The following is a 134,086-nucleotide window of genomic DNA, read 5'->3' on the forward strand; positions in this document are numbered from 1 at the left end:
CATGTGAGGTTGAGGGGGCTGGGATGACTAAAACACCTGGGGGCTGCTGAGATGGCTCAGGGGGTAAAGCTGCTTGCTGCCAAGTCTGAAGACCTGCGTTCTAAGCCCAGGATTCACATGATGGAAGCAGAGAGGAAGGGAGAGGAAAGAATTGATGTCTAGAACTTGTCCTCTAACTTCTATATGTGTGTTATGGTACACACACACACACACACACACACACACACACACACACACACACACAAATATAACAAAATATAACAAAACATTTCAGAGAACCTGGAATTCTGGAAGCTTCGGTGCTGGTGGTCATCTAATTCCACATATTCCTCTGGAAGGGAGGGAGTCTCTCCTGGGGTGCCCTTGTCCATGAACAAAAGAGAGCATGCACCTTCTGGCAGCTGGATATGGAACATATACTAACAAACTTCCTTTCACAATACCCCTGCCAGGTTGGCATTATTTAGAAAAAGAAACTGAGAGAGGCCAAACGATTTGACAAGGGCACACAGAATATGAAGAGCCTGGACTTAAACCAGCTCCAAACCCAGAGTCAAGTAACAGAGCCCAGAACATCCTTACTGAGATCACCCCTGATCTCACATATTATCTCCAACAGTACAAAATTCAGCCCTCAATGAGGGTCCAGAAAGGAGTTCTGCTAGGTTCTTTGATCCTGAACTATGGATTACATTGTCAACTCTAGGGCTCACCTCCCTGCCTCCATGACACAGGCATTCTGGAATGGATGTTCTCAGATGATTTGGCATTCCTAGGTCAGCTCCTGAAAGCAGAGAGGGAAACAGTATGTGTGTGTGTGTGTGTGTGTGTGTGTGTGTGTGTGTGTGTGTGTGTGTATGTGTGTGTGTATGTGTGTGTATGTGTGTGTGTGTGTGTGTGTGTGTGTGTGTGTGTGTGTGTTTGTACACTCACTTGTGCATGCAGAGTCTCACACAGACTTGGGCGTGGAACATAGTTAGGAATAGGGATGGGTTGTGGCTCACATCTTTGGAGCTTCTGCCACACCACAAAGGAGAAGTAGAGTCACCATCCATCACCTTTTCTGGATGGAGTTAACCAAAGCACAAAGCCACATTATCTAGGCGGGCGGGGGTGGTAGTGGTGGTGGTGGAGTGGTGGTGGGGTGGTGGTGGGGTGGTGGTGGTGGTGGGGGGCATATCCTCTGAGTGTGCCAGTCTCTTTCCTTGTGAGTGCATTTGTAGCTGAGTATGTCAGAGCTTCCCAGCTACATCTTCAGTACATGTTTACCTGTTTGTTTTTGTCTCTTTACAGATTTTCCTTTGTATGCCAGTCCTCTAAATGTCATTGTCCCTCAGAGCTTGGCTTGCTACTTCTCTTCTCTCTATCAAGACCCTTCACTGGTTGGTCACATCCATATAGCAGTCAGTATGGCTATTACTTATGCACTTGATATAGTCAAAAGCCCAAGAAACAGTGGGCTGTGACTTTGAGTTTATACAGTCTTTACTTCTGGTCGGAGCTCTAGATCTGCATCTACTGCCTTCCAAACACTCCCCTTTGGCCGATACACATTCATCTCTTTAAAAAACTGATCACTTGGGCCAGGCATGATGATAACCTTGAATCCCAGCACTAGGTGTTGCATGAATCTTAAATGGTCTTATTAATAAAATCAAACCTGAGGCCAGTTATTGGGGCGCATGCTGGAAGATCAGAGAAGCAGAACAAGCCACAGCTACCTCACCTCGCCAGTTCCTCAGCTGATCCTGTTTCCTCAGGCTGGAAGCCTCTGAGTCCTCATCCAGATGAATCTCAGCTGAACTGTGCTGCTCAAAGCCTAAAAGCTTAACCAGCCAGAAGCTTCTAGTTTCTGGTCTTCACACCTTATATCTTATATCTTTCTGCTTTCTGTCATCACTTCCTGGGATTAAAGGCGTGAATCACCATGCCTGGCTGTATCCAGTGTGGCTTTAAACTCAGAGATCCAGAGGGATTTTTGCCTCTGGAATGCTAGGATTAAAGGTGTGAGTCCCAGCATTTTCTAGCCTCTGTATCTAGTGGCTGTCTGTTCTCTGACCCCAGATCAGTTTATTAGGGTACACAATATTTTGGGGAACACAATACCACCACAACTAGGAAAGTAGAGACAGGTGGATATTTGGAAGCCAGCCTAGTCATATAGTGAGTTCCTGGCCAGTCTAAGCTACACTGTAAGGCCTTGTCTCAAAAACAAACAAAGAACCCCCAACAGCCTTATTAACCTACTCTCACATTCGTTCATCACAATTTTATGTAGCACCCTTGTGACATTTCTAATGTTTCTTCTCCAGACCTGCAGGTTAAATGGAAGTTCTATATATATATATATATATATATATTGGTTCTTTTTTTTTTTTTTTTTTTTTAGTTTCTCTGTAGCCTGTCTAGGTTGTTTTGGAACTCGCTCTATAGACCAGGCCTGGAACTCATAGAGAGAGATCCACCTGTCTCTGCCTCCCGAGTGCTAGAATTAAAGGTGAGCGCCACTGTCACCAGGCTGGAGTGAAGATTCTTAAAGCTGGTTAGGTGTGCTCTGGGGAGTCTGGGCCAGACCTAGAGAGCCAGAACTAACCAGAGAAATTAAGAACAGAAAACAACTGGCATCTACTGGGCCAAGTCCAAGCTTCTTATTAGAACCTTCAAGATCCATCCTGACTTGGCTTTTCTTATTTATTCTCCAGTTTCTCTGGATCACAGGCATCAGCCTCCCTCTTCCAGCTCCAGGGCTACAGGTTTGTCTGTGATTCAGTATGTCTCTTGTGCTGTTCCGTACACATCTAACTCCTTCTTCCGAGAGAGTTGTACCCATTGGTGTTTGTTTGCTCAGTGAAGGCTAGCTTATTCTTCTAGATTAAACCCTACCTTCCTCTACTGTGGCAGGTGCAATGAATCATTCTGATGTCTTCTGTATGTCACTTGTGACATACATTCATTTTTTTCTTGAGGCTATGTTGACTGCACTGGTCTTGACTTCGTGAGCTCAAGGCACACTTCCACATCAGCCTCCTGAGCATCTGGGACTAAGGTATGTGACACCACACCCAGCTTTATATCTCAATTACTTTAGTTGCTACACTACCTGTTTGTTTACTTACCTGCTTGCAGTCAACTGTGAACTCCATGAGCTTAGAGGCTGTTTTTGACTCAACATTTATAACTCTGGCATCTAACATGATAGCCAGCACATATGCAGGTACACTTTATATATTTGTTGGGGTAATCAATGAATGGAATGAATAAAATTAGAATAAGTTGTTTCTTTGAGAGAAAGCAAAATTTTTAGTGTCCCTGTCCATGAAGACTCAACATCTATAGTATTGAATGGAAGAGAATCAATTATTACCTGTAGAAACTTGGGCAGATTAGCCAAACTGTTGCTAATACCTGGTTCCTTTGTCCCTCTTGGAGTTATAGAATCCACAATGAAATTGAATGGTCACTGAACAGTGAAGGAAAATTTTAATTTTGGTGATGAGTAGGAATGGACGATAAATTTGCAAAGTGGCTGCTCCAATGGTTCGGGTCAGGAGCCATCGAGTAAAAGAAACAAGGGAAAGATAAGCTAATGAAGGACAGGAGGAACCCTGTCTTCCTGGGGGGGTGGACAGAGATTTTCCAGGAATCCAGATGCCCTTATTTTCATTCCTTCTATGGTTCTTTCTGGATGGTGCTGAGAGGTGTCATTCAGCACGTAGTCAGGATCTTAAGGAAGTTAGAAGTCATGGGGCGGTCACTCTAGAATACATCTTAGATCAGACTGGTTTTAGTTAGCCACCTGAAGAGGGACTTCTGGCCACCAGGCATCCTGTCTTCAAAGATAAGATTAGGTAGGGCAGGGCAGAAATTTTGTTAGTTCAAGTGGGCAGAGTGAGACAAGGATTAGGTAACTAAAGTAGTCATTGGTCCAGAGGCACACTGCCAAAGGCCTGAGGTTTAAGGAAGAGAGTCTGAGTTAGGCAGGGAGGAAGAAATGCTGGACTCTCAACCCGGTCGAGTGGACCTCATCCACGCTTTCCTCCCACTCTGACAGGCCTCTGACTCTCAGCTGAACTCAGCTGGAAGTGGTATTCCTGGTGAGCACTGTACTTAAGTCTAAGGCTTGGAATCCCAGGGCAGAGAGAAGGACCAAGAATGGATCTGGGTAGCAGGTCTCTGTGAGTTCAAGTCCAGGCTGGTCTACATAGAGTTCCAGGTCAGCCAGAGCTATACAGTGAAACCTCTGCCTCAAAACAAAACAAAACAAACAAAACAAACCAAACATCTCTGACTGGTAGGAGGGCGGACTGAGAAGCTGCGCGGAGAGATGCCATGGTTCTGTGAGCCAACTATTTATGACATTACTTTGCTCACTGTGAATGACATTTCTAGACCTTATTTTTTTTTTGTATATTTAGGTATTTGTATATGAAGCTTATGAAACTTGGTGAATTAGTAGGGCTAAGGTAGGAAAATGATATGTTTTTAAAAGACTTCCAAGTAATTCTGGTTGGCCCCAGGTTTTGAGACCCACTCATAAAGTTTACATCCTTGGGGCCTGGAGAGACGGCTCAGTAGGTAGAAGCGTATACTGCTCTTGCAGAATTCTGGCCCCAACATCCATTTCAGACAACTCACAGACGCTGTAGTACCACCTCCAGGGAGTTCCAACAACTCTGACCTCAACTATACTCCCCCTCCCCCCACCACCAACCCGAAGAATCCTTTTAAAAGGGGTCCAGAGAAACAAAAATGCCAACTTGACAACTCCCTTAGGTGACAGGGGAGGGTTTGGCTTGAAACCGGAATGTATTTTGTAACTTGTTGACGGGGAATTGAGGCTCCAAAGACGGAGTGGCAGATGACCAATTACAATAACAGTGAGTCCCAGGAAAGGAGGGACCATGGCCATGCTGCTTTCAGTTTGGTGTTCTTTCCCAGGAATACATTTGGTAATGGTGTTCATGACAAAACCTTGGGAACAGCTGTTCTCATTTCTCACTCTGATAAGGTAGGTGGTCTCCTTGAAGCTCCTGACTGAAAAAAAACCCCACAAAAAACCAGACCCTGAATTTGCCTAGAGAGGAGGTGATCGACGCCCCTTCCCCAAACCTTGCCTCTCACCCTTCTTGGACCCTATTTGGGATTTCAGGTTGTCAATACTGTTCTTCTCTGAGGGGTGTCAGGGCAGTAGTTGGGGTTTAGGGGTAGCTGGGGAGGGGCTGGAGGACAAATGAAGAGGGTCACCGTGGGAAGGGCTCACTGGAGAGTTCAGCTTGGTCTTTCCCTGGCCAGCACCAGGCTGGGGCCAGCTCAGGGCCTGGTATCCCCATCTCAGGTGGTGGTCAGCCTTCCTCCTCACCCCAACAGCTGCCACCACAGCTAAAGCTCTGTGTGTATCACAGACCACATACCTATCCTGTGTCATCTGGAAACCCCCATTTCCATGAAGTCGGCTAGACAGACTTGCATTTCCTGAAGCCAGAGACCTTTCCCCTTCCTCATCCTATGCAACAGGTCTGGATTGGGTAGAACCTTAGAGGTCACCCATTCATTTTACAGATGAGGAAATCTAGGCTAGAGAGGGCAAAGGCCACGGGAGCTCTAGCACAGCAGTCCATTCGACTCCCTGCCAGTCCATCCAGTTTTGAATACATACTTCTAAACACGCTCCAGCCCACCACTATTGTAACCATTCACATCGGACTTCTGGCAGTCAGTTAACATTCCTTTGGTTCCTTAATCATGCTTGGGTTTGCCTACCATTCCTGCTTTGCTCTAGTCTGTGTGTCACTGTTGTGCCAGATGTGAGGGGTGTGTGCCTAAGGCAATCTAGTACCTGTAATCTGTTTACCTGTGGCGGTCATGGGGTACACACACAGGTTGCTGCTTGCTTTCATCCGGTGAAGGATGGTGGTCAAGCCCCAGATCCCCTCCATAGCTATATTTGTTCAGTGCACAAGTGTCCACGCGAGCTTAATGCAACTATGATTCTGTATAGTTTATGTACACTGTGTGGATACATATCTCTTCTCATGCTGAAGGTTGAGTGTCTGCTGACCCTCCCATGTCGACTGGGACGTGTGACAACACTGTCAAAAGCGCGTGAGTTCGCCTAGACTGCATGTTTAAAGGCTGACGAGAATCTGTCTTTGCTTTTTTTGTTCTAGAATTAAGGAAAGATGCATCTCGCGATGCTCCCGGGGGCTTGTCTCCTAGCCAAGCTGGCTCCTCAGCGGTGGGGGTCCCAGTCACGTTCTGCGATGCCCTGGCACGCCTCCCGAAAGGGCGTGGCCTTGAGGCCCCGCCCGCGCCCGGGGTGGGAGGACCTTCTTTTCAGCGCAGAAACAGTGGGAGCCTGGCGGGCGCCGCCAGCCGGACTCCGCCCATCCGAGGCTCTCGCTCGCTCATGGGTTGGCTCCGTGGTGACGTCGTGAGGTTCACAGACAGTTCTCCGAGCGCCAGGCGCGCGGGAGGTATTGTACTTCTCCCCGGCTTTGTTCCATCGTCTGCTCACCTGGCGCTAGGTGCGTCCTGGCCGTGCAACCCGGAGCGGGTGCCAGCAGCCACTGCCGCCGCCGCCGCCGCCATGGTGTCCCCGGTCACTGTGGTGAGTGCGCGAGCCGCGGCCGGAGCCCCCCCGGGCCTGGGGCGAGTCAGCGGCAAGCCGGGCCGCCGTGGGAGCCGAGGAAACTGGTACCCCTCCGGGGGAAGCGGCGGCTGTCACGGTTCCCTGCTCCTCACTCACGCAGCACCACTCCTCCGCGCGCCCCCATTCTGCCCGCAGGAGGGAGGAAAACATTGTGCACGTGACTCGGAAGCGTGACTTTGTTGATCGATGTGTGTCTGGAGCGGGTCTGCGGGTCTTGGCCTGGGAGTGGACGCAGCAGGCCTCAGGGTTCTGCGTGGTGGGACCTCAGAGAAGCGTTCGAGTGTATGTGTGTGTGTGTGGGGGGGCGGGGGGTGTCGGGGCAGACCTCTTGGGAATCCTGCCCCAAGTTGGTTTCCTCGTCTTCTTGTCGGTGGCGCAGGAGGCGATGTCTCAGTCTAAGCAGCGCTGCTGTTAAGGCACTAGGTGACAGTGGACCGCTCTCTATTGGCTTGACCTCCTTTTCAGACTTTCAACTCTAACCTTTGGCTTGTGTCCCCACCCTTATCAGGCTGACTTCTCTGTCATGATTTCACCACCTACTGCCAGTTTCTTGTAGAAATATGGGCCTGAGGGATGAGGGGAGAGAGCAAAGTTGATGTTTCGGAGGGTCTGGCAGGTGGAGCTGGTCATCGCCTCACTCTGGCTATCCCTGATAAGGGAGTCTCCATGGGAAGGGAGTGTCAACTTTGCTCTCATCTCTCACCTCTGGCAGAATAAGAGCAGGCTTATTTCTCTACCCTTCCCCAGTGGCATCAGGTACCTGGTAGCCTGGGAATCTGAGTGTGTCCTCAGAGTCCTGTGTGGAACAGCTTGCTCACCCAGCCAGAGCACTTTAGGTGGAGTTTGGGGTCTGTAGGGAACCCTAACTGCTCCAATTCACCCTCAGAAACTGTGAACTAGCAACCCAAGAGAAGGAGCTTCAGGAGAGGGTAGAACATCTGCGAACTCTCCTCCCCCATCTCGGACTGTGCCTGCAGTGGCCTTGAGTAAAACCTTTCTTTAGCTGCCCTCCCCCTAATCCAGCTGAGACCCAGTCAGCTGCGCCAACTTCCCCCTCTCAGTTCCCCATCTCCTCCCAGCCTGTCTGCTGGCTCCAGATCAGAAGCTGGGACAAGAAACCCTCCCCACCCCCCTTCCTGTCTCTGGTGCCTCAAGTTGCTCTTGTTCTCTGGGAAAAGAAATGGCCAACACCCCCTTTCCCCAGCCCTGGAAATCTTTGGTGTTTCAAGCACTGTTTATTGCTCCCAACACAAATCTGTTTCTCTTCCCAGCATCCCTAGCACCTCTCTTTGTCCTTGATGTTACCTTTAGTCTAACACAGGTAGAGTGGGAGCTGAGGGTCAGGCTGGGCAGGACTGAAAGCCTGTGAGGTGGAGGTACCACCACTTTCTACATTCCTGGCACTCACCTCGTGTTGCTGGGGCTCTAAAGCTGGGATCATGAGTTGGTCAGTCAGTGTGTTTCTGTGGTTTTCCTCTGACTTTACTCCAGTTCCAGACAGCTGGGAGCTGACCCTGACAGGGAGAGGTGCTAAGGGATCCATCCCTCTAGGAGGGGGAAGGGAGGAAGCCAGAAGGGACCAGCACTAAGTTGCAGAAGGGAATATCCTAATATTTACTGTTGGTGCAGTGAATGACTCTTCTGGCCTAGTCCCAGGACCAAGAGTGGACGAGAGAGACAGGACAGTGGGACCCTTGCCTGTCCCGGTAAACTGAGCCTCAGGGTGATAATGGCTTTGTTCACATCCTGCTGGCAGGTTGGAGCTGGACAGGCTAGGTTTCTCTGTCAGTCCTCCTTGTTATGAGTGGTAGAGGGCTAGTGTATTCACTGTAGCCTTGGGGGAAGGTACTGGGGTTTACAAACCACCATGGGCTTCTGTGCCCCAGCCTCTGAGTGCTGCCCTATCCTGTCTCTTCCAGGTGAAGAGTGAGGGGCCCAAACTGGTGCCCTTCTTTAAGGCCACCTGCGTGTATTTTGTGCTCTGGCTGCCCTCATCCAGCCCATCATGGGTCAGTGCCCTTATCAAGTGCCTGCCCATCTTCTGCCTCTGGCTTTTCCTTCTGGCCCATGGCTTCAGGTTCCTGCTGGCCCACCCCAGTGCCTCCCTCATCTTTGTGGGGCTCGTCTTCTCTGCTGTGGGTGATGCCTTCCTCATCTGGCAAGACCACGGCTACTTTGAGTATGGTCAGTGTTACAGGAGTTGCCTGGGAGGGTGCCTGGGGCTGGAGGAAAGAGGGTCCTGGGGTTGGGATAGGGGAAGGCATTGGAAGAAGGGACAGGGAGTTGGAGGGTTTCTGAGGCTGGGGACTTTGGTCTTCTGTTGGAGGAGGACCAGTTCTCTAAGGGAGAGTGTGAGAGGGTGAGTTTAAAACTACAGGTCTCCCCACCCCTCTTAGTCCTAGAGCCAAAGCTGCTGGGTCCTCCTCAGTCCTGTTCTCTTGCACACAAGTACTCATCCGTCACCACGCCTGCCTTTAGCGTTCTTTGTCCCCTCTCACTTCCAGGTCTCCTGATGTTTGCTGGGACACACATACTGTATGCCTCGGCCTTTGGCATGCGGCCACTGGCTCTCCGGACAGGTTTGGTGATTGGAGTGCTGTCAGGCCTGTGCTATGCTCTACTCTACCCAGGGTTGTCAGGTGCCTTCACCTACTTGGTAGGGGTCTATGTGGCCCTTATCAGCTTCATGGGCTGGAGAGCTATGGCAGGGTTGCGGCTGGTTGGGGCAGCCTGGCGATGGACGGAGCTGGCGGCTGGCAGTGGGGCACTGCTCTTCATCATCTCAGACCTGACCATCGCCGTCAACAAGTTCCGCTTTCCTGTGCCCTACTCTCGGGCGCTCATCATGTCCACATACTATGCTGCTCAGATGCTCATCGCCCTGTCGGCTGTCGAGAGCCGAGAGCCGGTGGAAGCCTATAGACTGAGCAAGGCCGACTGAACGGACTGGGGTCTGCTCACCTTTTTCCTGGGGCCGGGGCCCAGACTTAGGGAGTGTGCAGGAGCTGGATCACCAGGCACCTCCTGAGAAAGTGGCAGGCTTGAAGGGGTAAGCGGGAGGAGCTCCCAGGAAAGCTGAGAGCTTGAAGAGGCAGCCTTACATCCCTCGCCTAAGGCAGAGTAGACCTGTCCGCGTCCCATCAGGACTGTCAAAGCCCTCCTGGAAGACGATGGTGCTTTTTGACTTTTTTTTTTTTTTTTTTTTTTTGCTAGATGGAAGAGTATGACTATCTCTTATGCCCAGGACCAATGGCAATGCCAGGCTCATCTTTTTCCACCTTTTCTCTCCCAAGATGACCCAGGACCAGGGCTTGAACCTCCTTCCCCAGGCTCCCCGTTGGGAAGATTGGTTGAAGGTAGTCTTGTTTTCCTTTGTCTAGCTTTGCTACTTCCACAATCTCAATCTTCAAGTGGTGAATGTCCATCTGTCTATGAGAAGTAATAGAGGGAACTTCCTTGGTTTGGAAGCTTGAGGGGGCCAAGGTTTCAGATTGATCCTGTTTCACAGGCCAGCCCAGAGCTCAGGCCTCATACCGTCACCTTCAGAATATCCCCAGGGCTAGGGTGAACCATGCCAAAGGAAGGGGCTGGTCTCCAGCTATATGTCTCTGTCTTGCTGTCTGTAAAAGACTTAAAGGGGTGGGCCTCAGAGAGCTCCTGAGGGGTGCTTAACCTGGTCAGAGCTGGGGGCCCTCCCCTGGCACACTAACAATGCTTTCTTCCTGCCCCAGGAGTGAGTTCTGAATGACACTTTGGGGTCTTAAGATCTGAGGCACAGTCAATGCAAGGGGAGTAAGGATGGGGTAACTCCACCCTCTACTGCCCACGTGAAAAATAAAACAGAATAAAAACCCAAGGGTCATTGGCTTCCTAACTTATCTGCCTGTGTGGCACGTGCCTGTCCTGGACCCGGAGTGGAGGCATGGTGCCAGGAGCCCTGGTTGTCCTCACAGCCTGGGTCACAGTTGTCTTGGCTCAGGCCTCTTGGCACCTAGCTGGCTCCCTGGCTGTGCTGACACTTCAGTGGGTCTCACTTCCCTGGTCAGTGTGTGTGTGTGTGTGTGTGTGTGTGTGTGTGTGTGTGTGTGTGGTTATAGTTCAAGAGGGTGGGGGTGGGTGGGTAGTGACTTGCCACTGTCTGTGTTTGTCCTTGGCATAGTCTCCTGTGTACAGGTGCTTAGCAGTCTTGGTAACCCTTTATGCAGTTGCTGCATTACCCTCCCCTGCCCCCAGCCCAGCCCTGCTGCTTCTCTAAATGATGCAGACTTCTAGTCTAGCCTGTCCTCCTTGGACTCTGGGTTCAGTTGAGCAGCCGGGAGGAACCTCTGGATGCTCTTAACCTCTGAGCCATCTCTCCAGCCCCAAAGCAAATATTTATTAGTGCTCATGAAAGATCTGAAATTGCTGGATTTAGAGTCACTACATAGGAACTGAGAACTGGTCCCTATGTCTCCCAAGCTGGAATTAGCTGTGTGTGGGATCAAAAGCTGCCATCTAGTCAGACCTGGTATTTTCCAGGAATTGTGTTAGCTGCTTCCTCATCACCCAGTAGGTGAGAAAACAAGAGAGGTGGCTAGACAGTGGTGGCATCAGGGCTCCAATCCATGTTCCTAAAACCAATGAGAGTCACTGTCAGGGATCTCTGGTTGTGGAGTGGAAGCTGGATCCCCCACCTCCATCCCTGCACCCTCCTGGCTTAGTGCTGACACAGTTCAGCAGCTGTTCTGGAAGCATTATCTTCTTAGTGCTTAGTTGAGCACCTGGGAGACGGAGCAGCGGGGCACCAACTATCCCCTAAGGAAAGACATCTCTAACTGGCTGAATAAAGATCTGTAGCTATGGAGACCACAACCATGGAGGGGCATCACCACAGAGAATTTGAGGGAGTGATAGAGTGTGAAGTGTGGGAGATAGGGAATGGGGTGCCTGGCCTGCTAGGATATCAACATGAGGATTGGGAGAAGCTTGGGAGGAACTTGAACAACAAAGCATGGCAGGTTGGCTTCCCATTGGAGGGGCCACACTGCTAGCCATTAGCCATGAAGACGGTAGATTGGGTGGCAAGGAGTAAAGTATTGCCATAAACATGTTCATCACAAGCAAAAGCAAGCAGGCTTGTGAGAGGAGTGGTCTGCTTTACACTTCCCCGTGTTTGGGCCTCTCTTCTGCCCTTACCCTAGACCGGTGATTTTCAACAGCATTGCATATCAAAGCCACTCAAGAAAATTTGGAAACATACAGATTTCTTCCAGAACCCTGCTGGATAAATTGTGGTGGGCCAGTCTGGTTTAAACCTGATGACCAGTAGGTTTTTAAAAGGTGGGTCTCAGTCCATCAGTATATGCTGTCAGAGTTTAGCAAGGGATTATGAGCTTTTCATATCTGTAGAGGCCAGGAACATTATATAAGACATTGATAAGATGGGAGAATATTTGTACCACTTGATAGCAGATCAAATGAAAAACACCCTCAGCCAATTGAAGAGAGTGATTAATGGATTGGACCCCTGCCCTTTGACAAGATGGGTGTGTCCTCCCTGCAGGCCATGCCTGGTGGTGTTCTCACCATAGACAGTGAGCACGCAGCTGCTGTGGTCCTTGCCTAGCCCATTCTTCAGTGCAGTATTCACGACTGTCCTTCAGCGTGCAGGTGGGGATGACCAGGGTACACACAGTGCTGCTGAAGTTGTGCCAGAACTTGGAATTGACAGTGATGTTGACATCACCCTTGTAGATAGTCACCATGAGCCATGGGTTCCCAAGGAAGTGCCAGTGATGGTGTAGTCCTGGCCACTGATCACAGTGGATCAGAAAGTGGGGTGCATAGTGCCAGTCCTGCTGATACAATTTCAGCATGGTGTTCAGGTCCTCCTCCTCCCTCCCTCCCTCCCTCCCTCCCTCCCTCCCTCCCTCCTTCCCTCCCTCCCTCCCTCCCTTCATTCCTTGAGAGAGTCTCACTATACAGCCTGACCTGGAGCTTTTGTAGACCAGGCTGTCCTCAAACTCACAGAAATCCACCTGCCTCTGTCTCCTAAGTGCTGGGACTAAAGGTGTGTGCTATCGAATATACACAGTTCTTAAGGACTTTTGTGCACTCTCAATGCCCCTCCCCACTCCAGGGTTTGACTAGCTGAAGCAGTCTCACAGGTTTTAATGCTTTCCTAGACTGGGGGAATCTAGATGCCTTTTTCATACCTGCTTCTTGGATCCTGGTATTCTCAGCTCTTTCCCTGGCATGGAACTCTTCCTCCAGACTTCCCCTATGTCAAGTCAGCATTTAGGTTGTCCTTTTTGCCCCATTAAACCCTCATTTCCAGCTTCCTGATGTTATCTCTGTCTCTTCAGACTTTACCACTGTTTTCCAGAGTTCCAGCCCTTAATCTTCCCTCTCTCTATAGCAGGCTTCCAATTGGCTCTGTAATCTTCCTCTCCCTCACTGTTATCTGGGCCCCTAAGGGCACCTTCCCATCTCCATATCAGTCACATCACTGAAAGCACCCACCAGATTACATCTCTGCTGAGTTAGTTTCTCAAAGGGCCCTAAGTGACCATGCACTTGTTGCTGAAGACACGCTTGGCTGCAGTGAACCAGCATGTGACATAGTGGGCCTCACCATCGTCTTGGACATCAGGATGTGGTTCCAGGTCAGAGTCACTCACGTGTGGGCAAACAGCCACAGGTTTGCAGGAGGTCTGGAGAAATCCGGAAGAATCGGAAGTTGGTTAGCTACCCTGGGGAGAGAAGTTGTGCCTTCACCCTAGCCTCCCCACCCACCTGCCCAGACTGTTGGAAGATGGAACCATACCACACTTTCCTTCTGTGAGGGGTAGGCAGCAGATGTCCTGGAGTCAGAAAAACCTGTTTGTGAAGTGTCATCTTGCCGTTTAATAGCTTGTGACCTTTGGCAAGTTACATGTCTTTTATGAATACCTGTTGCCTCATTATTAGAGACTAACAAATGGATGCTTGTTTTTACAGGATTAAGGGATAAGGTAGCCACCATATAGTTAATAGTCAATAAAGGTTCATCTTTTTCTGTTTCTGGGCTGTTCAGACCTCAGTGGTCACTCCAGTCTTTAGTAGATTCCTCTGCATTGGTAGCTCCTGCCCTTCACCCATCCACTTCTTTCCTTGCAGATTGTACTCTGCTTATGTTTCATATCTCATCAGATATGACCAGCCACAGAATCTGAAACAAGGGCTGTGTTCTAGGTCAATGTCTCCTGGGCTCCAGGACTCTGAGATAAAAGGGTAAAACCAAACCAAACCAAAACCAAAAAAAAAATCCTCTCTACCAGTCAAGGGCTGATAAAGCCTTGGTTTGTGGTGTCAAAGTAGGCCTCCCTGTCCACTCGCTGGCAAAGGTTGTGTCCTAGATTGGTAAGTGACAGTGGGGAATTACCTTTGGTGGAGTGTGCAAGGATAGCTGCAGAAGGTCTCTGCCACCACCTGTACCTGCCCCAAGCACACAGGAAGTATGTGATACCTCCCAGAGGCTGCTGCCCACTGTCTGCATGTACTACAAGCATGTGATGATATGTAAGGACAGCAGCCCCCTCCGGGCCTCTTACTGTACCTACCACAAGCATGTAGACACCATAGCGTGCGCCTCTAAACTCATTCTGGAGCAAGATCCAACACACTTCTTAGTTGGAACACTTGGTGCTGCTACCGAGGAATGGGATAGTTTTTGACCTTGGTGGTGGTTTTCCAGCCCTTGATTGTAATGCTGTCTTTCTGCCAGGTCACAGCAGGTAGTGCTGAGCCTTGGGTGGTAATAAGAGACAGCATAGTCAGTCACCAGGGAAGTATTTGGAAGAAGGCTCTTCTCATTATCAAATAGTCTCCTAGGCTCCAGGGACCTAGTGAGTGGCAGAACTACTCAGGGACAATAGTGCCTACAACACCCAGCTTGTTGCAGGGGGCAGTGTGGGGAGCAGAATCAGGGACAACCCAGAGAAGGCTGCATAGATGCAGAGGGCTGTCCCAGCACCCACCACTGTCTGGCTCTAGCTAGGTACTGAGGTCAAACTTGGGGACAGATTGGGTGGAAGGGCATGGATTGCTCTTCAGCTTTGAGCCTCCCCTCCAGAGCCTTTCCCAACCCCTTTAGTGGCTGTGGTGCATACAGGCCATACAAAGACGTCTGGCTGTCCTGGAACACTGGGAAACATTTACATTTTCATTTGTGTCTCCCAGCAAGTAAGATCTTGGAAGGCAGGTCCTGCATCTTACTTGCTTCTATATGCTTTACACCTCCAATGACACATAGAGATATTAATTCAGCACAGTGTTTGTTTCATATTTTTTCAAGCAAGGGGATCCCAGAGATTACCCTTGTCTTTGACCAGGCATAAGAAGTATGGATGAGTTTTTCTTGATCAGAACATCACCACATCTTTCTCTGTGGGATGAAACCTCAGGGGAAAGGTTTGGAGCTGGGGTGTTGGCCCTGAACCTATATATAGTTCTGTGTCCTCACCTGGTGGTGGTGTCTTGTGGGCCCTCATCTAGCTCCACAGGGTCTCCAACCCCAGCCTCACTGACATCTCGGATATGGAAGAAGCATTTCTGCTTCTTGGTGAGGGTCCCTGCTGTGTAGTGGGTATCAGAGTTGGGATCTTTCATGTACTTGCTCTACTGTTTGCTGCCTTCAGCTCTCATCTCAAGGATGTAGCTGGATGGTGGGTCCCTTCTACAGGCTCACACCAGCCAAGGGAGATGCTTGAGTTGCAGGAATCAGACATTCTTGGGCCCTGTACCTGGCCTGGAGTTTTCTAGGATAGCACAGATATCTAGTTGATCTCCGAATTCATCCATCCCAACCCCATGCCTAGTTCCCACATTCAGTATGCCTGAATCCTAGTTTTCACCACTTCTACAGCAGCTCCCACAGCAAACACTCTTTTTTTAAAAAAAGATTTATTTATTTATTTATTTATTTATTTGTTTGTTTGTTTTATTATGTATACAGTATATATGCCTGCAGGCCAGAGGAGGGCACCAGATCTCATTACAGATGGTTGTGAGCCACCATGTGGTTGCTGGGAATTGAACTCAGGACCTCTGGAAGAGCAGTCAGTACTCTTAACCTCTGAGCCATCTCTCCAGCCTCCCCGGACACTCTTAATATATAATTTATTTAAAAATTTTTTTTCAAGACAGGGTTTCTCTGTGTAGTTTTGGTGCCTGTCTTTGATCTCACTCTGTAGACCAGGCTGGCCTCGAACTCACAGAGATCCACCTGCCTCTGCCTTCTGAGTGCTGGGATTAAAGGCGTGCATCACCACTGTCCAGCGTGCCAATTTATTTTACCAGCTCAGTTTCAGTATCCTCAAAATTCAACACACCCCACACACTCAACTCTTCTACATTCAAAACCCAGATTTAATCTAGCCATTTCCACCACATCCACTTAAAAGCAGTATTCCCACCTCACGTCCTCAACTCAAGGCCTCCTAAGTATCCATCCAGTATCCTCACTCAATCCCAACACACCTACTCACCCCCGTAACAAGAGACAGCAAAACTTGATAAAAACCCTACCCACCCGCCTTCTCACTGTCCCAGATGCTCAGTTTATATTTGCTGGCTTTCGCTTGAGTGTGAATCCTGCTCCTCTATGAGGACATTCTCTCTTAAAGCGGCTCGTTCCACTAATGTGTTGGACTTGGCCTCATTCTAACAGGATCCTTGGCCACCACTGAACTGATTAGCATGCTGGGATGTCCTAGGGTGGCCTTATTATACACAGCTCTAACTGGGGATTACATTCTGTGTCCTCCATCTAGAATATACTCTGTATGTGAGGTGGGAAGATGAGGGGTCATGAGGCTAGGGGCATCTATGAGATAAGAGACCATGGAGCGGGACACTACAGAAGAGGAGATAACGAGATGTTGAAACTCCTCAAGGAGCTTGAGGAGGGAGTATGATTACTCGCAAGACTTTCTTTACCCCACCCCCTCCTGACTTAGAACCTCCGTTCCGAGCACCTCACCCTGGATGGGGTTCTTGTTGACTGGCACCCACAGATTATTGCCTTTCTTTCTCCACTCGACAAGGTAGCCAAGCACTGCCCTGCCCCATCCTGGGCAGGGATTTTCTATGTGATGGTCACCAATTCCCTGGTCACATTAGCCACTGGAGGCTGAGAGGCAAGGCCAGGGGGTTCTGTAGGTAACAGAGAGAGAGAGAGAGAAAGTAAAGAAGGGAGCATGTAGATAGTTCCCTATCTCCTCTTGACTTCTGTCCCTGTTTAAAACACCTTAAACCTATGATTGTTAACGCTGGTTAATCATTAAAGGGGCAATGTGTGGAAACCCACCACCACCAATTAGTGTCTGGGTCCTAATTCAAAATTTCCTAATTGGATTTTCTTGTGGGTAGAGGGAGGCATGAGCATTTACTAAAGCCCGAATGGTTTTGTGTGCAAGATGTGGGCAGTACACGTTCTCCACCTCCTGCAACGCTGGTGCCACAGTTCTCAGTCTCGACACACTGACACCTGGAAATCAGTTGGGAGGGGTGCAGCCAGTAATGAATCAAGAGTCATAATTAAAATGCTGGTGCTGCCAAGAGTTTTCTTTGGCAAAGCGAAAGTGGCTTCAAGCTTATCCCTAAGTTGGTGTCATGTACCATCAGCTTCCAAAACGATCTCTGGAGTGAAGAAAGAAGTGGAGTTGGTCCTTGTAATGACATTTGCGCTTCATCTGCAATCAGAATGCCCGACAGAACACTGTGGATGAGCCTGTGGTATTCCCTGCAGAGCAGCATACCTCAGTGGCCAACGGCCCCTATCATGACCACTAGGTGCACCCATTAACATGCAGCAATCTCTCAACTATTGGATTTGCTGTAAAGACTTTCTCAACTCACTTGGGTTACTACCACTCCCTGAACAGAATACAGAATGTGTAAGTTTCCTCCTCTTTTGCTTGGGTGGTGAAGTTGGCCACTTTGACATCTATCTCTTGTCTGCATCCAGTACTTCCACTGCGAACTGTTTTGCAGGCGGGCCTTCCATTTCCTGTGCACTCAGTTAACCAAGAGCTCCAGGAACTGCACTGGGCCTTGGCAAGGCTTTGGACGGTCTAGAGAAAGACAACAGCTTCACAAATGGGGTTTTGAACAAAGGGACAGAAGGGCATCTCACTGAGCAGAGGTCTGGCTAGCCTGGGGCATAACTCTGAATTTTCTGGATCCTCCCTTACCCTGTGTCCAGCACTCCTAAGATATGCCTAGGGAGTTTGATCCTTGCCTCTCTGAACCTCCTGCCTACCTAGAAATCGGTGCTCTGCAGCCCCTGGCAACCCCTGTTTAGCTGCCATTCACACCACAACCCTCTCTCAGACAAGTTCTCTCCCTTTCCTGAGGCTGCAGAGTACCTCTGCTTTCTAGTGTTACTGTTGTCTTGGGTTACAGTTAACTTATCTGTCTACTAGTTTTACTCGTTTGGGTATACTGCATCTGTGAGTCCCCAACATCAAGAACACAGGGGTGGTAAACTGAATGAGAATGCAAACCTTCCCATGCCCCAGTTTTGTGGCACGATAGTGTGTGTGTGTGATGGATATTGAAGGTCACAAGGCTGGCTTCTCATCATGTTCAAACCAATCTAAAATCCCCTTCCTACTCCAACTCCAGCTTTCTATTTTCATTTTACCCCAACCCTCTGCCCTCCCATCTCATTGTTTTACTCCCCACCCCAGTGTTCTTTGCAACCGGCCTAACCTCTGCTCCTCAGTCCCACCCCTCTTTCACCTCCTTACCTCCAACCTCATTATTGTTTAGTCCACAGCAACACTCAAGTGACTACTGGAAGATGTGCTATGTGCTGTGCACTCGGCTGTGCATTTGAGAAGCATTAGAAACAGATGCTAGGGTAAAGTGCTACCCTGCTCCTGGTGGGAAACTGAGGCTTAGAGAGGTCTACTTGACCAAGGCTGCTTAAGAAATTAGGCAGGCCAGGCGATGGTGGCGCACGCCTTTAATCCCAGCACTTAGGAGGCAGAGCCAGGTGGATCTCTGTGAGTTTGAGGCCAGCCTGGGCCACAGAGCAGAGTGAGTTCCAGGACAGGCACCAAAACTACACAGAGAAACCTCGAACAAACAAACAAACAACAACAACAACAAAAGAAATTAGGCAGTCAGCTTTTGGTCACAAAGCTAGTATTCAATCCCATTCCTGGTCAAAACTCAGTGTCTAGGGCCTCCTTGCTAGTCACACACTCTGACTACTGGCCAGCTGATGCTCTCAGACAACCTGGTGACTGTGCCCTTACCTAGCACATTGAGATGCACACAGTAGCAGTTGCTGTGTGACTGTCATTCTTGAGCTTGAGCAGGACTAAGTTGATGTCTTTATGTATACAATCAGAGATGGTGAGCAGATCCTGGTCTTCTCTGTGCTCCATGGACACATGCTCCTACTTGGTCACCTACGTAACATCTTGTATCAGGTCACTTTGGGCAATAGCCTTGCTTGTAAGCCATGTAGCCCACTTTCATGGTCATAGGGCAGCTAGTGTTTCCAGATGGATGAGTCAATAGAAGGAGATCTACAGGGCAAGGCATCAGGGGATGGGGAGGAACTGGTGGCAATGGGGTGTGGGCTATGAGCATATGAGCTGGCCCAGCATCTTTGAACCTTTCTATTTTCCAGAGGGCCTTACATGCAATGGATACTTGAGCTTACCTTGGGGTGAACAGATGTGGATACACATTTCCACAGAGAATGTCACAGAGCTAAAAACTAGCAATTTTTTTGTCCATGATTACACAGCTGATAATACCCAGTGTATGTTAACTTCAGGTTAGTAACTATTATTTCATTTTCACACTTGCCTCCCTCACTAGAAGATGGTTCTCTTTTCAGTACCCATCACAGAGCCTTGCCAAGAGGGGATGGATGGATGGATGGATGGATGGATGGATGGATGGATGGATGGACGGACGGACGGACAGACACATGGGGGCTGTTGTGACATGAATTCCACCCCTCCAGCTCTTTCTGAACCACTCATAGTGATATGAGTGATATGACATGTGATATGAGCCTCTGTACGAAGCTCCTGCTTGGGCAGAGAACTCGCCACTGTTGCCGAGTCTGGCATCTTTGATCTTAAGTGTCTAGGTCAGGCCACCCTCATGGCCTGAGATCTCCTACTTGTCCCCCCTCTTCAGCTCATTGCTGTTGAACTTCGGCATGAAATCAAGTCTCTTTCTTGGCATGGCAGGTCTCCAGCACCCTGTCTGTCACTGTCACATCTCTAGTTCCACTTGTTCCATGAACTTCTGTGGCTCATCTGAGCAGAGAGCAGGGAGGTGGACCGTGAAGGAGACTGCAGACACAGGGCTCACTGACCTCCTGTGGCCCACAGCTGGGGAAGCACCCTTCCTTTCATCCCACTTGCTAACCGCCGTCTGCTCTGGAGTCTCAGCTTGGGACAGTCACGTGGTCTCTCCTCCAGGAATATTAACAGCATTAAAAAACTTAGGTAGTATTAGAGATCTGATAGGCACTATTATAGCTAATTTTCACATGTTGATTATTCTAATTCTTATCTAGGTAGGTTCTATTATGATTTTTCCATTTCACAGAGAGAGAAACTAGGGCAAAGAAATAAGACAACTTGCTGTAAATCACACATCCATAAGTAGCAGAAGCTGGGACATGGACCCCAGCAGTCTAACTCCAGAGTCTGTCCTCTTAACTACTATGCTACACTGCCCCATGACACTATTTCATAATCTCTAAGGAATATCTATTCCTTATAGCACATGTTTCCTTTTTATACTAACACCCATCCCCATGTAGTCCTTTCATGCATAGACAACAGTCCTCTCTCTAATATGGCCATAGACTCTTCAAGGCCATATGAGCCTCTGTACGAGTCTCTGTATGAGCACCCTGACAGGCCTTTTGGGCCTAGATGCTTACTTTCATATGCCTACTTTCCAGCATGGTGAACTGTGCACTTACCTTAGTCACTTTTCTATGGCTTATAAAAGAAGGTACTTATTTGGGAATTACAGTTTCAGAGGGTTAGCTACCATAAGTATCATGGCAGGAAGCATGGCACTGGAGGCAGTAGCTGAAACCGTACATCTTGAGACATAACTACAAGGCAGAGAGAGCTTACTGGAGATGGCATGGGCTTCTGAAACCCCAGTCTGTCACCAATGACACACCTCCTCCAATAAGACCACACCTCCTAATCCTTCCCAAACAGTTCTGCTAACTCGGGACCAAGTATTCAAATATATCGGCCTATGGGGGAGGACATTCTCATTCTCAAGCTAGCACAGCACTCATCCAGTTGTCTCCCACAGTCAGGATGTAGACACTGGCATTGCTCATGTTTATGTTGGTAATAACCAGCATGTACTTGGTGCCCACCTTTCTCATATGCTCCTTTCCCAGGGAATATTGGATCCTGAAAAGCTCAGGGTTCTGCTTCATAGAACAGATGGGGAAGGCAATGATGGGGCTTAGGAAGAGACCTCTGAGCTCCTCATTGCCCAGTCAGCATGACTGACTCTGGAGAGTGCATGCTCATCTCTCTAAACATACCCAGACCCCGTAAATCTCTCTAGCTTCATCATCCAGCTTGGTGAGACCCAAAGTCTTCCCATAAGGCCCACATTCTTTTTAATAATTAATTAATTAATTAATTTTACATCCGACCACAGTTTCCCCTCCCTCCTCTCCTATTCCCTCTGCCCTCCTCTTCTGTTTCTGTCAAAAAGGGGCAGGCCTCCCATGGGGTATCAGCAAACCAAGTCACCATAAGCACCTCCCCTTTTATTTACGCTGGGCAAGGCAATCCAATATGAGGAATAGGTTCCCAAGAGCCAACCAAAGCATTGGGGACAGCCCCTGCTCCCATTGTTAGGAGTCCCACAAATAGACCAAGCTACACAACTATTACATATATGTAGAGGAAGGCCCACATTCTTAATGTGTACGAACCCATTAGATACTTAGATTTCAGTGACCTTCAGGGTTATTTACTTTAGGCTTTCTGTTTGAAGGTGGGTAGACTAACATGGAAAGAGGAAAGTGACTGTTTCACATCAAAATGGAAATGGTAGAATATCTAGGAACAAAGTCTAGGAACCGGCCTCTTTCAATGTTCTCAGAAGGTGTCCTCTTTATTGGCTAGAAGAGAGGACCTGGCTTATATCTAATGAGAGGGTCTGAGAAGGCAGAAGGTGCAGCAGCCATGGTGAGCCAGGGTAGTACCTGGCTACGTGCTCCCCACCTTGTTTCATATCATTTCAGTATTGGGGTCCTTCAGCTCTACAATGCAGTCAAAGAAATGGTGGTGTCAACTTTGGTCTCCATGTCTTCTGGTGCCTTTAGAATCCAAATGACCCGAGAGATTGTTTCAACACAATGCAAGGATCAGAGGCATTTGTCTAGGCTGTGCCCACCATCCTGGAGGCAACTCCTTAAGGGTCCACGCTCATTCGGTAACACCCCATGCCTCACCAAGTTCACTGATCAACTGGAAGATAGAAGAGTAGGATTGTAGGAGATGAGGAAGGAACTGCCAGTCACAGAATAGTCATTATGTGCCTGGGCTGAGGACAGACACTATAATTATATGGTCAGTGTTTAGCAAGAGTTTGCCAAATGAGCAAATAAATGACAACCAAAAAACAAATACAAGAGAGAAATATAATTTTTGCTGATGTAGAAACTGAAACTCGGAGAGATACCTAAGACAGTAGAAGTGAGATTTGAACCCAGGACTGCCCGAATCCAAATGCATGCAACTGGGAAGGTGAAGTGAGTAAAGGTAGGAGGGTGATAGGTTTTCTCTCTGCATTTGTGGTAGGCAGCAGGGGAGAAGTCCAGGTCTGAGGCCCAAGCCCCTGCTCTCTGCTGGGCACTGCCCTCCCTCACCCCCTCCCCACTTCTGCTTTCCTCTATGCCTTTGAGCTTTTTGAGCAGCTCTTCCAGGTCAGGGAAAACTTACTCCAGTCTGTCTTGGGTACCTCAAGCAAACTCCCAGAATCCTTCTCTTCTGTCACCCTCTGCTTCTTTTTTTTGGGGGGGGGGGGGTCAGGGAGCCCTAGATTGCTAGAGGGCGACTAAGATTGTTACTCACTGTCTCCTTCTGCACCAACCCCGAGATACCCCTCCACACTCGGTGGGTTCTTGAACTCGGGACTCTGGCAAAGCCTTTGAGAGGCTTCAGCTGGATGGGGAGAAGACTGCATCCTGGGCAGGGAACCCCTTCCCCTAACCTTCCATCTTCTTCCACAGCTTCTTGACCTAGTTTTCCTTGATCTGAGGACAGAAAGAGGGCACAGTCAGACATTCAGATACCTGGTTCCTAGGAGAAAAAGCCAGGAGGAGACAGGCTTGCCCACTGTTACCAGCAGGGATGGTGCAATGGCATCTATGTGCTCATTGCTTGCAACACACCTGTTCTTGTCTGAATCATCTGAGGTCAGCTGCTCCAGATGGATCAGAGTCAGACCATTGTGTGTGTGTGTGTGTGTGTGTGTGTGTGTGTGTGTGTGTGTGTGTGTGTGTAAGGGGGGGCAAGAGGTTTTCTATGAGATGGGAAAAGAGAGTTTTTAGAGGAGAGGAAAGGGAGCTGAGTGTTGAGGTTGTGTGTGAAAAACTGGGCAAGCAGCATGGATATAGGCATCGACTGCCCAATTCTATAGCAACATTGTCAGCTTCTCCATCAGACCCTCCCTTGGCTATGAGCTCCTAAAGGGCATGGACCTCCTGAGTTGGAATTTATATTCCATTTTCCTGCAGTGGGAAATTTAATGCAATTTCATTTAATGCAATTTATTTGTTCACCTCAGGCACTAGCCTGGACTCTTGAGGGAACAGGAGTGAATAAAACCATCCTGGTTCTTATTTGCATCGTGTTCACAGTGAGGCGGGCTTTCAGTGAGCTTGCTGAATGGCAGGCCATGTGTGAGGGGTACCCTGGAGGAGACTCTGGGACAGCTTGTGTGTGGGCAGAAGATCCAAAGACCAGGCTTTGGGAAAAGAAACCAGCTTCTTTTGAGGGAGGGAGGCAGAACTTTGCCTTTCACAGTGGGAAGTGGGGAAGGACCTTAGTCATTATAGGGTCTCCCAGTGACCCATCCCTGCTTTTCATCTGCCTCTGGAAGCCAGAAATTGCAGCCAGGCAGCACTTTTCTTGAAGTGATCCAGAGCGATACCTTAAGGATGATTGGTCCCTGATAAGGCTCTTCTGGAGGGTTCAGGACCTCCGGGCCTCACCCCTACCCTATGTCTCCCAGCATGATCTCACTCCATCCTTTATGGTCCCTCTTTGATGTCCTCACTATGCAGCTATCTGCTTCCTGAGTCCCCAGTTTGATCAGCTACTCCTTTGGCCTTCCTCTGCTGGCGTAACCCTGCCTTCTGGCTTGGCCCTAGTTGTCGCCTTGCCCTGCAGATAATTTTGGGCCCTTGCAGATAATTTTGGGCCCTTGCTTGCTCTAGCAACATCTCAGTCCCCAAGGCCTTTCCCATCCTGGTGTCCCTTCTCCCACCTCTGTTTTGGGATTGCATGGTGGCTGAGGCCTGTAGTCGGCCCTGGCAGGGGGTCAGGAGGGGTGCGTGAGGGATGGGAGGTGTCTAGGCCTCTACCTCCTTGGTGTCTAGCCTCATCTTCAGCGTGTGTTCCCTGTAGATTTTGTCATAGAAGATCTTAGCTATTTCCCCCTTCCCCTCTTCCAGACATGGTGAGTTTGAGGTTTCCCTGCACCAGGGCTCCCTGAACACTGCTTTACTCCCTATGGTGGAAATGTGCCATGTTTTACTTCACAGCCTGTAGGTTGGAAGCACTGTCCAGTCCTTGCCTCCTCCTGGAGAGCTAGGGTTCAGCCTGGAGCAGGGAGGAATACAATACTCTGCTTGTGTACTGGGGGACACCATGGAAGAGGCTGAAGAAAAAAGAGGACTAGGGGAGACACAGGGAGAGGCATACTCTCAGGAGAGATGATGGGATGCGGTTTCTCAGGGAGACTTCCCCAGGCAGGGTGTGGGAACTCCAGGTCCGGTGGAGAATGACACTGTGCTGGACGACTTCCTTGTCACTACTTCCTGTTGGCCAAGCGAGAGGAATGGAAAGGCTCTGGGTGGGAGTTCATCCAGGGACTGAGGGTCACATTTGCTTGAATGGGTGGAGCCTGGAAAGCAAGGGCGGTGAGAGACAGAACAGGAAATCATCTGTGGCTGGAGTTGATCGTTATCAAATTCTGCCAAATTTCAGCCACTAGGGGGAGCTAACACCTCTTCACCACTCAGTGGTCAAGGATCTTTGTAGGGCCACTTTGAATCTTACATGGATGTATAAAAGGAGACTTCCCTTTTAGAATGGATATCTGTCTGTCTGACTATCCATCTCTAATCTAGCTATCTAATCTATCTCTGTCTGTCTGACTATCCATCTTTAATTTAGCTATCTAATCTACCTGTCTGTCTGTCTATCTATCTATCTATCTATCTATCATCTATCCATCTCTAACTTATCTATCTATCTATCTATCTATCTATCTATCTATCTATCTATCTATCATCTATCTATCTATCTATCATCTATCTATCTATCTATCAATCATCTATCTATCAATCTATCAATCACCTATCTATCTATCATCTATCTATCTATCTATCTATCTTTCATCTATCCCTTCTCTTGAGCTTCTCTCCTGGGAGTTCTGGTCCCCTAGTATAAGGTACTTGTACCTGCTTCTCCGTGGGAGGGTTGTAGTTTAGCTGAACTCTGTCCTAGATTTTCTCAGCCAGTTTGTGGGTTCAGTATTAGTTTTCTTGGAAGTAGTGATTCCAAGAGGGTGAGGGATGGGATACATTGCCAGTCCAGAGGGGCTGTCTGTGGATTTCATTTGAACTGAAAGAGCACATCCCACTTCACCCCCTTCCTGCTTTGTTTTCTTGTGACGATGGGAAGTGAACCCAGGGCCTTGTATCTGCTAGGCCAGTGCTCTAGTCTATCACAGTGGTATAACTACAGAAGGTCTTCATGGCTGATGAGTTATCATGAATAATAATTGCTCTGCTTTACAAAGCCCTTCCCCTGTGCCCTGGCTGGAGGGAGGCACATATCAGAGGTGATGTGTTAATCCTCAGGGCAGCCAGTGAAGTAGGTGCTTTTGGTATCTGCACTCTGGCTGAGATGGAAACATTTTGTTAAGAAGCTCTCATGCCTTGATTTTAAATAGCAACTAGAGGTCTAAACAGGCGGTGTGGAGGCTGTACTTTGCCTGCAGATGTCTTTTTTTTGACCTCCACGCTGTGTAAACAAAGTAGCCGTCCATGAACAAGGAAAGATGTCACGTGTGAATTTTGATTGCTACTTAGTGGGAGGTGAGCCACAGCTGTCTCTTTAGAAGGGTGTCCTTCCAAGGGTCCCCCCCACTTTACCCCCACATTAGCGTTTCCCCATTCCCTGCCTGAACTCTGCTGGTCAGTCCTGTCAACCCTGGCTGCACACCAGAATCCCTGAGGAGCTTAAAAAACATTCCCGATTTAATGGTCTGGGAGAGACTCAGGCATGGCTAGCTTTTCCAGCCCCACCCCTATGTCGAGATGACTCTAATTCACAGCTAGGGCTGAGAATCATGACTGTAAACCATTTTGCAATTTTTTGGTCTAGACTTGAGTCCTGGCTGCTTTACTTCAAGGCTCTGTCTCACTGGCCAGAGTGGTGTGGTGTTTATCTCATGACCTTGTACACAGATGACTTAGAGAGACTCTGTCCTCCTGGGACCTTGAAGGTAGCTATAATTGCAGTGGGGGAAAGATAGTCGATGCCTTGGCCTCCTGGTGTCTTTTAACAGCTTCCACCAGAGACTCAGCTGAAACAGTCTGCCCTGTTCTGAGACCCCTTCTCAGTTTTCAGTCGCTGCTGCTGTCTCCTTCACTGATTGCTCAGGGCATTTGTTTATGTGCTTGTCTTACCTCTGCCAGTGGCCAGGTCTCCCATTTCTTAAGTGGACCAGGACTAGCATTGCTCAATGTAGATAAGGTGTCTACCTTCCTACAAGAGTGACATTCATGCAACCAGTTTGCCCCTGGCTCTCAATGTCTTAGTCAGTTCAAGAGTTTATCAACCTTTTACACACCTGCTACTGGGGCCCACTACTGCTACTTTTTTTTTTTTTTAACCTCCATAATGTGTAAACAAAGTAGCCATCCATGAACAAGGAAAGATGTCACGTGTGAATTTTGATTGCTACTTAGTGGGAGGTGAGCCACAGCTGTCCTTTCAAGGGTCCCCCTACTATACCCCCATATTTGTGTTTCCCCATTCCCTGCCTGAACTCTGCTGGTCAGAGTGCTGTTTACACATCGTGGAGGTTAAAAAAAAAAAAGTAGCAGTAGTGGGATTCGTATTTTTCCTAATCTCTTTTCCCAGATTTCCCCATCCAGCTCAAGCCTTGGATTAGAAGCACAGGTTGGGAGGAGGTTGCTGCTGGTATTGGGGTCTCCTGAAGGGCCAACTCATGGCAAAGACTGAGGCCACCCATGGATGGGTACAGAAGAAGAAAGGCTTTCCTGATATCCCTTCTTACTCCCTCACCCATTCACTGCCTCCCGCCATCTTGGTTGTCCGAGAGGTGGAGCTGGAGAACACCACAGACACATATTCCGGTGCCGTCTGCTGGTGGTAAGTGGTCATGGGCACTCATCTGTGTGGACCACGGAGAGGGTGAGGCCACTGAAGATAAGGGGTAGAAGGGATATTTGGAGGTGGTGTGAGTGCATGGGATGTGTCTATAGACACAAGAGGTGGGGATGCGCAACAGAGGAGAGCAGTCGGGCAATGGACCTTTACTCTCTGGCCTCTCTTTTCTTTACACTCCATTTTCTTTTCCCTGAATGGACTAGGGGGCCTGTTCCTTCACCCAGCAACACAAACAGTCCCAGGTTCCTGGAGAGGAAGGAACTGGGGCTTAAACTTACCCAGATAACTGAGTAGGGCTCACAGGGAGCTAGGATACCTGTTGAGAGGTACATGGGAGAGGAAGACAGTGCTGGGCGTTTCATCAGGAGGAAATGAAGTCAAGCCAAAGGAGGGATTTCTGACTATGCTGTTCTGAGGAGGTAGGCCTTTCAAGGAAGCTGATTAGCATTTTTTCTGGGCCCTAGGGACTTGAGGTCTTTGGAATGGTGAGATAGGTGACTGTGTTTCCACAGCTCTGTTTTCTTTTGTCACAGGACAAAGGCAGAGGCTTAGCTTTTATTTCTTATACTTTTTTTTAAACCAGTAGTTTACTATATTAACAACTTCAGATGCCATAAACATTTTCTTCCCACCTCCCAGCAATCTGGGGTTCCCACTGAAGCCCTTCCATTCAGACATGGATAGGGGTATGTGGCCTTCGCATTGTACATGTCAGGTGGCCTGCCAAACACAGTTCTGCCCCTGCTTTCTCTTTGTGCCTTGGAGATCTCTGTATACTAGTTTTACAAGGCATTTTCTTGTTCTTGATGATGGCACCAGTGTTTCAGGTGAATGGACACACCTGCCTCTTAGTTAACCTGCGTGGTGTTTTTTAAGAACCTGTTTTGCATATGAGGAAACACGTCTGATTCAAGTGACCTATCTATATTGTCACTGCTGAGAGCAGAATCTGAGCTTCTTGCTCCTCCAGCCCTGTCTAGTCCAGTGTTCTCCAGAGAATTCAAAGCCTTCTTCTGAGCAGGTGGTCTGAGACTAACTCCCGATTTCTACCTTGTACATCTTTGCTTCTGTCTCAGGGTTCTGAGAGCATTTCACATTCTGCCTTTCTCCATCTCCCCCTCTGGCTCAGAAAGTACCAGTTTATGTCTCTTCCCAGAGGAAATGGCAGGAAGCCTCCCCTTCTTTACTAACCTGGGTCTTCCAATCCTTGAATGTTGTGCCTGCGGCTTGGAGGCTCAGCTGCTGCCCTGGCCAAGCAGGGTGGTCCGTCTCCTTTTTTCCAACAGCGGGCATTGGCTGTCACTAGTCCTTAGATGCTGCACCCTTGATTGGGGGGACCCCTTTCTTTTTTGTTTTTTGTTTTTTTTTGGGGGGGCCTTTTTAGGCTCTTATTTCGACTTGGTGGCACACAGCTTAGCTGTGGGAGTTGGGGGAAGGAAGCAAGCTGGATGCAGGAATGGACGGAATGCTGGGGACTAGGCCTGAGGGAAGCTGAGGTGGCAGGCCAGGAGTCCATTTCCTGTGCCTTATGGTAGAGGTTCTGTTTCTTACTACTGCAGGGTAGGGCTTCTCTGAGCTGAGGGGGTCAGGGTTGCTGTCCATGCTCGGGTACATGAGCACATGCAGCCAGACAGGGTTGGGGATGAAGCCAAAGGCCTTTGTCTTCCCAGGACTGGAAGAGGCAAATTGGTGAGTCCTGTGGATGTGCCACCCTGCACAAATCTTGGGAATACGATTTTTGTTTTAAACATTGTATGGCCTTACAGGGTAGGGAAATGACATTAGCTCCTTCCTGTTCCTCAGTCCAGTCTCTGAAATCTGGATAGAAGGGCCCATCCTCTGGGAGGGAGATCTCTGTGAGCTGACAGCCCTGCCTTGGACCTGTTGGACCAGTCCACTTACCTCCTGTTAGCCCTGTGGGGCCCAGTAGCAGCTGCAATCCAGTAGTTTTCCTTGGAAAGCCTGGACTGAGAGTAGACCCCCCCCCCCCCCCCAAAGGGCCCCAGGGAACAAGATTCTAAGGCATCTGGGACACTTCTGCTCTGTTCTCCCCTGGCCCTAAGATGAAGCTGTCAGCCACTGATGGTAAATGGAGGTCACCCCAGGGCAGGCTACTGGCCAGCCATAGGGCCTTCAAAGATTCAACCATGGAGGGGATGGCACAGACAATAAGAAAACATAAAGGTGTCTGAAGCTCAGATGGAGGTCCCAGAGAACAGAAGTATACTATCCAATCAGAGAGGGGAATGTCCCCTTGCCCCACCCTTGGCCTCCCTGGAGCAGCTCTCTAGCTGGTGACCTGCTAGCCGCTTTGTCTTCCATCTGTGAGGTTCCCTGTGGTGCAGTGTAGTTCTGTGGGCTGGGGCTGAAGGCTGAATGAGAGTCCTCAGATAGTAATAGACTTTGGCTTTTCAAATCCAGCTTCACATATATTCCCAATCACCACAGGGTGCGCCAGTGAGCGAGAGGGCCAACTTTATGTGCGTGGGCAGAGGAGAGGCACAAAACCCTGGGTTGCAAGGAGGCTGGGGATGGAAGGAACTGGCAATGACAGAACCAGGAGACGTAGTTTTGCTCCAAATGCTCTCTTTATTGCTCTAATCAATGACCACGAGCGAGTTATAAAAAGACACCAAATGTCTCTGTTTGCCGTGGAATAAATATTTAAAGTCAGCAATAAAAACACGTGGCTCCAAGATAACACATGTTGCCAAAGAGTCATGCATGCCCTGCTCATGGGCTCTCAACACGTACATGGACACAGGGAACACACACAGAGCAACACGCAGCGAGACTTTTGGGCTTTCCCGTAGTGACACAGAAAGATGTCTTACAGGTCTGGAGTTGAGTCCCCATCCTACTCTTGGAGGCCCCCCTCAGGGCCCCGCTCTTTGGGGTTCCCCACCTGCATCTGTCCTCTTTCCCTCCAGCTTCACAGGCTGGCCATTGCCTCCTGAGAGTATCAAACACTCAGAAGGCATCTAGAATAATGCCCACCCTTGCCCAGGAACCTTCTTCCTTAGCTGGGATCTCTCTGTTAACCATCAAGTGCTCCCCTGCCTGGTCTCTGGATCCTGTTCCTGCTGTCCACATCCTGATGGCAAAATGCAATCTGCCTTTTCAGAGGAGCTGGTGGGGCTAGAGGCAGGTACCTCTGCCTTGGGGGCTGGGGGACTGAGGGACTAGAGCTCAGTTCAGTGTTCCTTTCCTGCCTGAGGGGACACAGTGTCTGGTACAGAGAGCAGAGATGGATGGACAGACAGAGCACGTAGTGGTAGGACACTTGGGGTGTGGCATGGAAACATTTTGGACCAAGTAGCAGTGGAACCATGATTAAAACTGAGGCCCCAGGTCTGTACGTGTGGGTCAGGCCCAGGGGCCCCAGGCCTGGCCTGGCAGTTCCTCCCCTGCCCTCCCCAACTCTGCAGTATGTACAGCAGAAGAGCTAGGCTGGAGGTAGGGACCAGGCCAGGACAACAGAGGGGGCGCAGACTGAAGAGAAGGAAGGGTGAGGGGAAGGGCCAGGGAGCAGGCCCAGGACCCAGGGCCAGATCTTGGATTGTTGGGGTGAAGGCCCAGACTCAGGCTGGGCAGAGCCCAGAGGAGCTCAGAGGAAGAGCGTGGTCACTCTGAGGACTGGTGGGGCAGCTGCTTCTCATAGAGGCTCATGACGTGGTGCACGAACTGGTACTGTTCGCATGTCTGGATCATGCCACCCCTGGCCAGTAGAGATGCAGTGAGCTGTGGGAGGGGTCCTCAAACGCTAGGGGCACCAGCTATTCTGTAGCTCAGAGACAGCAACTCTTCCTAGCCATTGCCCTCTGCCCCTTCATTGCAGGGACACACCCTTGTTCTCAGCCCCTGTCCTTTCCACCAGCTGTTTCTCTTCTGTCTTCCTCCAGAGAGCTGCCTGGATTCTGCTCTCTCCCATTTGCTTTATCTGCTCTTCATCTGCCTTATAGACTATGTCTGGTTTATCCACTGTCCCTCGATTCATGCACACATCACACTGCCACCCTCTCCTCCCCTGACCAGGGGCTGACCTGTCCTGACGGAGCTGGCATGTGGTCTTTAGGATGTCCACGATGCCCTCCCGTCGCAGCTGCTGGCAGCAGATGCTGGTGGCAATGAAGCAGCCAGTCCTCCCAATCCCTGCACTGAGGGCCGGTCCAGAGGATAGATGGGGTGAGGCGCACAGTAGCCCAGGGATGGGCGCAGCCCCACCCCAGGGAGTGGACAGGAAAACCCACCTGCAGTGAACGATGATTGGGGAACAGTGGGGTCCCTCTTGTTGGGCTGCCTCCTCCACCTCCCGTACCAGGTGCAGGAGTGGGGGTGCCCTGTCCGGGGTCTTCTGGTCAGGCCAGGATGTGAACCAGTAATGCTTCAAGCCTCGCTCTTCAGTCCCTCTCTGCCCCAAAGAGAGAGAGAGAGAGAGAGAGAGAGAGAGAGAGAGAGAGAGAGAGAGAATCCTCCTCCCATCCTCCAGATACATGTGAATGTTCCCAGACCTAAATCACCCAAAGATGGAGATAGAAAGGGAGGGAGGGGAGGGCACAGAGAGTGTAGGGATCCTTAGTCCCCTATCTACCATATTGCCTAATGGCACAAGACAGATCAGAGTTAGCTTGGTGTGCGTGCATGCGTGCGTGCATGCGTGTGTGCGTGAGAGTGAGTGAGAGAGACCTCTAAACTCTAAAATCATCCAAGAAAGGCAAAGAGCCTTTTCTCCAATTCATTACTATCTGGAAATTCCTTATTCGGACAGATGTTCCAGGTACCCCTCAGTCACACGACCCAGAGCACAGGCACTATGCTCTGCCTGCCCATCCTGCTGTCCTCAGTGTGCTGCCAGTGTCCTCTCTGCTCTACCGTCCCACTCTGGGATGATCCTACCCTACTCCTCCCCGATTACCACAGACCCATAGCATTAAAATGGTCTCTCCCCAGCACAAATCTGGATACCCTGAACTGTGTTGGAGACCTTCTGCTGGCTGAGTCTGATGGTGCAGGCCTGTAATCCCAGCTACCTGGAAGCCTGAAGCAGGAAGATCAAGGTCTGCATGATCTACAGAGCAAGTTCCAGGTCAGTCTGGGAATCTTAGTGAGGCTGTCTCAAAACAAGCAAAACAATAAAAAGGGCTGGGGATGTAGCTCAGTGAGAGAGTTCTGGCCTAGTGTGAGAACCTGGGTTAAATCTCTAGTACTGAAAACCTAACCCTACACCAAACCAAGAAACCCTTCACTACGGACTGAAAGTGTGGTTTCCTATCCCCCAACTTCATATGTTGAAAGCTCATTTCCATTTGGTGGGAATCTGAAGGTGCGGCCTGTGGGTCAGGAGTGCACACCTTCAAATGTGATCCATGCCCTTAGATTAGAGACCCTGGAGAGATTCCTCACTCCATCATCTTTTCTTCTGTGGGTGGACGTGATATAGGAAGTGGGCACACACATGTGCTTGTACACACAGCTGATCCTTCTGCACGCTAGGAAAGCCTTCCCATTTGTTTGCTCCTGCCCACCCCTTACCAATCCTCCAAGATCCCATATAGCCCTTCTGGTAAGCATGCCCAGAGCATTCCATATGGCAGGGTGCCCTTCTATATCCTTGCCTGTCACTAGTTGGTATTTACCATCTTATGGGTGCTCCTTGAAGAAAGAGTCCAGAACACAGCTCTGTCCCCCATACCCAGGCCGGAACCACAGCCACAGCAGGTGCTTGGGAATACCCTCAAACCCCAGGACATCCTTGTTCTTCCCTAGCTGGTCCCATAGCTCTGAGATGTGCAGTCCCACACCCCAGCCTCGTTCTACTTGGAAGCTGGTTCCTCATATTCTTGGGTTACATGGCTGTGTTAATGAGCGCAGCACCTGCCCCTTACTTCCTGGCCTTCTGTGTTTCCAATAAGTCTTGGTGTTAGATGCTCATATGGACACTGTCCTCTGGGGGCTCAGGCACCCTGGTATCTTGCCCAGTTCTGCATCCAGTAGGAAACAGGGCAGCTCAGTGGGACAAATGTCAGGCCCTGAGCTCCTTTCTGTGGCTGAACCCTGTGGCTGTCAGCATCAGTGACCTTTCTATGCTGTTTCTGAACAAGGCATCAACTTCCTGGTGCCCCACTTAACTTCTCCACCTTTCTGGTGATCATCTTCCAACACACACACACACACACACACACACACACACACACACACACACACACACACCCCTTATCACTTCTCCAAACCAGAACCTTCATAATGCCCCAAAGGAGCAGTCTCTCTTCTTCCTGATTATCCTGGGAGAAGTGCAACTTTTGGGTGGGAGGGCATCTTCCCCATCTCTTCTGGGCTGCTCTGTGTTGCTCTTATTTTGTGTGTTTTCCCTTTTCCTGCCATTTCTTGTAAGCATAATTGTGTGCCCTAAAGCAGCAAGGAGTGCCTGCCCTCTGGTGGTGGACATATAAGGTGCATCAGACCAGAAAGCAGAACCCCAATGGAAGGGACATTACTGGCACTCAAAGTCATAAATAACCTTCCATTATGATAAGGACAATGCTAGAAGCACTTGAAGCCTTCTCACCAGGACAGTCCTGGCCTTGAGAGGTTGTGGAGAAGAGCTAGAACTGTTATGAGTGAGCAGCAGTGCACAGGAAGAGCTTGATGGTACATGAAAATAAGGTTTGGAAAATGCAGCCGAGGCTCCATCTTGACCCTAGTGTCCAAGTCTATTCACCCTGCTTACCAGTGAATCCTGGGTGTGACATAGGCCTAGGCATCACCTATAGTAGGCCTTTGAGTAGTTTTTTCAGTTGGTGGTCCCAATTAAGCTTTAAGCCAGCCCTGCCCTGTCTAGCTCCAGACCTCACCCTGAGGGAGATGAGTCGCAGTCGATAGTCCTCAGTGTGGATGACTTTCTGTATGGTGATCTCCACGTCATCGTGGACTATCTGCTCTTCTGGCCAGTATTCCGTGCACTTCTGCAAGGACCAAGATCAGGCTGTGTTACACTGCTATTCTCCCACATTCCCTCTTGTTCTGCTGGGGCCAACAGACGGGCACACAAGGATGGACAACAGGCTTTGTTATTAGAGGATTGTATTGAAATCTTGGCTTCATAACCCGTGAGCTCCCCCTCATTCCTAAGCTTCAGTTTCCCCATTTGAAAAATGAAAATGGCACCCTTTATGGGACTGTGTATGTGTGTGGAGGCCAGAGTTTAACCTCAAGTGTTGTTTCTCACATGCAGTCCACGTTGGGACAGGATCTCTTCTTGGCCTGGAACTCATCAAGTAAGGAGACTGGCTGGCCAGTGAGCCCTAGATCTGCCTGTCTCAGCTTCCCTAGCACTGGGGGGAGGTAAAGATGCATACACTATCATACACTATGCCTGTTGTATACATGGGTCCTGGGGTTAAAACTCAGATCTTCAACTGAGCTATCTCTCCAGCTTCCCTCAGAAGGATTTTTTTTTTTTTTAAATGGAGATTCAATTAAATGAGCTGTTCATCATGAACTTCCACACCGGTGTCAGACTGGGAAGCAGGGAAGTATCATGGTTGACAGCATGGCCATTGGATGGGGAGGGAGAAGCCAGTTCCAGGCTCTGCTCTGCTCTATGTGGCCCTGAGTGCATACCTTAACTCTTGACACCTCCCATTTCCTTATGTTGACAGTTGAATGCATGCCAGGCTCACAAGATCCTCATAGACATTAATATGCAAGTGAGATGCTTCATGTGGGGCAGAAAGCAGGGAGCACTGAGCAATGGCACACGGTCCCTACCTCGTTCATCTCCTCGATGTTGGTGATCATGACAATGATGGGTGTGTGCTCCTGCCACACCATGCGCCAGAAGTCCGCCACAGTGCTGACGATGGGTCCCTGTGTGGCGATGTACACTTTCTCCTTTCCACTGTAGCCCTGCAGCCAGCCAAGTCCAGCCTGTCAGGTTGGGGTCAGAGGCGGCACGCCCAGGGCCCCATCCCACACTTAGGCTCCTCTTGAAGCTTGTAGGAGCCCCGGTTTAGGGACGAGTCTGGAGGATAGATCCCACCAGCTCAGGCCTCTCCTTTAGTGGAAGGCTCTTGGGATGGAGCTACATACCCGAATGTAGTTAGCATTGATGTAGGAACTCAGAGGATCTTCAGGGTCTGGTGAAGTCAGGCATACTCTGCTGTGAGGATCTGAGGTGGGAGACAGGTGAGGCTGTGAGCTGGACCTTCTGATATAGGGCGAACTTCTCTGTCCTACTCCATAGTACCCACATTTCCTCTGGGGTCATAGCCAGTATATGCCCTCACAGGCAATGCAGGGGTGTTATTAAGAGTCATTACCTGATGACCTCCTTTATCTTATAAAGACCTAAAGAGTTAACAGGGGGTGGTACGATGGCTCAGAGGGTAAAGAGACACTTGCTGCCAAGCCTGGCAATAAATTGGATTCCTGGGACTCATATGCTGGAGGGGAGAACTGAATCTCATACATTGTCCTCAGACCTCCACGAGTGTGCCCCATACATACTTATATGCATGTGTATACAAAATAATAAATAATATTAAAAAAAAGAGTTAATGGGCAAAAGCAGAGCCCCTGGCCAGGAAGCAGAGCACAGTAGCTTATGACAAAGCTACATAACAAGCAGTTGCTGTTGTCATGAGTTCCAGCAGACAGTGGGAATGGAGAAAAACCTAGAGGTGATAGGCATATGCCTCTCATCTCCATGCCTCTGTGAGTCCCCGTTGTAGTGGATAGCCATTCCAGCATTGGCCTGGAAGTTCCAACCCCGACTGAGGCTTCGGTAATGGCCACGCCCACAAGGCGGGGCTGAGGGAGGAAGCTGAAGACCCAGGATCAAGAGGAGAGGCCTCTCTTGGTTCCAGGACCCTGGACGCTGGAGGTAGACCGAGCAGAGTTCTCCAGAGAACACCGCCAGACTGCACCATACCTTTGCCAGACCCTGCAACCTATCCCTTCATTTGTAAGTTACCCCACAAAATAAACCTCCCTTTGAACTACGTGGAGTGGCCTTAAATATTTCACCACTACCCCGTCTCTGCCTGGGTCATGGTAGGTGATGTGGGGTGGATGGTTCTTGTGGAGAGGGCAGAGAAGTAGTACAGGGGTGGGGAGGGCTAAGAGTAGGTAGGAGGGGCTTAGGCAAGGTCTGCAGAAGAGGGTGCTTAAGCAGGCATCTCTGCCTGGACCTGTTGATTTTGCCTATCCAGGTTAGGTGCTGGAAGGACACTTGTGGGCACTGCCCTCTCTGGCCAGATAAGTAGAGCTTTGTGATCATGGAGTCACTGTGGTGATGGTAAAGATTGCAGTCTACAGCCCCAGGTCCATGCTAGCTCTGTGCTGTGCTTCTAAGAAGAGCTTTCTGGATCAACAAGACACACATGGTCCTTGCCACAAAGAGGACATAGTGTTGGGCAGGGAGACAAGTGGTGCCTGGCCTGAGAGCTCTGAGAGCTGGTCTGAGGGGCTGAGATTGGGCTAGGGTGGCTGCGCTTCCCGGAAGATGTGGCACTTTTCAGGGGTTAAAGGACCAAGAGGAGAAACAGGGAACACTGTCTGACCAGGTGCACAGGCCAAGGCTGAGACTGGTGAGAGATGGGAGCTGGAGAGGAGCCAGGTGCCACAGTCTCACATACCATGCTTAGAGAGGGTGGCCCGTTCACTGTGTTTAAGGAGGAAGGTGACATGATTATGTTTCTGTTGCACCCACTGTGAGAGGGGGGCAGGAAGGAGAAAAAGCACAGAGTATGACTGCCACAGTCCAGTAAGAAGTGTCAAGGTCACAGGCTGCCCTCCCTGCCACCTTGTCCAGGGACATTTATGCCAGTGTACCATATGTCAATGGTGCTCATTAGAACTAGGCAACATGGAAGGCTGAACCTCCACAAAGTCATTTGGTAGTAAGGATGGAAGGGAGGGGGTCAGATCTGAGAGATTCATCCACTCATTCATCCAAGAAGGTCCAGACGGTCTCCGAGTTGCTCCACATTCTTTAGGAGGTGGAGATACTGTGTGAATGGGACAGCCACTATGCCCTTGAATCTAGTGCTCCTGCTAGGTCAGTGCTCACCCTGGGACTGTCCACAGAGTTGTTTCTTTTGCTTGACAGCTCTGTGTGTAGAATCCAAATTTTCAGTCCCTGGGATGGGGCTCAGGAAACGTGCTCGATCAATGATAGAACAAATCTCAGTGTGTCTCCAGCCCCATCCTGATCCCAGGCTTCTGCTGAGCCTTCCATGACCTTTGTCCCCCCAGTCCAGTCTCTTAAGGTTCAGGGTCAGCTCTGCCTCGCTGTACAATGTTCTATTTTGGGTTTGGGGGCTTGGAGGTTCGGGGCATGGTTGGAGGAGATGGGAGCTTATCAACAGTCCAGCATGACCACATGGATTGTGGCTGAGTCCAGTGGCTATTCTAAGGAGCCAGCAAAACCCTAGGTTCTGGCATAGCCAGGCCCCTGTCTGCAGGAAGAACAGGGGCAGGGGGGATAAGTTGAGAGAAGAGGTGAGCAGCCCAACTAAGGCATCCTGGCCTTAAATGGTGCTTTGTTTAAACGTAACTACCTAGAGACTGTGTAACCATAGCAACCACAAGTCGATATTTTAAAAGTTAAAAATAAGTCATGACATCTTCCATGCTGGTGGAGATGCTGATGGCAAACTGCTTTTTAAGGGCTTGCTACTCCACAAACTGGTTGGAGTAGGTTTTCAGGGATTCACTTTCAACACGTCACCCCCTCCTTCCGAGCTAGCCCCCAGAGGGCCATGATTGAAACAACCTGACGATGACACCATGGGATGGAATGGGAACAGTAGGTCATCTGGTATAACCGTCTCCAAAGGAGACCAGCCCTGCTCAGGCCTTAGCCTCATTTGGATACACCCCATGATAGACAGATCACTACAGGATGGAGGTACCTCATTCCCTCTGGGAGGTGGCTTTGCCTGCTAGTGGACTAGTCAGGTCATACAGAACACAGGGAGACAGAAGAGCCTGATGCTGGAGTCACAGAGGCCCAGGTTTAGGGCAGATCTTTGTTTAGTAGCTGTGTGGCTGTGGATCAATCACTTGCCTTCTGTGAGCCTTTATGGTTCTCTTCTTAAAATATACCCACTCAGAAGAGAAAGGCCACGCCAATAACTTCAGCCACTGTTCACCGCCTCAGAGATGCCCTTTCTCCCAGTGCTTCTACAGAGCCCAATGCCACTATCCAGGAAGGGTCCAGGGCCAGAAAGGGAGCCAGTTTCTGCTCTCATTCCTTTCTCTTCCTGATTGGCCCGGTCTCTATACAGTCTACGGTGATGATTGTCCATCATCTCTAGAGGTCCATCTCTGGACTTGAGGCCTTCCCAGATGACAGGACCCACTCCCCTCCCCAACCTGGGGCAGCAGGTACTCACTGGGAAGGATGGTTCTGTACCGATTCTTCCGAACCAGCCCTGGGATGTCATATTCTTTTGGATCCACAAAATTCATTGGGATTTCCTACATGAGAGAGACACGGGGCTGTGAGTAGCTTCAGGCTGGTCTTCCCAGAAGGCCAAATTCAGATGCTGCTAGCCTCCCACCACCAGTGCAGGGGCTGTCTTGAGTTTATGCATTCATTCGACAAGCATTTACTACTGTGTGAGTTAGCACACACACACCTTTAGAACAGTTAGTGGCATATGCCAAGTGCATAAAACAAATAGCACAGCAATTGTCTGTTGAGGGCCAGCTTGGTTTGAGATGGACATTCAATAAAAGGCCAAGTGAAAATGAACAAGACAAAAATTGACCTTGCCAGTCACCCCCTCCTTCCCTGTTCTCTGTGCAGCAGCCAGCCAGGTAGCTCTGGGGATGTGTGTTCCAGCTGTGGTCATCCCCACCTTGGACTTTTGTTTGTGATGTTCTCTTTTTGGGAAGACTTGACCCACCCTCATCTTTTCTACACATCCTGTCTACCTGAGGTCACTTTCTCTAAGAACCTTCCCTGAATGCCCACTAACCCGCTTTTCACTCCGTGAGGCTGTTTGTCTCTTTGAAGCAGCCCCGTGTCTGATGGGTTCCCTAGTGTGTGAGGTCTCTCTGGACCGGCTTCCCTTTATCTGCAGTTGAGTTTGCTTCTCTTGTCCCTTTCCCCATGTCTTCCTTAGATTAGAGGTTGGACCTAGAGCCTGTGCATGCTGGGCAAGTACCCTACCACTGAGCTAAAATCCCAGCTCCTCCCTTAAATTCTAACACAGTCTCGGTAAGTTGCTCACCAACCTTGAACTCATTATGTGGCCCAGGCGGGCCTTGAACTTTTGTTCTTCCTGACTTGGCCTTCTTTGTTTTGCCATTCTCAGGCCTCCATAGTGCCTCCCTCCTCTGCCCAAGCCCACGGGGCTTTGCATTCATGGCGCTATGTTGGCTGAGAGTACTACTAATTTCATTCCTGCACCTCCAAATTGGCTCTAACTCTTAGGATCACCTCAGCTCCATTCCCTGACCCATGGCCTCTGGGATACCTCCCTAGGGATGCCTCCCTATGCACTCTGTCTAATATGTCTGCACACTTTAGCACCTGGTCATACTGCTCAGTGTTTCTGGATATACTAGATGATCTTTGCTAATGAAGATGGTGATATCTTCTAGGGCTCTTATGAGAATCAAAAGAAAAAAAAAAAAAAACAAAACCCAACCCCACCACACACATGTGCAGAACTGCCCATGGAGTGGGTTAGCAGGCTGTGTTCCTTCCTGCCTGGCACAATTTATGGATCTACTGAGCAGGAAGGGGTATGCAGGACTGTTTTCACGGGGAGAGGATGGTGATGGTGGGAGCCGAGAGTGGTTCTCTAGGAAGTCGGAGGAAAAGCTTTCTAGAGACACTGAGGTGGGAAGGATATGAGGAAGGTGCCAGTCACCTGGCCCGGAAGTGGACAGTTTCTGCAGGTATGGGGTGGAGCACACAGTTGGAGAAGAAAGTCGGGCCCATCACTTTGGGTTTTCTGCAGGTGGAGACAAGTTCTGGAGATCTGAGTGTTCCCACAAGAGCCTATGGAGCACTGAGCCCAAGCAGCACAGTGGGTGAGCTATCCAACTGGTGAGTTGGAGGGAAAGTGGGTTGTTGGGCTTCAGCTCCTCCCTTCCCTTTCTTGGGGGTTCTTTTCTTAACTATGGGTGCAGACCAACGGGGAAAGGCCAAGACCCCCGTGGCAGTGGAGTTTGCCATTTCTGAGGACCAGTATCAAAAGTCTCACACTGCTGAGTCTCACTTTGTATTGGTGACGATATGGGCCACACGTTCGTATGGCTGAGCTTTCATCTGGCTAAGCACTCTTGGCAGGAGATCAGGACTGTTACTTATTGGGCCCTTCTGAATCCCGCACATGTCAGTCAGAGGTTGAGAAAGGACTTAGGGCCTAATCTTGAAACCCAGAGGAGAAAAGGGGGGGACCCAGGAGCATGGGCTAAACATCCTTGATGATACGAGGCAGAGGAGGGCGGGAAGACAGGAGAATGAGTCGATGAGGCTTTCTTTTTCCTATGGGGTTGACCCTGCTCTGTGTTTGCTACCAGGCTCCTGTTCTACCACTGAACTACACCACAAGGAGGATGCTTTCTACAGCTTCCAGAGCACAGTCCTCCCAAATGGATCCAGAGGTACTGCTATCTGCCTGTCCCAAAAAGACCCTGTCATTTGTCTGACTTTCCAGATGAGGACATCAGGTCTCAGAGGGTAAGAGCTTGCCCAGAATGCTGGGAGAGATGACAAGGGGTTGCTAGTCTATTCCATAGATGGGTCTGTATACTCTGGAGTACTAACTGGCTGAGTGGTGGGTCTTTATGAGTGCAAGGGTGGGTGATCACTTCAAGGGACTCACAAAAAATTCTGCCTGCAGCAAGAAGGGGTCCAGGGCCTTTTCATGCAGCTCTTCTGCCCGGAGGACGCGGGAAGCACTGAGCAGGTACTCATGGGCTGACTCCTCTCGTGGGGACACCAGGTAGCCGAAGCCCTCCTCATTGCAGCCAGGGGTACACATGTCCAGGGTCAAGGAGACATTGGAGCCCCTCCTGCAAGAGTCACAGAAGAAGATATGAACCTTAGGCATGAAAGCAAGGAGGAAGTTGGTTGGATGAGAGCAGGGTGGCTCCCGGAAGAGGGATGTGACAAGAGCTTGTCCTAAGGAGCACATGGTTCTGTCTACACCCTGGTCGGCTCCTTCCCATAGCCGAGTGGAGGCTCCAGTTCCGAAAGCTCAACCCCAAGCAATCCCTAATGGCCCTCCCCGAAAGGAAGCCCACAGGGAAGACACATGCTAAGGTGATCCTCCAGCCCAAGAGCACAGCTTCAGACCCTAGCATCACAGTCCTAGAATGAGCCTGTCATGGTGTTAAGTGCATTGCAGCTAGGAGAGGCCAAGGCCCTCTGCATTCGGGGAAGTAGGGAGATCAAAGGCAGCCAGTAGCAGCAAAGATATCTATACTGGGCCAGCTCCATCATGCCCAGTGTCTAAAGCCTAGGAAAGGAGGGAATCCTCATTATATAGAAGGGGACACTGAGTTTCAAGAGGGCACTAGCATTGTCCAGGCTTTGACTATGAGGAGGTGGCAGAGCCAAAAAAAATATTGTCTAGGTTTTCTGAGCCCTCCTCCAGCATTTTCCATGACATCCTGTGGGTAATTCAAACTGTGTGTGAGCTGGCTTACCCAGCCCTAAACTCAGGGTATCACTACCTCCCAAAACTTGCTCATTGAATCCCATGGGGGAACTCTAGGGAAGTAGAGGTTTTGGGAAATGCTACCTATTGTCCCTTTGTCAAAGTTACAAGGAACACAGTTAAGCTAAAGGCTTCAACATGCCCTGTATGAGAAGACCAACCCTGACTTCCTCAAGCCAAGGATAGTATGGGTGTGCACATGTGCACTCCTGCACATGCCTGTGTGTGCATGGGAAGGAACTGTACTCTTGGGCATTCATCTTGATGTACGCCAATCAACATGCACTACTGGAAAAGCACTTGTCTACACATGCTACGCTATGAGGCTCACCTTGTACTCTAAACTAGGAGCTAGGCATCTACCCTTCTAAAGGGACTTGGGAATTTGTGATCCCCAGCCACCCCTCCTCTACCCCTCCCACCTCTCCTGCAGACCCATGGACTTGACAGTCAGTGAGGTGGGATCAGTCTCAGGCTTGATGTCCATCACACAGTCAAACACAGGTGTCTCAGGCACTGCATCCAGGTCCAGGAAGTCATCTTCTATCTTCTCCTCCATCCACTCTGAATAGGTGAAGGAGGGTTGACGGCTCACTGATTGGCGCCTGTCCTCTGGGGGCAGTGGGGCAGGTGGCTCTGTGGGTGCCTTGAGGAGGTGCCACACCTGGTTGGGAGCACACAGCATCATGGATCTGGGATCATGTTTGCTGCCTGCTGGGTTCATGGGGTACCCTGTGGGATGGAGTTGTCTGATGCTATCAGGTCTAGAGCAACCACATTCTCCTGGCTCTTAGATGTCAGGTCCATCCTGACTCTCCCTTCTCTGTCCTCAGTTTCTAGTGGATTTAATCCTTCTGGGTGGGGCCTGGGGGTTCTTTCTGCCTCAGCCAGCCCTTTCTCTCAGCCCTGATCACTTCTAGAAAGGAGACTCTTGCTTTAAGCAGGCATGCAGCTGAAGGAGACAAGTCTATCTTTGCCCTATTCAGAACCCAGGTTAGGGATCAGATGGATCTAGTAGGAAGTGGGGCTTTTTAGAGAAGGAAGGACTGCCCTGAGGCTGAGGACAAAGAGGCACCTTACCAGGGTGGTTATGAAGACCAGGCCCACAGTTAGAGAGACTAGCAGCAGACTTGGGATCCCCCAGGTCCCAGAACCCAGCCAGGCCTGGGGAACATCAGACAAACTGGTCAGTATTCTGAGGAGTGGGAAAGGGCAATGGTCTTATCTATTTCAAAAGTAACAAGAAAACCCATCCTGTGTCTGGGTGGGGTGCACACAGAGGGCCTTTGGGTTCTTGGAAACATCTCTTGAACTCAGAGATACCCCAGCCAGGTGTTGTGAGGGAGGGATGGATGGGAAGCCCCAGCTTAACCCACTCCATCCCACCGTCCTAGGGGCCCTTCAGAGTTTACTCACCACAGGTCCCAGATGGTTCAACAGTGTGAACGAGGAGGAGATGAGGTCTGTGGTGTTCTGCAGCCAGGAGTGGCCATGGCCACTGAGCCAGAGCACCCCACAGGCGAGCTGGGGCAGTCAGGGGAGCAGACTGAGCGTATAGCTGCAGCTCTTTGCCCCTATATTGCCCTGCAGAGCTCACTTTCAGCCCCAACCTGGGCCCCCTGGAAGCTCCTGAGTCTCTCAGACTGGGCATCGGAGGGAAGGGCCATGTCCCTAGAGGAGGCTCCAGCACTCTTCGGGAGGAGAGCTAATCACAGGTGGCTGAGACAGACCCTTCCCACGGGAGACCCCACAAGCACACACAGAAGAAAAGTCTTCCAGAAAGGCCTCCTTAGACAGGAAGTCCTCAGAGGAACTCTGTAGGACCAGAGGCTCAGGGACTGGGGATCCTGTCTTCTTAGCTAGGGAATAAGGGTTAGCAGGATATGAGGAGCTTCATTTCTGAGACTGTAGCTCAGAACTTTTGCCTTCCCTTCACTCTGGTCTGGAGACCTGGAGTAACTGAGGGCCACCAGAAAGACCCTCATCCCTCAGCCTCCCCAGGCAGCCATCTTGGGAAGAAGTAGAAGGCTGTCCCTCAACCCACCCTCTCTTCAGGCCCTAGTGAGGCCTGTGATATCCTTACCAGGACCTGAGAGGCAACGAACAGGCACAGGCTGCTTCTGACAGTGAGGGAGTGGCTCCCGGAGCCTTGAGGTGGCAGCTTCTGAGCTGGCTCAGAGGGCGGTGAGGGTGGCGGGGGTGGTGGCATCTCCCTCTGCTTGCTGGGGAGCCCTTCGGCCTCGTCCAGCGCTTCCATCTCTACCGGCTGGGGGAGACCTGTGGAAGATGGGACAGGAGGGTTGGGAACTCTGGGCTCTGAGCACAGGACTCTGCCACCCTATGGAGGTCCGGTCCCTTTCAGGGTTGCTGCGGCTTCCTCTCAATCCTGGCTCAGTCAGTGAGGCTCCACTTCCAGCAGTCACCCTCGATTAGCAAAGCAATATTCACCTACCTTCGTCAGAAAGAGCTACGTGTGGGTGGACAAATTATTTCTCTTTTATTCCTGCAGTAAGGGAGTTAAAATGGCAGGGGGTTTTCAGAGTTAATGCCGTTGTATTTACGCAGCTTCATTCTTTTCCATTTCTTAAGGAAACAAAAACAACTACCTCAAACTCAATTAAAAAAGCAAGGGAGAAAAAAAAATAATGAACACAGCATAAGCAGGCCATGACCCTGAACAACCCACCCACGCCTGCTCTCCAGATTTTCGTCTTTTGTGATATGTGCTCCAAGTGGGGCTGGAAGACTGAAATCCCGGGGGGAGGGGTTATGGCTATGTATCTTCTCCATGTTGAGACCCCCCCACTACCTGGGAAAGAGAAATCAGGACAGTATGGGAGGAAATTTTGGTAAGAAGAATAGATAAAGGCTACCTGGGGTCCAGTTCTAGTAAGACTGCCATTGCCATGACCTAGGGCACTTGTTCTTTGCACATCAGTTTCCCCATCTGAGAAATGGGGGTTGGGTTCAACATTAGTCTTTCCCTTTTAAGAAAATGACTATTTTTAGTTATGCATAGTTGTATGTGCCTAAATGTGGGTATATGCATGTGAGTGCAGGTGCCCAAGGAAGCCAGAGGCATTGGATCCCCTGGAGCTAGAGTTACAGATGGTTGTTGAAGAACCAAAGCACCTCCATTTCAAGCAAGCCCCTCACCCCAGCTTGAAACAGTCCTGAGTTTCAAAATTCTCAGAGCTGCTGACATAGGTCCCAGGACAAAGTCAGGATGTTTGAAGAGCCATCTGGTAGCAACTGGTTAACCATAGAATGCCCCAATGCCGGAGATGGTCAAAAGTACCAAGTCAGGATGTTTGAAGGACTATCTGGTAGCAATTGATTAACCACAGAATGCCCCATGCTGGAGGTAGTCTGTAAAGTTTGACAAACAACCGGTTAAAACTGCAAAGTAAGATAACACAGAAATTCTGAAAAGCCCATGAAACTTGGGCCAATCAGAATTGTACTCATACTAGCACCCTTAAATGAAATAACCTTATGGTTTTTGTCTTTAAAACCTGAGCTTGCAGAGGAGTGGGCACCTCCTCCAGCCTCTGCCGTGTTGGGTGGTTTGACCAGGGCCCTGCCTCGGCTTGAACAGCTTCAATAAACCTTGCTTTTGCATTTCGGTGAGTTCGTGTACAACAGTTGTGAGCTGCTTGACCTGGGTGCTGGGAGGAACTAAACCTGAGTCCTCTGTAAGAGCTGCAAGTACTCTTAACCACAAAGCCATCCCCCCCCCCCCCCCCCCGTCTTTCTGTCTTTCTCTTCTTTAAAACAAATGTTATCTGTTGAGAATGCGTGTGCGAGCGTGTGTGTGTGTGTGTGTGTGTGTGTGTGTGTGTGTGTGTGTGTGCGCACGCGTGCATGTGTTGCACACGTGCCCTGGCCAAAGGCTAACTTCCAAAGCAGAGCCTAATTGAGTTTTGGTTGCTGTGCTGCAGCTGTTACCAGTGGATTCTTTTTCCTGTCTTTCTCGCACCTCCCCTTAGAAATGCCGGGATATTACATATGCAAGACACTACATTCAGTTTTTTCTAGGTGGGTTCTGGGATTTGAACTCTGGCTGTCAGGCTTGTGCTCACCCCTTTGGCTCCATTTTCTTTTTCTTTCTTTCCTTCTGCGCACCACCCCCAATCTGGAGTGCGGTGATTACAGGTGAGCACTGCCATACTTAGTTTATGTGGTGCTGGGGATCAAGCCCAGTGCAAGCAGGACGACCGCTTCACCAATCGAGCTACATCTTCAGCCCAACCCTGGTTTCCTGACTTTACAGAGCCCCTACATCCTGTCAGGTGCAGCACAGGCTGTCACCGAGTGCTCCGAGTGCCTCTGCCTGTGCCTCCAGTGTCCCAGTCCTGGTTCCCTTGAGACTATTCAGAAACAATTTCACCTCTAACATGCTGGCTTAGCTCTGAGCCTCTTGATATGGTGTGGGGAACCAGGAACAGCTGAGTTCCAGATGTTGGAGATTTCCACCCAAACTCAGCTCAGTATACCGCCAAAAAGAAAGAGCCTGACCAAATGGATGTGTATCGCTGGACAGGACAGTTGGGAAGGGGCTATCCACACATCACTATGCATGTGGGGCTGTGGACTTGCTTCCTGGTTGGGCGATAACAGAAGCAGGTGAGGCCAACACAGCTGTATACGTGTTCAGTCACTCACTCAACATTCACTGAACCCCACACCAGACTTAGATTGGCACAGTTATGCAAGAACCCTGGGTCTTGGAGAAGCCTTGTTAAAAACCACAGGCCCCTTGCTGACTGCTGTGGTGGCGAGGGGCAGATAGTTCCCTGATGATGTGTTTTAGCCACACCCCCATAGCTCCCCAGGTGAGCTGATGCTGTACTTTGCCTATTATCCCCTTTACCTAGAACCCCTCCAACACCCTGCCCCACCCACTTCTGTATATATCACGGAGGAAACCCCTATTCATCTTGTAGTTGTCTGTTTCATGTCACTGGAACGAGGTTCTGCCCCATTCCTCATGCCACTCCTTCATGCTACCATCCACAGCAAGATACCCCGACCTGGCTCTGTTCCGAATGCTGGCATACGCTAATTCACTTGTTGTTCACAGTATCCTAGAAAGCTGGCGCTGCCATCACTCCCCCCATTTTACAAAGGGGAGATGAGGGGCAGAAGCCTAAGAGGTTGTGTTTTTCTGCCCCCAACGTGGCCCAGTCTGAGGCAGTCTCGTGGGACTCTGCATATACTACACTCACTATGGTTTGTGGAATGTCACTGTCTCAATCCACCCATTAGTCCCTGAAGGCAGATTGGTATCAGTGTGATTTCTGTGATTGTCTATAGCATGCAGCACATGTTTGTTGGTATGTAGGTTTTGATACATATTGACTGGGCGAGTGCCTGATGGACAAGTGATATTATTTTACCCTGTTCCTTTTGTTTGTATGTTTGAGACAAGTGTAGTTCTGGCTGACCTCAAACTCAGAGATCTGCCTGCCTCTGTCTCTCAAGTGCTGGGATTAAAGGTGTGTGCCATCCTGCCTGGCTCCTCCTACTCCTCTTCTTTTATTCAGCGGGGATGGGGAAGATACGTACTTTGCAAAGATGCTATGAAGACTTTAGATACAGATAAAACACTGTATGATTCCTGACACTTTGCAGGCACCTGATTCAAGTCTTGCTTTGAAATGAATGGTTCCTGGTTTCATGGGAAAACCTGAACAAATGAATGTGCACTGTCTAAGAAGGAAGGAGGAGGGCAGGTCACCACGGCAGGCACACCTAGTGAGCACTAAGTTCAGCTTGAAGCTGGCTGAGAGGAAAAGCTGCTGATAGAAGCTGGGCTGTGCAGGAAGCCAGTTTGCACCCGTGTAGGGGTGTGGATTTCTCAGGGGTAAGGCCCCCCTGCACATGCTGACAGGTGCCGTCATGTAGCGGTGGGTGGAAGGGCGCAGGCCAGGGCCACTGGCTCCTCTGCCTCAGCTTAAGCTCAGGTCTTCAGCCATTTCTTCTCTTCGCTGGGCATCTCCTTATGTATACACACAGGGACTCGAACTGGAATTTTGTTCTTGTCTGTTTCTAGCCTCAAGGGAAACTCAGTGGGTACTCTGTTGAGCTCATGTAGATTGGGATTTTGTTGCTTTCTTTTGAAAATTACAGGTTGTCTCTAACCTACACTGTGGCTTATCTGTACTTATTTCGATATTGAATATTTATTCCCCTCCCAAAGTTTTGAATCAAATTTGTGCTTCAGGAAGATGGGTAACATTTATCCTGTGGCTTTGCCCTCAGGGTTACATGTGCTCCAGTCTGAGAAGGATGAAGCTTGCCTGCAATAAAGAATCATGCAACCATTGTTTTGTGATTCTGTGGATGAATATTTAATAACATGGAAAGAAAGGTTAGAAATTTGGAGTGTGAAAAGCAAGGTTATGGCACTGTATGAGCTTATTCACTTTAACATTTAAGAAAGATAGAAATGTACTGAGGAGATGGAACACCGTAAAGATAAAGATGAGGTGGTAGTGTAAGCAAGCAGGTAGCGTGGTGATCTGACACACAGTGAGTGTTTAATAAATGTATGTGCTAAACGGAAAGAAACAAGTCAGGTGTCAACAACAGCCTTTATTTATTTATTGAGAAAGGGTATCACTGTGCAACCCTGCTGGCCTAGAACTCTCTAAGTAGACTAGGTTGGCCTTGAACTCACAGAGATTCATTTGCCTCTGCCTCCCAAGTGCTTAGATTAAAGCCATGTGCCACAATGTCAGTCATGGCAGGGAGGGATGGTGAGAAGAGAGGCTATTTTATTTATATATCTTAAGTTCCCTGCGATATATTATATATGCAAATATATATTCACAATATATATACTTGTTATATATATGTATATATACATGTAGCAATAAATACATTCTTAAAAAGAGATAAAAGCTCTGAGTTCAGGTGTTATGAATCCTGGTTGGGACTCTCAGGTTTCTGGCCCTGACTCCACTTGTCATACTTAAGGGCCTAAAATATAGAGGTTGACAGTGCATTAAGCTCTGTGAGAGTGGCCCAGCATAACAGCTACTCCAAGAACCTGTGCTTGCATATGAAAGATGACAGATTAGCTGTATATATATGATGGGGGTGAGGGGAGCACAGGCTGACAGGGCCCTGAATCAAGGTCTCAGAGACAAAGGTGGGTGCTTTACACACACTTCTTTTTTTGAGATGGGGTCTCCTGTATTACAGACTGCCTGTAAACTTACCATGTAGCTGAGGATAAACTTGAACTTCTAAGTGCTGGGATGATAGACATGCACCCCTGCACCTGATTTTATATGGTGACAGGGACCAAGCCCAGGTCTTTGTGAACTCTAGACAGGCCTTCTGACAACTGAGCTATATAGCTCTAGCCCAAGGCACTGCATTTAAAGAAAAAAATCTCTGGGGTTCTGATGAACCAAATGATGGAATTTACCAGGTGCCAGGCAGATATACACATCTTTCAGAGCTGAGTTTATTGAAAATCATTTTCTGAGACCAGCTAGATGACTCAGTAGGTCAAGGTTCATTGCCACATAACCTGGTAACCCACGTTTGATCCCTGGAACCCACATAAAGGTGGAAGGAGATAATCAATTTGACAAAGTTGTCCTCTGATCTCTACTTATGCCATGGCATGTGTGACCCTCCCAATATCACACACACACACACACACACACACACACACACACACACACACACACGATAATAATGATAATGTGAAAATTAAAAAAATTGGGGACCAGAAATGTAGTGGGTGGCTGTTCCAGCACTGACCTTGAAACACTGCCCCTAGTGTGACAGCAGGTAACTGCCACACCTGCCTATGACCTGCCCCTGGGGCGTGGCTGAGAGGGAGCCCCTTAAGACTTGAGGTGCATATGTGCTTGCCCCTTCTGGATACCACATGGTCCGGGAAGCTGGATGGTATCTCATTTCTCTCGGATCCTGTAACCAACCCCTACTGGCTGTAAGTTATCCCAGAAATAAACTTCTCTTGATTACCTGATAAATTATGTGGAATAGCTGTGTTAAGTACAGTTATACAGAAAGATGGCTCAGTGACTAGGGGCACTTGCTACTCTTTCAGAGGACCAGAGTCCAGTTCCCTGCATTAGGAGGTTCACAACTACCTGTAACTCTAGCTGCAGGGGGATCTGATACCCACTTCTGGCCTCTTGCAGGTACCATATGAATGAATGTTAACACACACACACATACACACACAAAAAAAAATAAATAAATAAAAAATAAAATCTTATCCAGGTGGTGGTGGCACACATCTTTCATCCCAGCACTTAGGAGGCAGAAGCAGGTGGATCTCTATGAGTTTGAGGCTAGTCTGGTGGTCTACAAAGCAAGGTCTAGGATAGCCAGACCTGTTATACAGAGAAACCCTTTCTTGAAAAACCAAAACCAAAACCAAAACCAAAACTAAAACTAAAACCAAAACAAAACAAAAAGCAAAAACAAAACAATACCAGAAACTTTTTATAATTAAAAACTAGTTTCCTGAGAGCTGGAGAGATGGCTCAGCAGTTAAGAGCACTGGTTGCTTCTTTTTTTTTTTTTTTTAGCTGAGGATCGAACCCAGGACCTTGCACTTGCTAGGCGAGCACTCTACCACTGAGCTAAATCCCAAACCCTGGCTGCTTCTGTAGAGGACCTGGGTTCAACTCCCAGCACCCACATAGTGCTCACAACTGTCCAGATGGATCCAGTTCCAAAGATCCATCGTACCAGGCATATATGTGGTGCATATTATCTGTGCATGCAGGCAAAATACCCATACACATAAAACAAAATAAGAAAATCTTAAGAAAATTGTTTTCTAGACAGAAATTAGGGATTTTTAAAAATCAGGTTAGATCCACTATCAAACACACACCATATTATGCTTATACTCTGGAGGGGCTTCCGTGGACCTCCAATTAAGAAGCCCTGATCACCAGGGATGGGCAGTGGGGATCTCCTATAGGAAGTGGTAGAAATCACACATATGGAGAACTGTGGTGGGATCACATCCCTGATTTAGCCTCTGCTCACTTGTGTGTGACTCTAGTGCACATTTATTTACCACCAAGTACACGACAAGCACTGGGATTACAAGGATTTGCTTCCCTGCCATTCAGTAAGGATTTGTGTGTGCCAGGCTCTGGGAATTTAGCAGTGAATGAGCAATCCAGCCTGTGAAGGTGCCAGAGTCCTGGACCATTACTTCTCTTACCTTTGGTCCTTCTAGAGATGATGCCACTTCTATTTATGTTTATCTATCTATCTATCTATCTATCTATCTATCTATCTATCTATCTATCTATCTATCTATCTCCTGAGACAGGTTTCTCTGTGTAGTCCTGGCTGTCCTGAAACACTTTGTAGATTTGTAGACCAGGCTGGCCTCCCCTGGCTACTGGCTGTACAATTTCCAGAGTAGTTGCATTGGCCTCTCTACAGCAGCGTCATCATTAGACCCATTTGTCAGTTAGAGGCAGATGTTGAATCGAGGGTTAGCTCTTCAGTAGTTCACAGTATGGTAGCTGCTTTGCCAGGCATTAACCCCCCCCCCCCCCACGTGCGCAGCAGAGGCTGCTTGCTTACAAGCTATTTCATTGGAGGCTCTTGCTAGGTTTGCCTCTTGAGTGAGGTGTAAGGGATTTTTCCAGGAGAGGAAATGTAGGCTTCAAGAAGCCAAGCATTTCTTTTCCCAAGTAAATGCAGACCTGAGATTTGAACCCTGGGCTTCCTGACACCAAGGGATGGTTTCCTTTTTGCTGTATAATTTCTTAGGAAAGGGTTGCTGCAGCACAGGCAAGAAGGATAGTAAGAGCCTGGAGACTGAAGAGGGAGCGATATGTATGCGGGAACCTTGAACCCTAAACAGCTGTCCTGGGCTGTTGGTGCAACTTTTGCACCTGACATCTGGCAGATGGGTCCTGGGGTGTTGAGTGGTGTTGAGGGAGGGGAAGAGTGAGAGGCAGGATCAGTAACCCAGGTCAAAACTCCTGAGATTCTGGGTGAAGCGTGGAGGCAGACAGCCTTCAGAAGTCATCTGGAGCATGTGAGGACACGCTGATCCCTCTCCTGTACCCCAGGTCTCAAATCACACCATTCAGCCTTGCAGTTCCGCTGCCTGGGGGCTGGTTAGAGCTGCAGAACCACAGAGGCTCCCCGGTGACTCATCTGCCTGCTCTCAGCATCAGCCCACCATAACTGGAGCTGAAGCCTGGCTCGGCCTGTTCCTGTTTATGTGAGGAGGGAGACTGTCCCATTCAGCTTTTCTTCTTTCTCACAGTGGCCAAGAGTGACCTCCCAGCTAAGCCTATCAGTCACAGGAGACCTTGTCCGCCTGAGCATGCACTTTGTCCTGTTCAGGCTTCCAAAGCCATTGACTGTCAGAGACTGAAAATTTGAAGCAAGGATATTGGCTCAGTCTGATGATTTCTTTAAAAAGACTGAGGGACTACGTGGGAACAAGGCTTGCCCATGGTCAACAGGTAGCCAGTGGCAGAGAGGCATGGGGGTTGGCTGCTATCCCAAGCATTACGAGCAAACAGATCCCTCTCCCCTCACCCCCAAGATAGCATCTCTTATAGTCAGTCCATGCTGGCCTTGAACTCTTCATGTAGCCAAGGAAGACCTTCAACTCCTGACCTTCCTGCACCCACTTCCTGAATGCTGGGATTGCAGGTGGAAGCCACCATGCTGAACTTCTGGAAACAGACTGTTTACCACACACTGGTGCAGCTCCCAGAGCTTTATGAGTATTGATTCTCAAACCCTCCTAACAATCCTGGAAATAGAGTCTCGTGTGTGTGTGTGTGTGTGTGTGTGTGTGTGTATCTGTGTGTCTGTGTGTGTGTGTATCTGTGTGTGTGTGTGTCTGTGTGTGTGTGTATCTGTGTGTGTGTGTGTGTATCTGTGTGTGTGTGTGTGTGTGTGTGTGTGTGTGTGTGTGTGTGTGTGTATGCACTCACATATGCCAATGCAGGCCAGCAGGGTTCTAAGAACACCAGGAATCCTGGTGAAAAAAAAATCCTGGCTCTTCTTTGAAAAGGCAATGGGCAGTAGATGGAGCTTTCTGGGAATGTGAACTGGCTCCTCACCACACCTCTACCCCATCAGTCCTGCTAGCCAGTGAACACCAAGATGGAGAGATCCACAGAAGGTTCAGTGGGATGATGAGAGCCTGGGGAAGGAGCAGGTCAATCCCGGACAGTAAGCTGGCAGATGGTGTGATCTGCATCTTGTGTGTGTGCATTGCTCACAGAGGCCAGAGGTCGGCCTGGGGTGTTCCTCAGGCACTCACTGTCTACTTCGTTTTTTGAGGCACCATCTCACGGATTAGTCTAGACTGGCTGGCCAGTGTGCTCTGTGAATCCTCCTGTCTCCATCTCCTAGGAGAGGGTGGTGGTGGATTACAAGCACGTGATGCCATACTTCTTAAATTTTGTTTTTGTGGATGCTAGGGATCCCAACTCAAGTCTCCGTACTTAGATGACAAACACTTTCCTGAGTGAACCATCTTCTCAGCCTCAACACCCACAGCTTATTCATCTTCCTACTTCTTCAGGCAGGATGCAGTAGCATACGAAAACTGGTTTGGGGATGAGAAGGTTCTAGACTAGGATGCAGGTGCTCACGATTCTCAGCCCCAGTGACTTGGGCAAGGTGTGAAACCTCTCTGTGGTTGTTTGAACAAGAGTAAATCCCTTAATAGTCCTTTTATCAATAGGTGGAGTCTGTGCCCCCATCCCAGGCAGATGAGATGTCACATACAAGATTGCCAGGCTGGGAAAGGAAAGCCCACGTAATGATGCTGGCTCCTTGTGTGAAATTTGGCTTCCTGGTGGAGAGAGACTTCAGTGGCCTCTTTACAAGCACTGGTTCAGTCAGTCCTTGAACGACTGCATGACAGAGGTAATGGGATCGTTCTTTTACAGTTTGGAAAACAGGAAGATGTTCGGGAGAAAGTGACTTGTCCACAGCTATCATTATGGGTTGAAGGGTCAGGACCCAGCCTCAGGAGGCCTGGTGCCAACATCTGTCCTCTCGTCCTGTCTCTGTTACTTACCTTAGACTGTTGCTGCTGCTTTTGCCTCCCCTCCATGACACAGAGGGCAGGGTGGGGCCAGGCCTCTGCAGCTAAGCATGGTTAACCACACTCATTGGGTGGGCTTTTCTGGTTAGGGAGACTCTCAAAGCAGGACTAGGGCCAAGGCAGTGGGGAGGGCTTTGGAAGTCAAGGGCACCCACTGCTTAGTCTGTAGTGGGCATGTGAGCTGACCACTGCTCACAGACACTGCAAAGTCTACTCTCTGGAAGGGGACCTGATTGGAGACTGTGCATGGAAACTCCAGGTAGGTAGACCTCCAGAGAACTTGAAGTAGTACTAAGGACCAGTCTGTCTTTTAGGCAGGCAGCTTTTTGTAGTGGCCAGAAGTCCAAGAATGTAGAGTCCTATAGATTGAGGTTTGGGCTCTAGCTCTGCCAGTTACCACATGTGACCCTGGATAAACACTGTGGCTAAGTGACAATTTGCATGAACCTAGTTCTCTTCTAGAAAATGGATGAATAAATAGTGTCTCATAGGACTTTTAGAATACCATGAGCTAAAAACACATAAATGCTTAGCCCGGTGCCTAGTAGATCATGAATGCTCAATAAACGGTAGACAGAGGTAAGAGATGAGGTGGGCGAGAGGTGGGGTGGGGAGGCAGGCAGCGAAAAGAACCTCCTTTTTATGCGCCAGCTGAGCTTCCAGGAGGACAATGAGCACCCCACCTGGATGTGGGCTGGGGCTTTGAGACTGCTGGCTGAGAGCTGAGGTCAGTGGGTAGGTAGAATGGGCATGGACTGAGGGTGAGGAAACAGTGAGGCTTTGTCTCTGCCAGTTAATTAAATCCAGAATGCCAACATGCTTTCAAAACAAAATGCAACTCAAGTACGCTTTGGATGGGATATAATGGAACGGTTCTGTGTGAAACTGCCAACAGCCTTGCAGCTGCTCACAAAGGCTGAGCACTCTGTGCTTCTCTGCAGTGGAGGCTCCAAAGTACGAGGGTGAAAAGCGTCTGTGAGATTCTATGGGCGCATCCTCTGCCCCAGGCACCACACTGAGAACCAAAGGAACAGACATCAGAGACCTTCAGGAGCTCGCAGTGCCTGAGACCTAAGCACAAAGACACTTAGAGGGTGAGTGTTTCTCCTTTCACCTTCTTGCTTCTCTGACAAGGAAATGGAGATCCAGAGAATAAGAGTCGTTCTGTTTTATTTTTGAGACAGGGTCCCCAATAGCCTAAGGTTGGTCTTGAACTCAGTATATTGCCGAGAATGACCTTGATCTCCTGATCCTCCAGTCTTTATCTCCTGAGTGCTGGGATTACATGTGTGCACCATGGCACCCTGGTTTAGAGGTTCCTCCCTAAATTCTCTCATTAGCTCTCTCTCATGAATGAGACAGTAAAAAGGCTTCACAAACGTTGTATGGGGGCGTATCCTGAAGGTCTGGGGCCTAAGCCCAAGGCAGTGCAGGCCAAGCCCTAGTTTGAAGTTCTTTAGCAGTTTCTGCTAAATGACCTCAGAAGTCAAAGACAGCCCAGATGGCAAGAGAGGAATAAGAGCAATCCAAGCTGCACCCCTCCCCCACGCCAGACAGCTGGGTTGACAAATCCTCAGGAACTGCCACCATCAGAGGGCAGATTCATTTTCTACGTTCTCCAGGTGGTAGGGCCTGAGGGCTCAGTGTCAGGCTTGTGACCCTGGGTGTTCCATTGCCTCTGTAGGCCTTCCACGAATTTAAAGGGCAGGTCTTTAAGGGCCTGTCTAGCTTTTAAGACTTTTTTGCTTAAAAAAGAATCCTGAGCCCTCTGCTTAGCTTAATTCAATGACTTCTCTTTGATCTTAGGATAAAGAACAAAAGTCCTGGGCACTGCCGGTAGGAAAGGTCCAGCAGGCTCTGGCTCTTGTGTCTCTCCTTAGGCTCCACCCACAGCTCCTGCCTCCAGGTTCTCTGCTGGAACTGCTTTGAAACCAGAGGGTGTGCTCCAAGGTGCAAAGCTCAAGGAAATTTTGACATAGTCCACGAGTATTCCAGTTTGCTTTCTATTGCTGCGATAAACACCACACCCAAAAGCAACCAGAGGAGGAAAGGGTTTATTTCATCTTACAGCTTATAGTCCTCTATGGAGGGAAGCCAAGGCAGGAACCTAGAGGCAGAAGCTGAGGCAGGTTTTTCAGGCATTGTATGGAGTCATTCTGATGGACAGACACTGGCTTATTGCTTCTTATTGGCTTGCTCCCATGGCTGCTCACTTTGCTTTCTTATGCGGCTAGGACCACCTGCCTTGGGGTGGCACCACCCATAGTGAGCTGGGCCCTCCCATGATAATCATTGATCAAACTGCCCTACAGACTTGCCTACAGGCAGTCTGATGGGGGCAACCTTTCAATTGAGATTTCCTTTTCTCAGATGACCCTGAGCTTGTGTCAAGTTGACAAAAAAACTTACCATCTTTCTGAGGGAGGAGTAAGCCCATATTTCTCTCCTTTTTTTATTGATGGGGGGAGGTGCAGCTGCATGCCCATTGCCAGGGGAGGAGAGAGGCCAAATGTTCAGGGACATTTGCCTCCATCAGGAGCAAAATATCAAGATACATATGGCATCATGGTGGAGCTTAGACTCACTTAAAATACTGAGTACCAAAACCGAGATCCAAGACAAAGCATGAGTGCTTGGCTTAGGATGGAGTTACTGCTCAAGCAACTACTGCAAGTTGAAAATGCCCTAAGTAGACATGCATTTATTCCATCTAATCTACTGACCAGCAGGCTTAGCAGTAAGGCAGAAACTCAGTTATTTACCCGTGGTGACCTGACTGACTTGGTTTGCTGTGGCTGCCCAGCATCCTGTTGGAGTAGCATACTTTATGTTGCTAGCATGAGAGAAGATCAAAATTTGAAGTTCTGTTTCTACTGCCTCACCTTCACCTTCAAATTAAGAAAACAAAACCAAAACAAAACCACCTTTAATTCCAATCATTGTAAGTCAGAGACCACGTATACAATATATGCTATTAAAATACAGAATATGAAATATTGACATTACTCAGCAAGGGCAGGAACAAGAATGACCATTAAACACACAAATTATGTATCACAGGAAGCAAGTTCAAGAAGCCAGCCTGGGGCCTCATGTGGGCCACTAAAGATGCACTGACAGCAAACACCGAGAAGCTTGGCCGACAGTGGCAATACCCTCTTGGCCTCTAAGGAAACCAGAAACCAAACCACCAAACTAGAAATCTGTCCAGTGTCTGAAGAGAAAGACAGAACAGAAGCCTGGGGCCCTTTGTTCTGGCTCCTGAAAGAGGTGGAGAGATACTCTGCTTGGGAATCAGCACCTCCCAGGAGGAAAGACTCATGGCTTCGGTTGTAGCATAGCTGACTGTCAAGGAGCCTTTGAATCTCCCCTTCCCTGAGTGGGCTCACCAATGTGACCTCTGAGTCATTTTGTTGGTTTTCTACAAGGAAACAGAATTCCATGTTTTGTGGTCATCTCTCTCTACAGAGGTCCCCACAGGACTAATCAGCTCTCATTAGGATTCGAGGGTCTGGGTCAAACCCAGGTTTGGGGTCTACCATCAGAACAAGCAGGGGGAAGAGTGTTCCCACCACCTACAGTTACTGTTTAATTAGCATTTTGGAATGCTTCATCCTTTTGTGTAAAAATAACTTTAGAAAGTGCAGAGAGTCCAATTTCCATAAGAGAATAAAGAAAACCCAAATCTTTCACAGTCCCACCACCTGAGAAAGGCACTGGTTTCATTTTGATGTCCTTCTTGTTATTTTTCTCTTTTAGTAAGTGGGCTTTCCCCCTACAGTTCATTGGCACACCCTAAGATTATGTCTCTTTGGATTATGAGGATTTAATTATGTTAGACAGACATTTTATATTAAAATTTTAGGATCGATGATACACTGGCCCATGTTTTCAACTACATAGACCTTAACTTGCAAGTTGAACATTGAAAGATGCTGAGAAGGAAGCACACTGAAATAGTCTAGTGTGTTGAAAATGAAGCTGGATGGAGGGTGATAAGATATATTAAGCTTTATTGAAAGCTTTTCAAATTTAATTATTCAACTTTTAAGCAATACAGTAGACATCCCCCAAGGTGGTCCTCAATGATCCTGCCTCCTGGTACTCACAACCTTTTGCAGCCTCTCCCACATGGCAACCATGGTAGGCTCTGTGGCCAAAAGCACATAACAGAAATCATTTCTAAGATTAGGTTAGAAGAGACTGTAACTTCATCTGGGGAGCTTCCTCCTCTCTGGAGTCACTCATATTGGGGGAACCAGCTTCCTGACTGGGTAGCTGTGGAGAGGTCTGCTTGGAGAGGAACTTAGACCAATAGGCTGCAGGGATATGAGGCATGTTAACAACCTGTGGGTGAACTTTGATAAAGTAGATGTTCAGCTTTAGGTAAGTTTTGAGAGTTTTGTACAATGGTCAACATTTTGAGATGTTCTGAGAAGCTGGGCCAGAACTGTAAGCCCTGGGCTCCTGAATTAAAAACACAGTAAGGTAATAAACGTCCGAAGCTATAAAGCTTTTGGTAACTAGCTGTGCAACAGAACTTGCCTAACAAAAGCAGCTTTATATCTGTCTCAGACAACAGACCCCACCAACAGGCTGGACTCACATTTATCATGGTAGATCTGAGAGCCTGGGCATGGCTATGGTGGGCCTTCCTGCTGGGTGTGGGCTGTTCATGTTGGCAGAAGGTGGACTTGCATTAGGTGGACATAAGGAACACATTCCAAATGACCTTGTTTGTTGCAAAGTCATCTTTTAAAAATTATTTTTTAAAATTAATTATTTTTTGAGTGTATGTTTGTCATGACATATGTGTAGAAGTCAGAGGACACCACCTTGCAGAGTGTATCTCTAACCATGTAGTTCCCAGAGATTGTACTTAGGTCATGAGATTTGGCAGTGGGCACCTTTATCTGACAATATATCTTGCTGGCCCAGAAGTGGTCTGTATTAAGCAAGGTGATAGTCACTGGAATTTGGCAAAAAGACCATCTTTCTTAACAGCCACAGGCAGCTACAGCCTGAGTGGGGCTGACAGACACCTAGAGTTGTGCAGGATCCCAAACTTTAAAAGGAAGAGCTCAGATTTATATCCAGGCCTGAATCTTCCCCATCTCCCAGTGCAGGAGAGTGACCTGAGGGCTGGAATGGTGTGGAGGCTTGTCCTAGTCTAGCCACAGCAATGATGTTCACTACCAGGGCATACGTGCTCAGCACTGTCATTACACCAGAAACATGGCTCTTGGTCTGGACTTATATTTGAAGGGCTCTTATCTACTCTTTTACTAGGCATCCTTCTCAGAGGTGAGGAGTAGATGGAGCCATGAAGACAATTCTCAGTTTCTACACAAATCCAAAGGTTCTCTGTGCAGACTGGCCTGAGCCTGGTTGTTCAGAATGATGTTCTCTTTTCTTGTTTTCTGATGCCCAACACACTACTGTGTGCATTTCTAGTTTGCAGAAGAGATCAGATGTGTGGGTCAGAGTGCCCTTGCACATAAGTGCATGTGAATATGCTTGCAGTGGATGGAGCCTGATAGGCTAGTACTGGCTTCTCTAAACCTTGTATCTTGGTGCACAATGCCAAGGAGTCAAAATTCTAGCCTGGCTTAACTTATAAATATGAACCTGTTTTTCATACTCCTTATAGATGAATATTTGTCCATGCAGAATGATAGAACATATTTAATTTCAAAATTCATTGGCTCTATTTCCAACTTTAAACTATTTTGATGTAGCAAACAGGGGCCTTGCAAGTGTTGAAGAGGAGCCTGCACACAGCCAAGCTCTTTGCAAGTAGGGAGAAGAGCCAAAGACTTAAGATATGTACAGGTGAGTAGCTGAAATAAGAAAGACTTGGAAAAACAGTGGGACATGAAATGGGAGAAAGGTATAGATATTTGGGGAAGGAATATATGTAAGAGGAGCAGAGAAGCTCATAAAGGATGTTATGGTAGATGAGGGTGCCGTAGATTCCTAGTGTCTCATCAAGAGGTGCCATGTTTCTTCCTCTACTTGAATCTGGGCTGAGACTGTGGCTAGCTTTGATCAATACATCAAAATAATACTACAGTTTTTTTTTTTCTGAGGCTTAGGAAATCTGAAGCTTCTGTTTCCACCTCTTAGAAGGTCAGAAGTCAGTTGCTACATGAGAAGTCTAACATACTTATGACTACCATGCTGTGAGATAACCCAGGCTAACTAAAGAGACAGCCACATGGCAGGGACTGAGGCACCAGATACGTAAGAAAACTTTCATGGACGTTGTTTCCCAGGCCTTAAACAGGTGAACACAGCCTGGTGGATGATCTCAGCTGACAAGGAACAGAAGAACACCCTGTCTGATCCTGTGGTTCATGAGCAGGTAAGACGGTACCTGTTTGAAGATGCTGAGTTTTGAGACAGTTTATAAGAAAGTAATAATAGTTAACTAAAACACACACTGAGATCTGAGAAGAATGAATGAGCTGGAGTAAAGGAGGATGTCAAAGGGACACATTTTAAGAAGGTCATAAAGAACATATTGAGAGCTAGGGTGACTTGACACTGGACAGAACAAAGGAGAAGGAGATCATCTGTCCCCACATATCTTGGGGATGTGTTGAGTTCTCATCTATCTCAATGGGCTTTGGCATCAACCTTTGTAGAGGCAGCAGCTGCAGAGGCTCTCTCTTTAGTGTCCCTGCACATCCAGACACCTCCCTACACTTCCACAGCTGTGTCCACCTCAGTGAAGGAAAATGGACAGAGATTCTCTTCCCACCAGCTGGCCCCTTTCATAGCAGACTTTGCAAGCAGACAATATTCCTGTCTGAGGCTGTGTTAGCTCTTTGAGATCTTGGGAAGAGAAAAAGCTACATTGCTGAAGAACTGGCCAGAACTTGACACCTGAGCCCTGGAGCAGGCTCATAAAAATGCAAGAATTTTTCCGTTCACTCTCCATACTCTGGAATGACCACCATCATTATCAGCTACCACTGACTGAGCACTGTGCAATAAACACTTTCAATCTATTAGCTCATTATCATGGCCTCTGTGAAGATCTTACATCACCATCTATAGTTTAGAGAATATAATTTTGAGGTTAAAACAGATGATTTACCTGAGGCCATGGTGCCAGTTAGTGACAGACCTGAAACATGAACCCAAGTCTATCTACCTCCCCAAAGCGCTTCTAAGCCCAGCTACAAGGGGTTCCTGATCTCATTTTTGTCATGGTGTCAGAGACTAGTTAAATTCTCCCGTTACTGACTAGTGGATACCTGACCAAGGCCTCTTCCCAAAATGTTACTCTATTAGTGTCTTAGCACATCCTAATAGTGTTTTGTTACTCTTTAATGGTCTAAAGACTCAAATCATTAGTCAATGTAAACATCTCTAAATGCATTAGCAGTCCTAAATAAAAACAGAAGCATCAATCTAGTAAAGAAATAAAACCCAGTAGAATGGAGGCTACAGCACAGTGCTTGCCTAGTGTGCATATATGCCATGAGTTCTAGCCCCACCACCAGGAAAAGAGAAAGTCATGCAGAATGTGTGATGTGCTTGTGAATAGGCATAATAGCACCTCAGCCATATGATACATCTAGTCTGCCTCCTCTCTGCTTGTCCACTTGGGCTCCAGTACCTGCTCCCAGGCCAGTTAGAACCAGTACTAGGCACCAGACTTGGATGGTCAGCGAGGACAGGGTTTAGCAGATAGAAGCTAAGTCTTCTTTTGAGGTTACCTCTCTCCTTGATACAACACTTGATACAGACCCTGAAGACATGAGTGGGGACCTCTAGGACGCTTGCAGGAGCCTTTCCTGGTTCTTGAAGCTAGGGCTGTGTATAGGCCTTCCCTGGTGTCCTGTGTTCTTTGAGAGTAGAGGGAGTACAGCTGCTTTGCTCAGCACCATACCACTAATCTGGGACATGTCAGGATGAAGTGGACACTCTATAAATTTGAGTTGATCAAAGGGCCTTTTCAATAGTCCATTGGCATGATGGAGATGCAGTGAAAGCTATGACCCCTTCTGCTGATCAGAGGGGCGGGGGTCAATGCAGGGTTAGGATAGCCAAGCCTTCATTAGTACAGGCCTCCATCTATCTCCTTTACTCCATAAAGTAGCACCCAGGATAAGCAATTGCTTCTTGTTGAGACTGAGACCTCATGCATGGCTCAGGAGCATCCACTGAATACTGGTGAGCACTGTATCTAGTGCTGGGCTGGGACCTGTCTTCAACATATTAAATTTGAAGATGGAAGTAGGGTTCAGAGCCACCAGCCCAAGAAGTCATCTCTGTTCTTACCAAAAGGACAAGTTCTAGGCCTTCAGTGTACACCTGAAACCTTGTATGAACCCAGCTGAACATCATACACTTAACCCTCAGGGTTGCCAGGAACATCATGACTCTAGTCAGCTGTAAAGGGCCTCTGGAGTACCCGGGTCTCCAGAGCCATGGCATTCCTAGACATGGGACTTGCATTTCCTCTCATTAGGCCCCACCTTTTTTTTTTTTTCCAGAGACAAGGTTTCTCTGTATAGCTTTGAGCCTTTCCTGGATCTCACTCTGTAAACCAAGCTGGCCTCTAACTCACAAAGATCCACCTGCCTCTGCCTTCCGAGTGCTGGGATTAAAGGTGTGCACCACCACCACCTGGCCAGGCCCCACCATTCTTATAGGGCAATAATTCACAAGGTCCAGGAGAGGTGCCCATGCACCTACCTGGTGTCCATGCCCTCTTCTCAAGCAGTACTCTAATAATGAGGACTTCAGAATTCTCTTTTACCACGACATGATGCCTGCAAGGTTTTTCCTTCAGGAGCATTTTTCTGAGGTTACATACTGATTGTGGTGAACTGTGGACCATGACTGATTATACAGAGTGATGTGCCCACATGTACACATGCAAGGGTCCTTGCAGTACAAGATTGAACAGGAGGTGGTATTCCATTAGAGTCCTCACTTATGATCTGGCCCCAGTTCCTGCACATCTCAGGAGGCAGCCTGCCCTTAAGTCTGCCCATTAGAGACACTGAAAGCAAGATTTAATAATGTCACCCTATTGCACGGCCTGGCCATCACTGGCACCACTGTTCTCTACCTCCTGTGTACTCTAAGGAAGTGCTTGGATTTGAGGTGAGGCCCATACCAGTGCTAGCTGGGGGAAGGAACAGAGGCCCTAGCAGTGTTCTTTGCTTTCATGCAAATGTGAACACCTACACACCAAAGAGCTGAGAATGTGGATTTGAATGTGCCAATGTGTTTGGATGACTGTAAAGCAAGTAAAGTGAGCATGCAAAAGAGAAGAGAGTGACCACATGAAAAGGAATGTGTGCATGAGGGGAAAGAAAAGAAGCCGGCATATGCGTGGAGCAGAGAAGGCATCCAGGTCTACACCAAGTGCCTACCATTGGTTCCTGAAACCAAGAGTGGCTAAGTGCCAGCGAAAAGACAGGGAATGTAGAAGGAAGGAGGGTGCTTTCTAATGTTTGTGCATGTGCATGAGATCAGGGTGCAGTCCCAGGAAAGACCTAAAGAGAGTAGAAGAGTTGGTGTGTCTTTTAGTTTGCCAGGGAGCTTGTATGGTAGATGAAGGCTGATGGAGCTGCAGAGCTGAGAGAGCTGAGCATGCAAGAGGAAGAAGACATGCAGGTGTGTGCCCTCTGGCGGTGCGTGTCCACCCCCACAGGGCCCTGTGAGTCTGAGGCAGGCCACGTGCTTGGGTGACTGTGTGGGCATGTGCATGTGTGTGTGTGAGCATGCGGCTGTGTCAAATGAGAACCAACACAAGTGTGTGAGCAAGCGTGGGAGTACTGTGGAGGGTGTGAGCAGCCTACCCGCTTTGAAGGCAGCTGCGGGCTTCCGGGGTTGCTGGTGATGTCTAAAGACATCTTCACTCCAGGAAGCATTATCCAAGAGGTCTATATGACCTGCCTGATGCTGGCTCAGGTCCGGGTGACCGAGTCTCTGAGTGTTGGCCATGTCACTCTACTCTGAAGTTTGTGTGGGAATGAATGAGTCATCCCGGCATGGCTGGCCCTCGCTCTGCCTGTGTCTTGCCCAGCAGGGAAGACAGTAGGGAGGGAGAGAAACTACTTAGGGCTGTATTCTTATACCATTATTATCATTATGCAATTGCTCACAGTGTCTATGGGCTCTTCTAGAGGCCCAGCACCCCTGTGCTCTTGGCCTCTATACATCCATTTGTTTTATGTCCAAGTTTCCATTTAGGTCAGCAGATCTGGATGACCAGTCTTGGTGGCAATCTGCTGCACACCAGGCTCAGGTCCACACAGTCACAATACTAAACTACCTTCCAGTCCCTCCCCGCCTCCCTCTGCTTAGCTTTCATCTTTTTCTATAGTCTTTCCCACCGTTTGCCAAATGACGCCCCTCCTTGTTTGTTGCCTATCTTCCCTTTACAGTGAATGCTTATGTAGCACTACCATGCGCTAAGCTCTCAGCCCCCTATTAATTCACTGAGCCATCTGACAGTTCTGTATGGTACTGAAGACTAATCTTGACACTTTATAGATAGCAGATCCAGGGAGGTGAAATCAGCATCTCACTGATTAGTGACTGAGTCAGGTCTAAGCCCTGAGGCCCCACTTTTTTTTTTTAAATGAATTTATTTAATGTGTATGGATGTTTGTTTGTACATATGTCTATGCACTACATGCATGCAATGTTCATGGGGCAACTGGAATTAGAGACCATTTATGGGTGCTGAGAATTGAACCTGGACCCCGTGGAAGAACAGCCCATGTTCTTACAAGGTGAGTCATCTCTCCAGGCTTGAAAACCCACTCTTAATACATAATATAGTGCTGTGGGGTAGGCACTTTCTCAGTTTGGTTTTCTATTGGATCTCCTGAACCTACAACAGTGTCAGTCACATGTAGGTGCTCAGTTAATGGTGAATAACAAAGACATGGCTGGATAAATGGTGGGCATGGAGGACACAGAAGTGAGACAGAGAGGGCCTTGCCTTAAAGAGCTCATGGTCACAAAATAAATAATTATTACAATACCATATCTGCCTGGCATCATGGGTATCTAGGGGGCATACGTCCTCTTGGCCCTTGGCAGACAGGGCTCTCCAGAAGAAGCAGGACACAGAGGGAGACAGGCCCAGTGACATTACCCGGCCCCTCTCTGAGGACAGACACCCCTTCACTCTTTCTCCCTCTGCAGACAATACTGACTCTATGGAGACAATGGAGGTTAAGAACAGGGTAGTGGTGAGGACACAGGCTCAGGAGTTGCTGGACTGGGCCTTCCCTTGCCTAACATCATCCAGCTAAGGGAATTTGGGAAGGAAGTCAAACTTCCCTGGGCCTTGGTCCTGTCATCTGTAAGATGGGGGCAGTAAATGATACCAACTTCCTGAGTATTGCATAAGGCAGGCAGTGTGCCAGCTTCAATGGAGATGACTAATCTCCTCTTCCATTCGACTTTGTTTGCTGGCTCTGGGGGAGGAGAGTTAGAATTAAACATATTGTGCTTCTTACTGTAACCTCTCTGCTGTGGCTTTGTCCCATTTTCCAGAATTGGCTCAGCTCAGAGCTTGTCTGTGAACCCTCGCTAAGGTAGGGACTATGTTCCATCTACCACTATATCCCCAGCACCCAGTACAGTATCTGAGACATGGTAGGTACTCAATTAAATGGACTTGCTGGACAAATGATTGTTTACATTTATTTACTTCCCCAGGACCTTTGTGAAGATGAATATTCATGTTGCTGTTATTTCCATTTTCAGATGATGGACTGGAGACAGGTCCAGCAAGGGTAAATGACTCGCCCATAAACACACAGCCTGGAAATAGCACAGTCAGACTCAAATGCCAAGCCCCATGCTCTTTCCTCCACACCATGCCCTCCCTGGGTTCCTATATATTATGTCCTACTTTCTGTGGATATTTTCTAGCCAGTGGGGCCATCTCTGATTGTAGAATCATCTCCGAATTCTATGACTCATATCTGAATCACAGAAGTGTTTAATAGTTGAAAGAGACTTTGATGTCACTGAGACCCTCCCACCCACTGTGGAAATTTCCTCTCCATTGCTTCTCTTGCAATACTTGAATGCCTCCAGTGACAGAGCACTCATTTCCCTCCACTGGAGTCAGTCATCAGTTCTATGACTGGACCACTCCGAGAGTCAGAAAGTAAGTTCTTCATCCCGTGGGCCCAGATCTTTACGTCTGTGTGTTGGGCTTATGTCATACTCCTAAAATATGCAGGATAGAGCTGCTGTGCCCCAGCATACAGGGGTCCTTCAGATACTCAGCTCTCAGAGAATTCTTTCTTTCCAGTTAGCTCCTTGTGGTCCCTGCCAGGCTGCCTCCCATGAGTTGCATTCATTCCCGCCCACACCCCAGCAAAACCAGGGGATCATGGTGTGCAATGGCGCCCCTAGTGGATGAGGGGGAACTGCACCAAGGGCTCAGGCTGCTAGAGGAGCCAAGGAGCTGGGGAAGGGTGGGCAGTGGATGCTGTAATTGCTTATTTTGAAGTCACTGCTTCAGAGCCGCATCTATTTGTTTTCAATGCCAATCTTAAATGTCACATGGAGACGGCACTTTTAGAGCTTCTTACCTAGCATGATCTCAAGGTTTCTCAGACACTACAGGTTTGAGGCTTCGAAGTTAGAATTCAAAAGGCTATTTTTAAAACAAACATTTGGGTGGGGGATATGAAAAGATAGGCTATGCTACAGAGGTATGGCAAATTTTCAAATGATTCACCTGCCTTTATTTTGTAATATTGCTGCAATGGACACTTGTTATAAAAAAAATAATTAAAACACATAAAAAGAAAATAAAACCCCTTTCACTGTCTTCTCCACTCTATTCCTTTTAATGCAGTTTTTTTGACCAGGATCTGGTCTCCAACTGGTGGGCCATGCTGCCACTCTGTGGGCACAGTGCCCTGGCTGTCTCCATGGTGACAGCCATGGCAGGGGTTCAGGCAGGCAGACTCCCACATCTGTGGTCACCTGGACTCCAGCTGCAGATTCTGACTCTCAGCCAGGCTTCTCTGCAGGACTCACAGGCAGCTCTGCATGCTACTTGGCCACCCTCAGCTCAGACCATATCACCTGGTTTAGATTTCCTCCATTGCTTCCGAGGCTTGCACTGACACATTACTGGTCAGCTGCTCTCTCTCCATGCTAAGCTCCCTTGTCTGCTTTCTTCCTCTCTACCTCCAAGCACACCTTCAGATGTCTGCTCTTCTTCTCAGAGGAGACAGAATTGCCCTAAATGACCCTAGGACAGAAAGACACCGAGGGTTTGAGAAGCCAATCCCCAACTAGACAGAGAGACAGACCTCAGAACAGCAAGTTCACAGGCATCTAGACTTCTAGTTCTGTGTCAGTTAGTACCCTCTTTCTCCAATCTGAGTTCTTGGGTCTTAGAAGTGCTGAGGACACTTACCCGACAGCCTCTCACTGCAGCACATGTCCAGGGCCCCTCCCTCGGAGTCATCAGCAGCCTGGTTCTCTCTCTCACTCCTGCAGTGGGAGAGAAATTGTTGTCAGGGGATGCTGGTGGTCCAAGATCAAGAGTCCCAGCAAAGATGAAAAGCTGTCTCCTTCAGTATTCCTTGAATTAGCTCCACCTCATCAAGGGACCCAAGGGAAAGAGCAGCCTCTTATGGCATCAAGCTGCAGAGGAGAGGCAGGGTTTTGTAGGTGTCTTCCATATATCACCACCACCACCACCACCACCACCACCACCACCACCACCACCATGAAAGACTGGCTCACCTTCTTGAGACTCTGAAACAGGGTCCTCACCATGACCCCATGAAACGGGGCTTGTTAAACAAGGCTTAGAAGGTTTATGTGACTTGTCCAAGGTCTCATCAGAGTGAAGCTGGGTTCAAAGTTACACTGTAGAATTCCAAGCTAATGTTCTTATTGCTATGCCGTTGTGTTTCCTAGTTCCTTTGTTAGTGATGATGATGATAATGACAATGATGATGACAATGATGACGTACATATGTGCAGGTTTGTGCCATAGAGAGGAACTGGAGTTCCGGGTGGTTGTGAGTCACTATGTGGGTGCTGAGAATTGAAACCTGGTTCTCTGCAAGAACAACAAGTGCTCTTAACCATCAAGCCATCTATCCAACCTCCAGAAAACCCTCTTTATAGCCCATCAGGGTACCTAACAGACTGCTCTAGGCTCTAGTTTTCTTTCTTCACACAGTGAACTGGAAAAAGCTTGCTGGAAATCAATTAGATCCCAGAAAGTGTCTTCAGACTCAACAAACTTGGAGGGCAGAACACCATGATGCTCACGGGATTCCCTGCTCTGCCAATGGCTTGCAATGCAGGTGTGAGCCCTAATGGTCCTGGCTCCCCTTCATGCCTGACTCTTGGCAGTTGTGGGCTGGATCAGGGCTGGATCAGGGCTGAACACACAAGCCAGGCTGTGCCTATCAGAGATTACCCTTTCATGTCTACTGTGCATTCTAGGAGTCTGGGATCTGTGCTTCCGTGGTTGATTCATGGCTGTGGGATGCCCTGAGAGAAGAATTGCAGAGTACTGGAGCCTCAGAGCTCCTTAGCCCTTCCAGTGCTGAATCTCTTGATGGAGAGCACATCCATTAAGACTGTGAGATGGCCAAGGTTTTCTCACTAGGTCCCCACATCTTAGTTTAGCCAGTAGAACTGGCAGCTGGACACCTTTAACGCAGGCTCACTAGCACAAACTCAAAGTCTAGAAGGTCAGTAGCCTCTCTGCTCACCAGTCCTGCATTGTGGACCCTCCTCATCCATCTTACAGCCTGTTTTAGGACCATGACATATTTCAACAATAAGGGCAGATAGGCCAGGATAAGGCTGACTCTTCCCACTCTGGTGTTTTCCACTCTCAACTTGCATTGTCTTGTTTTATTTTTCCCCTCACTCAAACTGGCAGCATCTCTGACAATCCCAAGTTTTAGAGACCAGATGTCTTGGAGACAGAGGTTCACTACCTTCAAGGCATCCCTGCCTGTAAGTGTGCTCTTTACCTAATGGTCTTAGACACCCATTCAGGTCAACTTGAATGGATGCCCAAGACCATCAAAAACACTCCGCAACATAGTGCCAAAGTCTATCATTTACATAGGTTGTGAAGTTCCCAAACTGCACACAGAATGGGGCAGCCTTGAGCTAGAATCAGCTCTTCAAAATTCAAATTCACCACATATCTTGCCATGGAAAAATACTCCCACAGCATCCCGATTCACTAAGAACAAAGATAAACATCCTTTAATGCAGTTAACTAGATTCTTTCTCCTTTAGCATTTCCTTCTGTCCCACTTGCACTGACTGCTACTTGGGTTTCTTTGGACAGGCTCCTTCCTTCATATGCCTCTGCACTCACATTTCTCTGCCTGGATAGTACATTCATCTCTACTTACTGGGACTTTTTATTCGGCACTCAACACAGTTAGGAAGCCCATTTTAATTGAGGCCATTGCTGGACCAACATCATTGTCAGCCATTAGGGTGTAGGCTGCAAAAGGTCAATGACCACTCTTTTAATTCTATAAACTTAGCTTGCATCTTCAAGGCATGGCCCAGTTCCTGGCCCATAGAAGGAGGCTCAATAGATAAAGAACTGTAGAATAAGTGAGTGCCATTGCAATGTGCTTCAGAAAACATCAGCTACCTATGGTGGTATTGTGTTCCCCGAAATATTGTGCATGCTAATAAACTTATTTGGGGTCAGAGAATAGAACAGCCACAATATTAAACGTAGAGGATAGTCAGTGGTAGCACACATCTTTAATCCTAGCATTCCAGAGGCAGAGATCTACCTAGATCTCTGTGTGTTCAAGAATACTGCCAAGCATGGTGACTCACGCCTTTAATCCCAGGAAGTGAGGGCAGAAAGCAAAAAGTTATATAAGGTGTGAAAACCAGGAACTAGGTTGGTTAAGCTTTTAGGCTTTTGAGCAGCAGTTCAGCTGAGACCCATTCAGATGAGGACACAGAGGCTTCCAGTCTGAGGAAACAGGATCAGCTGAAGAACTGGTGAGGTGAGGTAGCTGTGGCCTGTTCTGTCTCTCTGATCTTCCAGCATTCACCCCAATACCTGGTTCTGGGTTTGTTTTTATTAATAAGACCATTTAAGATTCATGCTGTAGCTACCTCAAGCAGCCTCCATTGGAGCCACTTTATGGGTGGGTCTTTGTTGAGCCGTCTGGAACCGTCCTCAACAGCAGCCAGGGAATCATGGGTCTCTAAGACCTTTAATTTCGCAGAGGAAGGCACTGAAGCAGGTTGAATTAAAAATGGGAGCCATAGGGATTGGGTTTGAGAACAGCCTCTCAGTCCTGAACTTGCTTTACTATAAGAGCACCCCTAGATGGAGGATACCCCAAGACAGTGGCCCATGATGTAGGGCAGAAATCAAGGTATCTGGAAGAAGACCCACATGTGACTCACACCTGCTTTTCACACCCCAGCCACATTCAGAATAGCTCAGTGCTGCATGTGTGCAGTGGACTCTATAAATAAGCTTCCTAGAAAATGACTAATTTCATAATCAGAAGAGCAGAGAGAGTAGCACCCCAGCACTGTGGAGGAAAACGGAGCAAGATGTGGTTCTGCCCTGTGGTGGACTCCAGCTCCCACTCCTTCTCAGAGCTGTGTGTCTAGGCTGTGTCAGGAGTTTGACCAGATTTCAAAGAGAAAGAGACAGAGAGACAGAGAGAGAGAGAGAGAGAGAGAGAGAGAGAGAGAGAGAGAGAGAAGATGGTCCATTCACACAGCACAGAGAAGCCCTGACTCTGGGTATTGCCTTTCTTTTTGGCCACCAGGAGCAGAAAGAGCAGCTTGGAATGGAATGCTGTGGGCAACCCTCTCACCCTCCACCTCTATCACCTGGACAACATTTGCTAAAACTCTCCTGTGTCAACAGGCAGCAACTGCTGCTCTTAGAAGCAGAGAGCCTCAGAAATGATGGGTGCCTTCAGCCTGCATTTGCCAAGCACCTCCTGTGAGCAAGACCTGTGCCAGTCCTGATAGTACAATGCTGAGCAAGCCAGGACCCTTCTCATCTGACCAAAAAGCTGCGGGTGCTAACATGATTGTGCTGGCATCTCCTTTGACTAATGTCTGTATATGGGGAGAGTTCCACTCAAGTCTGTGGGAGGAGGAAATGTCCTCCAAAGGGAAGGCAGGAGCTACTTCTTAAAGGATGTTTCTAGTAGATGATGGGTTGCCAGAGTAAGGACTTGGGGCACCACCTGGAAGTAGGCTGGTCAGGGGATCAGGAAAGCAGGTGAGACTTAAGCTTCAGCAGAGGCACTAGAGCAAAACAGCTCCCAAAAGTCATGAGCCCTGCCTCTCGGGTGGGGAGGCCTTTTTGCACTTGGCTGTGTGGCTTCCCTGTACCGAGGGGTGGCACCAGCCTCCCAGTGCCAGCATGGGCTTGGGAGGTCTGCAGCAGGAGGGAGGTGGAGGCTAGCAGCACAGATGTAAGGAAGGGACATTGGATTCAGCAGGGGGTGTCTGGTCATAGAGTCTGCATAGCATAAAATCTACTGTTTATTTATTTACTTATTTATTGAGACAGTGTCATTATGCATGCCAGGTTGGTTTTGAACTCCTGATCTTCCTATCTCTGCTTCCTTAATGCTGGGACTATCATGCCTGGATGAATCCTATCACTGTGCACTGAATACACTTATGATGTTCAGAACTATCATTATCTAGTTACAATATGTTTTTACTTCCCCAAAGGAAATCCCATATACACCTATTAAGGAGCCACACTCCATCTTCCATCCTTCAAGCCCCTGGCAATCTCTGATTTTATACCTGTTTTGATGGCCAGTTCTGGATATTTCATGGAAGTAGAATCATACATGAAAACTTTTATGTCTGGTTTATTTCATTTAGCACAATGTCTTCAGGGTTTATTAAGCTGATAACCATTACCAGCTAGTACATTATTTTTTATGAGTGAGTAATTTCCCACTGTATGGACAGACTGCATTGCATTTGTTCACTCATCTGCTGGTGGACATGTAGTTTGGCTTTGCCTTTTGGTTTTTGTGAATGGTGTTGCCAACTGCTATTATGATTCCCATAAGTTTATGATTTTGGGCCATCCCTTCCCTGCCATGGGCCTGAGTCCTCATCTGTAAATAAAGTAGTCACATATCAAGCTTCTTGCAGCATGGATATCATTGCCATTATGTTTACCTGTCCCTTTTTGTCTGTGGACATAATATTACTCTATAGTTACAGACTCAGCCTGGACCACCCACCCAACTTCTAGGAGCTCATGGCTAGTGGTGCTGCCACAAATAGATGCCATGAGTTGGGGGAATTCCAGCAGGAGCTTGTTCAAGGACAATGTGGGGTACGTGGTGGGTACAACTTCTTTGCCTACCTAGGAGTAGGTGGGTGGGTGCTATTGGGGCATCGGGAACAGATGCTAGCTTTGTGCAGTGTTTATGAAGAGAAAGGTGACAGACTTGGTGTGGCAGGCAGAGGAGCCTGAGCAGGTGCTCATCCTAGGAGGTATGGGGGAGATGGGAGGAGGAAGCTTAGCTGGGAGGGACTGCGATTCCTGAGTATGAAGCTGGGGCAATCCAGATTGACTTGTCCCCTACCATGGACATTCTGCCTGCAATCAGCCCTCTGTCACCACAAAGCTCTCCTCAAGATCACTTTCTCCCCAAGATCCTATCCCCTATCTCTATTTGCCAAAGGAAACCTCTCTTACTTTCAGGCCTTGGTTCGCTCTGTTCCTCAACCTGCAATGTTCTTTCCAACTTCTTCGACACCCTACTCCTCCGTATCTCTTCTCAGCCATCACCTCTTTCATGGAGCATTTCCTAATTTCAAGGGAAGAATCAGTGCCCCCCCACTCCCAGGCTCTCCAACACCTGGCTCACGTTTCTCCTGTTGCTTACTTTGTTGCAATGCTTCTTAGCTGTTGATGCACCTGCCTCTCCCACCCACTTCAGTGAAGTGGGAACATTCTTTCCCCTCCACCCCTGATGCATCCCAGGCATACAGTCCAGCTCCTGAGCCTTTGATGGACATGTTAAAGGTCAAACATAGGTAAGTGTCAGGTTCTCATGGCTTTGGGGTCTCTGAGAGGATAGACTAGATCCAGCTAGAAGCTTCTCAGCATAGAGAAGATGGCCAGGTAGAACCCCATCCAGGTTTGTTATCAGCAAGTTTAGCATGCAGAGGCATGTGCTGGCTTGATGGAAAAGAAATGATCAGTGTGATCACATCACGCAAATGAGTCACTAGTCACAGAATATGCAGGTGGAAGGTTCAGTACCCTCCAGGGACCACACACAAGTGATCACTCATCTAGCTCCCTCAAACTTCATTCCCAAGGTATCCAGGTAGGAAAAAGTACCATCTGGGGCCAGGGCCAGGAATTTTCCTCAGCTGAAAAGCAAACTGTCTATGTAAATAGAAAGAGGCCAGCTTCAGAACATCCAGATGGAGAAACTGAGGCACAGAGAAGAACTCAGGTCACATGGTGTAAATAATTGTTTTCAGGTTGTTTACCAAATCCTGAATTCTTGTTAGGAGTTACCTACCCTCTTACCCAGTGCCCTGTATGCCCCTTGTAACAGGAAGGATCCTTGAAGCAGAGCTCAGTTGCTCATCATGTCTGTGTCATGTTTCAAGGCTTCTAATAAGTATCTTTACCGTCTGGGTTACTAAGTGTTTCTGTTGTTTCCAGCCAAAGAGCCCAGAATGATGCGTGCAGCAAACTCAGGGAACAGACAGGCTCTGCGCCCAGGACTCCCAATGCCTAGTTCATGCTATTTCCATCCCAGCAAGCTGCCTATCCCTCCTGGCCCATCTGTCCACTGTCCAGCCATCTGCGCCCTCGTCTGAGCAGACCACAAACTTAGGAGTGCTCTGGATCCCAAAGAAGGGGCCTGAGTGTTCTCTGGCTGAGGTGTACTCAAATGAACGACTTCCCTTTCATCCCCACTCTGTGGGTGGCATTATGGAGTATGGGACTTCCTGAGACCCAAGAAAGGGAGGATGGAACGACCTGGACAGGCCCACCTAAGGGGCTTGGCAACTTGGCTTTCTGTCTTTTGGGTGAATCTAGCACAGTGACTGGCCTATCCATTTCCTCAGTGTGTGCTTACTACAAACAACTACTGTGTGCAAACCATACAAACACAATGAACACAAGCAACGTAGGAAAAAAGCCAGGCCCATGTTGATGCCTGACAGGAAGTGTTCAGGGCTCCCTGTGGTGCCATCGAGGCCCCAAACAAGGCAGAGGAGTCATCAGATTGATGGAGGAGTGGACATGGCTGTGGGATGGGAGTGGTGTCCAAACAGAGGAGGTCATGTGGGGTTGAGAGAAAGCAGGGCATATTCTTGAAGGAAAGAACATCAGCCTGACAAGGCAAGTGTGGGGAGGGAAGGTGGTGTGGGACGGGACAATTTGCGGAGATGCCTATTGGTGCTGTTTTTCTCCTTATTTTCCTTCTTCTTACTCTCGCTTCCAGAGAGGCAAGACAGACCCATCTTAGCTACTTTGATGCAGGTTTGGTTGTAGATTCCCAAAGCCATGTTCCCAAGAAGCTGTCCTTTATGGTTTTGTGTCTTGAGGAAGGTGGAATCTTCTGGACAAGGAGGTGAGTGCTGAGGATGTGGAGAGCTGTCTTCCTGCCAAGAAAGGTGACGTGGCCACCCTCAACCCTGCGCATGCATATGTGCACGTGCACTGTGGGAATCTGTTCTCCCCTTCTAACATGTGGGTTCCATGTGTCGAACTCAGGTCATTGGGCTTGGCAGTCAGTGTCCTTGTTTGTTAGGCATCATTGGCCCCTAAGTTCTAGCTTATTCTTTAGTTCCTCAGGGGCTATCATACAGAAATAGCGGTTGCCCAGAAACCCAGATGTGACCAACAAAGATACAACAGAGGGAGGAAGTGCTGGTGGTGGTGAAGGCAATTGTGTAGACAATGCTACTTCACAGCAAGGGCCAGGGCATGCTTCTTAAAGGGCCCAAGGCCCTGAATGTTGCCCAGCTGCCTGGGGTAGCTTCAGGACAAATGAGATATCCAAGGACTGTACCCACCCTTGGAGACAATGGGAGAGTATTGTTAAGCCTGCTGGTGTCTGTGGTTTGGTCCAAAGGCTCAGCCTGAACTCTATCTTCTTACTTCCACAGTGATCTGAGTCTCAGGGCCTGCAAAGGGACACCCAAACCCCTACTTTGTTAATCAGGAACAGCAGACATACAGAGGTTCTCTGTTGGCCTTGGATATTACACAGGGACTGAGAAGCAGGGGCCAACGGTGCAAGCAACATGAAGAGACATCAGAGCCTCACGCACGTGGCTAAGGCATCCTGTTCTGACTCCATCTTTAGGGTGAGGGTCCATAAGCATCACTGTGACTCAGCTCAGGCTCTTTGGACACTGTCCGTTCCTTCCCTGGGCCACTCCTGATCTTCCAAATCTATATCATCTGTTTCTCATAGTAGGCTGATGATGATGAAAATCAGGAGGAGGAGTTGCTCAGAGGAGGGAGGGAAGCAGGCAGAGTGTTTTTCCACTCTCCATGCCTGAAGAGGGAACGGACAGTGGCGGCATTGACCAAGGCCCTTTCCTAAGCACTGTGTGAGGCTTTTGGCCCTCACAACAGCCTAGAAGGAATACACTATTACTTTACTTTTCTAGAGAAGAAAATAGAGATTCTGCCAAGTGAAATGACCTACCAAAGGCCACTCACAGTTATAGACCTGCCCCTATTACCCACATTCTGGACCTTTCTCTTCCATGTTCTAGCCCTGGATATAAACTATATCAGAGATAGAAAGATGGCACATTCTAGCAGGTGCTAGATGTTCTTTAAGAAAGCCCTTCCCCAGGTATGTGTGTGTGAGGATGGAGGGAAAGAGGACTGGGAAAGATAACTGGAATGGGGGGAGGACATCTCTGGGATGAGTTAGAAACCTAGAGCAATGGAAACTCCCATGACTCTATAAGGGTGACCATAGCTAAGACTTCTAGCAATAGGGGATACAGAGCTTGAACTAGTCATCTCCTGTAACCAGGCCATACTTCCAGGAGAGGGACTAGGATGCCAATCCAGCCACAAACTCTTCAACCTACAATTTGTCCTACCTAGAAGATGTGCTGGGGTAAAGATGGTGCTGAAATTGGGGGAGTGATCAACCAATGTCTGGCACAGCTGGAGAGGGAGCTCTCATACCCTGAAAGGGAGCTCACCCCTGAATGCCAGGACTCAGAAGTGGGTACTTCAGAGACCTAGGATAGAACTGAACACAAATGAAAAAAACAACAACAATGAAATGCTTCCTAATAACATTCTGCTATATTCTTAGATTGATGCCTAGTCCAACTGTCATCAGAGAGGCTTTACTCTGCACCTGATGGAAACATGTGCAGGGACCCACAGTCAAATATTAGGTGGAACTTGGGGAATCCTGCTGAGGAGAGCAAGGAAGGATTGTAGGAGCCAGTGGAATCAAGGGCACCAAAGAAAACCCACAGAACCAACTAACCTGGGCTCACAGGGGCTCACAGAGACAGAACCAACAACCAGGGAGCCTTCCTGGGACTGACCTAGGTAGGCTCTCTGTGTCTATGTTACAGTTGTATAACTTGGTCTTCATGTGAGATTTCTAACAGTGAGAGCAGGGGCTGTCTCTGACTCTGTTGTCTGCGTTGGGGACATTTCCTCCTACCGGACTGCCTCATCCAGCCTTCATAGAAGAGGAGGTGACTAGTCTCGATGTAACTTGTATGCTATGGCTGTTTGATATTCATGTGAGGCCTGCCTGTATCCAAACAGAAACAGTGGAGGAGGAGTGGACAGGGTGGGTTGGGGGAGCAGGGAAGCAGGGGGGAACTGGGAAGAAGGCAGGAGGGGAAACTTTGATTGGGATGTAAAAACATCCCCCCCCCCAAAAAAAAGGAAAAAAAGAAGAAAAAAAGCAAGCCCTTCCAATAGACAGATGGGGAAGCATGTGATGATTCCCATTTTATAGAAGAAGATACTAAGGCTTGGGGGTACAGTGGTTCTTCTGGGCTCATAGTGTGAGTCAATGAAGGAGCTAGAGAGAGACTCCTGCACCCAGGTCCTGGTGGGGGGCAGCTCCCTGATGTCCCCTGTGGGGGCAGAAGAACTGGTGGATGAGCACCAGTTTCCTAGGAAGCATAAGCCTGCCTTGGGAGGCAGTGTGAGGAGTGTGGATAATGGCAACTATGTTCTATCAGAGCATAGACAGATGAACTTACAGGTCCAGAACCTACTAATTCTTGGATATAGACACAGGTGTGATATGATCTGAATCTTAATAGCCTGTAATGAAAATGAAGAAGGAAAACAACAACATATCCTACTCCCTACCCCCCCAAAAAGATGTTTAGTGAATGGGCCTATCCCCCAAGTTTCAACTTTGTGGTTGTCAAGGTTAAAAGAGGCAATGGCAGAGGGGCAATGGCTCAGCAGAGGACTCTCTCAACACCAGGGAAGTCAGGCCATGGTCCAGGGAGGCTAGGTAAAGACTGTTGACCAAGTGTGGAGGGTGGACCAAGCTGAGCCAACAGTTGGTGGAATCTGAGTCCAGTTGTGATCATTGGACAGTGTGATCATCCACACAGTTGGATGGACCTATGTTGATTATGAATAGTGTGTCAGGCAGGGACTCAAAGGACAACTAAAGGTCTTGAGGGTTCAAAGGTCATCTGGTCTACCTGTGTTTTCTACGACTCTGAAAACATTCCAATCTGCTCCCCCCTCTCCAGGTACACAGTTTAATTTGCGAGGAGAAAACAGGCAATCACAAATGAGAAGGTGTGATCACACCTTCTGTAGGGTGCTGGTGCTGATCACACCTTCTGTGGGGGTGCCAAGATGCTTTCTCTACTTAGACTCTCACCCCATCTCTAATGCCTTGGAAATGCACCTTCCTCTCCACTGGAAAAGTCCCTTTAACTGTTAGCCCGGAAAACACTAATTTTCCCTTTAAGAGAAGTGGGGACTATTTAGAGGGAAGAAAGAGGTCTACAAGGTGTGTGGGGGGAGATAAGGGAGGGTAGTGGGGGATGAGAATAAAATAAATGATATCTGTTTATAAAATACCATAATGAAACCCACTACTCTGTGCTACTAAAAATTAAAGTCCCAAAGCCAGGTGGTGGTGGTGCATGCCTTTAATCCTAGCACTCCGGAGGCAGAGATTTCTGTGAGTTTGAGGTCAGCCTGGTCTACAGAGCAAAATCCAGGACAGGCACCAAAAAACCTACACAGAGAAACCCTGTCTTGAAAAAACAAAACAAAACAAAACAAAACAAAACAAAACAAAACAAATTAAAGACCCTGTTCAAATGTCACCTCCTTCAGAATGACTGCTGATTCCCTCAGGGAGCTTGGTATCCATTTTCCTGTTCTTATCCCTCTGTTCTGTGATCAATGCCCAGGGTCCTGCCTCACTGGGAAGATTTGCACCCAGGCCTATGGTATGGTTATCATGGCCTCCCTTTGACTGGGGTTTACTGTGTGCTGGATCCCACCCAAACACTTCACCTCCTTTCTCCTTTCTCACTCTAACCCCAGGTAGGAAACAACATGCTCCTTCTACACATGTGCATGTAGGCCTGGGGAAGAGAGAGGAGAGAGAGAGAGAGAGAGAGAGAGAGAGAGAGAGAGAGAGAGAGAGAGAGAGGATTATTTGTTCAAGAGCACAGTTGGCAAACAGCAGAGGCAGGCTTTAAACTGTTCCAACCCCAGCCAGGTTCTATTTGAACTGCTTGCTTTATAGTCTTAGATATGAGTGTTCCTTTTCTCACACTTAATCTTAATCAAAAACTAGTTCTAAAAAAGTAAATAAGTCAAAGTGGGCTAGAGTTTGAGTGTAGATGAATGATTTTAGTCACCACAAAAGAAGCAAATGTGAGCCCTTGATATTGCTCTACAAATTAGGGTTCCCAACTGTCTACCTGATTTTTGCCAAGATACCAGACTCCTAGGTATCCATTTCCTCACCCAGTACACACTTTAGAATTGGAGGGCTGTTATGAAGATTAAGTGAATTTTGGGTCCTATACAAGGTTTTTGTATGAGATGTATGTAAAATGTTCAGGATGTGATCACATGAGCTCCTAAAGACTCCAGCTGTTGAACAAGGCCTTTTCAAAGGCAATTGTATAAATGACCAACAAGCAATGTAAAACAATGTCTACATCCTTGGCCGACAGGGAAATGCAAATTAAAGTAGAGATTCCACTTCACTCTAATCAGAATGTCTATCCTCAGGTACCCAAATAGCATACTCCGGAGAGGATGCTGGGAAAAGGAACTCTGGGATACTGTTGTTGGGAATGTAAAGTTGGTGTGGCTGCTTCAGAGGTCAGTATGGAGGTTCCTCAAAAAGCTGAAAACAGAGCTTCCATAGGATTTAGCTATACCACTTTTAGATATTTACCCACAGGAATCTAAGTCAACAGACGATGGAGACAACTGCACACACAAGTTATGGTGGCACTGTTCACAGTACCCAGGTATGGAATCAATGTAGATGTCCACCAGCAGCTGAATGGATAAAGAAAATATGGTGTATACACACCATGGGGTTTTATTTGGTTGTAATGAATGAATGTATGCCATTTGCTAGAAAAAGGATAGAACCAGAGAATGTCATGTTAAACAAAATAAGCCAGACTTAGAAAGACAAAGATCACATTTTCTCTAATAGGTAGAATATAGATTTTTTTTTTTTAAAGGCAACTGGGAGCTGGTGGCACACACCTTTAATCACAGCACTTGGGAGACAGAGGCAGCTGATCTCTGAGTTTGAGGCCAGCCTGGGCTACAGAGGGAGCCTGGTCTACAGAGAGAGTTCCAGAACAGCCAGGACTATACAAAGAAGCCCTGTCTAGAAAAGCAAAGCAAAACAAAACAAAACAAAACAAAACAAAACAAAACAAAACAAAAGCAAGCAAACAAAGAGAGGCATGAAAATAGAAGTGAGGTTAAGTGGGAAGAGGAAGAACAGCAGGAGGGCAGAGGGGGACAAGACCATATAGAAGGGGGTTGAACAGGATTGAAAAATTTTGTGCACACATATGATGGAAATGTCGTAATCACATCCATTGATTGGTACAGATATATGTTGATTTTTAAAAGGGGGAATGCCAATTGTTATTCTTTTGTGTGAGGCTCTGGGGTGTTCTCTAATGACTACAGCCCCTCTCCTCCCATACAAGTGCTGTGGAGATTCAAGGTGAGTCCTGAATCATGCACACCAAAAGGTTTCAATGACAGAACTCTGCTTTGTAACATTTGCCAATTTCCATGGTGTAAACGCTGCTACTATGCTATGATGGATATTCTTGGTTGCTAGCTTGACTATGTCTGTATTTATACAACCCACACCTGTGAGAGATTTTCTGCATGGTTTGAAGTGGGTGAATCCACTTCTACTCTGGACCTTTGAGGTAAGAAGACACACATCTTTGATCTGGGTCTTGAGAAGACAAACATAAACCTTTGATCCAGATCTTAAGGCTAGAAGACACAGGCCTTAAATTCAGGCCATATCTTCTGCTGAAGTCTATATAAGGACATATAAGAAGGAAGCTTTTGCTCTTTTCCTGTTTTTCCTTGTCTTGCTAGCACAGCCATTCCTTCACCGGCATTGGAGCCTACTTCTTTGGGATTCCAGTATATACAGAAGACAAGTTGAGACCCCGCCTTGTGGGACTGAGCAACTACTAGATTCTTGGATTTTCCATTAATAGCTAGCCATTGTTGGATTAGCTAGACTACGGCCTTTAAGTCATTCCAATAAATCACACACACACACACACACACACACACACACACACACACACACATCCCATAAATTCCGTGACTCCAGAGAACCCTGACTAATACAATGATTGATTTCAAGCTGTGACTATGAATGGTTTTGCTGCCAGCCTTGGAAGAAATCCAGAGCTTTGTTCAATTTCTCTATGCCTCAGTTTCCTTATCTGGTGAAAAAACTGGACCTGGCAAATCTGGTAAACTGGACCAACATGTCCAGCTTATGGGATCATATGTGCTAAGTAAACCTAAAAAGATCTTAGAAGAGCACACAGTACCGTAAGTGTTAGCCATCAGTTCTGTTAAGGGGAACCCATGTTTGGCATAATTTCTCTGGCTTTAACAGAGACCCCATTCCCATACTTGGCCTTCTGTCTTGTGCCCTGGCAGCAGAGTTCCTGCCTTCTAGAACTGAGGCCCTGCCTGTTTTGCAGCTCTCTGCTGTCCTCTGGGATTTACACATCACCTCACCACACTGTTTTGTGGTTTTGGTCTCTACCTGCCTCTGGCTTCACCCAGATTTTCCTGACGCTGCTGCTGTGTTGCCGTGACTTGCTATGGAGTAGCTGTGATGATCGCTTCTGGAATCTTCCGTGTTCCTTCTCAAGAGGCTTGGATGCACTTAGAGAGGGGAAGGCTGAGGCCCACCTTGAAGTCTGCCTGCTAGCTACTGCCCCTTCCACATTGGCTCTAGTTCCCATTATGGTCCCACTCTAGCTTCTGAGTAGCCCTTCTGGGGTCAGATTGGTTCAGGCTTCAGCAGTACATGTGGGGAAGATGGGGGCACTTCAGGGTTTGATGGGGGAGTCAGATACAGAGTCAGAGGCAAGGCCCAGGCACAGGCTAAGCAGAGACAGCTTCTGGATTGAGGTTCTTTTGCACCAATATAGGGTGTGAACCAGGAAAAAGATCTAGAAAGGACTGGGAATGAAGATTGAAAGGGTCCTACTTCCTGAAGCAAATTTAACAAAGGCAAGCCAGGTGCTTCCATGTGCCACATGCTTCCCATTCTGTGATTTCCTTAGACAAGCCTGGGAGGTGTCCTAGCTACTCTTCTATTGCTGTGAAGAGACATGATGACCAAGGCAACTCATCAAAGAAAACATTTAATTGGGGGCTTGCTTACAGTTTCATAGGGTGAGTCCATTATCATCATGACAGGAAGCAGACAGGTATGGTGCTGTTACAGTATCTGAGAGCTTAACATCGTGATCTACAGGCAGCAGGCATGTGCAGGGTTGGGGGTGGGGTGGGGGTGAGGTTGGGGGGTGGAGACTGGGCCTGCTGTGGGCTTTTGAAACCTCAAAGCCCACCCCCAGCAGCAAACCTCCTCAACAAGGGCACACCTCCTAGTCCTTCCAAACAGTTAAAAGCATGCAAATATATGAGCCTATGAGGTGGTGGGTGGGGGACGTTCTCATTCAAATCACCTCAGAGGGAGACGCCACCATCCATTTGTAGAAGCTAAAAAAAAATTTAGGGAGATTTAGGATCTGACGTGATGGTCACTCTGGCCAATAGAGAAGACAGGGTGAAGCCAGGCCTTGTGCCCTGGACAGTGGATTCTTTTATTGCTGTGTTTTGGAAACAGCTGTATTCCTGGGGCCCTGGGTGGCCTTCAACAGACATCTCAGTCATGAGTTGACTCTCTCAAAACATGACACACTGGCAATCCTGTGGTCACCCATCTTAAGTCAACCACAGTTCTTTGGGAAAAGGATGGATTTAGACGCTAGAATACTATATCCTACATTTCCCTTATAGGGTCCTGGGCTGGTGTCTTAATTTCTCTGAGGCTCGGCAGATGTGATGGGAGCTGCAGGGATGTGGTGAAGACTAGTAAGCTAATCAGGAAATGCTAGGTAATCCTGAGGTAAACATCCTCACTGTTGTTCCCATTGACACAGCTCAAAGCTTCCTCTCCAGTCTCCCTCTGAGCCAGGGGAGATCTCTTGGTTTTTGCGATTTCCATCAGCTACAAAAGTCAGCCTCCTATTGCCTCAGGCCCTGCCGGGTGTCCCTGCAGCTGAAGAGATCTGCAGGGTGAGAAGGGGTCCCAGCCAAACTCCTCCTCTCCCCTCTGGAGAGCCCTGGCTGTTTCCAGATCCTCAGTCAGACCCAGAGCCCCAGGGAGGAGCAGGTAAAATAATTGGATTCTCCAGGTCCTCTTCCATGATGAAACAGGTCCCTTCCCAGCCATGTTCTCTCCTGCTTCTCAGCCTCTGTCTCCCACACTTCCTGTTTGGATAGGCTCTCCAAGCTGTGGCCTCCTGCCCTCTCTTCCACGACTCACCTTATTGTGTGCCTCCTCCAGGAGGTCTCTTCAGGGAGGCTGCTGTGTGCCACCTGAGCTCTGACTGAATTCTTTCTACAGTGCTTTGGTGGTCTAGGACCTGGTAATGAACCACACCCCCTGCTAGAGCTTCCCTGGTTCTTCTCTCTGTGACTGTGGCTTCTAGGAGCTGTCCAGGCAAAGAAGGAGTAAGAGGCTGGTTTCATCCAGCTTAGGGAGACGACGCAGAGAAGAGAGACAGAGGCAATGCAATGAGCCTTCAGTCCTTCCCTGTGCGTCACATTCAGAAGGAGACCAGAAAGAAAGACGTGAGAGAAGATGGGCAGAAGGAGGAGGGAAGGATGGCTTTTTGAGACTCCGCATTCGGCACTGTTGGACAGATCACGCTTTAAGGTTTTCTGTGGATTATCTTCTGATTATATAACCCCGGGCCCCACCTTTGAAGTTCATCTCCTCCAGGCAGCTTTGCCTGCCTGGTCTCTGCTTCCCTGTGGCTATCTGAGCTGCACAGCTCTTCTTCGGCCATAAGTCCTAGGCTGTGATTCTCGTCTGTGCTCAGAAATTACAGACTTCTTTCCACCACTTTTAAAAAAAATCAGCTTCAGAGAATGGCCTGAGATATATTTACAGTTATTTTATTAAAAAAAATTTACACACTATGTATGTATGTAAGTATGTATGTATGTATGTATGTATGTATGTATGTATGTATGTGTGTGTGTCTGTATGTATCTGCCTGTCTGTCTTTCTGTCTGTTTATCTGTTTATTGTGTGTGCATGTGTATGGTGTACTTGCAGAGGTCAGAGGAAAACTTTTGGAGTCATATGGATTCCAGGCACAGAACTCAGGTCAAAGCTTGTCTGCAAGCAGTTTTACTCACGGAGTCATCTCATTGTCTCCCTCCCATTGTTAGTCTTGAATTTGTGTTTTTATGTTTATTTATTTTTGTGGTCCTGAAGACTGAATCCAGGGCCTCTTAGATGCTATTAAAGTACTTACCACCTAGATAATCCCCAGCTGAGTGTGCGTGTGAATGCACGTATATACATAAAATGCTTATTTTTATTTTATGTGTAGGAATGTTTTGCCTGTGTGTATTCATGTGCACTGTATGCATGTCTGGTGCCTATGGAAGCTAGAAGGTGGTGCTGGAACCCCTTAAGATGTTATAAGTTGCCATGTGGGTACTGGGAATCAAACCTGGGTCCTGTGCAAGAGCAGCCAGTGCTCTTAACCACTGAGCCATCTCTTCAACTGCCGCATACTTTTTAAATTGTTCTGTTTTTTGGAGACACAGTTTCTCTGTGTAACAGCTTTGGCTATCCTGGAACTCACTTTGTAGACCATGCTGGCCTTGAACTCACAGCGATCCGCCTGCCTCTGCCTCCAAGTGCTGGGATTAAAGGCGTGTGCCACCGCACTTGGCTTGCATACTTGTCATTTTTTCTCTTTTCTTTCATTCTTCTTCTCTCATATATTGCATCCTGACTACAGCTCCCCTCCCTCTCCCCTGCCTGGTCTCCCCTCTCCACATTCCACTCTGGCACCTCCCATCTCCCCCAGATCCACTCCTCCTCTGTTTCCCATAAAAAAAAAAAAAAAAAAAAAAAGAGCAGGCCTCCCAGGGATATCAACCGAACATGGCATAACAAGTTACAATAAGACACAAACCCTCATATCAAGGCTGGATGGGGCGACCCAGTAGGAGGAGAACAGTCCTAAGAGCAGGCAAATGAGTCCGTGATACTCCATACTCCTACTGTTAGTCCCACAAGAACACCCAGCTATACAACCATAACATATGTGCAGCGACCTAGCTCAGACCCATACAAGGCCTGTGGTCACTTCAGTCTCTGTGATCCCCTATAAGCCCTTCTTAGTTGATTCTGTGGGCTGTGTTCCTGTGGTGTCCTCAACCTCTCTTGCTCTTGCAATCTCTCTCACCCCCCACTTCTACAGGATTCCCCTGCCTCAGCCTGGTGTTTGGCTATGGGTCTCTGTATCTGCTCCCATCTTAAATTCTGTTTGTACCTGAACTAATTGACAAAATACACTATAATAATATCCAAATCTATGTATATCGTTCTAGTGACACAGAACTGGTTCCAGTCTCTGCTCTCTACTAGCCTGCAATCTAGTGAGTAGTGCCAGATATGTACAAAGTGAAAGCTGAGGATGCCGTATGGGTGTGTAACTGGAGTCTGGGAGGTTGCACAGACAAGAGCTGAAAGACAAGGAGTCCCTAGAGAGCAGGGAAGATGTCTGGGGTGGGAGGAAGCAGGACACAAAGACTTGGTGAGGTAAATGGGCAAGAAGGGGCCACTCAGTGTGTCTGGAGGCTGGGCAGAAGGATAAGACACTGATTTGAGCCCAAAGGCCACTTTCCTCCTGGGGGTGTAAGGCAGATGTTACTATTCTAGTTGGCTTTTAAAAGTTAAAACCCAAACCAATGTCACTGGATCCATTTGTGTGGGTCCAATTACATGGATGGCCCTCAAAAAACTACTTCCTAATATAAAATATACCACCTATGACATGATTCTATTTACATAAAGATCCAGAAGAGATAAAAATCCTCCCACAATGATAGAAATGGGAATAACTATTGTCTCTGAAAGCTGGAGGTTAATGAAACATATACCTTTTTATTTTTTAGACATGGGAAGAAATTTGCTCTTCTGATTCCATAAAAATAAACCCATAAAAGCAGCTGTACATTATGCATGTAACACATGAATAGCATCCTTAAAGCATACAAGCTCATAGGATTGTAAAGACTCAGTAGACCATTGTGCATCTAACTGAATATAAAATATACCTTAAGATTATATGTGAGCAATCTTTAATAAAGATAGGGTAAATATAGGGTCTCATGTATTTCAGGCTGGCTTTGAACTTACTATGTTGCTAAAGGATGACCTAGAACTTTAGCTCCCCTTCCCTATATTTCCCAAGTGTTGGGATTACGGGTATGCACTACACACCCAGTTTATGCACTGCTGAGAACTGAACCCAGGGCTTCATATACACCAGACAAGTACTCTACTGACTGAACTACATCTCTATCTCCACTACTCTTCTTTTTTTTTTTTTTTTTTTTTTTTTTAATTCCGAATAGAGTCTCACTCAGACTAGCCTTGAACTCAAGATCCTCCTGCCTTAGCTTCCTGAGCAGTGAGGCTTGCAAACTGGTACCACCAGGTCTATCTGTAAGTTCTCAAGTCTTATTCTCATGACACACATTGATATGGATCACTGTTGCCAGATTGCTTTTCTGGCCCCTAATAGAGCAGAGTGATTCAAGGGCAAGGTCCTCCAGGTCATGCTGATTGCCAAGGCTCCCATGTCCACCTTGATGCCCAATGCAGTAAATACCTGCATGCTTGAATGAATTCCACCCACTACGATCTCTCTTGAGAACATTCTTTTTCCACCCACAGTGCCGTTAGATCACAATAATTCTTCAGAAATGGAGGTTGCACTCATTTGTAACCTGTTCCCCTTTCTTCCTCTCTTTTACCTCCAAGATCATGCAGAGCTCACACAAGATTTACTTGTTTTAAATTAATGGCTTCTTCCCCCACCCTTCGTTCCTAAGATGTCCATGGGAGGTCTTCTTCATGCTAGGCAAACAAAAATCTCTTTAAAAAAAAATAAATAAAAGAACCCCATTGCTTCTCAAAAAGTTAAACATAGAATTACCATATAAGACAGAATTTCACCTGTAGGTACATACCCCAAAGAACTAAAAGCAGGGGCTTAAGCATACCCTCTCCTAGAACTCCTTGATCACGTGTCTCTCTCTCTCTCTCAATTTTCTCCAGGATCCAGCTCTTGTGTCCTGTGTTTTCTTCCTATTCTAGGATATGGAGCCAAAGCATCTGCTAGATTCAGATGGGGTTTGGACCAGGAGGTTCAGACAGTCTATGATTCTAAGACCAAGACCACTTGTCAACTTGTTCCCCACAAGGTGCCACCTCACAGCTGGTCTCCTGTTCCCGGGAACAGTTCATGTTGGTAGCTGACCAACATATTATCTGTCTGCCTCACACTCAAAACTCATCTGAGGGCCACAGCAGCACTGTCAGCTGCATAGACTAGAAGGGCTTAGTGTTTCAGTACCCTGGAAATCCAAATCCTACCCCACTAGAAAAAGGAAACTAAGTTTGGGAGACAGGAAGAACCTTTCCCAGGTCACTCAGCCATGAGTAAGTTTAGGGTAAGAACACACATACACACACACACACACACACACACACACACACACACACACTCACATACACACACATACACACACACACCCCTACAGTTGTGCCAGTCTATATGAGTGCATGGGTAATTTCTGGTGACCTTTTGTTTTTGGCATAAAGTCCTATATAATTTAAATTATCCATACATGCCTTGTTTAGTTTAATGCACAAGAGCTATATATGGCTGGCTACCTTCTAGAGTCTTACCCTTGACACTTGTAGATTCATTTAAATAACTAATTAGGTACCTAAAGTAGTCATACTTCTCTAAATAATTTCTATGTCCTGTTGCTCTCTCTGACTTTTTGTGATCTGTCATTTTACTGATGATGATAATGCCCTGTCCTGAAAATCTGTGCCTTTGTGCAAGAAATTAGTGTCTTCAGAATGTCTCTTAGAAAAATGGTGGAGGGTGCCGGAGTTAAACAGGAGTAAATGGGAAATGAACAGAAGAATGTTCCTTTGTGCTAGAAGTAAGAACAAAGACCTTGAATGTTACATTTTTAATTGTTTTTTTGCAGTCATTTTAGGTATGTTTTTTCTACTTGGTTTCAGTCATGAACAGTGTTTACAACATCCAGACAGACTGAAAAAGACACAACGATTTTAAAAGATGTTTGTGTGTGGGTGCATGAGTACCATGGTCTATACATAGAGATCAGAGGACAACTTTGTGGAGTCATTTCTCTCCATCTTTACATGGGTTCCAGGGATCAAACCAAGGATGTTAGGCTTGCATGGCAAGTAATTTTTCTCTTGAGCCATCTTGCTGCCCCAAATACTGGTGTTTGACTCAAGTTACAACACAGGCATTCAAGTCCTCTAAGTTGTATGCATGTGCCCATACTACAAGTTCACTATATCCTTACTTCAGCACAACATATTTATTGATTCATCGAACTCTAAGATATGAAATTTGGTGCATGACTGGCCAGGTCCAACAGTTATCCCCTCAATGACTATATATAGTGAGCCACTGTGTATAGCACTAGGGTTGTTTTGCTGGTCACTAAGAACACACAAATAGGACTCAGGTCCGCTTGGACTCATTAACACCAATGTATTATAGGTCTCATTCCTCAGACCTATAAGCAGCCGCATGATGGGCCCTGCCCTCTTTTGCACACGTTTCTTTGCCAGAATTCTCCCTTGCCTATCTCATAGCAACATGGAGCTCCTTGGAAATACCCATTTATTCTTACCCCAGGGCTCTTGCACATGCAACCTCTTCTAGAGATTCCTGCTCTCTCTAGCCTCCTCCTCACTTCCTTCAGGGCTCTGTTTGGATATCAACTCCCCAAAGTCAGCTTTGTTTAAGGAGCATCTCTTCCTCCACCCTCATCTCCACTTACTCCTCATCCTGCTTTATCCTTTTCCAGAGCACTGCTAGCCACCTCAATTATTTTATCTTTGCTTAGGTTTTATTTTCTGTCTCTCCTGGGCTGATATAGGAAGTCTGTCTTTTGCAGCAACACATTCCTGGAACTTGCAACAAGCCAGCACATCACGGATGTTTCTATGCATCAAGACGACGAATGGATGAGCTACCTCTTGACAATATCAGGTGGTTGGCAAGCCAAGCTTTGCATCAGGAGTCATCAAGGCTCCCATCAGTCACTCCTGCCTTTCCCAAGTCTCCTTCTCCCTCCATTCAACCTCAAAGCCTTGCTGTGGCTTACTTTTTCTCTGAAATGCCCACATCAGGTCACTTGTAGGTTTGGGTGACAATTTGGCCTCTTGCTGATGCCAGATCCCTTTTCTATCCATTCTTGCAACCACCACCAATCAGATCCTTGTTATCTCTCACCTAGGCCACTGTCATCTTTTCCTACTTGAGATCCCTGTCAACAGGCTATCCCCATCCAGCTTGTCCTCCATGTAGCAAGATTGATTACATCTCTCCTTGACTCAACAGTGAAAGTCCAATTTCTTGGCTTGGCACTCAGGCCCCAGGACCTGCCTTCACCATGCCTTCCTTGTCATGAATTGGTTTTAACTCCTGGCTTCAGTGGGGATGGATTGCTTCCCAGTTTCTGACCATGTTCTAAGTCCTTGAATCTGTCCACCCTCTGCTCAGGCTGTTTCCATCTCTTGGAAACACCCCATCTGTCTTCTAATACAGGCCATTCAGACCTAGCTCAGGTGCTGCCTAGATTCATGAAACTACCTTGATTCTCAAGAAGAAGAAATCTGCCTTCTTGTAAACTCTTCCCTGCCTGCTTAATGTGGAGTTGATGATGCGTTCAACATCACTGTTCTACTGTGTAGAGTAAACACAAATGACCAGGGGTAAGAAAAGTCTGACATCATGTAAACATTAACTGTTAAATCACTCAAGCTAAATAACTGCAAACTAACTGGTGAACTAAAGTACTGCTCCACCGGAGTGTTGACAAGGATGTCTTACATGGCTGAGCACTGTACCAAGGCATAGATCAGCAGAAAGAGGACTAGCTTTAGGGAGGAAGACTGTGGTGACCTAGAATCCCTCAAATGATCTCAAGATGGGAACAGGTAGGGGGCATATCTGTAAAGCTAAGGTACTAATGTTGTGAGTATCAGTCAGTTCTTGAATTCTCCCTCTGTCCTGGGAACTCTGCTCAGTAGCCTATATGCATTATTTCTTTAAGTCAGGAAACATTCCCTCATACAGTAAAAGGAGAGGAAACCAGGCCCAGAGTAGTTACATAAAAAAGTGTTTTCCCCTCCCCCACAGCTCTCCCCAACAAATACTTCAGAACTGAAAGCTATCCTGAGCATTGGAGAATTCTCCTCAAGGAGAGTGCGCTGCAGAGAGGTTACAAGGAGCTTTGGAACTGCAGAGTTGTGAGGAGCTGGGCGTGGGACAGAGATCTCCGGCTCTCAGGGTGGGGGCTCCTGCATACCCCAAACCCATGGGCCATAGCTCTTTATAAGTTCGTACATATGGTGCCTGTTGGGAGCAGGATGTACCCTACACAGACTCCAATGTCTCCTGTGGCTGCTTCACAGCCACCTTTGCCCTGCTCCGTGCTAGCCTGCTTATCTCACTCAAGGAAGCTTGAACTTGAGACAGCCTCATGCCCCTAGAGACTGCACTTGGTCCTCCTATCCTATCCTATCCTATCCTATCCAAACGCTCCAAGGTGACCAACCTCATCCTTTCTCCCTCCAGTTGTGCTTGTACCCACCTCTCAGGCATCCTCTGTCACCAGATAGCCCACTCTGGATGAGGACACCCCGCTGCCCTTGAGGGAGCTCAGTGTAGCTGTAACTCAAGCTTCCCCAGAAGTTTTCTCAGCAACATCAAGAGGTCACACTTAATAAGCAGCAAGAAAAAGGAGTGGGGACCTGGGGACCGCCACAAAGGCCTAGTTGGATGAGCAAAGGAGGGTGCTTAAGCCGGAGGGCAGAGTGACTGCCAGGGAGGGCCTGCAGTCAGCCTAAAGTTGGGCAAGAAGATGAAGCCTGGAATGCCACATCACCTAGTTCAACTGAGGACCCTCAGGCTCAGTGACTTCTGGAAGAGCTGGGACTAACACCCTGGGATCTAATTTCTGCTTCATTCTCCTAAATTACATTCCAAACCACGGAGTGCTTACAAAACAGAGCCCTCTTTGAGGTGTAATGAGACAAAGTAAAGTACCCCCTCCCATTTTTTAAAAAACAGTAAGGATAGCAGGAAATGAATGGAATCTTTAGCTTCAGTTGGGGGAAGGGCCAGCATTACCAAGATTCACCTGGCACACTCACGTGAATGTCTGGGCTCTGGGGCTTCATATGGATAGGGTATGATTGTGTAGGGGAGGAAAATGAATATAAAAACCAAGCACCCCAGATTCTGATGCAGGCTTTGCTGCTAACTCTCTGGTGACCTTGGCCATGCCACCTCATCCATCAGACCTCAGTTTCCCTGTCTGTAAAATGAAGCTGTCAAATGAGTTCCTTTGGCCCTAAGATCCTACCTCTCTCTCTAAATTGATCCGTGCTGAGGATTGTGACCTGAGCTTTTCAGGAGCCCGGGCCTCCTCCGGGAGGGGTGGGGGAAGCAATATGTCGGGGGAGGGGAATGCACCGGGATTCTATTTTGGAAATGGGTGGCGGATGGCTAAAGAGTCGGGGGAAGGCACAGTTTGGAGATCAGTAGGCTAGCTCCCATCTCCATATCCTCTCTGGGGGTTCAGACTCTGGAGAGGCGCTACAGCCTAGAGCTGCACACCAGGTTGGGCCGCAGAGGCTCGGACCTGGACCACTATCTGGATCCCTCCCTGGAACCACGCAAGAGCGCGGGGAGCGGCGGCCGCTCCCTCCGTGGTCCCCAGCGCCAAGCTCCCTCCCTTGCATGGGGACCCCACTTCCAGTCTCCAGGGCTCCCCACGGGGGGCGTGGCGGGGGCGGGAGCGGGCTCCTGAGTCCCGAGGTTGGAGGAGGTGTTAGTTTTGCTGCCGCCCCAGAGGGGACCCCATACCAGTGCCTCCGGGCTTCTCACACAAAGGCGCCCACCAAGGCGCCGCACTTACCGGCCAGAACGGGCTCCAGGCGCCGGCGAGCGGACAGGCAGGCTGGCGGGAGGATGCGCGCGCGCGAGTGTGCGTGTCTGCGTGTGTCCCTGTCTGTATGTGACAGGGGCCGTGCGGAGCTCGGTGCGTCTGCGTGTGCGGGGGCGTCCGTCTGTCGGTCTGTCCGCGGAGCCCTCAGTCCCGCGCTCCTTGCGCGCTCCCTGCCCAATCTCCCCACCAAATACGTCTGGGCTGCGGAGTCGCGGGCGCAGCTGCGGGGTGTGCTTGGCACCCCCAGACCCAGCTCCGCCCCGCCCCCGGACGGGCTTGCGCCGCTCCGGGGGAATTGCGCAGGGCTCGCCCGCTTGGCGGGGTGGGGGTGGGGAGCTCTGGCATCGCCTAAGGCTCTAGGGGGGCTCACCACAGACCCTTAACCTCGGATCCCATCTCCGGCGCCCCCTCACCCGCAGCAACTATGTGCGGAGTCCCCACAGGCGCCGCCCCTATGCCAAGGTTGTCTGGACTAAGAGGGCGGGGGAGTGGGAGCGCCGCATCCATTTCATTCATGATTTTCTTCTCCCGGGAGCCCCAGGTCGGGGCTGCGCGACTACGGCAACCGCCAGAGGGACCCCACTAGGGTTGTGCACATTGAATCTGGAGCAGGATGGACAGACAGATAGATGAGGATAGAGGCAAGCTAGACAAAGGGGTCAGAACTGGGGTGGGGATGTGCATGCACAGAGGGGGTGCTGTAGCACTTCCTGCAGGATGCTGGCACCTGCACCCGTGGAGACGCCGCATACCCGGGCGCTCAGGACCTGTTCCAGGACTCGGAGGAGGCGCCTGACTTCCCACTCCTTCCTTTTTTGTCTTTGTAGAGCAAGAGCAGGTGGATACCTCATTCTCCACCAGGGTTAGAGCTCCTGACTTATTCAGCGGGGCAGGCACCATCTGCTTTGCTTTCATGTGGGTACCAGGGTTCTGCGGGCTGCTCTGGTGCAGCATATTCCCAATCTTACCTTCTCCGGGGCTGGTTCCTGACATCTCATCCCACTGGAGGCTCTGTGAGGCAGTGGACTGCATGCGCAGCAGTTTTACATGGCGAAAATGAGAAGCAGCATGCAGCTACTGAGGAGAACGGTTCCAGTCACCGTTCTCTGTAGCTGAAATTTCCGCTGTAGCCTCCTTACTAGTCTTCCATCCTTGGCCACCTGCAGCCGGTTCTTTACAGAGCAGTCAGGGTGATCCTTTTGAAACGTTCACCAGACTGCATCTGTCCTTGGTCGGAACTCTCACAGTGGCTGCCCATTGCATCCAAGGGAAAGCTAAAGCGCATACTACAGCCAGGGAAGGTCTTCATGAGCAAGCGTCCTTTTCATGGTCTAACTTCACTTCCTGCCCTTCGCTCCTTCCTCCCAATCTGTGGCCATAACCAAGATGGCAGCCAGGCAGGCCCCAGGACCTTTGAATTGTTAGTCTTTCTCCTCCAGAAAACCACATGGGTTTCTTTCTTCTTTACCCGTTTAATGCGCTACTTCAACGAGGTCTTTGTGATGATCCTACTTAGGCTTGCAGGCCTGCTCCTCGTATTTTACTATTGCAGATCAAAACCTTTATTTTTGTGTACCTGGAGGCGCTCCAGTTTCTTAGGCCAGCTGCCACTTGACTGCAGCCCTGCATTTCGCCACTGTCACCCAACTGCTGTTTTCCCATCTCTAGGCCATTGACCATGCTGTGCTTTGGCCTGTAATGCCCCCCTTCCCCCGCCCCCCGCACCTCCGTGCCCTGTTTTGCTCAATTTTCAACATTCCATATCACCTCCTCCTTGGAACTTGGCATCTCTCTGGTCATCTTCAGATCATTCTTCAGGTGGCAATCTGAGTGAAAAGCTGCATTGGTCCTTTAGCCGAATGCCTACAGTGGCTCTCCATTTCATCCAAAGGATAGCCAAAGTGGTGTTTACTTTCTGTCTGGGGTGATGGAGTCTCCTCACCTTTCCCCCAGGAGCACTCTAGACTTTCAGACTTTGCTCTCCTGATACCCTCACAGAAAAGCCCATCAGTCTGTGTCTGAAGGTCAAGAATATTGATCAGGAGGAGGCCATACGCTGGGCCTTGATTGACCTTTTATTCTTTTGCCTGTGAGGAACATAGAGACAAGCTAGGCCTCATGTGCACTCTCTCAGAATGTCCTTTCCAGGAAGTGGGGGTGGGAAGAAGGAATCAGTGTCAGATAATACTCCAGGACATACTCCCCAGCTGCCTGGGTGTGTGGGTGGGGTGCATAAGGACCTGCTGCTCTACCCTGAGTGTATCAGCACCATGGTGGACTGTCAGGTTGAGCTCCCCCAGACATCATCAGTGTGACTGTCAGCTGTCAAGTGCCTACTGTGTATGGGGCAGTGCTTTGTATATTCCCAGTGTATTGCTTTGTTTAATCTTTGTGGTTACTTAGGTGAGTGGTGGACATTTTTTGATATGCCAATAATCTGAAGGAACTAGAAAGAATAAGTAACTTAATATCACTTAAGAGGTATGGCTTTCAAATGAAGCTCTAGTCAATTCCAAAACCAGCTGTAACTCCACCCTCAGGAGATCCAATTCCATCTTCTGGCTTCTACAGGCATCTACACTCACATGATATATGTTCACACAGACCTACATATAATTAAAATAAAAATAAAAATAAAAAAAGTAATCAGGGCTCAAATAATCTTTGTCCTTCGCTTCTTGCTGGGGTCTCTATCAAGCAGCTTGTTCACCTTGTGCCTGCCATATCCATCCCTATGAAGACTTTGGATTTCCATGCTCTCTAAGGGTTACTTGGTACAGTCAACATTCGTGGAAGACTTTGAAAACTAATGTGTTGCTGTCCTGAATTCTATGCTTTCATCTACACAAGCACCCTGGGAGGTGTTGTTACTCTCAGTCAGGAATTAGAGGCATTGAGGAGTTCAGGGACTTTCATGTCACCACCGAGCTCAGTCACTTATGACAGGAAAGAGTCTAGCCTATGTCTCACAGTTCACAGAGCCAACATTCCGTCCTGTAACTCCATCAACATGGAAAGTGACCTCATCTGTTTCCTCTCTCTTTCCTGATGGGGAGGAAGGGCAGTTCTCTGAGGCCCACGGCACTGAAGCTGCTAGAAGGCTGGATGATCTAGGGGGTTATTGAGTCATTTTGTGTGACTCATTTACCCTCTGTTGAGGGAGGAAGAAGGGTTTGAGAAAAAGAGAGAGGAGAGGAAGGAGGGGGAGGGAGGGGCCAAAGATAGTTGGAGAGAAACGAGGATGTCTTTTGGTGGCTTTTGATGGGCTCTCAGGAATCAGAATCAATATTTCTTGCTTTTGGCCTCACTTGCAGTTCAGTCTGCTGGTAATGAAATGCTTTGCTTCTTTGTAAATGTTCTCCTGTCCAGATTTTTATTTGTTTACTTATTTATAAACTACCCCAATCCACAAAGGATCTGAGGTGGCTTACCACAGAAGCAGAAACCATAAACAATGTTAAAATATCGATAAAGATAAAGAACCAGGACCAAGAAAAATGTAAATAAATGTTAAGAGACCAGAGCGAGGCTCAATAATTACAGCTGATTTTATTGAGTTCTTCCTGTGTGCAAAGGAATTCACCTGTGTTATCTCACTAACTCCTGAAAAGAGCCCAGTGACGTAGGTGCTATTAATATCTTCAGTTTGAAGCAGGGAACTGAGGCTCAGAGGAACGGAACACCACCTACAAGCCATGTACCCTGAAAGTGGTAGAGTCAGTGTTTGAAGACAGTTTGGTACTGGGATCCTTGCTCTTACCCACTGTACTTCCCAAGGGACAAAGGACCTTGAGTTCATCCCCAGGGACTCCTAGGGTGCTGTCATGAGGGTCAGATTTGGGTCTGAGCACATTGGAAGCTAAAAAGAAAGGAGGATAGTCTCTGTGTAGGTACAACTCATTTTCTTAGAGCTGCTGAAGTATCAGTCTTTCAGTGAGGCGACCCTCCGTGACTGCTTTCTCTAGTGAGCCCTTCCTGACTGCTTTATCTAGTGAGCCCTTCCTGACTGCTCTCTCTAGTGAGCCCTTCCTGACTGCTCTCTCTAATGAGCCCTTCCTGCTCCCTTTGGCTGTTCTGATCTGCCTTTAATTTTTCTTTTATGTTAGTTTACTTTACCTCCTGACACACTGTGGAACTTGTTTATAAACTATATTGTAATTGTGTACATTTTATATGTATTTCTTATGAGACTCTATATGAATAAATTTATGAATTACAAATTAGATAATTTATTTAATAGTAACTATTAAATTTTGTAATTTTTATTATTTTAAGTGTGTGTGTGTGTGTGTGTGTGTGTGTGTGTGTGTGTGTGTATACCTGTGCCCTAGAACCTGAAGAGGCCAGAGGTGTTGGATCTCACTTGTGAGCTGCCTGATAGGGGTGCTTGGAACTGAACTCAAGTTCTCTGAAAGAGCAGCGTACACTCTTAACCACTGAGATATCTCTCCAGTCCCCAATAAAGTCATGATTTAATGTCTGTCTTCTCTTACTGATTCCAATGATTTCCATGGGAAACATCTCTATCTGTTCGTATCACTGATATACTCTAGGTATCTAGCTGTCTGACATACACAAGGTACTCTGAATTTTTGTTGAGTGGCATTGCAGAATAGACCAATATACCTGGTTGCCAGTGTAGGGTACTGCTTTTGTAGCTCACACTTCCTTTCTGTTCCTCTTTACTTACTCACTTCTGTAAAGAATTTGAGGTGGCTCCAGCTCTCAGGCCTGAGAACAGGGTTTCAGGAGCTTTCTGAAGGCAGACTCTTGAGGGTTTGTGTATCCAGTGACCTTAGCATCATTATCAGGTAGGTCACTGTTTAAGGCTCCTACAAAGCAAATGGGTGAATGAAATTATGAACCTCATTTTGATGGGATCTCTCAATAAAAGTTTAGGTGTTATCTGGACATTAAAACCAACAAAGGTGACTCTTTGAGAGGGCTAAAAATGCCCTGGTGCTATAATCGTCAGGGTTTGGGGTTAGACCTGACACTGTGATAGAGGAGACCAGAGACTGAAAAGCACAGCTTTTATGTGAATCAGTTGGTCTCCAGGGACAGCAGATCACTCCCGGAGTTATATTTCTTGGCTGCAAGCCTGAAGGGTGAAAAGATGACCAAGGTCATTCTCAAGCTTTCTCAGAGGAGAACCTTAGCTCAGGATAGATCATTGTGGTGTATATAATTGGAGTGTGTGGTGTGATCCCCCTGTCCCTAGTCACTACAGATTAGGCTAAGCCTTTGGGAATGGCAGAACCAGCCTGTCAGCTCAAAGTGAAGGTTTAGGTTACTTGGTTCCTGATCTCAGAATGTAATATCAGAAATACTTACTCACATCCAGGCATGGTAATCCTAGCACCCCAGCAGTAGAGGTAGGGACATAGGGAATTCAAAGTCAGCCTTGGTTACATAGCACATTCTAGGCTAACGGGCTATGTGAGACCCTGTCGAAAAACAAGAAAGTTTAAACAAGGTGAGCCAGGTGGTGGCGGCACACGCCTTTAATTCCAGCACTCGGGAGGCAGAGCCAAGAGGATCTTTGTGAGTTCAAGGCCAGCCTGGGCTACCAAATGAGTTTCCAGGAAAGGTGCAAAGCTACACAGAGAAACCCTGTCTCGAAAAACAAACAATTATACAAAGTAAAATAAAAATAAAAACTTGCTCAGGTAAGTGAGAATTGAACCTCTGTCTTATGTTTATTGTTTGGGGTTTCTTGCAAACTATAGGAATTACTAGATGCTTTATTGTGGGTCTGCTCTGAGCACCCTACCACTCACAGGCCTGGTATGCATTAAAAAACAGCCAGGTGACTCTGCTTTCGTACAACTTACCTTCCAGTGGAGGGGACACACTGGCAATGAACCAGGTTAAAATAAAACAATGAATAGACTTTGGCAAGCCCAAGGAAGAGAAAGAAAAGAGGCTGGCCATGGAGATGATGGAGACTGGAGGCGGAGAGGCACAACTCTCAACTACATTTCCAGAGAGGAGTCTCTGAGGAGGAGAGCTCATCTGAGCTGCAGGAGGAAGCAGCTATTCCAAGTGCAAAGGGCAGACCTTTTTCTACCAGGAATAAAGATGAGACATGAGGGAGGAGAGGAATGCATGAGCTAGAATGTGTAGGGATATTGGGAAAATATTTGAATTTTATTCTAATATGTGGAAGCTACTAGAAGGCAGTGGTTTGAATAGAAAAAAAAAAAAAAAAAGTCTTGCATAAGCCCAGGCATTTGAATGCTTGGTCCCCCGTTGGTAGCACCATTTGGGGGAGGTTAAGTACTTGCTGGAGAAAGTATGTCACTGAGAAAGGCTTTGAGATTCCCAGCTTGCTCTGCTTGGTGCTTGTGGCTGAGGTATGATCTCTTAGCTTCCTGCTCCGGCTGCCATGTCTTCCCACCATGACGGACTCTTATCCCTCTGGAACTGTAAGCCAGAATAGCTTTTGTCTGTAAGTTGCCTTGGCCATTATGTTCCACCACAGCGACAGGAAAATAATTAACACGTGGCGTTTCCCCCTAGATGTGGAGAATAATGGGATACGAACTTAAACTGGGTTTCTGTAGGGCAGTAGCATCCCGTACACTCTGGATCCCAGGCCTTCTTGATTTGGAAGGGTCCTCAGAGGCCATGCAGGCCAGAGCTTCCCAAATGTGTCTCCAGATCTTCTGGGGCAACTGTGAAACATATAGTTATTCTGAGGATACACCACCCCATGGACAGCTTGAGATCGAGTGAGGCTTGAAGATAAAGAAGGCTTCTAGAGGTTCTGCTAATTATCCAGGCTTGAGAACAAGCATCCTACTCAGAGTCCTTCACTTTGAAGACTGAGGCATAGGGAAGAGAAATACCTTGTGTGACATCTCACAATGATTATGGTTTGACTGGTTTGGGGGTCTGAAAAAGTGCAGAGCTCCTGGCAGTGGGTCAAAGAAATGGCCAGTGCGCAGGACGGTTGTGAGGAAGCTCACATGTAGACGGAGGCTGAAGAACCTAGCTTGGAAAGGTGGAAGCTGGGCTGCTCCAGAGGTTTGTAGGGTTAATAAAATCTCCTAGGATGCATGAACATCGAACAATTTACCCTTCTTTCAAAGTTCCAGGAGCTTAAGTGCCTAGTTGATGGAACTCTGGTTGTAGGCTTCCACTGATTAGGGAAGGGCTCACTCCAATTGACAATCCTATCAAAACCTCATCCAAAAAGAGCAGACTTTCACCACACCCAGCAAAGCCCCAGAGGGCTGCAAAGCTCAGTCATTGTTGTTACTCTACGCTCATCTGATAATACTTGCAATGTGTAAAGTACCATCTAAAGCACATTGCATATGCTAAACTCACTTAACTCATACTTGAAGGCTATGGTGTAGGAACCAGGCCAGGAAACTGAAGCACAGAGAAGGTGTGCTGCCGATGTCAGATGCAGATTTTATAGGTCCTAAAACACATTTACACCTCTTGTTTAACTTCTCCTCACAGCCACCTGTAAGGACAGGTGCAGGAAGCTAGCGCAGGCTCCCTGGAGACACATAGCTGCAAAGTGGCTGGCAGAATCCTTGGGTGATTCTCCCGTTCATTCACCCATCCAGTTACTCATTCATTCATCAAACAGTGTTGGCTGTTAGGGACCAGGCAATGCAAGGTGACAGGGACTCACTGGTGAACAAGCTGAATTCTTTTCTTTAGGGTAGACTATGAGAACGCCACAGCAGGATGAAGGGTTAGATAGAAAAAGGCCCCGATATCTCTTTTTTAGAGGAGGTTTTGTGTAAAGTCCTGATGGGACTATTAAAGTGGACTTGTCACAAGCCAGTGGGGGTAAGCCCACAACTAAACTTCAGATTTCAGTCAGCTTAACACTTAACTCTTCTGGGACACTGAGTCCTGAGCGGCAGAAAGAAGGGTCAATGGTTCCGTGTCCACGCATGCTGAGTCTTGGATTAAAGAGTGTTATGGTTTGAACAACATTCACTTCCCTTTAGGAAGCGAGGCTTAGCTGGCTGAGGTAGGTCACCAGGGACACCCCCTGGAAGGATATAGCCCAACTCCTGGCTCTAAGTTGCTCTCACAGCTTTCTGGTGCATCATGGAGTGTGGCACCTCCACCACACACTCCCATCATTATGAACACTGTCATGCCTTGCCCATTGTCAGAGACAAAGTCCTCTGAAGCTGGGAGCCAAAATGTTCTGTCAGGCTCTCTCACAAAGAAGCCAAGGCAAATAATAAGGGGGTCTGGATTTTTTTTTGGGGGGGGGGTGTTTCGAGACAGGGTTTCTCTGTGTAGCTTTGCTCCTTTCCTGAAACTCACTCTGTAGCCCAGGCTGGCTTCGAACTCACAGAGATCCACCTGCCTCTGCCTCTGGAGTGCTGTGATTAAAGGCGTGCGCCGCCACTGACTGGCTGGGGGGGGGGGTGTCTGGATTTTTGCCATGAGGGCAAGCGCAGTAAGATTTTGACAGGTTTCTATATGGACACATCCCACAGTGATCACAGCCCTTCCCTATCACCACCTTCCTCCTCATGCCTGCTAACGCCTCTTCCTAGGCTGCCCCTGCTTTCCTGTCTCTTCCTTGTGCCTGACTTTTGCAGGTGCCACAGCTTCCGAGTGTTCACAGCGGCCGTGTCGTGTTCGTAGGACAACATTTTATAATCCTCCTCTCCATTCTCCGGCTCTTCCAGTCCTTCCACTTCTCTTCTGAGAGGTTTCCCAGGCTTTGGAGTGAGCGATGTAGATGTCTCTTCTGTAGTGGAGAACTCTGCAATCCCTTAGTCTCAGTTTTTTGGTGAGTTAGCAGGCTCTGATTTGACCTATGCCCACTGCTGACAGAGGCTCCTCCCACCAAGGCCGAGAGCTACACCAGTCTGTGGGAATCAGTACAAGCAGCCAGAGGCAGTTTAACTATGATTCCATTATCAAAACATCTGTAGCATCAATAGAGGATTCTCCCATAAGCCCAAGACCTCCCTGCTCATAGCTTTTGGCCAGGCTGTGTTTCTTCCTGTGGACCAGGTCTCTGATAACCACAGGGTTTTAAGCTGGGCACGTGTGTTTTATGAAAGGAACTCTGGCTAGGCTTAAGAAGGATGGGCTAAAGAGAGCTGAGAACAAGGAGAGGGAGAAAGGGAGGCGGATGTAACATGGGTGAAGGTCATGACTGTCTAGACTAGAAGGAAGGTGCCTTCCACAGAAAGGTGTGAACAGAGCTAAGAGATTAAAAAAAGAATGAATAGATAGGGTCTGTGGTCAGATGAGGGGAGAAGGGGAGGGAGGAGTTTAGGGTGAGGGCTAGAGTTTTGAAAACGTGGGCAGTTGGGTTAGAGATGGTGCCATCTGCTGGGGAGAAGGCTGGCAGGGAGGGTTACAGTTTGTGATCACTGGAGACAAGTCTGACAGCCCAGTGGGACAGGAGTCAGGGGAGGAGATACAGGAGTTTGCTGGACATTTGGCCTCTAGAGATCACCAGTGTCCCATGATGCCTTGCTAATTTCGTTCTGCACAGATGCAGAAACCCAGAGACAATAATGAGATTTTGTAGGTTCTTCCTTCCCTCCTCCTCTCCTCTTCCTCCCATTTTAGATGAGAAACAAAGTGGAGAAAAGTGTCTTTTGTGAGATCATAAAGTAAGGGGACATCTGGGCGAAAATTGGAGCTCATGGCTTTCCAGGAGAACTCTTCCTCACTATGTACGTTGCTCTGGACCAGAGGGTAAAAAACAAAAAACAAAAAACAAACAAAACAAAACAAAACAAAACAAAAAAACAAGGGGCTGGATCCAGACTCCAGAAGGGATTGTTTTTAACTAGTTGCCATCATTAAAAAAAAAAAAATAGGCATTTTAATTCTCTCAATTCTCTCTTCCCCACAAAGTCTCTCTCTTTCTCTCTCTCATTCTGTATCTCTCTCATGTGTGTGTGTGAAGTATCTATCTATCTATCTATCTATCTATCTATCTATCTATCTATCCATCTATCCATCATCTATCCATCTATCTATCTATCTATCTATCTATCTATCTATCTATCTATCTATTTCCTTTGCATTCCAGGCTGGCTTTGAGTTCGATATATAGCCAAGGCTGACCTTGAACTCCTGATCCTCCTGTCTCCACCCCCGGGTTCTGGAATTATAGGTATCCATTCCTGTTTATGCCGAGCTAAGGATGAACTGAGGGCTTTGTGCATAGTAGGCACACACTGAGATATGTCCTCAGTCCCCAGTCCATATTTAAAACCCCAGAAAATTTGGCGACAGTCATGTTCCATCCATCTATGACAGTGACCAAATGGAATTGGGTAGCAAATGGTGTTTAGAGGCAGGATGCATCCTGTTTACCAAAGCCCTTATTCTTATCCTCATTTTTGAGGACAAATGTTACTTATTCAATCGATTTCCTCTGTTCCTATTCTTAAGAGGGAAAGTTCTTGTGTCTTACCCACCTCAGCTTGCTCTATTTCCCTGGCATGTGCAAGCATTCCATTCGTGACTTCTTTTTTTCCTCTCAGGACTAAATCTTCATCGGCAAAATGGAATGCTTGAATGTGCCAGTTCCCAGGGCCTGTCTGGTTTCCCAGAGTGGAGGTTCTCCAAACCTGCCCTTCAGAAGTGAGAGGTGCTATTGACAATGTTTTATTGTTCTGCGGATGGTTTTTGAGGGATTGCTCACCCTTGACTCTCCTGTCCTTGAATTCTGATTTATCTGAGCCCTGTGAGGAAAATGCCTTTTGTCTTGGGAGTCCATCCTTCATCTTTGATTCGGAACAAAAAGAGCACTTCAAACACGGCAGCATAGCTTCAGTTGCTAGGAAAGTGAACAGCCACAGAGGCTGCCTGGAGACAGGCTATGGGAGTCTTCATTCAAAAACCCTCAATCCCCTCTCCTCTTTCTTCCTTCCTCCCTCCTCCCTCCCTCCTCCCTTTCTTCTTTCTTCTACAGACCTCTGCCTCCACTCTTTTTCTCCTCCCCTTCTCTCACGTTTTGAGCAAAAGTATCACAATGACTCTTCCTATAAAGGCTACTTTTAGACACCAAGAGTTTAGATTGTCCTATGATAATAATAATATTTTATAAAAAGCATTTATTTCCTTAAAGTTTTCAACTTTGAGTTGAAACAGAGTCTACATACTGTACCCTTATTCACTCCTGCAACTTCCAACAGAGAATAGTTTTAGCAATCCATGAAAAGTTTTTTTTATATAGTATTTTTATTTTATAATTGACTTAATTTCACATATCAGCCACGGATTCCCCGGTCCTCCCTCCTGCCACCCCTTCAGACCTCCCCCCCCAACCCACCCCCACTCCCAATTCCTCCAAGGCAAGATCTCCCCTGGGGAGTCAGCCCAGCCTGGCAGACTCAGCCGAGGCAGGTCCAGTCCCCTCCTCTCTACACCAAGGCTGAGCAAAGTGTCTCAGCATAGGCCCCAGGCTCCAAAAAGTCAGCCCATGCACCAAGGACAGGTCTGGCTCCACTGCCTGGGGACTTCCCAAACAGTTCAAGCTAATCAACTGTCTCACTTTTCTAGAGGGCCTGGTCCAGTTCCACGCGAGCTCCTCAGCCATTGGTTCACAGTTCATGTGTTTCCACTAATTTGGCTATTTGTCCCTGTACTTTTTTCCAACCATGGTCTCAACATCTCTTGCTCATACAATCCCTCCTCTCTCTCTCTCTCTCTCTCTCTCTCTCTCTCTCTCTCTCTCACTCTCTCGCCGATTGGACTCCCGGGGCTCCACCTGGGGCTCAGCCGTGGATCTCTGCATCCACTGCCATCAGACACTGGATGAGAGTTCTATCCTAACAGCCAGGGTGTTTGGCCATCCGATCATCAGAGCAGATAAGCTCAGCACTCTCTTGACCATTGCCAGTAGTCTATAGTGGATGAATCATTGTGGATTTCTGGGGACCTCTCTAGCACTCTGCTTCTTCCTATTCCTTTGGGGTCTTCATTCATTATGGTATTGATTATTATTTTTAAGACAGGGTTTCATGTAGGTAAGTCTGCCTTTTAACTTCTGATGTTCTTGTTTCCACCTTCTAAGAGTTGGAATTTGAAACCATGTCCTGCCCCTAAAAGACCACCTCCCACATCCAGTCAAAGGCTTAATGAAGTAACCTCCTGGATTTAAGTCAGACTCTGTGAGTTAGTTACTTTTCTGTTGTTGTGATGAAAAACTATGATGCAGGCAACTCATAGAAGAGAGAGCTTATTTGGACTTATGGTCCCTGAGGTTTAGAGTCCATGATGGTGGAGCAGAAGCAGCAGGCAGCAGACATGTTGGCTAGAGCAGAAGCTGAGGGTTCACACCTTAAACTACAAGCAGGAAGTAGAGAGAGTGAATTAGAAATGGCATAAGTCTTTAAACTCTCAATGCATACCCCCAGTGCCATGCCTTCTCTAGCATGGCCACACCTTGTAAGCCTTCTCCAGTAGCACCAACTGGGGACCAAGTATTCCAACTCCTGAGACTATGTGGGACATCCCACCTAAACCACCACCTCCTTCAACCAAGAGGGACGATGTCCGTTATTTCAGAGGCAGTAGATCCATATTGCCTGATGTCTCTGCAGTGTCTTCCAGCCTTACCATTTACAAGAAGAATGCCAGAGGGTTAGATTGTGTGCTGGAGAGTTTCATGTCCACATGACATAAAGTAGAGTCATCTGAAAGGAGGGAATCCCAACTGAGAAAATGCCTCCATAAATTACCTCTGTAGAGCATTTTCTTAATTAGTGATGGATGCAGGGGAAGGCCCATTGTGGGTGGTGCCATCCCTGGGCTGGTGGTCCTGGGTTCTGTAAGAAAGCAGGCTTGAGCAAGCCAGAAAACAGCACTTCTCCATGGTTTCTGCATCAGCTCCTGCCTCTAGGATCATGCCCTGCTTGAGTTCCTGTCCTGACTTCCTTTACTGATGAACAGTGATGTGGAAGGGTAAGTCAAATAAATCCTTTCCTCCCTAGATTTCCTTGGTTGTGGTGTTTCATTACAGCATTAGTAATCCTAACGAAGACAGATCATAAAGTATCATCAATAGGTAACTTTCCAAGGATTCTAGTTCAGAATGAGCAAGGCTTACCCTTTGGGTTTACAGTAGCAATTCTTACTTAGGTCTTATGCTTGCCTCTGGGACTCTTCTAACAGTGGTAAAGGAAGGATTTAGACACACTGTTCTCACTACCATTTGCTGCCAAGTCCCTTTCTTACTTGGGGATATACATTATAGAACAGTCTCTATGTTGTCAAAAGAGACAGTGACAGAGCTTTAATATGTCTCAGTGTTTATTCAAGTCCAGAATCAGCCTCAGTTTCTGCAAGATGTGCTGAATTAAGCAGCATGTACGCCCCCTGCTGGCTTCTGTGCTGAAAACCTTAGACATTAAACACTGAATTCAGAAAATCGTGTCCTTGACTAATCTTCAAGGCAGGATTTTAAAAATAGTCATAAATATCTGGACAAGCAAAACAGAGCTTACATTTTAGAGGGTGGTTGTCATTGGAGCTTGTGTTTCCTGTCTCAGAGCTGAAATTTACTTTCTTGACTGTCCATCTTTTTGCCCCTCGGTTGCTGTGTTAACAGTTTGAACAGAATTCAACACCTTTGTTCTCCAGGTATGCCCGTCTCTGGGTGAAACAGTGGACTGGAGTATCTCATTAGGTAATAATATCTCTGTTGCTAGAGAAGCAGATGGTGAGTTCCTAAGCATGCTCTAAAATGGGGGTGGAGGTGGGTTAGACTCACTCACTGAAGTGGAAAATATTGAGTCTGTAACTAAGTTCCAGGAGCTGTCCTAAGTAACAGTGTGTACAGTTGTAAGCAAAAAAGCCTGGGGGCTGAGGTGATGGTTAAGCATTTAAGAGCACTTGCTGAGTTCAATTCCCAGCACCCACACGGAGGTTCACAACCATCTGTAATTCCAGAATCTAGAATATCTGATACCCTCTTCTGACTTCTGTGGGCACCAAACATGTACACACACACACACACACACACACACACACACACACACACACATTGCACATACACACACAAATAAAACACACATAACGTTAAATGAATAAATATAATAAAAATAAAAAATCCTAAAGCTTTTGGAATATACTGGGGGAAGTGACTTCCAAAGTTAGAATTCCAAGCGTTCTGTGCATTTGGCCAGGGTCTTAGGCCTATAATGGTGCTTGTACATCATGGTGGAAGCAATTACGGACTCTGAATGGCAGTATCAGGATGCCTGAGCACTGCAAGCTGCTCTGGGCCCTGGAAGTAGACTTAGGGAGGCTGGCTCAAAGTCTGTTCTGCCAGATATGAAATGGTCCTGGGTGCAGTTGTGGAGGAAAAAGGAGAAAGAGAATAGATATCATAGGGTTTTGCATTTGCACATCCTCAGCTGAAAGGCATCTTAGAGGCAGTTTCTTCAAGTAACTTTATTTTAGAGATGGAATAATGGAGACCCAGTGAGAAATGCCTTGCCTGAAACTAGAACCAAAATTATTAGTGATCAAATGAAATCTCATTGATAAACAGAATAAACACATGAAATAAATGCAAACATTGGTTCCAACTTTGATTAAGAATACACATAGTTACCTTTCAGATCTGAGATTGAGAGTTTTTGTATTGCCATAAGGATGCAAACTAAATGTAAAAAAAAAAATTAAATTTAAATTATTCAAAATAACTTGCATCCTCAATGATTTAAAGAAACAAGCAAAACCCAGTGTATGTAAATATATGCACACATGTACATGGAATTATATTTTCTTTCCCAGCTTCCCATATCCTATACATTTTTTTTTAACTATGGTAGCCACTGCTGGTCTCCCTAATGTGCAGTTAGGGCCCCATTCTGAACATACAGCAGGATTGGCCTTCAGTGACTTCTTCTTCTTATGTGGCATAATACAACTGACTTTAGAGAGTGTCCTGCAGTAGTGAAGTCTAGGCTGAGTGTTGATCTGGGGGCGGGGGTGTCTCAGGAGGAAACTTCCACTCTGCTGAGTTGGAGGACCCGTCTGGAGAGATGACTTTGTGACTGACTCTTGCTGTACTAAGTCACAGAGTTTGGTTTCTGTTGTCACAGTCTCACCTTGACTATTCTGACTACTATAGTAACATACACACATTGGAAAGAGCTCTCAGCATCTCACGAAGCATAGTCAATAAAGCATGTGTCATACTCAGAAAATGGGTCACTTTCAGAAATGGGTACAGCACATTCCCCTGGCAATGAATAGTCATTCTATGATTTTAAAAAATGGCTATTAGTTTGTAATGAGTAATTAGCTGGATGTTAGACTTGTGATACTGGGAGAGTATTTCATTTTGAGGTCACACAAAGCTCATACAGATATATATTTAAACCACTCACTATAAGAGAGTGGTCTAAACCAGCAGTTTCCAAGCTCATGGTGACTAGAGACACCAGGAGACCCTTTGAATCTGGCTCCCAAGGTACAGTTCTAAAGTTTGGGTTATGGAGTGTCCTAGTTAGCTTCAGTTGTCAACTTGGCACAGCCTAGAATCCTCTGAAATGCCTTGACTCCACCGTGTCGCAGGTTTGCCAGGATTTCAGATGGCCCCAGTGGGCACATAGCTCCCACTCTCGCAGCTAGTCCTGAGATCATCAGCTCACCACCGCACAGCTCATTGTGGATTCTTTGCCTTTTTTTTTTTTTTTTTTTGGTTTTTTGAGACAGGGTTTCTCTGTAGCTTTGGAGCCTTTTTGGAGCCTGTCCTGGACTAGCTCCGTAGACCAGGCTGGCCTCGAACTCACAGAGATCCACCTGCCTCTGCCTCCCGAGTGCTGGGATTACAGGCGTGCGCCACCAGCGCCCGGCGACTCTTTGCATTTTATCCAGGGTCTTTGCTGGTCTGACAGAATGAGGAAACACTCATTCTTGAGTCTTAATTCCATTTTATTGTCTCCTTGGCAGGCCATCGTGGCTATATTTTACCATTTACAGTTAAAGCTGGGATGAAAATAAGAAGAGACAGTGGGTTGTGGACTTACCTCACATTGTCCCACTCTGTAGCAACCATCCTTCATATGATGATGAGTGTCTGTCACTCCTATGCCTTTCTCTGATGGTCTGTTAGCATGGGAACAGGAGAATGGGGGCAACCATCTTGTTCAGGGCCAGGGAAACTCTTATTTTGTACCCCAGTATAAGCATCATGTGATACCTGTGGTCTAGATTTGCAGGTATGGGAAGCCAAAATGTTCCTGGTGCTTCTGAGAGTGATGTTGAATGGGGCCAAGCCTGATTCTATCTTGTAGTTCTTGAGCAAGTATTTCACTCATGGAGGACTTTCCACTCGAGTAGTCCTTGGCTCGAGGATGCCTGGGTCCTCAGCTTATATAGGTGACTTCATTGCTGCTATGAATATTACATGGTGTGGCACATGATTTGGTCAGTGGAGTCCACAATACGCCTGGTATTTTCTTCTTTGGTTCCTCAAAGGCTCCATGGTCCAACATGATGCCATATGTGGTTTTGTGGAAGTGAATCGTATTTATCAAGCAGGGGTGTGATTAGGGTTAGGAGAGAGGTGCCTTGGATATCAATGCTAAGAAAACTTAATATTTACACCCCACATATCTTGTTTGTCTCATCTTATTTTTGACCCTGACTTTGAACCCTTGGCCCATGGTGCTAGTGGAAGGCATTCTGGGCAGGAGCGATAAGTACTTATATCAAGGGTCTGTCAATTTTAGTCAGGATGAACTGATGCTGTTTTCTGGACACAAGGTTCCGGTTATTACCCAGGGTTATTAGTATCTTTGAAGGGTGGTGCCCATAACGGGGGACCTCAATGTTGGTCTTCATTGTTTACAATTTGTAGGTTGATTAGTTAGTTTTGCATAAATACAGTGAAATATCGGGGAGACTGCTAACTTTATGAAGAAGAATTAAACAGTTTTGGAGGTTCAAGTGTGTGATCAGATGATGTCATTTGTTTGACATCTAGTAAAGTGTGTGTAGGAGCAAAATACTGACATATTGAACACACACACACAGCAATTTTTTCAAGGCCACACCTTTAAAAACTAATGATCTTCTACTAGACCTCACCTCTCACAGTTCCCACACCTTCCAATTAAATATCCCTGAGACTAACCTCTTAGGATATGGACCTTTTGGGGGGACATTAGGGATATTCAAACACAGGACAGCAGTCCAGAAGCCAGACCAAGCTTGGTTGGGGTGAGACTGCTGTAGGTCTGTGCACAACTTTAATCTCTGTCATCGCGGCTGTTTCTGCATGATCTCACTGTACCTGTATTCGAGTTGTCGCAAACACAGGCTGGGAAACTTAAGTTGGATTGGGTCCTAGTTACACTTCAAGCCTTCTTTAATTTGCAGTGTGCGCCCCCTAGTGGACATCAATGCATAATACATACGAACAGAGAAGATTTGTACTATCATCATTCAGAGTTCGACAAAACATCTTAACAATCTAATTAAATTAATTATTTAATTTCTAATTTTTTGTTTGGCTTATGTATATGTCCATATGTGTGTCTGCACATGTGTGCACAGATACCTAGTCAACCCTGGATGTCTTATTTGATCGCTCTTCATGTTATTTTTTTGAGACTGGGTCTCTTACTAAATCCAGAGTTCTCCAATTTGTCTGAGCCGTCTGGCCAGTGAGCTTTAGGAATCTGTTTGTCAGCACCTCCCCAGTGCTGGAGTTACATGTGTGCCGCTGAGCCAGGATTTTGTTTAGTGAGTGGGGCAAGCACTTTGCCAACTGAGCCATTTTCCTAGCCCATAATCTAATTTTGGAACATTTTCATTAAATCTGAAAGAAACCGTGTATGATGGATAGCTTTAACTGTCAACTTGATACAACCCAGAATCACCTGGGAAGAGAGTCTCAGTGATGGATTGTTCACATGGAGTTGGCCTGTGGGCATGCCTGTTGGAGAGTGTCTTAATTAATTAATTGACCCAGCCCACTGTGGGCAGCACCATTTACAAGGTAGGGGGTCCTGAACTACATGTGAGCAGGGGAGTGGGCAGGCAGGCAGGCAGGTGAGTGGGCCGGCAGAAAGGCGTTCATTTCTCTCTGCTCTGGACTGTGGATGTGATACACCTGTCACAGGTTCCGGTTGCTATGACTGTTGTGCAATGATGGTCTCTGACCTAGAGTTTTAAGTTGAATAGACCCTTTCTCTCCTCAGTTGCTTTTTGTCAGAATATTTTATGTTAGCAAGAAAAATGAAACCAGAACATCATGTGTCATTTAAAAAAAATAAAAGCAGCCAAGAAGTTCATTCAGTGCTTACACAGACCATAAGAGCACACCAGATTATAAGGAATAAAGATAAATAGCTGGTTGGAAGGCAGGAAGTAATTTACATTTTCAATGAAGAAAAACATCTTCATGTTACAAATATGTCCTAAAATTCACAAAATAAGATCTAGCCAAATTTATTTTTTAGTAATTTTTCCCCTATGGATTAAAAGCGAAATCTAATGTCTAGATTACTGGTCACAACTAATATAACCACTTGAACACGATATTTAGAAACATAAATACAGTATAAAAGATAAAAATTTTAAATCATAAGAATATAAAAAACTTTTGGAGATTTTATTTATTTTTATTTTATGTGTAGAAGTGTTTGAATGTGTGCACCGAGTGTGTGTAATGCCTGTGGAGGTCAGAAAATGTCAGATCCCATGAGAGCAGAGTTACAGAGGTTGTAAGCCATTATGTGGTGTTGGGAACTAAACCAGGGTCCTCTGGAAGGGCAGCCAATGCTCTTAATTGTTGAGCATCTCTGCAGCCTGGTATGATGACAATATTAACTAGAGTAAATGGAAAACATGAAACCAGACCAGCTGTTTGTTACATTGTTTCAAAACAGACCCTGGTAATCAGATCAGTGAATACCCTGACATCATAGAGCCTTCATCTAGTAACAGATGGAAGCAGATGCAGAGATCCACAACCATGCACCAGACTGAGCTCCAGGAGTCCAGTCAAAGAGAGGGAAGAGGGATTCTATGAACAAGGGGGGTCAAGATCATGATGAGAAAATCTACAGAGACTACTGAACCAAGCTCAAAGGAACAGCTGTGGAACCTTGCTGGGACCAGACTACCGGACTAGACCCTCTGCATACAGGAGACAATTACATAGCTCGGTCTGTTTGAGGGGCCCCAGGCAGTGTGATTAGGGTCTATCCCTGGATCCCATTAACTATGGTCAGACACCTGGCTCAGCCTTAATGCAGTGGGGAGGGGCTTGGTCCTGCCTCAATCAAATGTATTAGGCTTTTCTGTCCCGCTATGGGAGGACTTACCCTTTTTGAGTAGGGCATGGGGGATGGGTCTGCGGAGAAAGGCAGGAATGGGGAGTGAGAGGAGGGATGAGAGGGGGGTCTGTGGATGGCATGTAAAATGAATAAATTTCTTCAAATTAACCCCCCCCAAACAAACAAACAAACAAACCAACTGATAAAAGTAGGGAGTATGACAGACACAACTGCCCCACCCAGATGCCAACATTGACAGTGAGGTGCCCTCTGCTCCTCAGTGGCATGTCAGGAGCGACTGCTTAGCAGCCTTAGCTTTCTCAAGGACCTGTAGTACTCCATCAGTGCTGTCCGGTGGGAGGTGTGGAGCACTCAGAAAGCTTCTCGCCTTCACAAGCAAGTTTGCACATTTGAGTTCCTGGAATCAGTTTAAAGTCTTCACAGTATTCAGGGTCACAGCTGTCCGCATGTTCCTTTCCTTGTTGTATGCTACAATGCAAAAGAGAACTGATTGCAAGGTGATCAGGTGACTGCTGTGTCATCACTTTGGTACCAAGGGTTGACTCATAGAAATCCTTCCTTGTTTCTGGACGAGGCACACTCTTATGGTTTTGTCCAACAATGTTAAAATTCGGCTCCTGCCACTCACCTTGCTCTGAATACCACTGGAATTCCATTGGCCCAACTTATATCATGGGAGAAGAAAAGATGTCCGCCACTGTCATTTCAAGGTTCAGGATTCCTTCCTACCGTAATGCATTTTCTGTGTCACATGCCACATTACCTTTTATTTAGCCTCCAATAAAGGAGAACAGGATGGCAACCCCCATCTAGAAGTTGCTTATAGGTTTCCTGCATTATAGGAGGGCGTCTTTTGTACTCTCGGTTGCACAATTGAAAAGCAAAGAGAACATGGCATTCATATCTTAAACCTCCTGCTTGAGTCCAGTAGAAGCAAGTCATTATCTAAGATAATTTCCATAAATTTGGTTCAGAACATGAAGTTCTTCTCCAATAAGCTTTTTGTTCCATAGCTATCTTAACGTAGGTGTGTTTTCCCGTCACTGTTATCCAGTATCTCCTTTTTATGGTGCTGAAAAAACCCTGGATTGTGAAGAATAACCACATTGCAGCCTTCAAAAACCATAGCGAACACTGTGGAGCTGTTTGGCTTCTCTTGGTCTTCTTGGTGACTGTTACAACTCTCGGCACTGACAAATTGATGACAACCAGTTGAGGATGCTGTAAATCCTTCTTCTTAGTCTTGTTTGAGATCTTTGTCCCTGGGAGACATGGTTGGAATGAATGGCCTTACCTCTGTGAAATGGCTGTGTTGATGAGAATCAACAACGAGGAATATGTCTGTCATAGAACCTGACAGAGACTCAAATGATGGAAGAGGCATCCTGCATGCGGCTGTGGTCCTCATCCAACCATGGAACAACTATTGTCATTTTCACATATCATCTGCTGTGATGAGAACCTCAGGTTATCTAGAAATGGGAGCTAGCAGTGTGAGTGGTAATAAAATTAACACCGTGTTTTCACGTTCAGTTGTTGGGCATATGGAAACAGGTTGCATAGTTTGGGATATCACAAATGAGTGGAAGTGGTTCCTTTATGCACCCCTGTCAACTAGAGGACCCAATGTCTAACCAGTGTTGTAGGCCCTGACATCTAACAGCATGGCTTCTACTCACCTTTTCACCCTTTTGTATTATTTCTACCTTTCTCCTACTTCATGGCACCATCCTCCAAAACCCTAACTATGGTAGAACCTCATCACACTTAGGCTGACTAGTGCTTGAGAACACGTCTGGAGAAAACTCTCCATAGACTCCACTCATGAACTGTTGCTAGTATGAGAGAAAACCTTTGCACTGTTGAGTGTAGTGTTCCTGTGAAGAATAGGATATGCTCCCAAAGATTATTGAATTAGAAAGTAAGAAAAACCACATATAAGAAAGCTCCTGTCCATTTGCATTAACTACACCATGGGACCCACACCCTCATTTAACCCTAATGACTTTCAAAAGTGCCCACATCCAGATACCATCATAGTGAAGGTAGGGCTTCAGCCTATGAATGGGGGCGTGGGAAGGATGTGCTTTCAGTCCATTGACCTACCTAAAGGTGCAAATATTGTCATTCAGAACATTCCAATTTTCCCTTTCACATGTTCTTCTCATGTCAATGTTTGTGTGTGGGATAAGGATCAAGATCCTTTTTTTTCAACATCAGGATTATGCTCTTCCATCTTTTTTTCCTGTTTTTTTTTTTTTTATAAACATAGTTCTTACTTGAATTACTTTGACACCTTGTTACCAATCAAAGCAGTGTATATGCTTATTCTAGGCTATGTCTTGTTCCATAGGCCTATTCTTATAACTGATTCTGCAGATTGAACTTATTCATAAATAAGTTTCCTTCCCCCCCCTAAGTTTCTGTGTAATTTTTAGACTCCCTATGGTTTCTACAAAAACATAAGTTGGGCTGGGTTGTGGTGGCAGCGGCGGTGGTGGCGCACACCTTTAATCTCAGCACTTGAGAGGCAGAGGCAGGTGGATCTCTGTGAGTTTGAGATCAGCCTGGTCTACAGAGTGAGTTCCAGGACAGCCGGGGCTGCACAGAGAAACCTTGCCTCAAACAAAACAAAACAAAATATGAATTGGGGTTTGATTTTCTTATTTCATTGAGTCTTTAGATATAGCTGGGGACCATAGACTCTCTAGAGCTAATGAGTCTGAATCCCACAAGTATATCTCCCCAGCTTTGGAGTTTTTCTTTATTTCATTAATGCCTTACAGCTATAAGCCGTACTTTGCTGAATTTATCATGATTTCAGGATTTTGAAACAATTGTGCATGGTACCAAGAATTCTTCTAGTGCTATGTAATTGTAGGTTCATAGGAAGCTGCCAGACATTTAAAAATGATCCATGCATTCATCATCCAGTTGTTTACCACAACGGCATTTTACACACATACAGTACAACATGCAAAGCAGGAATTGGAATTAACAGTGTTCTTCAGTGTTTCCCAGTTTTACAAATCTCTATGCAGTTGGAACTCATGCATAGATCTGTGTGGCTCCCACCTAACCCAGATATAGTTCCAGCTCGTCACTGCAGACCCTTCACAAATCTCCTTTTCGTGCAGAGGTAATCTGTGGGCAGTGAACTGTAACAGATGGTGCTTGGTTGCAATTAATCATCTTCTTTGAATTATATTCTCAGAATGTAGAGCTGAGTTGACCTTTTTCTCCTTTCTCTTTAAAATATACCCCATTGCCATTATCTCTATAGCTTTTTTTGCTTTTGTTTCTCTGCACAATCATTGTGGATTTTCTGGCTGCCTTAAGGCTTTCTCTCTGATTTTTCAGTATAGAATATGCAGAGGAATGACTCTTAGGTTTCCCAAATGTACACATGGAAGCCTTAATCCTCAATGGGAATGTTTTTGGAAATAAGGCTTTTAGGTCGCTCTTCAGGCTGAATGGTGTCCTAAGGGTAGGTTTGGTGTCATCACGGGAGAAGATGAAGGAGCTACCTCTTTTTCTGACTTGTGTACAAAGAAAGGCCTTGCTGTCCACAAGCTGGCACATTGACAGTGGACTTCCTGGCCCCTAGAAATATGAGAAGGAAATTTTTCTTGTCAAAGCTGCTCAGTCTGTGATATTTTGTTTGGCAGACTTGCTGACTAAGATTGGAAGAAATCATAGATGTTTTAAAAATACATTTGTCCTAATTTGAGTGTTGGGAGGTTTGGATGTTCTTAGATGTTTTCTTTGACACCTTTAACTATTTTTGGAACATTCTCAGGCATTATTTATTTTAATTATTCTCCTTCACTATGGGACTCCAGGTACACCTAGGTTATCTCTCTCACTTCTTAGGTGACCTGTCTTTTTTCCCCCTATTTTTCAGTCTGTTAATGGTATTTTTGGGTAAATTCTATTGATCTGTTTTAAAATGGACTGCTTCATTCTTGCAGTGTGTCAAATCTACTGATGAGCCTGTCACAGGAATTCTTTACTTTTGATGTCTCTGTTTTGTTTCTAGCATTTTCATTTGCCTTTTCCTTTTATTTGTGTGTGTGTGTGTGTGTGTGTGTGTGTGTGTGTGTGTGTGTGTGTGTTGTGAATATGTGTGTATACATGTGGGGGCCAACCTTGGGTTTAAGACATTATACACAGGGGACACCTCACCAGGCCCTGCTCCTAGATGAGAAGTACATAATCAATTGCTGCTGAGAGAGGCAGAGTCAGTCTTCTCCAGAGATGAGCTCCCGAAATGATCAGCCCAAAATACCACTAAATGATCTCAGCAGGTTATTTTTTAAATCTTATGTGTGTGGATGTTTTGCTTGGGTGAATGTCTGTGTACCTCACAGGTACCGTGCTCCAAGAGGCCAGATGAGGGCATCAGATCCCCTGGGACTGTGTGAGTTGCCATATGGGTGCTAGGAATTGAGCCCTGGTTCTCTGCAGCCAATGCTCTTATCTGCTGAGCTGTCTCTCCAGCCCTCAGAAAAGTAGACTTTTATTTTAAGACTGGGAGATCAGAGTTATGCTGATCTTTGAAGGGAGAAAAAGGAGAGAGTGTCTGCTCAGGACATCTTAATGGGTGACATTTGCAAATTCATTAAGTCACAGGTATCATCAAGGACTCCTTAAAAATTGCATCTTAAAAAAAAAACAAAGCAAAAACCAAAAGAAAAATATTCCAGGGCAGGCAAGCTGTACATCTGCAGAACCTCATGGCTGCTAGGTTTGTAGGGACTATCAGACCATAGAGCTTGAGAAAAAATTGTTTGTTTCGCTGTTTTTTAAAAAGTGTTTATGTATTTATTTTATGTATTGCATGTTCTGTCTGCATGTATGTCTGTGCATGCCTGGTGCATGCCTGTCCAGAAGAATATTACAGATCCTGTGGCACTGGAGTTATGACAGTTTTCAACCCAATTTCTGTTTATTGGCCTTGGTCTGCTCACCATATCTTCCACTGTTGTTTGTATTTCTGGGGTTGATCATTCCCAGTGACCCACATTTCATTCTTACTGTGATAAGCTGGGTCTTCTTTCTACCATCCCTCCATCTTTTAGTCACATGTTTATCAGTCTTATTGACACTTGAAATTGTTTAGCTACATTGGTTTTCTGTGTATCTGTTCTTAGTCCATTGACTTGTGAAGTTGTCTGAATAATTTCTTTTATTTCTTTCCTTTCAGGTAGAATAGCTTTCAAATGGTCTCAGTTTTTCTTCTACTTACTGTTAACATTATTTCATTGCTTACCTGCTTTATTTACAAAGCTTCACCATGTAGCTTAGTTTGGACTTGAACTCATGTTCTCCAGCCTCTGCCTTCCAAGTGCTAGGATACACAGCTGTACCTGCCTTATATTACTGCTTGAACGTCCTTTTGTGCTTCTTAATGATTTAAAGCTGTAGCTTTCCCTGCAAGGTTGTGAATATACCCTCTCCTATGGTTCTGGGTTCCCTCTTCCTTCCTAATCCACAACCCTTCAGCTTTCATACATACACCACTGAATATTATTCATTTGTAAAGAAGAATGAAATCATGACATTTTCAGGAAAAGAGATGGAGCTGAACGTCAGTAGTTAAGCAAAATAAGCCAGCCAGAGAGAGACAAATATCATAGTGTTGACTGTTAAGGACATATCCAATGGGGAAGAGTAGAGGCTCTTCACTGCTACAATCTGTTTCTTGATGTTTCCTTGGTTCCCTGATGATAACTCTCTCCACATTCATCCACCATAGAAGTGTCCTGTTGAGCCCTCTGGGGAACTGCCTGGAAGGTCTGCCTGTTGCCACTCCTAAAGGAAGCAATGAGGAAGTGAATTCTGGGCTTTGCGCAGCTGTTAATTGCACAGAATGTGATTGGATGGAGGTGCTGGCAAGACACTGAAGCTAGTACAGTGGTAACTAGCAAATGTCAAAAGCAAGCCACAGATGAGGGAGACCAACATTGCAGGAAATAGAATCCACCGGGAGTCACAGAGGATCTTGACCAGCAAGCTAGGCTGGTCTGTTGCCAAAACCTTCCTGCAATAAGCACTCCAACACCAACGGGAGTGGAAGAGAGATGTTACGGTGGCTGGAAACCAGAACAGCTCCTGAAAGGCTTTGATGCTAGGTTCAGTTTGCATTCTCATTTTACACCCTAAAACCACAATATGGGCTGGGCAAGCAAGCAAGATTTCACAGCAGTGTAAGTGGTGGTCAGCAGGTTGTTATGGGCAACAACCCATTGCTTCAGCTATTTCTCAGGTCCTTCCGTTCCAGGGAGCAAGAGAAGTCATGCTTGGCAAGGAGGCAGTACAAGCAGTGCATTAAGTAAAGAGCTAAATGAGTCAATAAATCAATACTTAATAATTGATCTACTTAGTTTACTTCACTCCCTCCTCTTCACCTCCTCCTCCTCCTCCTCTTCCTCCTCTTCTTCTTCCTTTTTTTTTTTTTCCCCAGAGAGGGTTTCACTGTGTAGCCCTAGTTGTCCTGGATCTCACACTCTGTAGACCAGGTTAGCCTCAAACTCACAGAGATCTGCCTGCCTCTGTCCCCCTAGTGATAGGACTAAAGGCGTGCACCACCACTGCCCGGCTCCTTGTCACCTTTCTAATACCTTATGAATCTGTCTTGAAATGGGTTGATGCTCCTGGTGTATCATCTGCATTGTACTCCACTGACTCTTGTTTGTACTTTTAGCTTTAATCCTTTTAATAACTTCTTGGCATTTTCCTCATATTGTTGTTGACTGATTAGCATGGAATCAGCATTTCTCATTTAAAACCATGGAAATGTCAGCCTCTCCTGCAGTAATCAAGTCTAACCCTCTAGGATTTTGGAGGACTGTTGCTGTCAAGGAATCTCTTTCACTCTGAAAGTTGGCTATGTTTTCCCAAACAGTAGTTAAGTTTTTCTTGATATGAGTAGAGAGTCAGCTATGTTGAACTTGTTGGATGCCTATTGAAGGGGCATCAGTCCTGGACGCCGTCAGGGCCATTCCTAGAAGGACTGGTAAAAATGTAGGAGTTCTCTTATTTTTTTGAATCCAAGGGATGTAAGTATTGCTGGACCTCACTTTCTGGGAGCACATCTAAGTATAGGGACAAGAATGCAATCTTGTAACTGTGTCCTGGGTAGCATATGTGTAAATACTCTTGGGGGATAGATAGATACACCGTTAGGAGCTACTGTTGTTTTAGCAGTAACTACTGCTAGTCTGGGACAGCCCTTTTCATCTCCCACACCTGGTCAGGTGGTCCAGTTAAACATGCCCCTTTTGTGTTATTAGTCAGGCTTTGGTTAGTTATTCCTACTCTGATATAAGTAAACTGCATGCAAACATATCCAGAAATTGTGTTCTGGGTAGAGGAGCTCAGGGACAGCATTTACTAAAGCCAGCATTTTAAGATATATCTTTTCCAGATGAAGGCCTTTTAAAAATGGTCAGTTCCTACAGTATTCCTCTCTGGTCCCCCCACCCCACCTATCAAAGGCCCATTACAGCCTTAACTCCTTGCTTCTTAGAGCTCCCTTGCAGGCCCCATTCATGGTAAAGTCCACACATGACTAGTATTTAAGATAAGACCAATAGATTACCATATAATCCATAATCATTATTTTGTCCTCTGACCACTTGTCCACAGGCCGTCTCCATTCCAAGGTAGTTTTTAGCTGATCAGTTTCAGAGGCCAGTCTGAGTCAGCTATTATAGTCCATTCCTGGCTTAGGTCCACAGCAGCCTTAGTGTGGGTATGGTGCATCTATCTACTGCTTGAGGCCTGCAACTGTAAGAGCTGAGGGAGTGAACAATTTTTGTGCAGTGCCAGCCATATCTTTCAAGAGTCATTGGAGGTAGATGTGTCCATACTCTGGGAGGTCCTTTGAGTTCTTGGGGAAGCAGTAGAGGTGGATATTCAAACATGGAGAGTAACCATATTTAAAGGGCATGCAATACACACTAGACAGTATAAGTGGCAGAATTTCTGCCAAGGGAGGTCTGTTTCTTGGCTATGTTTGGTCAGTGCTGTTTTAAAGTCCTATTCATTCTCTCAACTGGTCTGATGACTAGGTGTGGTAACATGTACGAAAGTTCCAAGTAAATCGTGTGTGTAGGAAAAGCTTCTACCCAGTCTGGAAAAGTGCACATCACAACCAGCATGCATTGGCACCCTCTGCTGGGTTGATGTTAGTAAAGTCCACTTCCACTTCCAGATGTTCAAATGCATAGGACCCTGTTTTTGTGTCAGCATGGAGCTTTGGGCCCCTGCTTGAGATTGTTCCAAGCACATTGCAGTTAGGCTTTGCTCACGTGGGTCCATGTTGGCAACCTTAGGATCACCATATATCTTTGCAACAATTCTTGTGGGGCAGTTTTTCCATGAGCTTTATAGGACTAGGCTGGGAGCTATCATCTCAGAATTTCTTCTACCTGTAGGTGACCCCTTCATCAGTTATTAAGATATACTTTCTGGGTTAGGGGGTAATGGGAGAGGACTGCTGGGTTGTGTCTTCATGGACTGGACCTTGGCTCTTTGTGTGAGCCTGGCAATGTGCCATTGCTACAGTCGGACTGTCCAGACAGCTTCTAGGGGCTTTAGGATTTGTCTTTGTTTTTAATTTCTTTGTCCCCTGAGATAAGCCATTTTCTTCCTTAATATATTGCTGCTTTGAGTCTCTTGAAGAAAGAGACTACTTCCCCTGTTGTAGGCTTTGGCTCTCATCTATAAATGGTTCCATATCTGGATTGGGGACTGGCTTGCCCATTAAGTCCCTCTGTGAGGAGAAAATCTCTTTTTAAATTTCTCTGCTATTATGGAAGGGCTCTCCCTCTTCTTTAGATACGTATGTGGCTGCTATCTTTTTGGGTGAGGGGAGGGCCTGGCATTTCCCTCAGTGGAATTCCATTGGAGCATAGCAAACCAGTGTCTAGCAGAATTGGCTGGCCCAATGAGGTTGATGAGCATGGTGTCAGGGTGGGTACGGTTGGAGGGGCAGGATCAGGTGGTCTTGCCACTTCCTCAGTGCTTTGTAGTACTGGCAATTGGAGCTGGTATGGAGGAGGTGTAATGGGAAAATTTCATCCTCTGGAGAAGCTAATGGGCATGCTTCCTTGGTGTTTTCAGGCTTAGCAGTCTTTGCAGCCCATGTGGCTTGGGGCTGAGAAGGTTCTGGTAGTGAAGCCATCCCAGAGGGTCTTGAGCCAACAGACACCATGAATGAACACATGGGAACTGGTCTGGGTGGCCAGGTGGTCCTATCTAGACCTCTCAGACCCTGTTAATCAGAGTCAAATCTGGAGTGACATCAAAGGAAGACTGGCCAATTTCACAGAGAGTCTTTAATTTGGAGGGCTTAATCTGTATTCTGTAGTCAGTGGTAAGTCCTTTTAAAGTCATCAAGCATGGTTTGTAGGACTGTGCAGTCTCACATTGGGACTGTGTAGACCGCCCATGACAAGAAGAGTTCCCTAACCAGGAGCTGGGGGAGTTTGTATGTGCCTAGCCCCATGTGGGGCATAGGGTGCGGGTGGCAGAAACCAGCTTCTTCCTCAAGCAAGTGCCTTCCTGCCCAGCCACCTTGCAGTGACTTTAGAGGTCCTCCTACCTTAGAGCCACATGTACACCCTGTGCTTGGTCATCTCCTATTGCTGGGAGATGAGTGCTGCTTCAGGTGAAATGATCAGATCCTGTAGCTACAGAGCTGAAGGAACATTACAAGCAGTCATACACAATTCACCATTCATTCGGAAATTATATATTCCTATCTAAAATTTGTTTCTCCAGAGACAAGTCTACCTTTCCTTAGAGACCAGTGCCACATTGGTATCCCATCAAGGCTTCAGACTTGATCTCAGGTAGGGTGGTAAAGCCTGTCCCTGATCTTCTTCTTATCCTTCATGGGTTCTTACCTGGACTGAATGTCCAGCCTAGTATCATTTTCTTTTACTCTGAGACTCTGGTCCTGGGTCTTACAGTCCCCCTGGCCACTTGAAGGGACTCCAGAACTCCATTAGGGGCCCATGCTTCCAAATTTTAGAGACCTTCAGTGTGCTGAGAGGCCCTGAAGTTGTAGCCTATCTGGACTAACTGGAAATCTGGTGAAGGAGATCTTGTTTGGAGGCATCCAGAAATGTGGGAATCTTTCTTTTATGAATATTCCAACACCAATGAGAGTGGAAGAGAAGGGATGTCATGGTGGACGGAAGCCAGGACAGCTCCTGAAAGGCTTCAATGTCATGTCCAGTCTGCATTCTCATTTTTTTTTTTTTTTCTGGTTTTTCAAGACAGTTTCTCTGTGTAGCTTTGTGCCTTTCCTGGAACTCACTTGGTAGCCCAGGCTAGCCTTGAACTCATGGAGATCCACTTGGCTCTGCCTTCTGAGTGCTGGGATTAAAGGCATGCACCACCACCGCCCAGCTGCATTCTCATTTTATAATCTAAAACCATAAGGTGGGCGGGCAAGCAAGGGAGATTTTATAGAGGCACGTGTGGCAGTCAGCAGGTTGTTAAGGGGCAATGACCCATTGTTTTAGCTATTTCTTCAAGTCCTATTCTAGGTAGCAAGTGAAGTCATGCTTGTTAAATGGGCAGTAAAGCAGTGTTTTAAGTAAATTACCAAATAAGTCAACAAGTCAGTATCTAATAATAAGTCTTTTCTATCTTATTCTATTTTAGTCCCCAAGAGAATCACAAATAAAACAATCAACCACACAGTTATGATACAATTGAATTAAAAAAGTGCCAATCACTTTAAAAATTCCTGACTAGGATATAACAGTTGCATCATTCCAGGAGAGTCAGTAACATTGACAGGGCCCAGAGCAGGGCACACAGGACAGCTGATGTACGCCCCAGGCAGTAGCAATCATAGCAGATGGGCCATAGGACAAGTAGGCACTGAGTCATGACATAGGAACCACTGCCCCATTCTTGAAGATATATAAGGTTTGGGGGTCACAGAGAGCTGATGACACTTGGCAGGAAACCAATGATGTGAAACCAGAAGAGGAAGGAGGTTACAGACAGGTTTAGGATATAGACCAGGGTGGCATTCTGTCCATGCAGAAGACAAAGAGCCAGAGAATAACCTCAGTTCCTGCCAGGCCAATCAGGGCAGTGATGAGGATCAGTATGCCTGGTCTTTATATCAAAGAGGAAAGGCCAGGTAACGTTCATTCATTGATGTGACCTCTATTCTTCTCCTTAGTGGTTGGATCTGTACTCAGTAATCCTTTACTTATTTCCCCTGGACCCTAAATAAGAGTTGAGCACCTGCTGTAGAATATCTGACTTTCAGTATTACCCTTTGTGATGGACAAAACTTTCTTCATTTTTAAGAGGAGGGAAAGGGGACTGTAGAGACTATGTAGCCCATCAAGACAGAGAATTCTAGGAAAGTTCATGAAAACCATGTATCTATCCCAACAGCCTGAGCTTCCTGTTCTAAACTTCAGATCCTCTGAATGACACAGAAATACACTAAGATTCAAACACCTATACTTAATAGGACAGACCATGGACTCACAGACACTGGTATCAAGGCAGATATAGAGGTGATCATGGCATTGCCCTGGCTAAGAGGATTCCATCCAACAAGAAAGAAGTCCTTGCTTTAAGGCTGTGTGGAGACTCTGACCTCTTGCCAGGACAAAGGAGAGAAGATCTGGCCTAGAAATGGTTTAACACTCCAGGGAGTAAAGACAGAAAACTTCATATTGGCAGTGCTTAGCTTGATGTGTGGCCCACGTGGTCTCAATCTTTGTTCAGCAAATAAATTAGCAAATAATTTAGGTTAAAGGGAAAATGAAAATGAAATGGGATAAAAGACATTAGTACATACAGTGAGAGGAAGAGAATAAATTCATCAGTTTTCTTTCTTTGTGTGAGACAGCTCCGCAGGTATTTAGAATTATTTATGAGTGCCCAAGTAACTGATGTTGATCAGGGAAATGGCTTCGAAGTGAGGGTTCAGTATGACTTTGTTCCCACTTAGAAGCCTTTAGGTGCGCAGTGAGTAAGATCTGTGTATCAGTGAGGCGGTTTGTGCATAAAGGAGGATGAGGCCTTAGAGCCATTGACAAGATGCATTTGAATGTTAGCAACACCCTGGAGGAGTCCCAGGCTGTGTGTTGTGGACTAATAGAAGGCTACTCCACCCCTCTCTCAGAGGAGCCCTCAGGGCGCTTTCTTCATTGATGGAAGCTTTCTCTGTGATGAGGGTCTATGTGAAAAATGGAAGGTAAAGTGAGGCTCACTGATGCACATTCCCACAGAAGAAAGATTAGTGCACAGTTAAGTGACTGCAGCAGCCGCTGTTTGCCAGGCTTGTTCTCCTTGAATCCCCTCAAGATCCCGTGGGGTGAGATTTAATACCGTCTCCATTCTGCAGAGTGTGGGGTGAGAGTTTAGCTCCTGGTCTCACAGTATGGATTTGAAAGCACCATGTTCCATCCTTTTGGCCAGTCCTTTGTCCCTCCTCCCCACTGTGTGCTGATTACAGGTGGTTGAGGGAAAACCAGACTGATATTTCCCAAGTTATATCTAAAAGGACGATAAAAACTGTGGATGAAATAAAACATAGTGTAGACAGAGTTCAGAAACAGAGGGAAGCAAAACCAATAACGTGGAGAAGAAGAGGTGGGTGGAAGAGTCAGGTGCAGACAGCAATAGCCCCACCCCTCCCCCCTGCAAAGCACTCACAGGTTTGTAGTGCAGAGAACTCTTCTGGGCAGGAAGCCCTTAGGTGAATGGGGAGCAAATCCCCTCTGGAGTGCAAAGAGAAATCACAGGGAATGCACCCACCAGGAGCCCTCTTAGAGGCCAGCTCCCACAGCTCTGGTTGGCTGGGACAGGGAAACTGGAGGAAAATCATTCGTGTGCTGTCTCTGCTCAAAGCCCTTCCCAGCTGAAACATATGCTTTTAGGTGTGATGTATTTGAGGAAGATAATCTTTTCCTCAAACACGGACCTCTCAGGACCAAGACAGGCCTGTTTTATCTACTACTGCATCCCGGTATTTAGTATGTTCCTTGGAGAATGTCTCTTATAATGTCCTCACTCTGCTCAGGAGGACTTTGAGGCCCAAGGAGACAAAAGGAGTTTCCTGGGATTGGTTTCAAGAGTGATCTCACTACAGCTCCTTGCCTGCTGGAGCCCTGTCTCATATTTCCTCTTACCTCGTTTTGGGAACTTAAAAAAATACTTTATGTGAACATAGAATGGAGAGACCCTCTCTGAAGACTGCAAGTGCATCCCTGTATCCCCCATTTCCTTCTTCTTTTGTTGTGACTATATACATGCCATAGAGCTTGTGTGGAGGCCATAGAGCAACTTGTGGGAGTCATTTGATTCTTTCCTTCTGCTACAGGGGTTCTGGGGATCAAACTTAGGTCATCAGGCTTGGTGGGAACTGATAGTAAAACAGCGCTGGTGAGTGGCGCTGGTTACTGGTGGAAAAGTTACGGTCCACAGCCATGACTACCAGAGTTAGAAAGAGCTTTATTAGAAAGAAGGAAAGGTGGGGGAAGAAAGGGGAGAAAGCCAGGCCTGGGGGAGGGAGCAGAGCAGAGCAGAAAGGAAACACAGAAAAGAGAGGGGTGGGGGTCCGCACCTGGCTTTTTGAGATGGGGATTGAGTGACCACGCCGCAGGTACAGTCAGTGCCTGCTGATGATGTAAGACGCTAGACCCGGAAGAGTGAGGGCAGGATCCTAACATTCTAGACATTTTACATATTATAAAAAAGCGAGTGAATAGGAATAGGGGCGTCGTTTCTCCTGGAAAAACTGCCTCCAGCTGACTTGGTGGGTGTTGTTGGTTCTTGGTGGGAGTTAGGGAAGGGGGCCTTCTGAGGCAGACAGGCATCTTGGGATGGTGGACTGTCCTGCTGCCTTGGAGCCGTCCATCCCTCTTGGCTTGGCATTCTGGCTGCTTTTGTGTCTGACAGGATGCTGGTGAGACAGAAAAAGCCTGAAGTAGATCCGACCTGTCCAGATGGATTTAAGCTGGTTTCTGGAGCTTGGGAAAACTTTTGAACATGTTAAGAAGCAGCCATGAGAAAATTAGTGACCAGGGTAGCATTTAGTACTCTGCTTGGTTAGTGTTATATTGGTTAGTGTTAATGGGAGAGACAGAGAGATTGGAACATGTTTTTAAGCTTTATCAGAGACAGATTATTTTAAGGCACCTGTTTTCTTTTCTAGGAGACACAGGTGATCAATTATTGAGAGCATTGAACAGTAAGAGATGGTTATATTAAAGTCTGTTTTTGTAGAGCTCAGACACCTTTGGGTCTGGGGGTGTAAAATATCTTTTAGCTGTTACAGTTTCTTACTTGATGATCTCTGGACTCCAGTTCTGTGGTGGTCCTGTACCATTAGCTGAGCAGTGAGTTAGGAGAGGAACTGGGAAGAGAAAAGCTTTTGGTGCATGAGAACTTATTTATTTTTGGAATTAGGGACAAGGCAGAGATCAGGGCCTGTCTGTGTGCATGAGGAGGAGAAGTACTGCTGACAGGCTGGAGTGAGGCATGTGGAGGGAGCAATGACATGGAAGCTCCTGCCTTAGCTGGAAATTTCTTCCCATTAAGTAACCCTGAAAGTGCAATTAAGTCTGGTGAGGTGGGTAAGGCTGTCCTCCCTACCCCAACAATAGGGAAATGAGGAGAGGTGACACCCCAAAACTCCCAGGAAAAGGTCAGTGGCTCTGGTGTCCAGAAGGAAAGAAATGGATTGCGTCCATGCAGTGTTCTGGGTTCCCTGCAAACCTGTGGCCAAGCCTAGGTCTTCTGGAGGTCTTAGCTTGATGTTCCCATGCCATCTTGGTGCCTGGAGGCAGTCAGCTGACTGGTTGTCTCTCTAGGTGGCACTTTCAACAAGGCTCAATTAGCTGTGTGGCTTTTTTCCCCCCAATGGCTGTCGGGATCTCAATGGTTCACTCCTAACCTTCTTTGATTGTGATATTTTTGAGTTTTAAGTTAGAAATGGATCCCCCTATGGCCATGGATAACCCTGAATTTCTGGTCCCTGCCCCCTTCCATCCTAATTGCTGGGATCACAGGCATGTATCACCATGCCCAGTTCCCATTTTTTCCCTTGATGTTGACATTACCATGTAATGAAACACTGAACAGCTGTATAGTGATGCAACCAATGAGAGATGAGTTCTCTTGGGTCATGGGGCTAACAAAGGAAATGTAGTTCCCCCATTTCTTCCTACTTTCCCCTAAGTCCATGATGTGTTGACAGGGCTGAGAGTCATGGAAAACCACAAAGATGCTGGCTCCTCTAGTACTGGGCAGCAGCAGTTTTGAGAAAGTCCATAGGTCTGAGGCTTTGGAGTTTCTAATCCAGGTCTAGTAAGGTCAGGTCTAGTAAGGTCATTATTATAATGAATATGTCTTTACCTTTCAAAGTGCATTTTTAAGACATTGAAACCCCCAGGGAACAAGAGAGTCAAAGACAGGAGATGATGAGGGATAATGTCATGTGCCATGAGATTCTCTTGTTGTCATTTTTGGTATCCAAAGAGAGGGGACACTATGAACCCCAGCCGTCGGATCCTTTTCCTTCTGTTTCTATTTGGATTGAGCTACTGGTGACACTGTAGGGCTCTGGAAGGGAGGAGGAGAGGGATCTGGGTTTCTTATTCTCTACCTTTCTTCTACAAGGCTCTTGTCCTGGTGGTGCTTCCCCACCAGCCTGGCTGTTCTCTTCTGCTATTGCAGCCACAGTCAGGTAGACCGCTGACTGTGGACAGCTCTGCCTCCTGCCTCACAGCCACGGTGGTCCATGTGCTGCCTGGCTACCGGTTTATGGTGATTTTGTGGGCACTGACATTTCTCTTCAGCCTGCCTGTTCCTGTAAATAGTCCCCTTCTGAGGCATTCCTCTTCTGTTTCATCCTGGAGCCTTGAGAAGTACACAATAGAAAGTGTTTGAAACGGCAGCAGGGCCATGGAACGCTCTTTGTAGCCTCTCACCCGAGAAGCAATAGCTGCATATCACCCTGCTTCTTAGAGAATTCAAGAGGCAGTTATCTCTGTGGCTGCAGATCTGAATGGTGGGAATGGAGGGGAGGACAGAGGGACTTACATGAGGGGGTCTGGGTAAGCCCATTTAGGACATCACAAAAGGTTCTGATAACACCCAGTGCTTGGAAAGGCAGTGTCTATGTCCTGCCTTCCTCCTGGAGGAAGCTCCATGACTTTCTGCTCCTTGCACCCCGTGGTGGAGACACAGGGATGTGAACTCAGAGGAAACATCACAAGAGGACACCTGAAAGGTCTGGAAGGCACTCTTACCTTTTCCGTTCTCCTGTCAAGGGTGGGGAGCTGACCCTTTCTGGAAGGGAAGATCCGTTCTCAGCATGAGTGACAGGAGAGTGACTGGTTCTGTCAATTGTGAGATGCCTGGAGAGCCTGGAATAGAGGTGGGGGCTAGCTGGAGCCTGTCAGTGCTCCTGAGGGCTCATGCAATTTCTTGTGCACCGAGTGGGAGCAAATTGGAGACCAGAGTCAACCGAGACACCATCCATCACTGAGGTATTTCTTGGCATCTGCCCTAATTCCACTCACACACAAGCCCCCTGATTTTGCTCTATTTCTCAAAAGTTATTGTGATTTTTCTCTAATTGCCAATTCATCTTAGCATCCAATGAGGTGAGCTTGCGCTATGCAGTTCTCTTAAGTGATGAGTAAAGAATTGAACCATCCAAGGTTTGCCAGGTAAAGGTTTATCTTGTCTTGGCAGCAATGCATTCATTTTTGTTCTAAATGCAGATAGAGACTCCCCAAGTCTCACACTCTAGAGACCATTACTTGCTACTGTTTCCACTGTCAGCAATTCTTCTTTTTTTTGGAGAGTGTCTTACTATTTATTCTTAGCTGACTTGGAATTTGTTATGTAGAGTAGGCTGGCCTGGAACTCATAGAGATCTGCCTGGATCTACTTCCCGAGTGCTGGGATTAAAGGCGTGCACCACCACCGCCCTATGCCATCATCTATTCTTATTTCTCTTATTATTATTGGCTCTGAAGGGCAAACTTATTTTATTATTCACTTATTTCTGTGATTCTGGGGATTGAACAGGACCCCACATGTGTGAAATAAACGTCTAACTAGCCTCTTTTATTTGTTTTTAATTTATCACTATGAATAAAAGGATCAGTTTGATTGCCTTATGAAATATGAAGGGTTCAGCACACAAAGCATATTCTTCTTTCACTTGAGACATTTATAATATTTATTTTCATGTAATGTAGACAGTTAAGTTTTAAATCTTTGATTCACTTTTTTGTTCTTCCTGCTGTAAGTAGCCTAATATTATTGCTAAGCTTTGGATACTGTATCCTCCTACCCCCCTGAGAGTTCATGGGATTGATACCTGGTTCTCATGGTGATAGGCTCTGTGGAACTTTACAAAGTGCAGCCTATTAGTATATTCCTAGGTGCTCTGGGAACCTCACTCTCAGGCAATCCCTGAAGTTCTTGAGACACTGTTGTAGAAGGGTCAGGCCTGGCCCTTCCCAGGGCTTAGGGATTTCTGGCTGCATAAGGGATCCCTCCTCCATGTGCATTGCAAACATCCACTGCGAGACTCACCCCAGAGCCTGGATGATGTTTGAACTTTTAGTTTCCAGAATTGTGATCTAAATGAAGATTTCTATTTCATTAAGGAGGCCATGTCAAGCAACAGAAATCTGACAAATAAAAAATCACATTCAGAACATTTCTTCAGTGGATTAATTCAGCAAATACACAAGAAAGACCTTGTTATGGACTTAACCATGTCCCTCCAGTAGTTGTTTGCAGGAATCTCAGTCCCCCTTATCTCAGACTGTGACCCTTTAGGGTAGGTCATATCCAGTAAGAGTTGTATCCAGGGCAGGGTGGGAATAAGAGAGGGTGATGGGAGGTGTGCTCTGGAATAATCCTTTTTTACACTGTAAATATGTATTGTTGTATAAAATATCATTAATAAAAAGCTGATTGGCTGATAGCTGGGCAGGAAGAGATTGGGCATTACAGCATGAGACAGGCAGAATGCTGGGACAAGGGAGGATGGAGTTAGAGGAGTCACCATCTAGCCAGAGAACGACACACAAAATGGGATAGAGGTAAAAGCCACAAGCCTTGGGGTAGCACATAGATTAATAGAAATGGGTTAATTTAAGTTGTAAGAGCTCGTTAGTAACAAGCCTGAACTATTGGCAGAGCATTTGTAATTAATATAAGCCTCAGTGTGTTTATCTGAGAGTGGCTGCCAGACAGGAAAACTCTGCCTACAGAAGTGGATACAATTAAAGTCCAATATATGCATGAAATTGTAATTGTGTGACAGATTTTTCCTGGGGAGATGAAACACACATCTATTCCCTCCAGGTAGGGAGTAGATGACAGAGCAAAGTACAGATAGATACCACCAAAGTACCTAGTCTGACTTGGTGGACCAATGACTTCTGTTGGGCTTACCTACAGGAATATGGATGAAGGGTGACTTACAGAAGCAGAAAGGACTCAAAGATAGCTGCATCTCCAAAACCTACCCCAGCATGCGTCACAGTTCACAAAACCTGGGACTCTGAAATGTACTGCATAATCTGCAGGCATCTCTACAGGCCGGAGTGTTGTGTCCAGGTGCCCCAGGTGGGCTGAGCTCCTTCCAGGCAGCTGATTTGGTCTCAGAGGCTCCTTGCCTCTTGGCTTGTCTCACAGTCTTTCTCAACAGTCTTTACTCTTTATATGTTCTTGGGCAGGAGAGGCCTAGAGAATCTGATCAGTTTCCAGGACTTCCTAAAGCTATTTTGAAACTATTGTTTACTTTGTTTCTTCTAAAAAAAAAAAACATTTTTCCCTTCCTTCTGTTCTTCCTTCCTTCCTTCCTTCCTTCCTTCCTTCCTTCCTTCCTTCCTTTTCTTCTTTTGGGGGTAAGATTTGAGACAGGGATTTAAGACCTATCTATGGAGCCCTGGCTACCCAAGAACTTGTTATATAGACCAGGCTGGCCTTGAACTCGCAGTGATCCATCTACTTCTATCTTCCAAGTGCTGGGATTAAAGGTTTCTGTGATCAGGCTGGGCAACTTTCTTTCTTAATGAGCTTCCCTGAAGGATGGAATGTTTGAATCTCTGGGAAGATGCTATACAATAGTTGTGGAAGAATAAAATAAGAAGCACAATAAAAAGAAGATGTGATTAGGCCAGAGAGACAGAAGTTGGTCCATGTGAAGAAGGTCCCATTTACAAGCCATGGAGACAAGGCTCCTAAGAAACTGTACAGCTCATAGAATGGCTAAATTACTCTGGCAAGGATCTGGAGAAAGCTGAGTTTCACACACTGCCAATGGGAACATACTGCAATTTAGCACCATGGAAAGTACTTTTGCATTTCCTGGAAAATTAAACATGTACTTCTTATTCTACCCAACATTCCACTGTGGCACATATCCCAGGAAATGGAAAATGATGTTCACTTAAAAATCTGTACAAACACATTGGGCTCATCTTTATTTATGACAGCTAGTCAGGAAACAATCCAAATACCCTCTCAGTTGTAGAATCTTGCTCTATCACTGAAAAAAAAATCAGCAATGACCTCTTGGTGCACACTACAGCCTGGATGACTCCTAAGGACATTGTGCTGAGGGAAAAGGACAAACTCAAAGTTAGTGGGTGAGTCCATTCACACAACACTTCTGAGCAATGAGAGTTAGAGTGGTGTTGGGAAGGTAGCTCAGCCAGGAAAGCACTTGTCTGCAAGCCTGAAGACCTGAGTCCAAATCCCATCCATGTGTGATGGTTAATAATCATTGTCTGACAGGGTCTAGAATCATCTGGAAGACAAGGGTTATCTTGGTTAGGTTAGTCTCTGGGAACGCCTGTGAGGGACTGTTTAGGTTATGTTAAGTGAACCAGGAAGTCCCACCCTGAACATGGGTGTCTCCATTCCATGGGCTGATGTCCAGGACTGAAAAAAAGGAGGAAGCCAGATGAGCGTGGAACATTCATTGCTCTCTGCCTCCTGACAGAGGGTGTGATGTAAGCAGCAGCCCCAGGCTCCCGCTGCTGTGACTGCCTAGCCAGGACAGCCCTCACCTTGAACTCTGAGCCAAAACAGACCCTTCCCTCCTCAAGCTGCTTTGATCAGATATTTTGTCACAATGACAAGATAAGTGACTAATGCACCATATAAAAGGCAGGGCGTGGTGGTGCATGCCTGTAATCAGTGCTGCAAGACGGGAGACAGTGTGGGAGGTAAGATTCCTGGAAGCTTGTAGCTAACCATCCTGGCTTGTGTGGTGAAATCCCAAGCTAATGGGGTGATGGTGTCTCAAACAAAAGGCGCACACCACACACACACACACACACACACACACACACACACACACACACGTAAACCAGAATACAGCGTTATAAAACAACTGACAGGATAGTTTGTAGCTGGACTACTCATATGAATATCAATCACCACTAAGGAGGACATTGGTCTTCTGGAGAAATGTTATAACCCAGACACTAGGCAGGAAGAAAATGTCACAAGCATTTATGGTAATTAAGCAACATGTAAATTTATATCTTTTCTTCCAATCACTTTTGGAAAGGAAATAAATGAAAATGTATAGAGAGAGCATAAACACTGCCAAACCATGCCCCCTTTCCCCACTGTTCTGTTCAGAGCTTCTGAAGCTGATCTGCTCTGTTCTGTCACAATGCTGCAGGGGGTTACAAAGAGTTTAGGCTGGATGTCCAGGTAGTGGAAGGCTGGGGATGTAGCTCATTGTAGAGTCCTCATTGACTACACTGTCAAAGAAAAAAGTCTCTATCCTGCATATCCAAAGACCTTCAGGTGACTTTTTCTCAAATACGAGGTTTCTGTTAGGTCATTATCAACTTTCAAGCCATCATCCATATTGAAGCCATAACAACATTTAGAGTTAAGGGTTAGTCAGAGAATGAAACACTAAATTTACTCTGAGGCCAGAGCTCTTTACTCTCAAGAAAGCCTGTATTGGGCAAGTGGGTACATTCTACTTGTTCTCCATATTTCCTAAATTCCCCCCATTCTAGTTTTTATCTCTCTCTTTAATTCTTCAGCCTGTGAACCAGCAGGGGTAGAGATATCCTTGAGAGGAGAGTTGGGACGAAAGGATGCTGCCTTTTGGCTAGTGCAGGGCTGATGGCTCTGTCTGATTTGACATTACTTCCGAGTTGATTCTGGCTGCTTTTGCAAGTCTATGCCAATACCTGTCTGTTTAGGGCCATTATGGACATTGCTTAGAGCTCACGGCACACTCTAGCTTATGATCCTTGTTGCAGTTAAGATCAACTATTTGGGAGAAGTCCAGGACAGTAAAGGTGTGGTGTGGTGTGTGTGTGTGTGTGTGTGTGTGTGTGTGTGTGTGTGTGTGTGTATCTTGATAACCATTCCTTGAGGTTGAGAATTTAGCTCAGTAGTAGCACGCTTGCCTAGCAAGCACAAGGCCCTGGGTTCGATCCTCAACTCAAAAAAAAAAACAAAAAACAAAAAACAAAAAAACAAAAAACAAACAAACAAAAAAACAAAAAACAAAAAACAAAAACCATTCCTTGAAGAATCTTAAAGTTTTAAATTTATTATTAACAATGCCACAATGAATTCTCCCCCTCTCCCATTTTATTGTGTCTAGACTGTTTATTTTCCCACCTTGCCACAAAAATTTTATGTGGTGGCTAAAATTGTAGAACCATCAGTTTAGATTTTAAGAATCTCAGGAAATCTCCAACTTACCCACTTCAATTGCATAGTTACAAATGAGATATTCTCCTCTGTTGACATATCTGTATTTTATTCTGGATGGATTCAGAGTCAGCAGCATTTATAAGATAGATCTGTGCAAGGAGACCTCTTCTTCACTGATGGGAGCAGGAACTGAGACTAGGAACAAAGTCACATCTATTTTTATGGCCAATGGAGTCATGGTAATATTGAAGCCTGACATGAACCATTTCTACATTCAGAAAGAACAAGTCACAACAGCCTCTCCAAATTCCAGTCAGCTGTCAGTCATGTACAAGGCATATGTGCTCATTTGTGTATGTGAGGAAACATTTCTTGGTCTTTCTTAATCCAAATGGTTCTTATAATCAGGCCACAATTACAATGAAGTCACATCCCACAGTGTGGTGATATATTGTGTACCCTAATAAAGCTTGCCAGAGGATAGAGCCATCCACTAGAATAGACATAGAGGTCAGGCAGTGTTGGCACACACTCTTAATCCCAGTACTGGGAAGCACACTTGCCTTTAATCCCAGGAAGTGACAGCAGAGTGGAGAAAGATATATAAAGCTTGAGGAAACAGGAACTAAAGCTGTTCAGCTGAGACCCTTTCGAGTGAGGACTCAGAGGATTTCTGTCTGAGGATTCATGGAAACAGGATTGGCTGAGGAGTTGGTGAGGTAAGGTTGGCTGTGGCTTGCTTTGCTTCTCTGATCTTTCAGCTTTCACCCCAATATAATAACACCACTTAAGATTCATGTTATACCATAGCCTTGTTCAAAAAACAGGTCCCACATTTCTTATGGAATAAGATCAGACCAGTGACATTTCCTAACTCCATTGCCTGCTTGTGTTTCCATGGATGGACATGAGATCTAAGGTGGTCATCGAACCAGCTTGAGAATATAGCCCAGCTGCTCTTCCTAATCTAGAACTCACAGCATACACCTTCCCAGTTATTTCAAGATTTCTGGCTGTTGAGGTCAGCTGGTTGGAGACATAGGATTCTTCTGCTGGATCA

At 47.1% G+C, this 134,086-nt stretch overlaps 3 protein-coding genes and 1 long non-coding RNA gene across 5 annotated transcripts; 2 read left to right on the forward strand and 2 right to left on the reverse strand.

Moving 5' to 3' along the window:
* Positions 1–6,365: 6,365 nt before the first annotated feature.
* On the forward strand, positions 6,366–9,828 carry Tmem86a (transmembrane protein 86A). The gene is made up of 3 exons (XM_036181725.1): positions 6,366–6,607; positions 8,569–8,833; positions 9,154–9,828. The coding sequence occupies exons 1-3, from the start codon at positions 6,407–6,409 to the stop codon at positions 9,588–9,590; spliced, it is 903 nt and encodes a 300-aa protein (XP_036037618.1). The 5' UTR covers positions 6,366–6,406; the 3' UTR covers positions 9,591–9,828.
* A 1,453-nt stretch (positions 9,829–11,281) lies between these two features.
* Positions 11,282–27,336, reverse strand: Igsf22 (immunoglobulin superfamily member 22). The gene is given in 26 exon segments (XM_036204456.1): positions 11,282–11,409; positions 12,215–12,270; positions 12,272–12,519; positions 13,198–13,283; positions 13,286–13,303; positions 13,424–13,491; positions 14,052–14,104; positions 14,230–14,332; positions 14,334–14,386; positions 14,451–14,511; positions 15,132–15,342; positions 15,345–15,426; positions 16,336–16,409; positions 16,650–16,727; positions 16,730–16,822; positions 17,653–17,742; positions 18,939–19,103; positions 19,106–19,172; positions 19,727–19,870; positions 20,958–21,104; positions 21,916–21,971; positions 21,974–22,033; positions 22,636–22,739; positions 22,907–22,949; positions 23,029–23,116; positions 27,238–27,336. Coding segments are annotated over 26 exon segments (2,475 nt in total).
* A 2,575-nt stretch (positions 27,337–29,911) lies between these two features.
* Ptpn5 (protein tyrosine phosphatase non-receptor type 5) lies at positions 29,912–93,407 on the reverse strand. 2 transcript variants are annotated; one of them, XM_036181705.1, is made up of 14 exons: positions 92,995–93,407; positions 67,550–67,626; positions 44,107–44,300; positions 43,440–43,547; positions 43,104–43,187; positions 42,446–42,687; positions 41,187–41,376; positions 38,739–38,823; positions 35,431–35,510; positions 35,110–35,247; positions 34,194–34,304; positions 31,593–31,753; positions 31,386–31,499; positions 29,912–31,060 (listed from the first exon to the last, which is right to left on the reverse strand). In XM_036181705.1, the coding sequence occupies exons 2-14, from the start codon at positions 67,572–67,574 to the stop codon at positions 30,967–30,969; spliced, it is 1,626 nt and encodes a 541-aa protein (XP_036037598.1). In that variant the 5' UTR covers positions 67,575–67,626; positions 92,995–93,407; the 3' UTR covers positions 29,912–30,966. The 2 variants fall into 2 exon arrangements, with proteins under 2 accessions (XP_036037598.1, XP_036037606.1); XM_036181713.1 differs by lacking the exon at positions 43,104–43,187.
* LOC118579933 lies at positions 53,468–71,706 on the forward strand. The gene is made up of 6 exons (XR_004944517.1): positions 53,468–53,942; positions 55,065–55,217; positions 59,862–59,955; positions 60,399–60,487; positions 65,659–66,280; positions 70,932–71,706. It is a non-coding gene; the product is annotated as an uncharacterized LOC118579933 (long non-coding RNA).
* Positions 93,408–134,086: the final 40,679 nt, after the last annotated feature.

Source organism: Onychomys torridus, chromosome 1 (genome assembly GCF_903995425.1).
Source record: "Onychomys torridus chromosome 1, mOncTor1.1, whole genome shotgun sequence".
Lineage (NCBI taxonomy): Eukaryota > Metazoa > Chordata > Mammalia > Rodentia > Cricetidae > Onychomys > Onychomys torridus.

Bases quoted from the DNA above. Each gene is read 5' to 3' on its own strand.
- Tmem86a (XM_036181725.1), top strand. From the start codon at position 6,407: ATGGGTTGGCTCCGTGGTGACGTCGTGAGGTTCACAGACAGTTCTCCG. The intron at 6,608-8,568 runs GTGAGTGCGCGA...TGTCTCTTCCAG, and splicing joins TGGTGTCCCCGGTCACTGTG to GTGAAGAGTGAGGGGCCCAA. The intron at 8,834-9,153 runs GTCAGTGTTACA...TCTCACTTCCAG, and splicing joins CCACGGCTACTTTGAGTATG to GTCTCCTGATGTTTGCTGGG.
- Ptpn5 (XM_036181705.1), bottom strand. From the start codon at position 67,574: ATGTGCTGCAGTGAGAGGCTGTCGG. The intron at 43,548-44,106 runs GTAAGGATATCA...TGACTGCCCCAG, and splicing joins TCGTTGCCTCTCAGGTCCTG to CTCGCCTGTGGGGTGCTCTG. The intron at 38,824-41,186 runs GTGAGTCCCTTG...TCTCTCATGTAG, and splicing joins TGCTGCAGGCAGAATTTTTT to GAAATCCCAATGAATTTTGT.